Consider the following 125,644-nt stretch of genomic DNA (forward strand, 5'->3'; position numbering starts at 1 on the left):
CAACTTTGGGAACTTGGAGAATCCTTTCAACCATCGTCATCCAAGAAATCCATGGATCTAAGAAGCAAGGAATGAAGGCCCTCTCCTTAGGTGATTAGCCTTTGCTTATGCAAAGAGGAATCAACAAAGGTATAAAATCTCTCAACTCACTTTGTTTTTTAGTTGAGTCTTGGTTTACCTTTCTACTAGGCTTTGAATTTCATGGGTAATGTTTTCTTTTGAGTGCATACAAGCATGATTCTGCCTTTATATGTTAATTGCATGCCATAGATGTTGCTCAAATGAACATGTTTTTCTTAAAATTTCCTTCACTGACGGCGTCAGTTAATGCCGTCAGGAGTATTCCGTCAAATACCAGCATATACCGTTAGATTCTTAACGGTGTCAGCCAACGCCATTAGCATATTCCGTCAAAACTGACGGAATATTCTCTGTCTTCTCCGGCGAGTCACCGGTCGCTAATGACTTCGCCGGTTTCTGGAAATTTACATAAATCGTCCTAACTTCTTCAATTTTGCACCATTTTCAACATAATTGGTACCATTTTAAAGATCTCAACAAGACAAACAAAACTATACCTGCCCGGACCTCCAACTTGTCGGAAATTCGTCGGAAAAAGCCTCGATAATTCAGGCCAAATTTGAAACTCTTCGTTCTCACGATTTCGACGTCCAATTTCTTCAAAGAAGTACTCCGAGCTTCGTAAGTACCTGCTTAAGCTCCCTATGAGCTTGAAATTCCCTGAAACCAACATATTTTCCTCCACATAAACAGTGCTAAATTTCTGGGTTACGGGTTCTAGGGTTTTTCGAAGCATTCACGTCCAAACAAAGGTACCAATGAACTCAGGAGGTTATAATGAGCAAGAATCTTACCTTTAAAACTTCGATTCGTGCCTGAAATGGAGAGTTCGAAGGTTGTCCGTACAAGGGAGAAGAGAAAGAGAGTGAGTCTGAGAGAGAGAGCATGGGAGAGGAGAGAGAGAAGGAGGTTTGTGTGTGTGTGTGTGTCCCAAGTGGTCACCAACCAACCAAGAACATGACATCCAAGTACCAAAATATGTCTCACACACATACACTACAATTTCAACGTCTAAGGATAAAACCGTCCTTTCACGTCCTCGAGAATAAAATAATACATATCTCCGGGACGGGCTGTGACAGGTCAACTCAACATTAATTTTAATAAATTATTAAACTAATTAAAAATTAATAAAATACATTTAATAATTAATAAAAAAACATTTGAATCTGCTATCAAATTTGACAGCAACCTCTTTTGCTACCAATCCATGTCATCGCCACATAAGATTTGGCACTTCAGTTGGAGAATATTAGTGTGGTTTTTTTTTACTGTTATAGTTGATGTGTACATTTTGGCATCTCCTTTGGAGATGCTCTTAGGCTTCAAATGAAAACAAAATCTGTAATAAATTTTGCAATCTTCTTCAATTGGAGTTTTCTTCAAACTGTATGAACCATTTATGCCATTCCATTACTAGTCATGAGATTCTCTAAGTTATGAATGAAATTTGTAAATATCTAATCAGATTTACTTGACTAATAATTCAATGGTAGGTTTAGAAAACGTGATCTATAATATGTGTACTCTAGTCCTTGGTTTAGTCTCATAAGTGAAATTTTCATAACATTTCGCCAAATGGCAAAAAATGTTCAAGCAAGCATCAATATGGTAATTTTGTTTTCTTATTGGATATACAACTAATGTAGATGATAGTTGTTTGCTACCTCAACTGTGCGTTACACTATGCTTGGGGAAGTGCCCTAGTCAGCGTCAAGTTAATGTGAATGAACATGCAATTTACTATTACAAAATTGGTTGGTCGCCTTAGTAATGTTCCAAATATGCCAACGATATCTACCTTCATTCTCTATCTCTATCTCTCTCTCTCTCTCTCTCTCTCTCTCTCAGTATTGTGTTAGCATTAACAAGTTAGTAAATAAATAACATGCTAACCATACGTAAATTTTTATCTCCTCAGATGAAGAGAAACTGCAAAGGTGTATCCAAACACTGCTCGAACAATCACTGTGCCATATCTCTTCCATGATTGCTTCAACAAATGCTTCGATCGGTAACATCAAAGCTCGTAGCCCTCAATATATATGTTTGAGCTTGAAATCTCATATTTAGGGTAAGAAAGAGTGAGCCTAGTAAGACGACTGCAAATTTCAGCCCAATAATGAAATTTGCTGACTAGTGGTGCAGGGCTCGGCGTAATGGTAAAATACTGACCGCTCGACTGAGTCCTAGGAAATCTGAGATTGTTTAAGGATTAGGATTAGATTGTGATTCGGTAAAGCCCAACAAAGTAGGTTGGTTGAGGAATCAAGATGGTTTCTTTTTATGAAATCTGATTAAGTTGTTTAAGGATAAAAAAATCAAGGCTGAATAAAGAACGAATCGGTCGCATAAAGAGACTAAACTAAGAGTCTTAGTTCAGAATGTTTATCATTCCATGTAACATAGAAACCTCCATACGGGTCAAGTTCGGTTAGGGTTTGGGTCAGGATCGGAGAACGGTAATATCATCATTGTTTCTTATACAACTTGAATTTGTTATTATCAAACTAAACATGGTTGTTTATACCATATTTAGGGCCTCGTATTTAGATCTCGTACAAATACTCGAGGGACTTAAATGTAATTATGTAATAAAGGAAGGGGCAAATATGTAATAATTGAGGAGTCCTTATTCTATAAAAGGACCCCTCACTCTCACTCTCGGAGGCCAATTCCTAAGGCTCCTCACCCCTCTCAAAGCCTCCTCACATCCCCTAAGCTCTAAGCTCTCTCTCCCTCTTCAACAGAGAAATATAATACAATCAGTGTGGACGTAGCCCAAACCTTGGGGTGAACCACGATAACTCTTGTGTCATTTACATTTCATGCAGATTCACGGTCGGATTTACGTTGTACCAAGACCATCCGGTTTTGTGCATCAACATTTGGCGCCGTCTGTGGGAAACGACACAAAAAGCTATGTCGGTTCTCTATCAATTTCTCACCTCCGCCGTGAATCTGCAAAATCTGCAAAAACCCAAGAAACCAAAACAAAAAGAAATCCTCAAATTTCGTACTCTTTCTATAGATCACTTTCTCTTTTTTAATTACTCTCTCTGTCTCTCTATCTCTCAACCCAGAAATATCCCCCAAAAGTCGATCCACTGTTGACTCACTGGCTGTGCAGTACAAGGAATTAGCCTTTCCAACATCGGAGTCCTTATTTTCCAACGTTGGAATTGGCCTCTCCAACACCGGTCAAACTCTTCCGAGGATTCAAGCTTCCAGAGAGAGAGATGACGACGATACGCAGATTCCGCTGCAATGACCTTCTTCGATTCACCTCTGTGAATCTCAACCACCTCACGGAAACCTTCAATATGTCGTTTTACATGACGTATTTGGCGAGATGGCCCAATTACTTTCACGTTACCAAAGCATCTGGACCCCGAATCATGGGTTACACCATCCGATCAAATGGTACGAGCACATAACCGGAGCTCCGAACCCCGACTCGGATAAATAGAACTCACCGATTCAGCTGCCAACGAACTCAAAGCAGCGGCAGCCACCGCCGCCAACACCACCGAGCCATTGCTGCAATTTATAAAGGACATCATTGATATTGGCAGTGGCTGGTCGTGATCTACAGAGAGGGCAGATGATTCCATTTGACGGCGATGTTTCTGCCTTTCTCTGGCCTTGTGATTTTGGAACCAACATAACACATTCTTCCCTTCTATCTTTCCATATTTCTGAAGCTAAGCGGTGATGAGTTAAATCTGCTCCACGGACGGTGTTCGAGTCCCTCGTCTGTATAATTCCTCAAAAGCCCTCAACTGCTCCGGCGTAGGGTTCCATCCTAATGGACTCTGGGCTGCCTCTACCTGATCGGACACTGCTTGTCGTGATCCGGTTGGCTCATGTTGCAGGCACCGGATCTGAAGAAGTACCCGGCCCGGCTCTTAGTAACATTGTACACATGTTCCTTTGGGCTGATACAGTTCATCATAATCGCTGCAGTTTTTTTAAGAAACGGTCAGACGCATATTGCTGGAAGCGAGCCTCGCGAAAGGAGCAGACCAGGGCTCTGCATACTCTTCACAGTGAAACACATCAGCCCCACAGCTCCCTTCAGTCTAGGTTTCTCATCCACCGACTCATCAGAGCCTGAGTCACGAAATCGCCTCGGCTGGAGTTTGCTTGGCTCCCCAAAGCTTTGAAAGTTGCAGGAAAAGTCAGTGGGAACAAAGTGAAAAGAAGAAAGCAAAAGCTCGGGCAAAGCAAAAGATGAGATAAGAGTATTTTCTTATTATCAAATCTATCATCATTCCTTGTCTGCCAACTGCAAAAGGGAGTGGACCAAAATTATTCACCAAAAAGAAAAGAAAGCAAAAAATAAAAAAAAACAGCAAAAGAGAGTACGTGGAGATTCGATGGGAGAGAGTAGAAAGTGAAAAAATTACCGATCGTACGGCTCTGGTTGAGGAATGTCAAAATTATTCCGCAATCATCGCGTAGGCTATCTTCCCACCATCAGATATCTAATGGCAGCTTGGTGTCGGCATATCGTGTGTTGATCTCTTGGCCTCAGTGGCCTCTTATCCTAATCCGGACGACAAGATCAAAAGAACCAGTTTCAAGGTTCAAGCAGGTGGGAAAACAGGCAATGCTTTAACATGTGCAGCTCATCTGCGATTAAGTCCGAGGCTGATTTCCAAGGTTGCAGATGATACACAAGGCAGGGCTATACTGCAGGAGCTACAAGCCGACAACATAGATACTTCTTTTATTACGGCATGGACAGGAGCAGCATATGTTCCTAGTGCTCTTGCTTCGATGCTTTTACGTCCACACTGCGATTGCCAAAGATCAAATTCGCAATTGCTAGAGAGTCCGGCTCCCTATGATGGTGGTCCTCAACGACTGCTTTATCTTTTGTCATGGGCTTTTATTTATGTCAGGATCATCCACTATCCCACTACAAAAGAAAAAACCCACGGGATAACATGCAAAAGATAAAGACTGGTGCAAGGTTCCTACTACACTGCACCACGGGATAACATGCTTTATGTTTTTGTATGATGTAATTTATTTTCCGTGTCTTTCAAAGACATTTGTATAAATCCCATCAGAGGGTAATATGTATAAACTCCATCAGAGGGTAGTAAAAAAAAAAAAAAAAAAAAAAAAAAAAGGAAGCAAAAGCCCAAAATAAATGGGCTGGCATGTTGTGGAGGGCGAAACCCCTAAGCCCAAAATAGCACCAACTAGGTGATCAAAAGTACGCCTAGCACTACAAAAAGTTATTCGGCAACCTGCCACTATTATCACCAACCAGGTGACCAAAAGTACGCCCAGTACTCCACAATTTTTCGGCAACCTGCCACTATTACCACCAACTAGGTGATGAGATGTACAACTCGTACTCTAATTTGGCAACTAGCCATTCATGCCACTAACCAGGTGATGAAATTTACAACCCGTACTCTCCTTCATGCCACCAACCAGGTGATCGAAAGTACGCCTAGTACTCCAAATTATACATGAACACTACTCATGTCATTTATGCATAAACATTCATGAGCATCACTCATGACAAAAATTCATGTCAACATTCATGAGCATCACTCATGTTAACATTCATGAGCATCACTCATGACAACATCCATGAGCATCACTCATGTCAATCAACATAAACATTCATGAGCATTACTTATGTCAAATAGCTTTAAAAGCTTCATTTACAGAGCTCTAGCTTCAAAAGCTTCATTTACAGAGCTATAGTTTCCAAAGCTTCATTTACAAAAGCTTCAGCTTCGAAAGCTTCATTTACAGAGCTCTAGCTTCAAAGCTTCACTTGCAAAGCTTCACCTACAAAGCTTCAGTGCAGGGTATACAAATACCGTCTCCGAACAAACACCACTTCGGCCCATACACGGATTCAATTTGAAGTCTCCAGCCAACAGACTCTATTGACCGAAGACTTGGGGGACTACATTATGTACCATATATTGGGCCTTAATTAGGCCTCATGAAAATACTTGGGGGACTTAGCCCATTATCTATGTACTGAAGAGCGAGCCCTTATTCTATAGAAGGGATTCCCTCACTTTCATTAGAGAGTACCCATTATTCATGTACTGAGGAGCGAGCCCTTATTTTATAAAAGGGACTCCCTCACCATCATTAGAGAGTAACGCCGCCAGCTGAGCAACTGCCTCGCCGCGGGCATCACTCCTAACCCATCACTCATGTATTGAGGAGCGAACCCTTATTTTATAAAAGGGACTCATTCACCTTCGTTAGAGAGCATCGCCGCCTGCTGAACAACCGCCTCGCCGCGAGCATCACTCATAACCCATTATTCATGTATTGAGGAGCAAGCCTTTATTCTATAAAAGGGACTCCCTCACCACCATTAGAGAGCATCGCCACCTACTGAGCAACCGCCTCGCCGTGAGCATCAACTCTAGCCCATCATTCATGTATTGAGGAGCGAGCCCTTATTTTATAAAAGGGACTCCCTCACCTTCAACACCGCAAGCCAAGCCAACCAAGGCAACATAAGCCACGAACCGAGCAGCCTCGCAACGTGTGCTACTTCTAGTTGAGCGTCATTTCAGATTAAGCACTGCCTCATATCGAGCATCAGTTCAAGACAGCATCTAGTTACTTCGGCCCACACATGGACTGAATTTCAAGTCTCCAGCCAAAAGACTCTCTTGACTGAAGACTTGGGGGACTACTGTTTATACCATATTTAGGGCCTCGTATTTAGATCTCGTACAAATACTCAAGGGACTTAAATGTAATTATGTAATAAAGGAAGGGGCAAATATGTCATAATTGAGGAGTCCTTATTCTATAAAAGGACCCCCCCACCCTCACAATGAGAAGAGGCCTCACTCTCACTCTCGGAGGCCAATTCCTAAGGCTCTTCACCCCTCTCAAAGCCTCCTCACATCCTCTAAGCTCTAAGCTCTCTCTCCCTCTTCAACAGAGAAATATAATACAATCAGTGTGGACGTAGCCCAAACCTTGGGGTGAACCACGATAACTCTTGTGTCATTTACATTTCATGCAGATTCACGGTCGGATTTACGTTGTACCAAGACCATCCGGTTTTGTGCATCAACAATGGTAAATACCAATATATATATATATATATATATATATATATATGACAATATTTGGGAATTTATTATATATTCATTAATCTCCAAAGTGGAGTATATATAGGAGTTACAATTGGTATTACATATGCATTTCGTCAATGTGAGACAACTGATTACTATTTACACTTTAACTAATATATAACTCACAACACTCCTCCTCAAGTTGGTGCAAAGATGTCATGCATGCCCAACTTGTCAAGCGAGTTGGAAAACACACTATTAGACACAGCCTTAGTAAGTACATCAGCGAGTTGACCTTCAGATCCCACAAATGGAAACATAATAATTCCAACATCCAATTTTTCGTTGATGAAATGTCGATCAATCTCCACATGTTTTGTTCAATCATGTTGCACTGGATTATGAGCAATCTCAATAGCAGCCTTGTTATCATAGGGGAGTTTCATAGCACCCTTGGGTTTAAATCCAAGATCTATCAACAATTTTTTCAACCACAACAACTCACATACACCATGAAACATACCACGAAACTCAACTTTAGCACTTGACCTAGCCACCACTTTTTGTTTCTTGCTTCTCCAAGTAACTAGATTACCACCCATAAACGTAAAGTATCCAGATGTAGATCGCTGCTTAGTGATAGAACCTGCCCAATCTGCATCTGTATACCCTTCAACATTCAACTGACAATTCTTGGAGAAAACCAAGCCTCTGTCAGAAGCCATCTTCAAGTACCTCAAAATACGGATTACTGCATCCATATGAGCTTCACTAGGTGAGTGCATAAACTGACTTACCACACTAACTGCATAAGCAATGTCAGGGCGAGTGTGAGACAAATAAATTAACCTCCCCTCAGGCCTTTGATACTGTTCCTTATGAGTAGGAACTTGATCCGGAAATAAGCCTAGACAATGATTTTGCTCAATCGGAATATCAACAGGTTTGCAATCTAACATACCTGTTTCATCTAACAAATCAAGAACATACTTCCGTTGAGAAAAAAAAAATATTATGCTTGAATCATGCGACCTCGATTCCAAGAAAATACTTCAGTTCACTCAATTCTTTCATTTCAAATTCAGTAGCTATGTACTTTTGAACGCATTGTATCTCCTTCTGATCATCACCAGTCACTATCATGTCATAAACACAAATAATCATTGCAGTTAGCTTACCATTTTGTCGCTTTAGAAACTAAGTATGATCTGAATGACTCTGAACATACCCAAACTTCTTCATTGAACTTGTAAACCTCCTAAACCACGCTCTAAGAGATTGTTTCAAACCATACAAAGCCTTTCGCAACCTGCATACAACACATTTTCCAGGAGATGTTCCGATACTAGGTGGGAGAGCAATATAAACTTCATCCTTGAGGTCACCATGAAGGAAAACATTCTTAACATCAAACTACAATAGAGGCCAATCCTGGTTTGCTGCTAAGGACAGAAGAACACGCACAATATTAAGTTTGGCAACATGAGCGAAAGTCTCCTGATAGTCCACCCCATAGGTTTGAGTACAACTCTTAGCATTTAATCTAGCTTTATACCAGTCAATAAAACCATCTGCTTTGTGCTTAATAGTGAACACTCATCTACATCCAACAGTTTTCTTTCCGTTTGGTAAAGGAACCAAATCCCAAGTGGAATTCTTTTCCAAAGCTTCCATCTCAACTCTCATGGCATTAACCCACTTAGGGTCAGACAAAGCATCATGCAATTTTGTTGGAATTGATACAGTAGATAGCTGACATAAGCAATATGCATATGGTTTGGACAAATGATAAGTAGACATAATTGTTGATATGATATTTAGCTTTGGCATTAATATCAGACTCATATTGTACTTTAGGTTTTCCACGATTAACTCGTAAAGACAACTTATAAGTAGAAGAATTGTCAAAATTTACCTTTTGTATGTCACCATCTTGTGCCAAAACTGTTAGAAGAATCATCACTGGACGAACCATCATCAGGAAACTCATTAAACATACTAGCAGCATGCAACCAATCATTAGAAGGTAATTTGTCAGACATACTAACAGGTAACTCATTGGGCACATCTGATCTGTCATCAGTAACAATAGTTTCGGGAATGACATGTGACCAATCATTATCTATAGTCGACTAATCAGTATCACGCAAAACGCTACATAATAAGTTATATCCCCAACTCTGACTGTAACACATCATCCATACCATATCATCAAATATGCACTTCACTCCCACTCTCCCCTTGAAATGGAGAGTCGGAAGAGGGCTTCACAAAATACTAAACTTCCTCGTGGAAGGTAACATCCATGGTAATATAAATTTTCTAAGTCGAAGGATGATAACATTTATAGCCTTTCTGATTGTTACCATACCCAATAAATACACGTTGAAGAGCACATGCATCAAGTTTACTCCGCTGATGAGAGTAGATATGCGCATACGCAATACACCCAAACACCTTCGGATGAGGTTTTGATACAGAAACAAGATAAACATGTTTTTGTAGCACATCAAGCAATGTTTGAAAACCAAGAACCCTACTTGGAACACGATTTTTTAAATACACAACGGCCAAAACAACATGACCCCACAAATGATTAGGAACACATTTATCCAACATCAAAGAGCGAGCAACCTCCATTATTTGACGATTCTTCCGTTTGGACACACCATTTTGTTGGGGTGTAAAAGAAGTAGTCGTCTGGTGAATAATACCTAGATCACAAAAAAAACATGCCAAAGTGTGATTCATATATTCTCCTCCATTATCAGACCTGAAGACGTTAACTTTGGTATGAAACTGAGTAGACACCACTGCACAAAATTATTGAAGAAGCAAATGAACATTACTCTTATTCTTCATAAAGAACACCCAAGTTAATTAAGTACAATCATCAATAAAAGTAACAAACCAATGTAATCCATTAGAAGTAACCTTTGCCGGACCCCACACATCAGAATGTATTAAATCAAATGACAAAGTAGCTTTAGAATCACTTATGGGAAAGGAAGCACGATGACTTTTAGCCATGACACATGTTTCACACTTGAACTCTGAATCACTACAAGTGCGAAACAAAGAAGGAAATAGATGCTTCATATAACTGAATGATGGATGTCCCAATCGTCAATGCCACAACCAAATTTGATGTCTGTCATCCACTTTAGCACTTAAAACTTGATAATTATTTGAACCGGAAACAGCAGTATCCTTCATAGTCAAGATGTACAAACCCCCTACTCTTTTACCACAACCCATTATCTTATGAATTTGAATGTTTTGAAAATAACAATACGTAGAGTAGAAGTGAGTATAACAATATAAGGTATCAAATAGTTTTCCTACCGACAAAAGATTGCACTTAACATCAGAAACAAGTAAAGCATAGACCAATGATAAGGTTGGAGTAAGAGAGATAGTGCCTTCACCCTTCACAGGGGAAGGTGCTCCATTTGTACTAGTAATATACATATCACGAACATAGTCACATAACTCATCAAACACTTTAGGGTCACTAGTCACATGATTAGTGGCCCTAGTGTCAATTATCCATATATTTGTTCCACTAAGATGCATAACAACACTATGATTATGTTGAGCCATTGAACTAAATCATGAACAATAAAGGCACAAAAGATACGCAGCGGAATGAAAACAATTTACCAGAACACTGTAGTAGATCATTATTCACTAACACTGTAGCAGATCACTGTTCACACACTGTAGCAGCAAGGCTCTATTCGTTATATAGTAGCGCGACATTATTCACTTTCTTTTTCTTTCTTTTTTAAACGAAGGAAATCACGACAAATGTGGGCGCAAAATTAAAGCACACAGGTCACTAAGAGCGAATTGCTCTAATGCCATGTCAAGCTAAACATGGTAAATACCAAAAATATAAGGAAAACTAATGAAAATGGCTTGAAAATTTTGAGTTCTAATGATAAGGATAAAATAAAGGGTAAAGTGAATAGTACCATAATTGACTTTTTAGTGTAAAAATGTGGTTTTTCGTTAAAATGAACAGTACCGGGAGTTTTTCGTTAAAGTTTCCAAAAATATATATAACAATATTTGGGAGTTTCTTATAGATTCATTAATCTCCAAAGTGGAGTAGATATAGGAGTTCCAATTGGTATTACATATCCAATTCGTTAATGTGGGACAATATACTACTATTTACACTTTAATTAATATATAACTCATAATACAATTCCCAAGTTCGGTTGGGGTCGAGTATTCCAGGAAACCATATCCTGCCGTGCAGCCGTGCATCCTTTTACCATCCTATTAATCATTATCTACTTATCAAAGATTCCTTGCTGAAATACTTCATCGTTAAAGAGATTATTTGTTGCAGTGTATATTTGTTTGGACCTGATTTTATACCATTGTCCCAAGCGATCGAGGCTGTTAAGTGAGCATGGTTCTTAACCGTCAGTTAAGATAATTTGCTATTATTAAGAGATAATATTATGGTTTTTAATCATAATAATTATCTTTTAATAAATTATCTCAATTTTCTTGTACAAAATAAATGGGATGCAAATCATAACCTCAACGTAGAGGCAAGCAGAACAGTCTGAGTTAATGTGGATTTGTTAGCAATGTACTATGTGAATTAGAGCAGCTTGGCTTGGACTCTTCACGTGGCATAACATGGATCTGCAAGTTTTGGATAATGGTGAATAGAAAACCTAAGTAGGTTAGGTTGTTTAATGGATGTTGTCAGACGAATAGGCTTTTGGATGGGTGATGGGTTAGGTTTTTATTAGCTTTGAAAAATCAACCATTTGAAGATAGGCTTTAAGCCTATGCCATAGATCAGTTTGAGTTTTAGTTGGTTTCTGCTTATTATCCAGGCCGTGCCAATAAGAAAATATGTTCCTATAAATACAGAGGCAATGGCAACGCATGAAGGACCGCCAACTCAACATACAAATTGCCCTGCGCAAAACCTCTCAAACATCTTGAGATTTTTTATTTTCTTTTTCACCAACACATCTTCAGTTTGGATAAACAGCACTGTGAAGGCAACCGGCGAACATCTTCAGTTTGGATAAACAACATTGTTGCCGTAGAATCAACCGACCCTGGAGCACCTTCAGTTTGGATAAACAACACTGCGTCGAGGCTGACTGGTTATCTATCCAAGTCTCGGTCGAGAAGAATTTTCGAATCCTTATTGGCAGAGGTCATCTCATTAACCTTTTCGGCGAAGTGAGGTGTTACAAGTTATTACATTTGGCACATTGAAAGCCGAATTTGATATTGAACTTCGCAGAACTAACAGCCTTGTCTTTAGGCTCTAGAACCCGAATGCCGAGAGTGTTCATTCCTCGGACGCAGTCGCAAAATTCAGAAGTCAGCAGCGCACCCAACGCAACATCAACAAATTTTACTCCTCGGCCGACAAGTTGGCACGCTCGCATACAACCGAATGACGTAGTTAGCTCATTAGTTACTCGGCCTACACGCCACGTAGGCTTGGTAGTTTTTAGGGTCAACATTTTGGCACGCCCAGTGGGACCAAGTGCAAACTACGAAGTTCACATGATATATCTCGATCAGGCTTCCTGGGATGAGTTTCATCGCCTATTAAAGGAGCAAAAACAATGCTTCGAGAGATGCGGTAGATTTTCTGAAAGGCAAGAGGCCGGGGGGCAAATTTTCGCTCTGGCCACAATTAAAATTCGGCCTCAGAACATTGTCGAGACGGCCGAAGAACTTAGGCCACTTGTTGTTTCGATCGAGACTGAAAGTATGGTAGGTCTAGAAGAAAAAATTCAAGTTTCTGAGCCACAAATTGACCTAGACAATGATTTGTTAGAAAAGTGTTCCAATGACGAACAAGACCAATTCATGGTTTCAGCTAAACAAACCACGCCAATCGATATGATTATTGGTGATACAGTCGAAATGGAGAAATCTCATTCGGCTAAGTTGTTCGAGTTGAAAGCCGAAATTGGCGAAGTAATTATGCCTGGGGGGCATAATAATTGTTTAACACATTCAGCGGCCGAAAATGAAAAATATTTCACCAAGGCAAAAATATTTGGAGAAAATTCTTTATTCGGCCTAGAGCGAAATCAATTTGAGAATTTTGTTATTACAAGATCTCGGCTTGGAATAAAGCATCGTTGGCCTCCTCCTGACTATGGTTCTGCCACTTTTCTTTTCGTTTGTTAAATATATATGTTATTTTCTTAAACATATGGCTGTGCAAGCCGATGTAAAGAAAATGAGGGGCAGACATTATAGGCTAAGTCTCAATAAGCTTCTCCAATGAAGGCCTGATGCTTGGTGCAATACTGGCCTAATGCTTGGTGCAGTACTAGCCTGATGCCGTGCAGTGTGCAATTTGTTTGAAATTTAAAGCCAACATCATTATGGCCTGATGTCGTGTGCATGTGCGTGTGTGTGTGTGTGTGTGTGTGTGTGTGTATCCTAAATAGTGGCCTGATGTCGTGTGTGCATGTGTGTGTGTCTATATATCCTAAATGGTGGCCTGATGCTGTGTGTGTATGTATAGATCCTAAATGGTAGGCCATTTTTTAATGGTCATCCAGCGCCATGATTTCCACTGTTGCTGCATCTTTTCTTGGGGCAAGTAAGCAAAGAGATTTGATGTGACTGAAATATGGTGATATTATCAGAACCCATTCGGTGGAATAATCTCGGCAAAAATAAATAAATAAATAAATAAAATTGCAGTGACGTGTTTGTCGAGCTCAACAGGGTTCACTTTGTTTCTACTTGCCTTCGTTCTGAGCTTCTCAACATCGACTCAGTGTGTATATAGATATATATGCAGGCCGAGCTACTAAGAAAATTTTTTCTCGACCTCGGTGTAGTTTTTCTCGGCCTAAGCCCGCTTTACCCTCGACCCCAAATTTTTTTTTTTGTACTCCTTCCCAAATTCTTCTCGAACTTTTGGCAAAATTGCCGAGCCTGGTATGGAGTTATGGCAGTCGAGGAAGGCCGCAGCGTTGGCAGAACATACATGTTATTGTCGAGGAACAAAGTTTCTTTTTCGGCGATTCGACGGGATTTTGTTTGTTACAAACAATTAATTTCCTTAACCATTCGGCTTACGAGCCGAAATTTAAGGAAATTGGGGGGCAATGTTTGGACCCAATTTTATACCATCGGCCCAAGCGATTAAGGTTGTTGAGTGAGCATGGTTCTTAACCGTCAGTTAAGATAATTTGCTCTTGTTAAGAGATAATATTATGGTTTTTAATCATAATAATTATCTTCTAATAAATTATCTCAATTTTTTTGTACAAAATAAATGGGATGCAAATCATAACCTCAACGTAGAGGCAAACAGAACATTCTGAGTTAATGTAGATTTGTTAGCAGTGTACTATGTGAATTAGAGCAGCTTGGCTTGGACTCTTCACGTGGCATAACATGGATCTGCAAGTTTTGGATAATGGTGAATAGAAAACCTAAGTAGGTTAGGTTGTTTGATGGATGTTGTCAGACGGATAGGCTTTTGGATGGGTGATGGATTAGGTTTTTATTAGCTTTGAAAAGTCAACCATTTGAAGATAGGCTTTAAGCCTATGCCACAGATCAGTTTGAGTTTTAGTCAGTTTCTGTTTATTATCCTGGCCGTGCCAATCAGAAAATATGTTCCTTTAAATACAGAGGCAATGGCAACGCATGAAGGACCACCAACTCAACATACAAACTGCCCTGCGCAAACCCTCGCTCTAGGCAAAACCTCTCAAACATCTTGAGATTTTTTATTTTCTTTTTCGCCAACACATCTTCAGTTTGGATAAACAACACTGTGAAGGCAACCGGTGAACATCTTCAGTTTGGATAAACAACATTGTTGCCATAGAATCAGCCTACTGCGGAGCACCTTCAGTTTGGATAAACAGCACTGCGTCGAGGCTGACTGGTTATCTATCCAAGTCTCGGTCGATAAGGATTTTCAAATCCTTATTGGCAGAGGTCATCTCATTAGCCTTTTCGGGGAAGTGAGGTGTTACAAGTTATTACATTCGGCACATTAAAAGCTAAATTTGATATTGAACTTCGCAGAACTAGCAGCCTTGTCTTCAGGCCGAAGGCCGAGAGTGTTTCTTCCTCGGCCGCAGTCGCGAGATTCAGAAGTCAGCAGCGCACCCAACGCAACATCAACAAATTTTACTCCTCGGCCGAGTTCGGCCGACGAGTTGGCACCCTCGCATACAACCGAAGGACGTACACTACTACAATATTAGCTTTAGGTGGCGGATGATAGTGGCAGATTTAGAAAAATATTGTCGGATAAATTATATCCAACACATTATTTAATTAGTGACGGATATTAGAAAAATCCTGTCGGTTATATCCGACAAAAATTTCTGACGGATAATTAATGGCGGATATTATAAAATTCCTGTCGGTTATAACCGACAGTATTTTTGAATTTTTAAAAAAAAATATTTTTGACAGATTATGGCGGTTTTTAAGTTACTGGTGGCGGTTATAACCGACATAAATTGATTATTTTATTATTTTAGTATTATGACGGTTATTATTTTAGTAATGTGTCGATTATAACCGACAAAAATTCGCCCTTTTCAATTTGTTGTTCTTTCAGATTTCGTTTTCTTCCTCATCTTCATTTTACTCGTTTTCTCTTCATCTTCAATCTTTATCTTCTCTTCCCCTCAATTTGTAAATTTTCCAATTCTTTTGCTTAATATTTTAAAATGTTATATTGATTAAAAATAAATAAATAATGTGTAAAATAAGTGCAATATAATACAAACCATGGTCGACGTGCGCAATAACATACATATTATGAATGTTGTGTTTGTAGTCCATAATTCTACGGAGCTTCTCAGCTATGAACTTCACATGCACATACAAAAAATTGTCTCTCAATTAAGAATATGCAAACAATGAAGAATTTTAGCAACCCGCTGAACCAAAATAGCAAAACGAGCATCGTAACATCTTGTCTCTTCTTCAAATGTTACCTCCAAAAATACTATTAATGCCTGCCAACAAGAACTGTTAAAACAAGGTAATTAGACAAATAAACAAGAACAAATAACAAGATCCCATTAATCAGATACTCACAAAATTACACATCATCTAATTGAAATCCAAAGAATATTATGAAAGTAATTTCTCAGATTCTTGATGCTTGTAAAATGATTTTCTATGCAAGAATTTTGATAAATACAATACATACAAGTTTATGCCAGAAAACATATAAGTTATCCGTTTTAAATCTGCTATGTGATTGAGCAAGTAAATCCATACAATATTCATCTAAATATCAAATGAGTTATATAACAACAAAAACCCAAAAGCATTTTTTCGTAATATTTTATTTTTCACTCACGGTCCCGTTACCTAATCTCTGAATGTTTTTTTTTGTGATTTTTTACACATGCTATCTCGGAGTATATACAAACATATTTGACGGTTTGATCGTTGAAACTAGTTTCGTAGAATGCATATCCTATCAAATTGATAGATTTAACAAACACTTAAGAGTTAATGTTATACTTTCATTTAGTATAAAAAATTATCCACTAGTGTAAATATTTTAAATTGAAGATCGAATTCATTCAATGCATTCTTATGGGGTCGAGGAGTGTAGCTGTAAAAAATCATCAAAATCAGAGCTAAAATAACCGTTAAATTGTGATTTTTCGTTTATAACCGTCGAAAACTTTTGTTATGTTACCTAATCTCTGAATGTTTGTTTTTTGTGATTTTTTATGTATGCGATCTCGGAGTGTGTACAAATACGTTTGACAGTTGGATCGTTGAAAAAAATTTCGTAGAATGCATATCGCGTCAAAATGGTAGATTAAACAAACACTTAGAGTTAATATTATACTTCCATTAAGTATAAAATCCACTAGTGTAAATATTTTAAATTGAAAATAGAATTAATTCAATGCATTCTTATAGGGTCGAGAAGTGTAGCTGTAAAAAATCATCAAAATTAGAGCTAAAATAACCGTTAAATTGTGATTTTTCGTTTATAACCGTCGAAAACTTTTGTTATGTTACCTAATCTCTGAATATTTGTTTTTGTGATTTTTTATGTATGCGATCACGGAGTGTGTACAAATAAGTTTGACGGTTGGATCGTTGAAAAAAGTTTCATAGAATGCATATCGCGTCAAAATGGTAGATTAAACAAACACTTAGAGTTAATATTATACTTCCATTAAGTATAGTGTAAATATTTTAAATTGAAGATCGAATTAGTTCAATGCATTCTTATAAAGTCAAGGAGTATAGCTGTAAAAAATCATCAAAATCAGAGCTAAAATAACCATTAAATTGTGATTTTTCGTTTATAACCGTCGAAAACTTTTGTTTTGTTACCTAATCTCTGAATGTTTTTTTTTTGTAATTTTTTACGTATGTGATCTTGGAGTGTGTACAAACAAGTTTGACGATTAGATTATTGAAAAAAGTTTTCGTAGAATGTGTATCGCGTCAAAACGGTAGATTAAATAAACACTTAGAGTTAATGTTATACTTCCATTAAGTATAAAATAAGATTTTGTGGTATCTACTAGTGTAAATATTTTAAATTGAAAATCAAATTTATTCATTGCATTCTTATAGGGTCGATGAGTGTTGCTGTAAAAAATCATCAAAATCGGAGCTAAAATAACCATTAAATTGTGATTTTTCGTTTATAACCGTCGAAAACTTTTGTTCCGTTACCTAAGCTCTGAATGTTTTTTTTTTTTTGCAATTTTTTACGTATGTGATCTTGTAGTATCTACAAACAAGTTTGACGGTTAGATTATGGAAACTAGTTTCGTAGAATGCATAGCTCCGTTAAATTTGCCTAAATTTTGAAGTGGGAAAAGTAATTTGTGCTAAATTTTTATTTATGTTTTTCAAGTATTGATTAGACAATATTTAGTTTGTGTGATGACATTTTCATTGTACAATTCTCTTTTTGTTTATTTATCGCATATTTTACATGAGTTATTATCTATTAAACCAAAAGTGTAAATTATCTATTAAACCAAACAATTATTTATTTAATTTTTAAAAACGTATTCTATATAAATACATATTATTTATTTATTAAATCAAACAATTATTATTTTATTTTTTTAAATCGTAACAAAAATGGGGGGAATTTAAAATTTTTGGATGCCGCCATTTTTTTTTTGTCGGTTTTAAACGACAGTAATGACAATTTTCAAAATTAATACCCCTCAGTCTCTTTCCTTGCGCCTGTGCTTCTCCCTTCCTTCTTTTTTCTTCTCCTCATTTCCTTCTCCTTCTCGCTTCAATCACCATGGATGAACAAGGCACAAGTTATTGTCCCCCCCCCCCCCCCACCCTTTCCACCTGTAGCAACTTAACCTCCGCCCACCGCAACTCTAACCTACGCACCAGCCATCACCAACTATCTGCATTCCCTTCGAACCTCCATCTTTTCTCATATTTCGCAGCTCGTTCCCATGCCAAAACCCTCGCCAAACCTCGAATCTTTCTTCCCCATTTGGTTGCTTCACTGGTTTGCCTCCTACCCTATTCGTATTTTTCAAAATTGTTGAAAACCCGTTGCTTGATTTTCCATTTAGTAAAAACCCAATTGGAATTTTTGGGGTTTTAATGGCGGCTGTGTGTTTTTTCAGGAACAAGTTGATGAGACGGACATAATGGTGAAGCCTGATGGAGTTCAACGTGGCCTCGTAAGCTAATTTAATTCTCTAATCTTGTATTTTAGTTTGTTCAATTTGAAGGGTGATTGGAGCTGGAAAACTTGGGGCAGTTATGAAATTGTGAAATTTTCGAAATTTTGATTGTGTTCTGAAATTTTCGCTTCTGGGCTTTTGAAAAAACAAAAGCTTGAACTTTAATTTATTCACATTTATTGACTGGGGAGGAGGAAGATCTCTCGGGTTTTAGATTTTAGCTTGGTGTTCTTAGTGTTAATATGTGTGATATGGGGTGAATTGTTTTAGGTTGGAGAGATAATCTCAAGGTTTGAAAAGAAGGGATTTAAGCTGACTGGCTTCAAGCTCTTCCAGTGCTCACCTTCAACTTTCCTTACTTCACTTGAATATCCCTCGATAACCTCCCTTCTCCAGAGCTTGAATAAAAACCAGTGCTCTAATTAGTCTCTGACTAATTTTGGTTTGTATACCGAGCAGCATCCTCATCTTCCCTGATTACGAAGATTCCCTATAATAGTAGACTAATAGAATCATTCAATTATTCGAAGAATGGAAAATTTCAGATTTCTCATGTTTAGTTCAGGACATTTTTTTGGACAATGTTAGTTGAGACGCTGTCGGTTTTTATTTTTTGGATTGAAATTTTTGTTTGTTGGTAAAGTTGTAAACTTGGCTCCTCGCATATGTAAAGAGTCATACTCTTCCTTGTTAAGAAATCATTGCTCGTTGTCTGCAGAACTTTTCCTTTGTATGATTTTATTGAGTTCCATTTGCTTATGTGTCGGATTGTGAGTTACAAATATAAAAGAATGACTCCGTATATGTAAGGAGCCAAGCAGTTTCAGCTTGAAGTTCTTCCAGTGCCCCCAAGACTTAGCAGAGGTTCAAAGATCCAGTCACTCTCTGCACAAGAAAAACCTACGACAAGTAGAGCATCGAAAAATGGCTTTCTCAGGTAATCTCTCATGTCCTGTCACAATGCAAAAGCTTCACGATCCATCCATGGTGCCAACTCATACTCTTCGCCATTTCATCAATCAGTGGCCGGAGATGGGCAAACAATTTGATCCTCATTGCTTTGTATTTTCAGGATGAACTGTAGGAAGTGAAGAATATGGTGTACCTTAGGCCATCTCCAACCGATGGCTGGCCAGAGGGCTCGTTTTAGCCCTCTGGCCCTCCAAGATTCTCCAAGATATTAATATTTTAATGAACAATACAGGGCCATATTTGCCTCCGTCTCCAACCGAGGGCCAGAGGGCCAGAGGGCTCGTTTTAGCCCTGTCACAAAAAACCGTCTCCAACCGAGGGCCATAGGGCCAAACATAATTTATTATTTAAAAACTACAACTTAATTTTATTTAAAAATCATGTTGGTTAGTGTTGTATAATTTTTATGTTGGTTAATGTTATTTAATGTTGTTTCATATTGTTTAATGTTGTTTCATGTTACTTAATTTAATTTAATGTTGTATAATGGTTTAGGAAGTTATAGGAAAAAAATAGAATTTAAAAAAAATATGAAACAAATTTTGTGAAATAGAAGTTATAGGAAAAAAATGGAATTTTAAAAAAAATATGAAACAAATTTTGTAAAATAGAAGTTATATGAAAAAAATATGAACCAAATTTTGTAAAATATAAGTTATAGGAAAAAAATAGAATTAAAAAAATTGAAACAAATTTTGTAAAATAGAAGTTATAGGAAGTTATAGAAAAAAAAAGAAAAAAAAAGGTTTAAATTCATAAAAAAAAAAAAAAGGTTTACAACGGCTAGTGGCGCTAGCCGTTGGAAGTTTAAATTCAAATTGTTATTTCTGTCGGTTATAACCGACAGAAATAATATATATTATATATATTATATTATTTCTGTCGGTTATAACCGACAGAAATGAGAAACATTAAAAAAAAAAATAGCCAGCCAGCCGGCCCTCCAGCCCTCTCCGATCCCGTGGGGCCCTCCCAGATTCCCGAGCCCTCTGGCCTAGCCTTCGGTTGGAGACGGTTTTAGGGCTATTTTCGGCCATCTGGCCCTCTGGACCCTTCGGTTGGAGATGGCCTTATTAGCTCAATCTGGTTTGCTCCTTAGCTGCAGAATCTGGTTCAAGCATGGTGGGTCATTTCGAGCAGAAGAAGAATGCTCAACAAGAAGGAGAAGGAGAAGAAGGGATAATGTTGTCATGTCGTTTTTATATTTTTTTTATTATTAATCAATTTTCTGTCGGTTTTATCCGACAGAGTATGGTCTTATTTATAATTAATATATTAACTGGCGGTTTTAACCGACACAATTTCTATCGGTTGTATACATTTTCTGTCGGTTTTATCCGACAGAAAATGCTATTATTTATTTATTATTAATTTATTCTCTGTCGGTTATATCCGACACTATTTTTGTCGGTTTTAAAGTATTTTCTGTCGGAAAATTCATTTCCTGACGCTGGCAATTCTGTCGCTTATTATATCCGTCACTGCATCTATTTTCTGTTGGATTCTGCTTAAAATCCGACAGTAATATACGTTTTTTTGTCGGTTTTTGAATCGCCAATTATAAATAATTTTGTAGTAGTGGTAGTTAGCTCATTAGTTACTCGTCCTGCACGCCACGTAAGCTTCGTAGTTTTTAGGGTCAACAATATTGTATTTGGGCATGACGTGCAAAAAAGGGCATCCATTCACATCGATAGAGTCGAGCATTTATATGCATATTTTGTGTATTCAAAAATGGCAGCTCCGCACAGGAACTGAGGGAAGAAAGGGCCCGTTCGGAGTACTTTGAACCTAGTGATTGATTTTGAGTTTTGATCACGTGGGTAAAATAAGAGTCTTCATATCTGTGGTCAGTAGTCTAGAACTGAGACGGCTCTCTTGACCATAATATGGATACTGCTTGCTGGACTAGAACAGTAGTACTAAATTATAATTATTTAGATTGAGAAATGATAGATGTTAATAGAATGTTCGATTATGCATGGGTGCACCATGCACCTATATAAGAAGAATAGGACTTAAATGAGAAATTTTTTAATTTTCTCTGAGCTTCTGTTTCTTCCACCATAGCTTCTGCAACTCTGTTATGATTCATCTGTCATTTCTTATATCTCACGCAAAGACTTCTTCTAGACTAAATACTTGTACTCCCTCATTTTACATTTATAGATCTGAAAAATGACTTAACCCTTTTCACACTGCTCACTATCTCGATTTTAGTCGCATGCTAAGTATTGGCACTGTTCTAAAACTCAGCCTAGGCAGCCGCCTGGTTGCTTAACCCTTTTCACACTAATCTCTAGCTTGATTTTAGTCACGCACTAAATATTAGCACTATTCGCAAATGGTCTTTTACCACAGTGGTGAAAAGGTGTTGAGCCTTTACATGACGATGTAAGTTCAAACCTCGTCGATGGCTAATCTAATAAACTCTATTGCTTGACAAAAAAAAAATATATTGGCACTAGTCTAAAAATCGGTCTAGGTGGCGGAGAACTGATGCGATTTAGGTCATAACGTAGAGGAAAATGGGGTAGGGGCTAGGCGGTTTAGGGTTCCATTGTTTAAAAAAAAAAAATTTAAATTAAGTTAAAGGGTTTTCTGGGTAACCTACACAAAAACCCATATTATTTCTTTGGTTGTTTTGTGTTTCTCATATCCTTGTCTCTTTACACAGACACGTTCTCTCTCTCCTCACAGACGGGTGTGATGATGACATGATGACTTAAGTTTTAACTTTTCCAAATTCTCAATGTAAAAAAACAAATATATATATATATATATATAAAGTGTATATGGGTACCTATTTATATATTATATGATAAATTAGACTAAATCCACATAATCTGCCTAGTTCACCTAGTCTCTCCCTTACTCGCCTAGGCTCTCGCCTAGTTACCTTGACACTGAGCCTCAGCCTGCCAACCGACTGCTTAACGTCTTTTAAAACGTTACCTACTGAAATTTTGCATTTCCACTATAACAGTCTAATTGAGGAAGTCAAGAAGGCTAAAATATGCTTATTTTATATCTGGTTGCACGAAAAAGGCTTTAAATGTAAACGTATACAAGTAGACATTATTCCAACGCTCCAAGCCGCCTCAAGATCTCAAGTGGCATTAAACATATAAACAATAATATGTCGGGGAAAAAAATCTACATGACAGTAATATAGTGTCACCTCTTATTGACTTAATTTCATCAATCTATTCAACGAATAAAGAAAGGATAAGGATCGTCTGCCCTCCACTTTCGGTGTTCTTCCTGTGTCTTTCTGTTTGTGTAGTCACGGTTAAGCCACGTTAACATTTTATATTACTATTCATTTTTGTCTTATTATATCTATAAAAAAAATAATATAAAATATTGACATGGCTTAACCGTGACTACACAAAACAGAAGGATACGGAGAGGGCACGGGAAGTGGAGGGCAGACAATCCTTGTCCATAAAGAAGACGAAACTTCCTCCAATTTGGGTTTATAAGAGAATAATATGTCTATAATCTATATAAGTGCATGCAGCATCATTCCCTCATATTGTAACTTGATAACTCTTTCTGCTACTTTGCTAAAATCCGATTCAGTTTAAGAGCACACATCAAATTTCCAGCTGCAACAACCATATATCATGAAGTTCTTGCTTCCTTGCTCAAAGTGTTTCTCTTCACCTGGAATCATCGATGATAATAACACACACGGTAAGTAGAAATTTAAAATAGAATTTCTGCTTTCTGTAGAAACCGCGCTCTCATTTTATGGATATCTTTTGCTACCTATAATACTTCCGTTTTTATTTTTCCTCATTGGTTGATAATAAAAAAATTGATTTTTACACACTCATTTTCTTCTCATGTGCACCCATGTTGATTTTTGCGCTCTGGATTGAATGATGTATAAAAGAATTAAGGGAAGAATTAAACAAATGTGTGCAAAAAGAGAATTTAAACAAATGTGTGCAGAAGAAGAAAATGAGTGTGCATAAATTATTTTCCGCTCAAAAAACATGAGAATACGGAAGCCTGTTTTTTGAAGCACATCATAATTCAATTTGCCCATTCATTTTTCACTTTTGGGTTTCTTTGTAACCAGCATTGATGATGTGAATTGTATTGCATATGCTAATGAGATATTAACCTGTCCCACTTTATCTAATTTATACTCTACGTTAATTAGTATTTTGATAGAAGCGTGGATCGTTCTTGGCTATCTACTTACTAAAACAGGTGTACAATTTCTTCAAAATGTCCGCAACTTCAAATACAAAGAATTGAAAGTCGCCACCAACGATTTCCATCCATCCAACAAAATTGGTGAAGGCGGATTTGGTTCTGTTTTTAAGGTAATTTCTGCGTATACGTTGATTTTTTTTACTGTTGGAGTACTAAGAAAAGGCTGCTTGCATTCTGAATTTTTATTAATTTTCAAGTGCTTATAATTAATTTTGGCTAAATAGTAAGAACTCTTGTGGTTGAATTACTCTAAAAGGGAAAACTTAATGACGGAGTGGCCGTGGCCGTGAAAGTTCTTTCAGCTGAATCAAAGCAAGGAGATAGGGAGTTCATTTCTGAGCTAGCTTCACTCTCCAGTATTCGCCATCAAAATCTGGTCAAGATGCGCGGTGGTTGTGTGGAAGGCCGCCGTAGAATTCTTGTTTATGATTACATGGAGCACAATAGCCTCGCTCACATCTTGCTAGGTAAACACATAAATTAACCTAGCTCCTTATTAGTTTTCATGCATGATGACCTTCCTTATTTTCACCTTATATATAAGAGTAGTTCCACCGTTGGAAACCCTCCTCCAGGCTATTCACTATGCTATCCACCCAGTGAACAGTAACTGCATTCAATGAACAATAATCGCTTTTTGCATCTCCACCCCTATACTGAATAGCCCTGTCAATTGGTAATAAAATATTACTATTTTTTCCTCACCCTTCCCCGTTTTCCCCTCATTTGACCGATTCTTCCTCTCTCTCCCTCTCTGTCTCTTTGTCTCTCTCTTTTCTTTCTATCTCCCTCATCCTTTTTCTTTGTTTCTCTCCCTCCTTTCCAGCTCACTCTTGTCAGCTCTCTTCCTCCTTCGTCTTCAAACCTTCAACAAATCAAGCTCAAAAATAATATTTTTGGAATCCCTGGAACTCAAGGAACCCAACCATGGCCTTGCATGCGGCATCGGTGCATGGTGCTAGGTCCTACCATTGAAGCCGAGAGCTTGAGCTCTCAATCCGTTTACCTCTCTGTCCTTCATTCTCTCTCCTCGTCCTCCTTTTTTGTCTCTCATGTTTGTTGCTCCATCTCCCACCAGATCCACTGCACGGGTGGTCAGAATCTTGCAGGCCTTTGAATCAGAGTCGGTGTTGTCGATTTTAGTTGGAGAGAGAGTGATTGTTTGAGACAAAATAGAGGAGGATGAAGAAGCAAACGGAGACAAAGAAAGAGGAGACGGAGGGACGCCAACGTCGGTGAGAAGATCGGAAAGGGTGGCGTCAATGCCGGTGGGTGCCTTAATAATGTGGCTTATGTCACCCTGACGTCAGCCCACGTCAGATAGCCTTCGGGCGCTCGGGCCGGCACGAATCCACGGGCTTGGAGCTTGAGCTTGCTCGGGCTTGCTCGCCAGCCAACGTTGGACTTCCTCCCTTCGGCAATCAAGCCCTGTTTCGCAGCCTGTCCCTCAAGCAGTTGCTCCCGCTGGAGCTGCTCTAATAGCAGTAAACATTATGTTAAAAATCAAAGGACGAGAAAATAACAAAAAAGCGGATTGAAACTATGATTCTTATTTCATTTACACAAAAGGAAAAAGAAGATTATATAACTTGTTAAACAAGGTTACATAACAAAAAATAACTAATTAAATTTTTGCAAAACATAATTCTTTTTTTTTTCTTCTGAAAATTAACATTCATTAATCCGAAAAGAGGTTATAGGTCAACTCAAAGAAAGAAAAAATAACCCAGATGACACTTAGATACACAAAAGCCTAGCCCAATAAACAAATAAGCAAAAACAAAAACCCTAATTCCTATCCTCCAAGTGCAGAAAGCAACGCCCGCCTCCGAGTTGTCGCCACCGCTGATGTCGTCACCGCCACAAAAGTTTTGCTAGCAGACACCATGACAGCAACACTAAAGGAAACGACCGAGTGGTCAATTTGACCAAGACATAGCAGCACACAAATAAAAAACTCGCAACCAAAAACACAACACAACCAGATTTCATCACCGAAAGCCCTAAACCAAGAGATAGTCACTGGATCCAAATTTCCTTCACCAACCCTTGCAAATATATACAAACACAGTAACACATGAACCAAGGTATGCAAAATACCTTACTTTGGCTAAAGCCGCAAAACACTAGACCTTGAGGGGATACCAACCCAGTTGGGGGAGGGGAAGTAAGGGATAGAAATGGATCTTGCATTCATTTTCGGTTCAAAGATCACAGATCGGAGCAAAGAATGGGGTGGGGATAGATTATGAGGAAGGGAGGTAGGGGAAAGGGTGAGGGAAGATGAAGGTTTGGGTTTGGAAAGGCACGACCAAAAGAGAGGGAGGGAAGGAGGGAGGAGGCATGAAGCCCAAATCTAAGACAAATTCAGAAAAAAATTTGAGACAAAACTCAAAAGAAAATTGAAACAAAAGAGAAGGGAAAGAATGAGAAGGAGGGACGGAGGAGAAAACAAAAGCCAAAAGCTAGGTCGGTGGCCAGGGCTTTTCTTGTGTTTAGAAAACCAGAGAAATGATATTTGTAGTTACTGTTGTGTTTCCTACCAAACATAGTTTTTATTGAGTTACAAGAGATGTATTTATATAAAAACCTAATTCTGAACAAATAGGAAACCAGTAATAACCACTAAGAAAGTAATCATAACCTTACCTCACTGGAAAAGCCTAATTAATATATAAATTATCAAACGGCTAACTAAACTTGTCCAACACATTCTCCTATCAAACAATATTAAATATATTATGTTATCAGGTTAATAGACTCGTTGGTTCATAAATAATGTGAAATCATATCTAAACGATGGTTCAAATTGTCAACTTCACAACATAGCATGCTAAACATATCCTCCTTTTTTTTTTTTTTTTTTTTATGAAAGTGCGTATGTTTGGATATATAGTACATTTGTGATTAATCATTAGTTGATTGTTGATTAGGTGACGAGAAAATTAGATCGAAATTAGGTTGGAGGGCACGACGAGAAATTTGTCTTGGGATTGCTAGGGGCCTTGTTCACATTCATGAGGAGGTGAAACCACATATTGTGCACAGAGATATCAAAGCCAGCAATATACTTTTGGAGAAGAACTTTCATCCAAGAATTTCAGATTTTGGGTTATCAAAACTATTTCCACAGAACATTTCTCACATTAGTACACGAGTGGCTGGAACATTGTAAGTAGAATATATTGTCCAAGGGCTGAAATGCTAGAACTGGTTTCAATAGAAATTGCATATATGATTTGGTTTGTATTGACAATACTAATGGTGCAAACTTCTTGTTGATGACAAAGAGGTTATTTGGCTCCGGAGTATGCAATCACTGGACATTTAACGCGAAAATCAGACGTATATAGTTTCGGAGTGTTGATTTTGCAAATAGTCAGTGGACGATCGATAGTTGACTTTGATATGGAACTTGGAGAACACTATCTTGTCGAAAAGGTATGATCTTATATATATGATAATTATATACAAATTCTATCAACTATAATGCTAGTGATATGCATGACTTTTTATACTTGGAAATTAATTTTGCAATTTTAAATTCTTTACACATTATCCAGGATTTATCATAAAACCTTGTATCGATGAATGGATTGAGTAGACCAAGAGTAGTTTTGTAAAGAAAATTAAATCCTCACCCATTTCATGGAGAGATTTTTCAGTGTAATCGGTATACAGGGTGGTACACCACTTGTCATTAAACAAATGGTAGGATATGTGTGCTAAAAAGTTAATAACATAAAAAATAAAATTTCCCACCATTCCTATTAAAACACGTGGTATACCATCTGTATTCCCGTCACAATTAAAAATTTCCCCACTTCATGAAATAATTGGTACACCATTCTGAAAGGTCTTCTTCGCACCAGTAGCCCAAGGGTCCAACGCTTATTTAAAATGATTATGCATAAATAAGCTTTAAAACACTTATTCTAGAACCGAACCTTGATTTATATATATATATATATATATATATATATATATATATATAATATTCTTTTACTGAAACCTTGTTGGTTTTCAATTTTTGATCTAAGTCCCTGAAATTAATATGATAATTTATTTCTATTTATGTTACTATATTTTTTTTAATTAAAAATTAAAATTTATAGTTGTTTATGTTAATGAGATTTTAAATAAAAACCCATAATTTGTGGGATTAAAAATATTAAAATATAAGTTATACTATTGTGTGTGTGTGTAAACATGGGTACATTCATCAAAATTAACAAAAAAATTATTGTACCAAAACATGGGTACATTCTTCAAAACTATTAAAAAATAATAAAAAAATAAAAAATAAATAAAGATACTAGGCTTAATAACATTAGTAAATTTCTTCGATAAAACTTGACATGAATACATTCTCAAATAAAAGAAAAAGAATGTACCCATATAAGTTTAAAAATGGTACATTTTACATATAACAAATTGGTATATTTAAGAATGGGTACATTTTTAGATTAAAAATTTGAAAACATTTTTTAAAAAGCTACTGGGTACAAACTTATTCTAATTTTTTATTTATTTTGGAAATGTTTTGGATTAAAAATTAGTTAGGAGTTTAATAAACATGTGAGTATTAAAATCCTAAATCAATTATTAATTTTTATTTTAAAAAATTATGTAACTGACATGTAAATTCATTATTACATTAATGCTAAGGACTTGGATAAAAATCTGAAAACTAATAAGGTTTCAGTCAATAAACATTAGTAACTAAGAACCGGATACTAATTTTTCCCTTATATATTGTGCATAAGTCAATGTTTTTAACTATTTGAGTTACGTACAAGACCTTAATGAATAACAAATTGGCTAATGCTAGGAAGATTAAATTTTTAAACCAAATTTTATAAACCAAATGATGTGGATGTTAATGATTGGATTATTACTTAAATGTTGATTAACGTGCTTATTTCTTATTTGTGACACATCATTTGATTTACAAATTTAGATTTCTTATTTGTGACACATCATTTGATTTACAAATTTAGCTTAATTTTTTTATTTCCCTAACATTATTCATATAATTAACTCTAGTCACCCGACAAGAAAGTTACACACACACACACACACATATATATATATGTATGTATAGATGCATGCATGTGATAAACTGGTTTGGTAAGCACATTTCAAATCACAAATTAATAAGTACACGTAATACCCAAAAAAGAAACTGGCATCAAATTTGGATCCTAATTAACCTATATGAAATATTACCAAACCTGAATTAATAGTGAGACTGCATGGATCTGATGGTGATGCATGCAGGCATGGGAAATGTACAAGGGAAAGAAGCTTGTAGATCTAGTGGACTCTTCTCTCGAACTTGACGGAAACATTTCAGAAAAAGAAGCCGTCCAATTCCTAAAGGTGGGTCTGCTTTGTGTACAAGAAAAATCCAGCCTCCGACCCCGCATGTCTACAGCCATTAAGCTGATGACGATGAATGAGATCAACGTTAATAACGTGGAGATAGGCGAGCCAGGAGTCATTACTGATAATATGGACCTCAAAATAGCCCAAAGGGCTGAGAGAAGCTCACCGCTTAGCATCAAAGCCAGCATGCAAAGCCCCCAAATCTATCTTTATTACAAAAAAAATTAGAAATTTGAATTAACTGTAGGCTTAAGCGCTTAAAGGCTTGTTTGATAATCATTTTATTTTGTATTTTGGTGCTTAAGATATGAAGATGCGGATGATGGAAGAGAGAAAGAAATAACGATGAATGAATGAAAACAAAATTTTTGAACATAAAAACAAGTTAAAATAACTTTTTATTTTTATTCTTTAGTTTTCATTTTTGTATGTCGAACTTTCTTTATACATTTGTTTTAAACTCATCCCACCATTTTTCTCCACTATTACATTTTTCCCTTGTAATGTGCTGTATAGATCGTTACAAGCCTAGCAACGACTACTTGTGGTGCAGTTGCATATACAGGCATGAAGAATCTAACAGAATATAATCTCCCATTTGTAACATGATGTAATAGGGTTTTTGCAGAGCCATCCAATCAATAAGTTCACAGAGAGAGAGAGAGAGAGAGAGATATCAAAGCTTTTTCTCTCCACTCTTCTCTCTATATCTCATTTAATAAGCACGAATTGTTTAATTTTGTTAATGTTTATATTATATAGATTTTGAATTTATGCCACACTCGTTTAAAAAAATGACACACAAGCAGGCTAATTTTCAGTGATCCAAATTTATAATCGGATAATAAAAACGCGTATAGATATTGAGAGACAATATCAATCTAAGAGAACATGTAATCTTATATATGGATATGTGTTGTTGGGGGCCATATATATATGTCTTGTTTCTCAATTGCCGTGAAAAAAAAATGACCAGTTCATAAAAATATAGGGTTTTGCTGGTTTATGGGCATGATGAACCTTGATATAAATTTAGACTAATTATAAAATGCTCACCCGTAATCCAGCAGATAAGGCACATTACATAGTCTACTTTAGGGATTGGCGACTAATTACCCATTCAGTGACTTTGGCACTGGACATTCCAAAAATGGGTACTATCAAGTCTAGTGAATTAAATTCAATAATATATGCATGTTGACGCTCCAACCTTTCTCCTCCTTTCAGGGCCTATCCGAAAAATAATCCAGTACTTATTGGATTCTCTTTCATACCAATGCAATTGATTGGAGTTTGGTCACTAATTCCATAAAAAGATCATTCATTGACCCCCAAGATAGAAAAAAAGAGCAAAACTGTGATAAATCCGAAGTTAGTGTATAGTTGTCCTCCACTGAGATGAGTTGACTAGTGGTTCCCTCTCCGAAGTAGTGTAAATTGTTTTTGCCTCGCCTTGCGAGTACTGTGGACCTGTGGTCGCGATGTTGTGATGGCCGAATTGGTCTTCGCCTTTGGATTATGAGTTATGTACATCTTGCTCTACTGCAATGATTTTATGTGATCCCGTTCTTCAGCGATAATCGATGTCGCTGTCAGTATAACTCTGTTGCGTCTATTGTTAATTGTGACCGACAATATTAGTGACAATTGTGCGCTTGGGGATTGTGTGTTTGTGTTTGTTGCAGTCTTTTAGGGGTTTACTCTTGTTTGTTTAATTGTACAAATTCACTTCAGATCAAACTATTGATCACCAGAACAATATACCAAATGACACTAATTAATGGAATACCACCCTATGGTTTCCTGTAAAAAAAAAAGTTGGGAAAGAATCTTATTCCTGAGTTCGAGTGTACAATGTCTACACATATACAACCCAGAAGGTAGCTATGTAGGTCCCCACTAGCCAGTGCATGATGAAGATATTTCAATGTGTTTGGAACACGAGGTGATAAACCACGTGTCATTATACAAGTGGTGAGATACTTCTGTTAAAAAATTAGCAACTTTAAAAATAAAACTTCTCTCAAATTATATAATGACATATGGTATACCATGCATTTGTATTTCGGACACAATGAAATTTTTTTTCTACATGATGTACATACCTACATCTATATCATTATTCCTAGATTCATAATAATATATAAGTATACTTTTACAATTTTATTTTCACAATTTAAGCTAATTAAGACGTTGTGCCTCTAGGCTGGCCAATCCCAGGAGAATGTTGGTTGTGTGTATGGCAACGGCATGCATGCACTTAAATTGAAAATTTAAATATATGGGAATCCAATTTCCAAAAATCCCCAGTAATTGGTTTTGGTTTTGCGTTTCCCAGGAGGGAAGCTCATCAAGGTGGTCCATCTCTTTGCCTGACGAAATGTCCTTTTTCTTCTTGACCTGCTTTGACCGTATGCTATATATTCCCTGCTAGCCAATTGGTGAAAAGATATATAAAATATATATTCAGAGAGAGAGAGAGAGAGAGAGATAGAAGGGGAGGGAGAGAGAGGTGGTCCAGTCTTTTTTGTGCTTGTAGTATGTATGTATGTATGAGATTCCTAATAGCATGATGATAATCCTCTCTGCTGCAAAAAAACACTTTTGCTTTTCCTGGAATCCATACATACATACTTTTCTTCTTCAAGCCCTCGCCAGTCGTACGTTTGTTTGTGTCATGTGTGACTCTTAATTTGCGTTTACAACTTTAGAGAGAGAGAGAGAGAGAGAGAGAGAGAGAGAGAGAGAGAGAGAGAGAGAGAGAGAGAGAGAGAGAGAGAGAGAGAGAGAGAGATTAGCTAGACCTAGATACATACAACGCAGATGAGCTTAAACTTAAATTCTTTTCTTTTCTCTTCTCTATACTTTCGTTCGTTGTATAGCACAGATGGGAAGATGTGCTCACTGATCCACTAGTTAGCTGTGCGCATGCTGCACGACAAGGAATATTATTATATTGTGATCATATGTCTGGGACTTAGGAAAATCTTATCTATATAATCAAAAAATCTAAAATTACTCCATATTATTGAATGGCTAATGTTAGCATTTTCTTTAGTGAATGCTGCCCTACTTAGAGCCTTTAAATCCAATAACTCTCAAAGAAAATTTATCACATCTCTATTTAATATATATTTTTAGTAGAGAAGAATGTCAGATTAACCTCCTTGTCCGGGTCTAAAATGTGTGTAGCGCCATCCCTCTTTCGAAGGAAAAGGGACTATTGATCAGGCAAAGCTTTTTTAATATTTTGGTTTCTTTACCTTTTTATTCTTTTTTTTTTTGGGGGGGTTTCTTTAATCTTAACTCATTTGATATTGTGGTCTCAAAACTCAAAGATCTGAAATCTCTCATTGTCCTGAAAATCTTGTTTTTTCTTTGTCGAGAAAGAAAAATGATAATGGACAATGTCATGCAATCTAATCGCCAAGACCATAACTTAATTTAGTAAACCCTAAATTTGAATTAGATTTATAAATCTAAATTAAAATGTAATTTGTCCGAATGGTTAGACAAACCATATGATCTATTCAACAATAGATAACTAGATTGGATTAATGGGACTTATCTGCACGATTAATTAAAAAAAAGAGTTTCTTATTGTTTAAAGAATATTTAAGGTTTGAAATTACATAATAATCATCTAATACTTCATGGATCTCTTGTGATAACAAAACTTAAGCGAATTAAAAGACAAAACACAGAGAAAACAAATATAAAAAAAACAAATTATATAGCTCCCTTGAGTTTATTAACCAGATGGATGGATTTTGGTGTCATGTGTCACGGCTCATGAGAGTAATCTGATCTGATCTGATGGGCAACATTGAAAGTAAGTTGTAACTTCCATGTTGTGTCAGGTTTCGACCTTCTTTTTAACCAGAACCAGCTTCTAATTTTACCGTAATTTGGGCCAAAGCTTTTGCCACAGTTTGTTGGTTTCCAGTGCCCCTCGTTACATGTGTATGGTGAAATGATTAAAGTCTCATGGAAAATACATGTGACAACCAGTAAAATGACAAATCTATATTTCAGAAAAGCAAAATAATTCTCTCTGCAAAAGTAGAAGCATCTCATCTCATCACATCCATGGTGAAAAAAAACCCTAAACCATCCACATGAAGGAGAAGAACGAGAGAAAGAAGAAGATAAAGTACCTTTTCTGATCAGAAACATCTGCCTCCATACTTTCTAAATTACGGTGCTGCCCCTGTGGAATAATATTACAAATACTCCAAGATGACCATAACATCCCTATCTAGCTAGTTCTAGCTAAAATCCTTGAAATGAAAATAAAACATTACACAAAAGCTTTGAAACTATCTGCAAAATTAATGAGGAAGAAGAAATAGAACAAGATGAAGAGACACAGCCATGGACATGGGTTTTATATGCATGGCTCCTCATACGCCATCCACGGAGGCCATCGATGTTCGGTGGAACTCTGCAAATGGCATACAGGGAGCCAGGCACATATATATATACATGTATATGTATGTATGCGTGAATCACTCTAGCTAGTTACATAAATACGACTAATTAACAAACCTACATGGATCAATTGATGAGGTATATATGTTCTTACATATTTACCAGCTAGGGTTTGTAGAAAATATTCAACCCTAAACCTAATCTAATGCTAACCCAACATCCTAATACTCTCCATGAATATGAGTAGGTATGCATGCGTATGCTATAAAAATGAGTGTTTTTTTTTCTTTTTTGTAACATGGGTTTTTGAGGGAGAGCAAATTATGCATGGATTTGGAGTGAATAAGATTTTGTAGGTAAAGCTAGACCGGGGAAGCTTTGCCATGGCTATAGAGGGTAAGACAAGGAGAGGCTGCAGTAGTGGGGGGAGAGAGGGAGAGAGAGAGAGAGAGAGAGAGAGAAAGACAGAGAGAGGCTTATATTTAGGAGAGAGAGAAGGGGGGAGAGCGAAAAATGGGATAATGATGGGAACTGGGTCATAATCAAAATGGAGTTTCAAAGCCCCACAGGCATAGAGGAAGACCCATTTGAATTGGTATAAAACAAGCAAACCAGAGGGCTAAACTTGGGTATTTAAAGGGGTAGAGCCTAATATTTTGTGGGTTCTTTTTTTTTTTCTTTTCTTGTGTATGGGATTTTCAGAGTGAAAGGAGGAAGAATGTGGGGTTGGAGTTGCACCCCCATCTATTGCCCTCTAAATATAGGCACCAAGCCAACCAGGAGAGAGAAACGAAGGAGTGAGACCAAGAGAGAGAGCAAATAGGGTTCGTCTGTGGTTTGGGTTAATAACCACGCAATTTCCTAAGCTAGGCCTTACGGTGTTTGAAATCTCCTTTTCTGGGTCGTAAAGCAAACTTTGCTTTTCTCTTCTCTGAAGCTCACTTTGTCTGGGAGTGCTTGGAAGACTTGGATTCCTTCATCCGTCTCCTTACTTTCATTTCCTTTTTAAATAAAAATATATAAAGTGACCTAAAAGAGAAAAGGGAGAAAATACCATAATTTTATCATCTTTTTCTTTTTGCACCATCACTTCCTCTTTAATCTTTATATCTTTCTTTTTCCTTTTTCCTTTTTCATACCCTTCACACATATTTTATTACTAAAATTCATTATAAATACTATTTTGCTTCACCAACAGAGATTTGTGCTTAACCCGCTTTTTGTTTAGATTTTAAATTTAGAATAATCTATGACACGTTGCTGGCTTTACCTAATATCCCACCTTTACCTCTCTGTCCATACAGGTTGCATCCCATAGTCAAGAACAAAACTGGGCTAAAGGTTTTGAAGTACTCCTCAAAAGTAGTTTGTAGCCGGTTTGCAAATTTCATGTTTATAAATTTGAAATTATTCATATTTATAAGTTATTATGTAAAGAGTATTTCTATAAAAATATAAGATCGTTTGGTCATTAAATTGTATAAAAACAGATGGTCGAAATCGATAAAATTATGACAAACGGTCTATTCATTTGCTACAAACTAAGCATGAAATTTGCTCAATCAAGCACGAAATTTGCTCAATCGACCACAAACTATTTTGATAAGAAGTTGCTCCACAATCTTTGTGGAGCCAAGTAATGCTAGCTCCACTTAGAATTACCCTTTTAATATTACTCATTTATAATATAATGTACATGTTATAGATATTAGTATAATATGAAGTGCTTGTAGACATGAATCTGAGAAAATTGCGTCTGATTTTAAGTCGAACGCTTGTATACCGAGTGTAGAACTAGATCGATTTGTTTCTTTTCTACGCCTAAGAACTTCCAAACTCTTATCTTTGAGGCTATCGTTTGTCAAAAAAAAAAAAAAACTCTTATCTTTAAAGCTAATTATATTGATCTAATGTGCGAGAAGCAAACAGATTGCTTTGAAGTGATTGAATTCATGATTAATATAGCAAAGAACTATTAGAAAGGGAAAGCTGATGAAAAGAAAAGAAATGTTGCAAACTGGCAAAACTGCTAGAATGTATGTAAAATCAATGTCATCACTGCCGTATCCAACGGAATATTGATATTTGAGTATCATTGATCTTGTTGAGAGTTTTTACAATGCCCATAAGCTTTTTTAATATACGGGTAAGAAACCCTAGCTGGTACAGGAGTATTCCTTTGTGAAACAAGATGACACAAAGTTATAAGATAAGCCACAAAATTTGGCCTAATCCTAGCAGTTTCTATTTTATACATGTGATCATGGATGGAGTAATCGAACTCGAGACCTCTAAATACATTAAAAATGTGCTTATTTAACTGAGCTACAAGTCTCTTAAAAATAATTCTAACAATAATGTAAATATATCTTTGGACCAACCTTTACACGAGACATTTAATTTTGATGGCAAATGATTAAGTCATTAACTATCTCTTGTTTCTTGCTTTACCATGGGTTTAAGGGTACTACGTACTTAGCATGGTGAAATGTCCTCATTTATTGAAGACCAAACGCCAAATGCCAAATTTTCCAATGATATTCTAACCTTATGCGATTTTTCTACGAATAGTCAATATCCAACGAGAATCTCTTTAGCTATCCAAATTGGCCATCAACAGGATAAATTTTAGTATTGACGTATAAAAGCAGGGGTCTGTTAGAATATGTTGTCCTTCTTTCGTATTTCTACCATATGGTCATCACTGATTTCATTTCAGTTATACAGTGATATCATTCTTAGGATCAGTTTACTTGATAAAGTTCAATTAACAAGAAGAGAAATGCTAATTAAAGAGACTCTCTTAAAAGTAGGACATTTCATAGACTCTCTGCCACCTCATATAGTTTAACGTCATTTTTTCGTGCCAATTTTATAGAACATTGTGCAAAAAAACATGAGATGAGTGAGTGAAGAAGGGCAATGGCACTTGTAAAGCTCTTTCATCGAGTGTGCGATCATGACCGGACTCGATGAAGAAGCCCCAGCTAACTCCATGCTAGCAGCAGTGGTAAGATGGCCGCCAGGGGGGAGGGGGGAGGCACGGGGGCTGTGGCAACTGTTCTTAGGAATGATTAGGTGTAAAGGGCACGGAGTTGGTGAATTAAGTTGAAAATGAAAGTCGCCAAAAACTGATGGAATACTCTCGAAAATCCCACTTTAAGAGGGTCTCTTTAATATTTCTCTTAAGAAAGAATAATAATATGAATTGAACATCCAAATATTGTGTGTGCATGCTATAGCTACCTTTATATTGCTCAAATCATGCATGAGTATGTCGACAAGCTATCTCTTAAAAAAATTTGATCATGGGAGCTTTCATAAAAAAAAGGTTTTCCGAACTTTTTATTAACCAAACTATCTACTAACTTTATTTAATGAAAATTGCTTAAACTTTAATGAAAATGACTTAAATTTTAATGAAATGGACACAAGTTTAATATAATAAAAATTAAAATTAAAAAGTAATAAAAACTTGACGCACGGGACCCCGCGTGTCCATCATACACACACACACACTCTCCTCTCCATTACTTTTTCTTAAATTGAGCACTGACTATTTTGTAAACCGATTACTTCCGAAACTGAACATGGGAATAACACTATTTCTTAAAATGAAAATCGACTATTTCTGAAAAATGAACACATATACTATTACTATTTCTTAAATTGAACGCTGATATTATTCCTATTTCTTGAACTGAACACTAACTATTCTTAAAATAACTATTTTTAAAGCTGAGTACAAGTACTACACTATTTCTTAAACTGACTATTTCTGAAACTAAACATTGGTTGGCGTGTGCCTTGCACTTTTTTTTTTATAAATTTTTTTGACAAATGATAGGATAATTTACACTAGATACATTTAAACTACAAAGAAGGAATTCGAACACCAGACCTCATATACTTTCTTAACCAACTGATGTATAAAAACAACAAGTTTAGGTCTCTTTTAAATATATAAACACATCGATATCTACCAACTAATGATAATTATAGAATCAATAAAGGATTAGTCTACGGTAACTTTAAAAGAACAAGAGTATATTGGTACCCTTTAATCGAACAGTGTTTAATGCCCATGTTCACAGTTCACACATAACATGCAATCTTATAACGGTATACTACGACGTTAATTATAAACTAAAACCATACCATTATTATGTAGAGAAAGTTGGAGCATTGGTCCCTATACTTGTTATAATGTGAAGTAATATATCTTTTGAGTAAATCCGTTAGAACTTTTATCCCTTATTTGCCCCGTTAATTAAACCTTTTATTTTAGATTAAAATTCTAACGATGTTACCCAAAAGAACCATTGTTCCACATTGCGACAAGTTCAGAAACCAATACTTATACATTTTTAGTTCAAGGACCAAAGTTTCAATGGGACAAATGCTTCAGTTTTCCCATATTATGCCTTCAACTATAAACTTTAATTGATGATTATAATGTAACTGTACATTTCTTGTAATTCAAATGTTAATTAAATGTCTACATCATGTTGTAACACCATTAAACGTCAAGGTAGAGGGTCCAAAAATGAATGATGATGATTAATGGGTGATTCCATAACGTCCGCTAATAACAACTTACGTGTATATTATATTATTATAACAAGATGCTCATGGTGTAACAATTAATGTTGGTAAAGTAATAAATAATATCATTCTATAACCTCAACATTATCATGTAACATTAGACAAACTTTGATGATTATAATATAATTTTTAGGGTTTTTATCACAAAAAGGTCCCTGAAATTGACCCTCACTATCAAGATGGTCTCCAAAATTAAAAATCAATCAATGTATCCCTGAAAATAGGTGTTGCAAATCAATGTGGTCATTCCGTCACAATTCTGTTAAAAATTATGTTAGGTGCTGGTGTGGCACATAAATGGGCCCCATAAGATTTACGGGTTTTTATCACAAATGGTCCCTGAAATTGACCCACATCATCAAGATGGTCCCCAAAATTGAAAATCAATCATTGTAGTCCTTGAAAATAGGTGTCGCAAATCAATATGATCCTTCCGCCACAATTATGTAAAATAAATTGTTATATGCTGATGTGGGTTTAATAATTAATTAAAAAATTGTCTAAATACCTTTTTGCACAATGAAATTTTTTTCTTCTTATAGTAGAGCCTACTCCAAAGAGAGATCTCTTCCATAAATTCTCAAAGGCATAAGGCTTAACCAAGGCCTAAGAAGGGGTGTGGAAATAGTTGTCAACCAACAATAGACACACGTCGGTTATAACCTCATTATCTCAAGGCAGATCTTGTCGTTCTTTGCATCACCAAGCCACCAAGGAAGCGTCGAACAAACTCTCCAAGATTAAGGTTGTGAAGATGTTAATTGCCTAAATGTTAATGGTGATGTCCCATAAGTCGTTGCCAACCGGCCAAGCTGTCACCAAAGGTGATCTCGATCAAGGTTCAATTCAGTGAAAGCTGTCGAAGTGTGTAAAGATGGGTGCATTGAGATTTTCTTTAGAGAATAGAGAGTGAAAGAGGTAGAGAAATGTGGACTGGTATCGGAGGTGATTGTAGGACTGGATTTTTGGGTTAACAATTTTTTATTAACTATTACATTATTAAGCCTATTTGTAATTTTTTAAAATTTAATTAGACTTGTGTGACTCATTTATGTGTCACAACATAATAAATTTTTTGACAAAATTGTGACGGAAGGACTACATTGATTTGAAACACTTACTTGCGGACTACATTGATCAATTTTCAATTTCAGGGACTATTTTGATGTCGCGGGTCAATTTCAAGGACCATTTTAATGCAGTGGACCAGCATGTCAAATTCAAGGACCATTTGTGAGAAGAAAAAAAGACTTATGGTGCCCATTTATGTGTCACATAAGCAGTTAACACAATTTTTAATAGGATTGTGACGGAAGGATGACATGGATTTGAGACACCTATTTTTAGAAACTACATTGATTGATTTTCAATTTTAAGAACCATCTTGATGATTAGGGTCAATTTCAGGAACCATTTATGATAAAAATCCTAATTTTTATTAAAGAGTAGGTAGAATTTTCCTTAATTAATTACTATTCACACTTCTCTGCTACCTTCTAACTTGCATTATGAGTGCAATATTGAAACTATACCTACAAATACCCATTTTGAAATGCAAGAAACTAGAATTGGAAATGCCAATCATAGCTAGCATTGTCCAACCAATGTGTATATATATTTTAAAATAAGACAGTAGAAGAAAGTAATTATTAACAGAGTAGTCCAAGATAGCTTTGTATGTTATCCACTAGTAGACGAACCATGAAGCGACCATTCGAAAGGACCAAGCGTTGAAAGAGGAAAAGGATTGCCTTTTAATCTTTTATTTGGTTACCTGATTTTTTTATTTATTTTTTTGGTAATCACCTGATATTACCATTGATGTGGATTGTAGATAACCATCATGAACATGAGCACGAAGAAAACCGTGCTTTTCAAGAAAATATTTTCTTGTTTTGTTCTATAACCTTTTTAGGGTTATTGTTAGTTGCCGTCACCAAAACAAAAAAAAAAACAAAAAAAAAACACGAAAGAACCATGGTTAAAATTCAACTTAGGAAATGTGAATATATCATGCGAATGAATAAGAATCCAAAGAAATGAGAATATGAAGAATTGAATAGGGATAAAAAATAAAATAAAAAACTTATGTTAATTACATATCTTAACTTTTCGTGTATGATATGAGATACCCAAATATATTTATTTTTCTCATTCATTAGTTGATAGTAAACAAATAAACGAGAATCATACTCATTCGTTCTAAATTCTTAATTGGTAGTAAGTACAAGAATTGAAACCACACATTCCTTATAAAGTTCCTTGTATATTAGTTGGAAGGAAGGAGATGATTAATTATTTTAAAGGAAATGAAATAATCTCCCTATAAAATGAGGAAAGCGATTCCTCGGCATAGAGCTTTCAAAACTCTGACAAAGATAAGATTTGATTCTAACAATCTAAATAATTTGGAAACATATCATGAACTAACTTTAATTTGTAGCAAACTCATTGGCTATTTCATGGAAACTTTTTTCTAGAAAACTCGATTGGTTCTTTCCATGGAAAAGTTTTAGGAGAAATATTAATAAGAAGATTCTCTCAAAAGTTGAATTTTTTATGAACTCTGCTACTTCATATTTTTTATACAATGTTTTATAATGTTGGCAGGAGAATTAATGTTAAACCGTAAGACGACAAAGAGTCTATGAAGAATCCTACTTTTAAAAAAGTCTCCTTAATATTTCTCAAAATTAGAGTCACCGAAATATTCTCCTAGCTGGGGTAACATATTATATAACTAGCTAGTCTTTAAATATTGTATTTGGTAATGTTGACCTAAAAGAAAATATTATTTTGGTAATTTAATCTAATATATGATCTACTTGACAGAAAGAATAAAAATCTAGAATATTACCTACACAAAACACTTGTAAACGAAGATAGTGTTCTCACAGCTGGTGACAAATTAATTATTTTGTCTTGAAACAAATATATAATCTCCTTGAAAAACAGAAATAAAGAACAAAGAAAAACCATTTTTATTTCTCATTAATTAGAATGTTAACTGGGATTTGTTGACTTAAAAATCATGAGCAAACCCATCTAAGCTCTAGCTAAAAGGGGACACGAATTGGGGCATTCACATAAAAAGCATCTTTACATGCACCTTCAAGCGATAATTCCAAAAGTATGAACAGATATAAGAGACAGTTCTTGCAAAATGTACGTGTTCATACGAGAGGACGTTCCTATATATTCTACTACAGTGATTCCGTTGTGCAAAAGCGACAAGAAGAGTGATTTCATTTTTTGATACTACTGTTCCAGCTATCTTTCTTGGCTTCGTGCTTCTAATGAAGGTCTTGCATGTACGTTTTTCAAGTTAAAATCCCTTTGAAATGAACGTGGCCAAGCTATATATATATATATAATTAGTTCAGTTCACCGTCCGCTAAATATAAGTATGAAAAACCTGTGCTCATGAACTTAATAAATCCTGCAATCTGACCAATTGTTGTCTGTCTAAACAATATACTAGAACTAGAATTCAAAATTAGTAATAAGCCAGTGTGATACTTGGCATAGGGCACAGAAAGCAGGAACTCTACTCTTCCTCTTCTACATATATATGCTTCTTCAGTATACAAGACTATCACAAAAGTTAAACCATAAGGACAAATGTTAATCTAGAACATGCCATTGGTAACATTAAACAAAAACATATAAAATATAGCTAAAAATTAAACTAAGAATATATAATTATTGTAAAAGACACAATCAAAACGAATGCTAGCTAGCTAGGGATGAGAAAAATGAATTTTCAGATGTTGCTACCTGATTAGAACATGGAACACCCCCATTTGCCCACTTGGAAAGCAACAAAAATGCATGTATTATTGAGAGAGAGAGAGAGAGAGAGAGAGAGAGTAGTCAAAAAAGGTGAAGTGGGGGTGTGGGGTGATGAAAGGAGAGCGATCTATCTTTCTATGTCTAGGGAAGGCTGCAAGAAATTTCTTCCTTTCAAGGCTTCACTTTCCTTGTATGGAGAAGTTGGTAAACAAAGAAAAAAGAAAAGAGGAAAAAGGAGAGAAACCCCATATATTAAAAGTGGAAATAAATAAATAAAACTTTATCGTAGAGTGTTGGAAGCAACAAGTGTGGGAATCCTGGTGTCAGAAATGTTGAGCCTTTGGTTTTGTGCAGTGATCAGAGTCGACCTCCTTTCCCTCCTCTGTTGTGGTTTAATTTGCTTGCCCCGTCCTGTTTGTATGTTTCTATCTGTCTCACGGTTAGATTCTACTCCAACCCTCTTCTAACTTTTCTTTATACTATTTACATGGACGGTGGTGCCTGTGCTTAGGTCTGTCTGTATTATGTACTCTTGCACAAACAAATACCGTTGATCATAACAGTATTAAGATTTTTCTATACTATATAAATTTTGTATTGTATGCAAGCGGGTTATAGCCGTTTGATCGACTGATTAATCATACCTTATTAGCTAATATACGTAAATCAACCATGATTTATACAACTTGTTTTGTATAATTGTAAAGCAAGTAGGATCTATTGTGATGACAGTTGTTTTCAGTCCCGTCATCACACAAAAAAATCTCTCTTATATAGACTCTCAAATCATGGAATTGGAATGAAAGCAATATGTTTGACTGCAAACCTATTTATAAACAAGCAAATAATACATTTCAACATGTATTGAATGGTTGTAACACTTACAAAGAGAATACGAATAAGGTGGGCTATACCCTAAGGTAAATTTTGGAATTTGAAAAAAGCAAAAAACATGTAATTTTAAATGCCAATGTTGTCTAATTCAAAACTAGTCCAGCCTTCTTTGATAAAATTAGCCTGCCTCAAACAGAAAATTAAAATTCGCACATCCATGTATAACTTTTCTAGCTCCGCCCTTAAAGAGATCAATGTAACCCTCATTCAAGGGTTGCACTTTTTTATACGTTCATTATATATGGTTCATATATTGAAGTATTTATTTCTTCGTTATAAACAAATAAATTCCATTTTTTTAGATCACATCTCTTTGCGAATAGATGTTTATTTTCATGTAAAACTTCAAATTATAACAAGTAAATTAACACGTTTATTACGAGGATGCGATTGTAAATATTGTTAGAATTCACTTCATTACTTTTGCAATATAGAATTTGTATCGTATGTGGACACTGTTGTGTAGTCGCATGATCGACCGACCACACTTTCCTAATAGGGTATAGATCTACCACAAAATCATTAAGAAAGAAAAGTAAACTGGATCCACCCTTGATATTGGGTATAGATCTATCCTCGCCGGATCCTTTTCCTAGGAATCCTAGGGATTTTGCAATCGTGTTCATTCATCGTACATCGTACAGTCAGTTTTCGTTAGGTACTATTTATATTTGAATTTTAAATTTTAAATTTTAAATGATTTCTTCTGACCGCATGATGTATGATGAACGGACACGAGTACGGAATTCTTAAGATCCCTAGAAAAATGATCGGATGAGGATCCTTTTCCTTTGATATTGACATTAGGTCAAAAAAATTAATGAAAGTAAGTGATAGCAAGGAGTTGAGGAAGTAGGATTCTATATACTCTCTTTTTTCTTTCTCTTTCCTCATCTTTTATTTGAACGGTCACGGTTAAGTCACGTCAATATTTTATATTAATTTTTTATAGAAAAAGAAAGATAAAATAGAGAGTGTGAAAGAAATGAATAGAAAGGAATGAAAAGAGGAAATGAGAGAATTTAAATCCCAGATCGGAATAATTGTAAGCTTGTGATGATCAGTGCTTCTATACGCCTCGAACTACACGTAAACACACTTACACATTCACGCACGCAGCATTTTGAGATTTAAAAAAAAAAACAGCTTACATAATACGAGTATACTTTTTGTGACTCTTTGTGTTAATAATAAGAATATACAGCCAAAACTTATACATCTTTATTTGATTGATGCAAGGTACTACTATAATAGTATACCAATACCATATAAGTCTGTTCCGAGTTTTAGTTTACATTGAGAATCACCATCCATCATGAGCCTGCTGCTTCCTCCTGTGCTGCTGCTGCTGCTGCTTGTGCTGCAGTTTCACGTGCTTCTCTTTCACTTCATTTTTAAATATGTATTTATCAAAATTAAGAAAATAATTATATATTGTTTGTTCTCGAATTAAACACGCAAAGAACACTTAGTACTAGTACAACGCATGATGTTGTAGTTGTAGTTATTGACATATTGATATTGTGGTCCTTGTACTATATATTCTTTCCGCCGCGCTTCCTCTTAATCAGCACGCCTTGCATGTGTCTGTCCGGCGCCCTCTCTCTCTCTGCATGTCTCAAAACCCTAGCAAATTGTCCCTCTCTATAGTACTATTAATATTATATTTTTATAAAAATTATTATTATCACTTTAAAAATAAAGAAAACTAACGAAAAGTTCAAAAAAATTTCTCTTTTAATGAAAAATCATTTTTAAAGGTATAGTGAATAGTACCAAGGAAAGATATAAATGTGATTTTTCGTTAAAAGTGAACAGTACCGGGAGTGTTTTGTTAAAATTCCTTTAAAAAAATCATGAAGCACTTCAAATTTATAAAAATATAGCAAATAAAAAAATAAGTTTATATAAAGTAAAGTGCATAATTACATTTTTCGAGGAGACAATACATGAATGTCTCACGAGTAGAATGCGCATATCCTACTCCTTTAGAATAATGCATTTTACCATACAAATTACATAATAACAAACGCTCAATTTTTTAATCTTGATTCAAGATCATTCTTATAAAATATAATTCAAATCACATATCATTGGTGCATTCAATTGTATAGAATAAATTGACAATAATGTCTATTTATTTGATACTTTTAGATGACCAAACGATCTTCCATTACAACTACTTTTGGCATAGATGATCTTCAAATAAAAATTAAGAAATTGAGCGTTTCTTGTAATGAAATTTATCCGACAAAGATACAATATTCATAAAAAGTGAGATATTTGAACGCCCAAGTTATTAATGTTAGAGTGGTTCTTTGGACACCCACAGTTAATATTTTTCTGAACACCCATGTAAATGTACAAAATTTCTAAATTATCTCTCCTTAAAAATAGAGTGAAAAAATTGGCACAACGACTCAACCACCTCTCCCAACTCCTATCTTCTTTTTCTTCTTCGAGCTCTCCTCATTCTTCTCCAAAAACAACAAATTTCAGTTCTAATCCAACCCTGAGCCCATCTCTATCACAGGTGAGCGCCATTGGGCGCTCCACTGCATATGAGATTAACAAGCAGACATGTCTAGCAAGTCGAAATGTCTCTAAAAGGCTGTACAACAATTGCTCTATGTTATGGTTTGAGATCAGTTTTGATATTAAATAAATGTTGGGGTTAATATGTTAACTTTTGGGGCAAAATTGTAATAGAACTTATAAGTTGTTAGATTGTTTTGCATTTCGCCATCTGGCATTCGCAAAGCATATATGCTTTTGTAATTCAGTTGCAATGTGTGGTTGAAATCAATACAGAAATTGAGAATTGTGCTTCATCTTATCTTCTCCAATTCCCTTTTCCCCATTGTTGCTAGCTGCAAGGTTTGGTTGAGCAGGTCTAGAGGTTTGATCTCTAACATTGGTATCAAAGCCTAGGTGCCCAACGTTGCGGGTCTTGGTGACGTGACATGCCGCCTCTTGATTACCGCCTTAGGAGTATGGGCTCCAAGGGACTTAGTGACGAGGGACTGGGTGACGTGATTACCGTCGTGGGCGTCGAGTCTTCCGAAGGGTGGTGTAATGTTATGATCCCACATCGACTACACTTATGGGAGTGTAGAGGTTCTTAAGTCCTTGAGGTCCTCCCACCTATTGGACTAGTCTTTTGGGTTAGGCTCTTCCCTTGGGCTTGAGTACCTAACATTGGTATCACCTTTCGATCCTGGTCCCTCCGTGTATGCCCCGTAAACCCGCTGCTACCCGTTCTGCTACCCGTTCTGCTACCATGGACGCTCGTCTCTCTTCTCTGGAAGCTTCTTTTGCAGATCTTCAATCTATCATCGCCGATGTGGTGAAGACTTATGTGCACTCTGCTTTGGAGTCCAATCTTCCCGCTCATCTTGATCGTCGCATTCCGGTGTACTTTGAGCAGTTTCCCTGTGAGTTTTCTTTTCAAGGCGTCGGTGACACTTCTATGCCTCAACCCGTTCCACCTCCTCCACTTCCTCATAATTTGGATCTACATCCACCTCATCGGCACCTCAATTGGCCGGGTGGGGGGCATCCTCATAGAACTCAGTGGACACAGCGGGTGGATTTTCCCCATTTTTCCGACGGTGATGACCCACTCGCCTGGATCTACAAAGCGGAGCAGTTTTTCACATTCTACAACATTCCGGAGCACCAACGTGTGCTCACTGCATCCTTTCATCTAGAAGGGGAAACATTGCAGTGGTTTCAATGGATGGATTGTCTCACATCTACTCCGGACTGGTTGGCGTTCACTAAGGTTTTTTGTAGGGAATTTGGCCCAAATGAGTTCGAGGATAGTGCTGAGGCATTATTCAAATTGAGGCAAACAGGTACCTTTCGCGATTACGTTGTGGAATTTCGTAGATTAGCCAATCGTACCACTGGAATTGGGCCTATTATACTTAAGAACTGTTTTTTGGGGGGATTAAAACGTGAATTGAAGTTTGATGTTAAGCTTTTGAAACCGGCAACTGTACATGAGGCTATCGCTATTTCTGGGCAATTAGACTCTAAACTTATTGAGCTCAGAGCAACTGCACCTCGAACTTCTATCCCTGTTAAACCTCAACCGCTACTTCTTCCTCCTTCTGCCCTTACGGGTCCTCGAGCTGGTCTTATGCCTGTTAAGAAATTGACTCATGCCGAGATTCAATTGAAGAGTGACAAAGGAGATTGCTGGTTTTGTCTTCATATATGGGTTCCGAGGCATAAATGTGGCCTCAAACAATTACTCATGTTGGATGTTATTGATTCTAATGCTCATTGTGAATTCACTGATGTTGATGATGTTTCTCCTGAGTTATTGGCAATGTTCTTAAGTGAGTGTGCTTTTTATGGAACAACTGCTAAACAGTCTGTTCAAACTATGAAGGTTGATGGTGTGGTTCTTGGACAATCTATCAAGATTTTATTGGACTCAGAGAGTACTCATAATTTCATTGATTCTCGGTTGCTTAAGAAATAGGGTCGCCAAGCACAAAGTACTCAAGCCTTTGAGGTTATGATCGCTGATGGAGGAATAGTCCGGAGCTCGGGTTGTTGTAGGGACACTGCCCATTGTTTGGGAGGGTACAATTGTGTAGTTGACTTCTACTCTCTTCGTTTAGGTGGTTGTGACGTGGTGCTTGAGGTCCAGTGGTTGTCTTCTGTAAATCCTGTTCTTTGGGACGTCCAACTATTGACCATGGAATTTTTTGCCAATGCTCAGCACTACAAACTGACTCACAGCCCATCTACTACCCCACTTATTTAGGAAGTTTCATTGCAACACTTGGATAAAGAGTTTTCTAACTCTCATTTGGGTCTCTTCCTCTATTCTATGGAGGGTCAGTTCTTGCACCATTCTGCATTATCTCCTCAACAATCACACGAACTAAATGAGTTACTTGGGGCCTTCGAAGCCATCTTTGTGTTACCTTCTAAGCTCCCACATTCTCGGGGTCATGACCACCACATTCCTTTGGTTCCATGCGCCAAACCTCCAAATTTGCGGCCATATCATTATGGTCATATGCAAAAGACTGAAATTGAAAGAACTGTGCAAGAATTACTTGACTCGGGGTTTATTCGTCCCAGCCACAATCCTTTTTCCTTCCATGTCCTCTTAGATAAGAAGAAATAGGGCACTTGGCGTATGTGTATTGATTATCAAGAGCTAAATGCACTGACTGTGAAGGACAAGTATCCAATACCACTTATTGATGATTTACTTGATGAGCTCTTTGGTGCAGTCTACTTCTCTAAACTTGATCTTCAATCCAGGTATCATCAAATACTAATGAGTCTTGAAGATGTTGAGAAAACTGCATTCCGTACCCATGAGGGCCACTATGAGTTTTCAATAATGCCTTTTGGGCTTACTAATGCTCCGGCCACATTTCAAAACCTCATGAATGATTTATTCAAACCTTTTATGCGAAAATTTGTTCTCATCTTTTTTATGACATTTTGGTCTACAGTAAGACATGGACAGATCATTTGCACCATTTGCAATTGGTGTTTCAGGTTTTACAACAGAATCAATTATTTCTCAAACACTCTAAGTGTTCTTTTGGGCAGAATTGTGTAGAGTATTTAGGCCATGTAGTCTCTCCAGATGGGGTGCAAGCTGATCCATCTAAGTTACAAGCTATCAAAGATTGGCCTCCTCCAAAGACAGTGAAAGGGTTAAGGGGTTTCCTTGGGCTTACTGGCTATTACAGGAAGTTCATCCCTGGCTATGGAAAAATATGTCAGCCGCTGTACAATTTAACTAAGAGGGACGGGTTTACTTGGGATGCCACTGTCTAGGATGCATTTGACCATCTTAAATCCCTTATGATGTCTCCGCAAGTATTCGCTCTTTCAGATTTTACACAGCCCTTTGAGATAGAATGTGATGCCTCAGGGAATGGCATTGGGGCAGTCCTACAGCAAGGCAAACGACCCATAGCTTATACAAGCAAAGCTTTAGGCCCAAAGAACCAAGCCCTCTCTGCTTATGAGCGAGAACTTATTGCCATAGTTCATGCAATAAAGAAATGGCAAAATTACTTACAAGGGCAACACGTCATCATAAGGACTGACCACAACCGTCTTAAGTATTTTCTCAGTCAACAGCCCAATACTTCCTTCCAACAGAAGTGGGTTTCTAAGCTCATTGGGTTTGATTATGAGATACAGTACAAGAAGGGCAATGATAATGTGGTGGCCGATGCTCTTTTGAGAATTCCTGAAACACTACAATTTGATATTGGTGACCCTCCAGTTTCTGCCATTGAGATGAGTTGTGCTGCCATTTCCTACCCCTACTTTGGGTGGTTAGACGAGCTCTGGCAAGATATCGAGAAGGATGAATGGGTAATTGCCAAGACCAGGGAAGTGCTCCCCCCCACCCACGGTACACCAGGGGCTTCAGTTGCATCCAAATATACTCTGGACAATGGGTTTCTGTGCTACAAGCATCGAATTGTACTTAGTCTGATTTCTCCATGGAGACAGAAGATTATTGAGGAGTATCATTCTACTCGTGCAGCTGGACATCAGGGCATTTTAAAGACTTATCACCGGATCAAAAAACGGTATTATTGGCAGGGTATGAAGAAGGATATCCAAGCTTTTGTGTCTCAATGTGGTATTTGTCAACAAAACAAATTTGAAACAGTGTCTCCTCCTGGACTCTTACAACCCCTACCTACTCCGAGTAAGGTGTGGACTGCTATAAGCATGGACTTTATTGTGGGCTTGCCTTTCTGTAAAACCAAGTCTGTCATAATGGTGGTAGTCGACCGGCTGTCCAAATATAGCCATTTTATAGCTTTAGCTCACCCCTACGGTGCTGCCACAGTGGCCCAAGTCTTCATTGATAATGTGTTTAAGCTCTATGGCTTGCCAAGCTCTATAGTGAGTGATCGCGATCCCATCTTTTTGAGCAATTTTTGGAAGGAATTTTTTAAATTGCAAGGATCTAAGTTGTCAATAAGTTCGGGGTACCATCCACAAAGTGATGGTCAATCAGAGGTGTTGAATAGATGCTTGGAGACTTACTTATGGTGTTTTTTTAGAGGCCAACTGAAGAAATGGGTGCAATGGTTATCTTGGGCTGAATGGTGTTTTAACACCTCTTATCACACTTCTTCTGGCTTTACCCCTTTTGAAGTGGTCTATGGTTACCCTCCTCCACATATTTGTCCTTACGAAGAAGGGTCTACACGGGTGGAATCAATGGAGTAACTCTTACAACAGAGGGATAGGATCCTGGATGTACTCAAGCATAACCTTGACTTGGCTCAAAACCGGATGAAAGTTCAAGCTGACAAGAGAATGAGCGAAAGGGTGTTTGAAGTTGGTGACTTGGTTTACCTGCGACTAGTACCATATCAGCTTCAGTCCTTAGCACCACACCAGTATCATAAACTTCAACCTCGCTACTTTGGACCTTATGAAGTATTAGAAAGGATTGGAGCTGTAGCCTACAAATTGAAACTCCCTGAGGGTACCAAAATACATCCAGTGTTTCATGTGAGCAAGCTTAAAAAGAAATTGGGTACTGATGTGGTTGCTGGTGCCACTCTTCCACAAGTTACTGATGATGGCTTGTTCCAAGCTATTCCTAAGGCTGTTCTAACTCGCATGATGTATAAGAAAGGCACTGTTGCAGGAGTCCAATTGCTGATTCAATGGGTTGATCATGATGATAGTGAAGCCACCTGGGAGGATTATGAAACCTTTACAATGAAGTTTCCAGATTTCCAAGTCTAAACCTTGTGGACAAGGTTTTGTCGAAAGGGGGGAGTATTGTTATGGTGTGAGATCAGTTTTGACATTAAATAAATGTTGGGGTTAATATGTTAACTTTTAGGGCAAAATTGTAATAGAACTTATAAGTTGTTAGATTGTTTTGCATTTCGCCATCTGGCATTTGCAAAGCATATATGCTGTTGTAATTCAGTTGCAATGTGTGGTTGAAATCAATACAGAAATTGAAAATTGTGCTTCATCTTATCTTCTCCAATTCCCTTTTCCCCATTGTTGCTAGCTGCAAGGTTTGGTTGAGCAGGTCTGGAGGTTTGATCTCTAACATTGGTATCAGAGCCTAGGTGCCCGACGTTGCGGGTCTTGGTGACGTGACATGCCGCCTCGTGATTACTGCCTTGGGAGTATGGGCTCCAAGGGACTTGGTGACGAGGGACTGGGCGACGTGATTACCGCCGTGGGCGTCGGGTCTTCCGAAGGGTGGTGTAATGTTATGATCCCACATCAACTACACTTATGGGGAGTGTACGGATTCTTAAGTCCTTAGGGTCCTCCCACCTATTGGACTATTCTTTTGGGTTGTGCTCTTCCCTTGGGCTTGAGTACCTAACACTCCATGATACAATCATATGAAACTTACCACATAAAATCACATGAAATATCAATCTTCGCAACATAAATTGATCAAGCAAACATGTCTAGCAAGTCGAAATGTCTCTCAAGACTGGTCAGGAATTCCACTGGGATTCAAAAAGGGTAATTCCTATTGCTGTGTTTCTATGTTGCATGGATACAGATGAGGGCAGGGGGATATTTGGTATGATACGGTACGCCGATACGGCATAATTCTTAATAACAAGAATACGATAATATAAGGATATGACAATTAAAATAATGTAATTTTTAAAATATATTTATATGTCCATATTTCATTATATAACTTAAATCATGACAGAGTCAAAAATTCATGTTTATCTTTTAACATAACAAAATAGAACATTGTTTAGTCTTTGATCTTGAGATTGGTCCTCGCCTCTCTCAGGACCGGGATGATTATCTTGACCGTATGGGGCTACAACCATCTCTAAACCCACAAGAACAACAGAATTTAGAAACTACGCACAATCACCCAAATTCCTATATCAATATCTTAGGAGTATCTTGACCGTATCCACAGAGTGTCCGAAATCAACAAAAAGTCAACAACTCCAAATAGAGTATCTGATACATATCGGAAGGTATCGTTGGGGTATCATGGGAGTGTAGGTATCCGATACTCACCCTTATCCTAATTTGAAATATCAGTGCAACATAGCTGTGTGTTTCAGTTACGGAAAAGAGGATTCAAACTTGAATGCAGAGTATAGCGTGCACTGCTATAGCCATTTTGACTAAGCCTACGTCTACGTGCTGGTGACATGCTTCACCAGTTTCAAAATCACATTCAGAATAAATGGTTGAAGAAAACATAAAAAGGGTCAACTTGATCCTATATTTCATAGGCTGATAGGAGGAAAGAGGAAATTTCAATATTTTGTAAGAATGATGGCATCATGCTTCAGAAGCCCCGAATTTAAATGCTCAAAGCAAAAATGAAATGCGCAGATTAACCTCAAAGCAACAATGTAAAGATCAGGTCAACTCCAAAAACACAAAAAGTAAAGGATTGATCCACAAAAGGTGCAGAATTTTTGCTTACAAGGGCAAACCCTGGGAAGATACAGATTAATATCCGAAATCCAGAATGCAAGCCCAGTTTTGACTCGAATAACCAAAAGCACGCGTACCGACAGTATTAAAACAATAATAGGAGGGCAATGTCACTGCTGTGATGACCCCGTTGGTGCAGATCCGGATCCAGATGGAGTAGATTCCGAAGGTCCAGAACTTGAAGGTGCAGATCCTGATGATGATGCAGATCCCGAAGATGTAGAACCTGGGGGTGCCGGCCCTGGTGTCCCAGAATGCTGGTACTGTTGGTTCATTGGCAAGGATGTTGGTGGCGGCACTGTGGCATGATATTGCGGAGGGTATTGCTGGTACTGTGGTGGTGGTGGTGGAGGCATATACCCATATGGAGGAGGATAAAACTGCTGACGATATTGGCCATGTGGTTGAGCCATGTTCTGAAAAGCATAATGCTGACTATGTTGCTGCCTCTCTGAAGTGGAACTGCGCTCTCCTGACCCTGTGATCCCACTAGGAGCCCCTTCCTTAGATGGAATAAGTGCACCCATTCTTTGAGGATCCATGGATGGATAGAATGATCTCTCCTGTGAAGGTGGAGGTGGCATGTTGTAGTAGTGCACAGGCGCAGCTGGATCTTGTGATTGGTTCTGTTGTTGAGATATGACTGCTCGAGGTAACAAACCACCATGAGCCACCGCCGGCTGCCTAGCTTCAGCCGTGCCCTCTGATTCCTGTTTAGGTGCTTGGGGCCTACCCCACATTAACTTCAACCTCAAACCCTTTATTACCAGTTTGTTAGAGAGTTCTTCTGCAGCCTTTTCTGCACCTTCTCTTGTTGTGTAGGTTACAAACGCACATGCTCGTTGGAGTACCATTCTAACGGATTCTATTTCACCATGAGCATAAAACTGATCCCTTAAATCCTGCTCCGAAATTCTCGCATCAAGCCCACCCACGTATAAGGTTCTTATGCTTCCATCCTCAGGAGGTTCCAAGGAGGGCATCTCTCCTGCCTTGTTAAGAAGCTTCATCGCCACTGGATCATTGACTCTGCAGATATTTAACGATGAAACATGAGCATCACAAAATTCAGAAATCCATAGGATTACATTATAGGCATGTGCAAAGATGTGCAGCAAAATTAGGGATATAGCTATAGGTTTTTGAAAGCAATAATGTTGGTTGAAATGCCAGCTAGAGGCTGAAGTAGCACACCCTACTACCTTCAGATCGATAGTTCAACTCTGAATTATTGAAAGAGGAATACGAACAAAGATATAAAACAAAACCAAAACGAAGAGAAAATTCGGACTTCATATACTTGTTTATCTACCACTTCTTATATAATAATTTCCTCCTTAAATGAAAATAGGTAGACTTTCAATCTGAGCAAACAATTGAGTGGAAACCATTAAACATCAGAAAAATGCTCATCAACAAACAAATTCACAAGTTTTAACTAGCCAACAGTTGTCAGCTAACAATAAGCATAAAACATGCAACCACAAACTAATGCTTCCTTATCAATTCGAGATGGAGTAAAGTATAAAGACATACCCGTAGTAACGATCTTTGATATTTTGTTGTGACAATTCCCCAGTTATGGGCATTTCGTGCCTGTAAGGGCACTCAGCACCTCTTGTACACTCACCCCGGATGTAAAAACTGCAGACATGTGCTCTGTTCCTTTTGTAATAGGGTGTTGTTCTTTGAAGTTTCAGAATAGTGTCACTGGGCCGTGCCTTTCCGTATGAAGATTCGTAATCTATACCAGCTCTAGCCTGCACTCCCCAATTAAAATAAATTAGATGCTAAAGTATTTCAAAACATTTACATAAAACTGATGCCCTAACTTAGACTGATTATTCAAGAAAAGACAGAAAAGTTACCTTTCGGTCATGTTCCTCAGCAAAAAACTCCCTATTTACATCACTCTTTGGAATAGCATCGTCAGAACTGATGGCCAGAGCAGTATCTCGAACCTGAACTGGCAAGCCATATTCAAGATCCAAGAGGCAAACTTGACAAACGTTTTTCAACTTACTGCACGTCTGGCAAATCTCCGACTTCTTAAATCGCGCATCACGACCAGGCCTCCACCTGAAAACTGTGAACGGACGTGTGCAAATCTTGCACTCCTTGTCATAATCAGCTCGTGTCATCCGGACGTAGGGATTGTCTCCCAAGCATGACTCGCAGATGATGGGAAAATCTGATCGTTCCCAACCATCTGCCTCCACATTCCTAAGCAACCTGTGTGCCATATTACCTAACCAACCAAATTTCCCAAAAACGCTTAGAATTTCATTATATAAGTTAGCTGGAATTAAACAGAATTCATCTCTCTCTCTCTCTCTCTCTCTCTCTCTCTCTCTCTCTCACACACACACACACACACGCAAGACACACACAAAATATACCCAAAGACCCAAAAGCTAGAAACTAAAACCTAATCACCCCAAAATCCCTAATCCTCAACCAAAACATAATCAGTCACATATACTACATACTGAATTAGATGCGGACGCTCAAATCAAATGCCACCCAAGTTTCAAAATTTCAATCATTTCCCGACCCAGTTGCAAAATTTCAATCCTTTCTCCACTAACTCTATCCAACGATTCGACATACCAGAAAACAAACAATGGTACTAAAAACTAAGCAAATTTGGTATAAATTGAAATCAACAGAGCTACCGTATTTATCTAACCCGATGAATAAAAAACAGAGAGGGAAATTCAATCAGAATCAAATGAAAACGAAAAATCTACCTGGAGATGAGTTTGGCTAATTGCTGTCGGCGACGCGACGGCCGGAGATGACTAGCGGTTGCAGCTGGAGGTCGGCGGCGGCCACGTTTGAGGATGAAGAGTGCGAGCTGAAGCGCGAGGGAAACGCAATTTTACAGATGCGAGCAAGGAGATCATCAATGGCGGATGGACATCACAGACCAAAACCTAATTCCTCTGTCTCTCTCTCTTTCGCGCTTTGGTTCCCACAAATTCGTTGCTTGGAGATAACAGGCTGAGTCTCTTTAGCTTGACCTCCCGGAGACTTGACGGCCCAATTTCTTGTAAATTTATTTTGAGCCCTTTACAGGCCCATTAAAAGTAGGAAACTTTTTTTCTTGGTCAACCACATTTTTCATCTTCCAAATTTAGCAAAAACAGCCATTGAGTGGTGGTGAGGGACGCGGTGGGTAATTTTGTTGCTGCTCGGAGGTTCCTTTTTCAGGCCCCTAGTGTTCCGGCTGCTGAGGCTTCAGCCATTCTTCGCGGCTGTGAGTTGGGTCACTCTTTGGGTCTCAATCGTGTGGTTGTTGAATCTGATTCTTCGAAATCCATTTCGTGTTTACAGGGTAGCATCACAAATGGCAGGTGGGAGGTGTTTCCAATCTTATCAAAGTGCAAGAATGTTGGCAATTCCTTCCATGACTGTCTCTGGTCTTGGACTCCAAGATCAGCCAATATGGCGGCCGATTGGTTGGCATCATGGAGTTGTGTGGAGATGTGTGACTTTACTTGGGTTGACAAACCCCATCTTTACTTGTTCTTGTACTTAAAGATGGACGGACTACCTTGCCCACATTAGTTTTATTCGGATGTGCAAGGGGTGACGCTAGTGCTTCCTGTAGTGTTGGATTTTCTTTCCCTTGCACTTCCAACTTTGTTTTTGGTTGATTGCCTCACTGTGGGCTTTCGGTGTAATCTTTGGCATCTTTGCCCTGGTTATGAAATCCAGTTTACCAAAAAAAAAAAAATACATATCTTTACACCATTGGTCCCCTCATTTAGCTTAATCGTCAAATTAAGCTAAATGAGGTATTCCGTCGAGTAAAGACCTTTTGTCCTACAAATAATAACTTTCTGTAGTGTTCTTAATTTAAATTAAAACTAAAAGTATGATTAAACATGAATATTTCAGATTCTGTTAGGACTATACCCGTTTTTTTTTTTTTTTTTCATCAGTGTGTTTTGCTTGGATTTCAATTTAGGTACGATTATAGGTATTCGATCCACCTTACAAAATTGAAACCAGTGCATTTCTTTATCAGGAAACAAAAAATATAATTAAAGATGAGAAAATTACAAGCATGGACTTATTGGCATTCCCCCCACAACCACAAGCATGGGTTTCAGAGACGCCTTCCAGGCTTACACCTTCCTTTTAGAAAATTCAAACCAGTGCGTTACTGGCACACTATTCTCACCACTTCTAAAAGCTCGAGACACATGCCTATTGTATAGGTAACAATGCATGTATCAATTAGGACAAATTTTAGGATTAGTGTGTTCCGTTGATCTCCTAACCATTCATGTTTGTGAGACTTACAAAAAAGAATGCAATAGTTAGACTATTGGAAATTGTGAATTTCATGAAAAACGTATAAACATAAAAATTAATTTAAACTAGAGTTAATTAATGATTCTATAACTGAAGCTAGATAAACATTGGTATTACTAGATTTGAAACCACCAAAAGGATTAGCTTCCATATTAGTCATCCTTTCAGTTATTACAAAAACCCACTTCATGCATGAAAGACTATTTGATAGCATCAACTAACTAAACCCTACAAGAGAAATAGAGGCTCTAAATTTTGTGTACTTTCAAATGGAAGGAACGGCTGCAATGCTTCTGAGGCTTGTGTTTGCTCTAGTGCTCTTGACATTCTTGGCTGCAAACCAGCACAGACTGCACAGTACTGTTGTTGTTGAGGGTTCGCGTCCATCAATAACCAACCAAGAAAGCCCTAGCCCTTCTCCTGATGTGGCCAGCTGCCATCCACACGGTTGTGAAGCATCGTGCAGGGCTGAACTCGAGGAGGAATACATAAGCTTCCATTGTGTGTCTTTGGGTGAAGAAACTTCTTGTGTGTGTTTTTCCAAAGATACAATAATATCCGCTTCAAATAGAGTAGTATATCGATCAAAGTCTCAATAAGATGGAAAGAAAGCTATGTAATGAGGCCGATCGCCTCCTTAGAAGTGAAGTTACATTTTAGACTCTTTGAACGGGGAGGAAGTGAAAATAAATTTTAGAAGTTCTGACCTTGTACTAAGGTACACTGAACACTAACATAATATCTGTTCAAACTAAAAGTACAAGCAAACTAGAAAACGAAAGGGTCCCGCAAGCAAGTAGACTTTTCGGGTAGCAAAGCTAGCTCATTGTATCTTTGGCATTGGGCAGGTGAACTTGGCTACATAACAACTGTTACTCTAGCAGATGATCTAGTTCCACACCAATTTGCTTACATAACTAATTACGCGTTAACGAGTCGTGGTACATGTAAGCCTCTAATAATGTTGAGGATTATTCATGCATTATAAGGTAACATTTTTTCACATGATTGGTGTGTTAGAATAAACACAACACCAAGATCATGCAAAGCAAGTTACCGTGATTCAAACACAAAACCATAAACCATAAAGCAGTGCACAGAGAAAAGACATACCTACGGAAGAACTTGAACCGGCTGCCATGCTTAATCTCTGCAACAAGACACAATGCGCCTTCTCCTCTCTTCAGTGTTCAAAGGCTCTTAACTAACAATAGGTCTTAGTCCGGAGTTGAGCACACACTGCGAGAGCAGAGGCCACTATATATATACTACATAATCCTAGCCTTCTTCCATAAGGATTTCCCTATTAAAATCCATATAGAAAAACAATTCCTATGAAATAGTAATTCAGCACCAATATGGATTCACAAATCCAATCCCGATAAGACTTCATATTCAGTCTTTAATCCTGTAACTAAGTTCACATATTCATACTTATGCTCACATTCTTACATTCTCCCACTTGAGCGAGCAAGTATGAACCAAGAAACCAGTTCGATTAAGGCTACAAATAGGGTGATCACTAAGCCTTATGAGCAACATCATAAACAATCTACCTATGCATCTCAAAACAAAGAATCTGAAAACTCACAGTCACAACCATTATGCAACCGACGCTTTCAGACCACTTATGTCCAATCTGCACATATAACATTATGATCATGCTGATACTTAATGGACCTAAATATCCACTCCCACTATTTCTTAACTTAATTCAAAATAATCAAGTTCATCACAGACAATAAACTGTCTGTCCGCAATTCCTATGAATTCAAAACAATTACCTGAGTCAAATCACAAAGATTTCTCAAAGCATCAACTGAATCCACAATTACACATATATATATTTCAGATCAAACAATTACATAAATTGAATCTCTGAATACAACTAACTGAAAAACAAAGTAAACTAAAACAAAAAACTAACTTGAAGAGAAGAACATCACCGCTATAACAGCTCTTCGAACTTCACAATAGCAGTCTTTTCTCAAACTTTATTTTGCAACAGTCCTTAATGCAGCAATTGCTCTTTGTAAAACAGAATAACAAACTACTCCCACTGATCAAAAGACTCTTCACAGACATTAACTATCTCTTTGCCATTATCTCTCAGATAATCCTTAAACAGTTCACAATCCTTTCTTAGATGACCTCGAGTTTTGCAGAAAAAACACTTAAGCTTAGCAACATTTTTAATTTTTGGTTTAAGATTGTTAGCAAAAGTACCAGTCTTATCAAAAGGTTTGGAGCACTTGAAATTCTTACTTGAATTATTTCCAGCATTGTTGAATTTCTTCCCCTTTCCTCCTTGCACAAAATTCACAATCTCAACATCCTTGCCTCTTTCTTGATGTTGCCGAGTCTCCTCTTGAACACATTGTGCGATAAGCTCATCTATATCCCAACTCTTGTCTTATGTGTTATAAGACACTTTCAGCTGAGAGTACTTGCTAGGGAGAGCCTGGAGGATCATGAATACCAGTTGCTTTTCACCAACATTGACATCCAGTGTATTCAACTTTTCAGCAGCATCGGTCATTTTCATGATGTGATCTCTTATAAAACCAGTGCCTTCAATCTTGTATGTGGTGAGCATTGCCATATATTGACTAATTTCTGCCTTTTGAGACTCCTTGAACTTTTTCTCAATTGCATTCAAATAATCAACTGCCAATTCTTGCTTCTTTATTCCACCTCGAACAGTATCGGTCATGGCACTTTCAAGGATAGAAAGTGCCACTTTGTTGGCTCTGACCCATCTTTCTGCATCTGCTTTCTCAGCCCGTGTACATTGATCAGTCAGAATTGGTTTGGGAGTATCCAATGCAACATCAAAATCATTAAGTGTCAACAACAGTCCAATCTCTCGTCTCCACTTCTTGTAGTTGCTTCCCCCAGTGAGAATGGGAATATTGGCTAAGTTTATAGTCCTTAATGATATTGCAGATCCTACGGTCGAAATCACAAACATGAACCAATTAGGTTCCTGATTTCCTTTTGCAGTTTGCACATCATAACTTATATCAATGATCCATACATACAGACTTATCAACACATGGTTGACAAGCATACATAGAACGATTGACTTCATCAAGAACTTAGTAAATTACAATCAGATATGCAACAATAGACAGTTCCCAAGTGTCTCATACATGTTGCAGACTTATAGACAACATATGCAACAACAGGCATCAACAGATGTCTCATGCATAATGATCATTTTTCATGGTTGTTAAGAAAACACAAAACGATCAGTAGAAAATGCAAATCAAAATTTTTCCGCAGATATGGAAAATTCAGCCTTGATTATAAGCTCTAATCAGATATATCAGCATGCCAATTATGTTCATTCAAATAAGACCTTCATGTTTTGTTATTGAAATTTTTGACAAAATCAAACAAAACCCAGATTTTAATTTTTGCACTAAGACAGATATGCATACATATATTTCGCAAGGTATAAAGCAATTGCAGTCTCATTCATGATTGATCATTCATGGTTTAATAGACAACATAAAGGTGCATTAGTAATCTGCAGATTTTAAAACAATTGCAGATAAAACATGATCGAACACCCAAGGTCTAAGTTTCTGCATAATAGTTTCAATTTCAAAGAAATCCATATAGATTTTGTTATCATAATCTTATATATAAACCTTCGATTCAATCTACAGACTAACTGCAGAAGCAGCCAAAATAAAACTTGCAATTTATCAATCGTACCTTGCACAGATCCAAATTTGAAGCAGCGCAGCGGAATAACCATTCAAATCAACCATATCCGTTGCAAGATTGATAAAATTATAACCCAGAAACACATTTTGTTGGATATTATTCTTAATCGAAAACTCTGATTCGAAAGAAAACCCTTCGTATGGATTTGCAGAGAATCCAACAACAACATCCTCTTAAACTCCAACGGTTATATAATTATTATAATCAAGTTTTGTCGTTATTTGCAAGGATTAATACAAGAACCTATGTTCAATTCTCCCACCAAGCAATGAAGACTTATTTCTCTCAAATGTTATTTATGTTTTTTCGGAATCTACTGGTTTTAATCACAGAACTTATAATTTATGAACCTAGGGCTCTGATACCACATGTCACATCCCGGCCCGGGTTCACCACATCACGGGCCTGTTTCACCACCGTAGCACGATATTGTCCGCTTTGGGTTTACCATTCCCTCACGGTTTTGTTTTTGGGAACTCACGAGCAACTTCCCAGTGGGTCACCCATCCTGGGAGTACTCTGGCCTCCTTCTCGCTTAACTTCGGAGTTCCTACGAAACCCAAAGTCAGTGAGCTCCCAAAAGACATGCAAAGCAAGTTACCGTGATTCAAACACAAAACCATAAACCATAAAGCAGTGCACAGAGAAAAGACATACCTACGGAAGAACTTGAACCGGCTGCCATGCTTAATCTGCAACAAGACACAGTGCGCCTTCTCCTCTCTTCAGTGTTCAAAGGCTCTTAACTAACAATAGGTCTTAGTCCGGAGTTGAGCACACACTGCGAGAGCAGAGGCCACTATATATATACTACATAATCCTAGCATTCTTCCATAAGGATTTCCCTATTAAAATCCATATAGAAAAACAATTCCTATGAAATAGTAATTCAGCACCAATATGGATTCACAAATCCAATCCCGATAAGACTTCCTATTCAGTCTTTAATCCTGTAACTAAGTTCACATATTCATACTTATGCTCACATTCTTACATGGTGTTCTTTTCTCTTAGTTTACTATTTATTATGAATTTTTCATTAGGTAGTGATGCGGGTTTTGTCATCGTTAGCATTATCTTTTCGGGTAGTTGGATGCGGTTAATTATATATGCGGTTGAAATATTGTATCGCCTTGCTATTGCGTTTGTAATCATGGAATTATATTTCATGTTGATGATGTTCTTCATTTTATTTGATTAATAGAATGTTTCTCTTATAATAGTATTTTTTAGATACAATACGATCAGTTGTAGGCACAAATTTTATTTTTTATTTTTGTTCACAATAATATTACATTAAGAGAAGCGAAGGGTTTGAACCCAGATCGCATTGCTTATCCAACAATATAATCCACAACATGCAACAAGACAAATTTCTTAATTGTTCATGATAACTAATTGTTAAAAAAGGAAGGAAAAAAAAAGTTAATAATAAGTACAACACAGAGAACCACAAACCCAAATTACTAACTTTACCAAAAAAAGAAAACCCCAAATTACTAAGGCAAACAAAAACATCACCAAAGATTGGGTCCAAATGATTAATATCCTTGTATCCGATCGATTTTACAGGTTAAACATGACCTTAATGGCATTGCCTCCGCGAGCACTGGTTTCAAAGGCTTCTTCCACCTCCTTCTGAGAAAATCCAAACCGATGTGTTATGAGAGGCTTCACATCAATCTTACCACTTCTCAGAAACTCAAGGCACAGCGGCCATGTGTTCTGGTATCGGAAAATTCCAATTACATCAATCTCTCTGCGTAAAAATCATGAAACCACAACAATCTTAGTAATGCTATAAGCAATCTCGCCTCTACTAGAAATGTGATACCAAATGCGGAGTAAAAAGAGTGATACAAATAGTTTCTGTTAAACTTTTATATCACGCACGTATGGCAATTATGACACGTTGATTCAATCGGGTGCTTGCCCAAAAGGGACCGGCCAAAAGGTTTAACTGAAAACACGGATCAATTTATACCTGGTAGCGAGAGGGAGAGTCATCTCTCTCTGACCCATTCCCACAAGGCAAACTTTGCCTCCGGGACGAGTAGCACTCAAAGCTGTTGTTATGGTTTTGTTAAAGCCTGCACAGTCGAAGGTTACATCCACTCCATTTTCCAGAACCTTTTGTATCTTAGCCACTTCTTCAGCTACATCCTTCAGAACAAATATAGATGATCAATTCTAAGTACAAGGTCTAAATATTTGGATATCAATCACAACGCGTGTTTAACCATTTCAGAAACAATACTATCGTACACACCTCAATATTTGTTGAAACCTTAACGACTTCATCTGCGCCAAGACTCTTTGCAATCAACAAACGCTCGTCATTCACATCCGCAATGACAATTCGGGGCACCCCAAAAGCACGAGCGGCTAGCAGTGTAACAAGTCCTATAGGTCCTGCTCCCACGACCAAGACATTTGTTTCTTGACAGACATTTGCCCGGCGACAAGCATGAATACCAACACTTAAGGGCTCACACATCGCGCCTTCCTCCAAACTCACATTGTCTGGCAGTTTAAAACATAGATCTCCTGGATGGACAACCTGCCAAAAGATATAAGCAAACCTAGAAGATTAAAATTGACACAATTGAAACTACCTACGTGGACTAAAGTGCACAATTGTTATATATATTATAGTTTTGAAATGCTGCAAAATATGTGTACCTGATTTGCCAGACAACCATTATTTGGAGGGGAGCCAAAAAACTTCATCTTGCGGCATAGATTGTACCGGCCTTGTTTGCAGAGGTTGCATCGCTTGCAACTGATACCAGGCTCTAGTGCCACACGATCGCCTGGCACCAAATCCTCGACCTCACTCCCAACTTCCTCTATGATCCCAGCACACTCATGCCCAATAACCATTGGCTCTTTAACTATAAAATCTACACACCTCATGTTCTGAAAATAGTATCAAACAAAAATAAAAACAGACCGGTCAGTAAATGATTTATTGGATATATATAACAACACCCACATATATTTCTATTTTTATTTATTTTTGTTATTCTTTCATATGTAACCATGCACGCTAGAGCAGATACATGCTTCTCATATGCACTGTAGTTCAAATCCTCTCTCCGCGCTTTAGGATGGTTTACTTTCATCCATTTTAACCCCAACTTAGCTCTAATCCATCAAAAGCCAAAGAACTTAACAACTAATTTACTATTACACATCAAATTAAAGAAGGGAGCACCTTGAAGTGGTGAACATCACTGCCACATATGCCAACAGCCTTCAGCCGGACTCTAACATCATGGGGTCCTAAAATCAAGAAATCCCAGAAAAAAAAATGGGAGCAGGATGTTAACTAGGCAAAAGGATCACAATTCACAAATAGTTTGACAGAAAAATGAAACAAATCATACGAAGTTACTAAAAAGATCAAAATCAAAATTCAATCACTGAACTAATAAAAAAATTAGATTTCAACAATATAGAAATCAAATATCGACGACAACTGAAACCCTAATCATTTCAGCAATTAATTTCTCATAAAAAACTATATCAGTGAATCAAATAATCCAATTCTTCATTTCCAAAAAAGGTGATTCAATCAAAACATGAAAAGAAATAGATACCAAGATTAGGGAGCTTGTAAGGTTGAATCTTGAGGTTTTTAACACCAAGAAGCCAAGCAGCCATGTTCTCTTGTTGAACATCACCATTTATTGCTTCCCCACAACAGCGATCAGCATGATCTCCATCAGACATGCCTCCCTTTCCCATTTTTCTCTCTTTGTTTTCTCAGGCTGCGAGTAAATAGCGAAGATGCAGAGCGATTAATGAAGCAGTAGTTAGATAAGCTCCCTTGTTGTCATACTATCATCTCTGGCTACCTCATATATACATGTTCTTGTTTGTATTTGATGAGTGTGTTGGTGTAAAGTAATATAAATTCCTTTTCACTCTGTACTCTTATCTTGATAACGTTGGGGTAGTGATCGATGGGGACTGATGATAAATCGACGATCTAGGACAAAATGCTTTGTGTATAATTCACTTTTTGTTTGAACATCAGTATTATTGATGAGTCATATGACTAGTGGTTGGATAGGATCGACCTTTGATTTTGGAATTGTCCCTTTCCTTTTCAATTAGGGACACGTAATGCAATTCTCTTCATCAAAACCATTATAAGATGACGACTTTTCTTCTTTTTTTATACAACCGTTTTTGTAAGAACGGTGTATCTGATACAAGATTTGAGTGCATGTATTTGGCGAATTCATGCAATTGTCACAATTTTTATGGCTTATATGCATGAAATTGGTCAAAATTTATTGATCAATGGATTGTTCTAATGCGTCTACAAAATTCAAGTGATGAAGTGACTAAAAATGTCGTACCCAGTGCACAAGGCTCCCGCTTTACGCAGGGTCTGAGAGAGGTGAATGTCGGCTAGCCTTACTCCCATTTATGGAGAGGCTGCTCCCAAGTCTATAAGAGCAAAATGATAGGTCTATACAAGTGATATGAGTGGTTTATAAAACATTTAATCCATTTGTCAATCAAGATTTAATTTTTTGTCGTATTACAACAGGTAACATAAAATTGACAAAAACTACGGGCATTGCCCTCACAAAGCACTGTTTCAAAAACACGTGTTCCTTCCACCTTATTTTGAAAAAATCTGAAACTATTGAGTTAGGCTTCCGCTCAAAACTTACCACTTCTGAACGTTTCCAAGGCATATATGTTCTTTTATACAATAATTCCAAAGAGATCAGTATGCCTATGTCAAAGATGACCAACCGACCATTATAAAAGTAAATGTTGCAATTATCACAGTAAATTAATTAAAATGCTATCACGTGTATGAGTTTCATTTGTTTTACAAACTACAGAGATTCGAACAAGTGTTCGATCACACAGGTTCACACGTGTATGAGTTTTATTTTTATATATATAAACAAGCAGAGAGCACACAGTGTGTGAACAATCGCTCATCTCTTCACACGTTCTCCTCAAGCGCAATCACTTCAGTTTATTCAAACTATCCAAAAACATCGTGATTTCTCTTACCTGTATGAAAAACTGATGGTGGAATAATTTCTTTTAATAAGTGCATATTTTTATCTTATCTAAATATTTTGATGCAAATTACTATTTTGCCCTCCTTATGTAAATATTGTGTATCAAAAGTGAAGGTAAAATAGAAAAAAAAGGACAAAAGTTCAAAAGGTACAAAATTACTATTTTACCCTCCTCATGTCAACATTGTGTGTTTAAAAGTGAGGGCAAAATTGAAAAAATAAGGGTAAAAAGTTGACAAACCCTCTTCTCTTAATAGAATAGATTATAGAGATTCAATCACAAGTGCATGAGTTTGACTTTCGTTCAAATATATATGCATGCATATAGAACTTCCAAAGCGTAAAAAGATAAGCCATACTACTATGATACCATACAGAGAAGACATACATTATATAACAGTATTAGATACAGAAGGTACATTGGTACACTAATTAAATACACCCAATACATTGAATAACGAGCTATCATTTATCATTTGCCTATCATCAATTTATACTATAAGAACCAAATCACACGACCAACACCTGAGATCATTACCTAAAAACCACCAAGAAATTAGAGAGAAGTCTCTCAATTCCATCACATAAGCTTAAATTTTGTTTATCTTCAATGGAAGGAAAAGCAATGCGTTTGACACTGGTGTTTGCTTTGGTGGTTGCGACATTCTTGGCTGCAAATCAACAAACTCATTTTGCCAAGGGTTCACGTTCCCCATCGTTCAAGGTCCAACAAAGCCCGAGCCCTTCTCCTGAAGATTTGGCCAACTGCCATCCACATGAATGTGAAGCTTCATGCAGGGCATCTCCGGGAGGAATACATAAGCTTCCAATGCATACCTACTGGCCGTGACGTAACTGTTGGTGTGTGTTTTATCAAAGATGTTATAAGTAGCCCTACACCAAATGTGGCTGTGTAATATGTAAGCAGTTACAATAACAATGCATGCGTTGATAAACAAACGTTTTCATACCATTGATACAGTATTTCTCTCGTTTAATATTCCAAAAAAAATAACTTTAGACCCTAAAATTTAATTTTCTCTATAAAAAACACGACATGATTTTTGCTCAAAGAAATCTAATGAGACTAAGATTCTCATAAGATAATTCATTAATTACATTCTACTTTACCCAATTTACTTTTTTTTCAGGTGCTGAAAATACACGTATTGTGTGTTTAATATATACGATTAATTATATGCAGATTATAAGAGGAGAGTTAATGATTTTAAAAAGGAAAGAAAATAAAGACATTAATGCACAAAATTATGGAGATGAATGCACAAAGGAGGCGAAATTAAAGTGTACAAAAATACCTGAATCAATGAAATGCATTTTAAACTAATTACACATTAATATGAGATTCAATGTCCTGAAAAACTAGAGGTGCAATTTAAGTTGGGCTAATCTGAACCCGCCCATGTCCAACCCGACTTTAAACCCAAACAAGTGAGGGTTTTTTTTTATAGTTATAATGCATCCAAACCCAATCCAATTTCAACCCGTTCATTGATTGGATTGAGTTTGGTTTATCATTTGCCCGTTCATCCCCAACCCAACCCAACCTGACTAACGAAACCCAATCTAACCAAATTGTAGCCCATATCAATTAATGTGCATACTACCCAAGTGAGCCAAGTCCAAAAACCAACGCCCTTTCTAATATTTTTTTTTAATAAATTACCCTTTATAATTACTTAAACTTTTAGGGAATAAGATGATTTGATTAATCACCCCATATTCGTAGTCTCTAAATCTTAAAACTTTATAGTAGATTGATTTATGAAATTAAAGTTAGCTAGCTTTGATGCTACTTGGCTTAATTTTTTTAGGAATTCTTGGAAACTAAGTTACAAGATTAAACTTGAAAAAGTTGGGCAACCCGAACCCAACCCAAGTAATCCTAACCCAATTAAACCCGAGCCAAAATGAACCAGAATGCAACCCAACCCGAACCTGAGCCCGAATTGTAAAAGTTGAGTTAGGATTGGGTTGACCTTCTAACCTGCCCAACCCGCCCGAGTTGCATCCCTATGAAAACTACACAAATTAGAATTTTTTTTTATATATATTGAATGACTTTATTAATTTAAACGCTTATAATAAATCTTGACAAAAAAAACACTTGACAAGTGGCTCTTACCACAGTAGTGAAAAGGAGTTGAACCCTTAATTATCGTCTATAAAGACATTAATACACGAAATTATGGAGATGAATGCACAAAGGAGACGAAATTAAAGTGTACAAATATAGCTGAATCAATGAAATGCATTTTAAACTAATTACACATTAATATGAGAATCAATGTCCTGAAAAACTACACGAATTAGAATATTTTTATATATTCAATGACTTTATTAATTTAAACGCTTATAATAAATCTTGACAAAAGAAAAAAAAAATCTTGGTAAGTGGCCCTTAACCACAGTAGTGGAAATGAGTTGAGCCCTTGCATAACGGCGTGAGTTCAAACCCATCGGTGACTAATCTAACAAGATTTATCATTTGACAAAAAAAAAATCTTGAGTATGAATTCTTGTTTTCTCAATTTAAATTATAAAATCTGATATACGATACACGTTATTGAATGTGTTGTCATGTTTTAAAATTTGCATAAAATTAGGCTTTTTTATTTTTTTTTTCTTTCCGAATTTCAAATATGAAAAGGCACTATTTTTTTTTTTCCCAAGAAAAGGCACTAATTTTGGGTTTCTTGCTTTTAGTGTAAGTATTGCTCCCAAAATTAGTTCTTACATAAATTTGGAAAAGTTTAGCAGCATTATCTCACACTTGGTTTTTTTCTTTCCATATTTTGATCATTAATTGCGTTTTTTTTTCAATGGATGTGGTATCAAAATACACATTGGGCAAAAAAAAGTAAGTTATTTATACCTTTTGTGTTTTTATCTATTTTCGTTTTGGTGTTTGTACATCTTGTTTGTTAATTAAACTACCGTGATTCCTCAAATACCTGTTGCCACCAATTTAGTCAATTTTTTTTTTTTTTTGGAAGACTAGAAACTATCATAACCAGGGCACAAGCCAACAATACATAGAAAGCCCACAGGAGGGGCAAGCACACAAAACACACGAAAGGTGTGAGGGACAACAACATAAGGACGCTGCCACAAAGGCTAAACGTCATCCCACCACACCCCAACAACTCAAAAACACTTAAGGAGGGCAAGGAAGTCCATCCTTGTTGAGAATGTGAATCAATGAAGATGGGGATCGTCTGACCCAACAGTTGCCGCACATCTCCATGTTCTGCCTCGACGCCAAAAAGTCTGCCGTCTGATTGGCCGATCTTGGAACCCAAGACCAACGACAACCCTGGAAAGAAGTCCCTAATCTCAAAATATTTTCTAATATTGGAAACACTTCCCAGCTGCCATTTGAAATATCTCCATTCAAGGAAGAGACCACCTCAAGCGAGTCCGACTCCGCAACCACCTAACTCAGCCGCTAACTCACATCCCTTCAACATCGTCATTGCCTCCACAAACACCACCGATGGAGCCATAATAGCAAGTTTATGAGCCGCCACAAATTGACCCTCATGGTCTCACAACAGCGCTGCTAAATTGGCCCTACCACTCACTGGGGTCCAACTAGCATCCACATTAGTTTTGATGTAGGGGCATTTGGAAAGCACCATTGAGGATTTGGCTTGGAAGAAGCAGTGATAGATCGGGATATAAAAGACCTTGAGACCTGCGCCTCCCAAAAGGAAGCCAAGGATAATGAGATAACATGAAGCACATGGGAGGGAACAATGGTTATAGCATTAATGACATAATTACACCTTGCCTTCCAGATATGCCAGCAAGAAAAAGCAATAATGGAAATGAGCCTTGATCTCTCCTGCGGGTGAGAAGCCAAGTTTATCATTTCTCGGATCCAAGAATTAAAAGAAGAAACCCCATCACCCATCCTTCGAAGACTAAGCTGCCCGCCAAACCAAATTGGCTCCACCTAAGGACACCGCAAAAGCATATGTATAACAGATTCTTCCTGATTCTTACAAATGGGACACAAAGGTGATGGAGCCGACCTACGCAAGAATAACCCCATCATTGTTGTCAACGCCTCACTCACAACCCACCATATGAAATTTCAGATTTTAGGTGGTGCATTAACTTTCCACACAGCCTTCCAGATCATATCCTCAGAATTAGGAAGAACCAAGGAATTAGATGCCCCAACCATCAACCTCGAAGAGTGAATCCAGTGATATCCCGCCCTAACCGAGTATTTGCCACATCTAGCCCCAGACCAAACTAACCAATCCCGGCAAGAAAAAGACCCCAATGGAATGTCACAAATGGCCTTGACCTCCGCCTCAGAAATGAACGAACGTAAAAAATCAATGTCCCACGATCTAGTACTCTGACAAATAAGGGAAGATACCCTTGTATTCATTGTAATATGAGTGGAACTTCAGGGAATATGATGACCAAGAGGAAGCACAGGCAACCATCAATCAATCCAAAGTCGAGTCTCTGCCATAAAAAATCTGCCAGTGAGCACCAGCTTTGAGAATATCTCGACAGAAGACTAGCCCATGCCCACGAGGCTCGACTCCCCAATTTAGCATCAAAGAAAGATGAATGAGGAGAATAACGCGCCTTAAGAGTCCGAGTCCACATGGAATTAGGATTGTGAATTAGCCTCCAACATTGTTTCACAAGCAAAGCATCATTAAAGTCTTGGAAATTCCGAAATCCTAAACACCCCCCCCCCCGGCACCTTTAGGCAGTCCCATTTTATCCCAACTCACCCAATGGATCCTCTTTTTCCCTCCAGTATCACCCCACCAAAAGCCAGCAAACAAAGAATCAAGGTCTTTGTAAACCACAGCTGGGCATTTAAAAAGATTCATTGGGTAGGTTGGTATAGCCTGTATTACAGCCTTGATTAAAACCTCCTTACCCGCAAGAGAAAGAGCTGACTGTTTCCACCCCTGAATCTTCCCAAGAACTCTCCCATTCACGTATGCAAGGCTTTGGCGCTTAGATCTTCCCCAAATGGCCGGCATTCCAAGATAATCCCCAGGGTTAGATACCGACGACATTCCAAGGATGGCGCTAAGGTGTGAACACAGCTAAGGAGGAGCATTCCAACCAAAGTACACACTGGACTTATTGAGACTCACCTATTGTCCCGAGGCTAAACAATACATGTTCATAATATGCATGATATTTTCACAGTTCGAGGAAGATTAAAGAATCATCCTCAAAGAAGAGATGCGAGATAATGGGGCCATGCTAAATTATATTTTATTGTTATTTTTTCTATTAGGTGTCAATTGGAGGGTGCTATTATTGGAAGATGTGTTTTCAAGAACAAGTCAGCGGTAATTTTAATTTATGCTGATACATCTTTTATGGATTTGTATTTCCAAGTTCGAGGTTTGATGAACTTGTAGTTAAAGCTTTTCGGATGACATATATGATGCCTGATTATCCTCTATATTTGTTGAAATCAGATTTGGACATGCGTGTTTTGCATTTGTCATTGTTCACTGACAAATAAAAATTATGTGGTCACACAAATTTTTTTGTCATTGACGAATGACAAATGAAAAACACGCCCGTCAAAATCCAATTTCAACAAACATGGAGGATGATCAGGCACAACATATGTCATTTGAAAAGCCCCATTACAAGTTCATTGAACCTCGAACAAACTTCAAATTACAATCCCACAAAAGAAGTATTAGGATAAATTGGAATTGTTGTTGGCTTGTTCTTGAAACCGCATCTTCCAAGGATAGCACCCTCCATTTGACACCTAAAGAAAAAACAATAATGAAATATATTTTAGCTAGTGGCAAAGAATACGTAAAGGAATTATGATGCCAACAATTGGTTAAATTGGTGTCAACGGTTATTTAAGAATCATGGTAGGTTAATTAACGGACAATATGTACAAACAACAAAACGAAAACAGATAAAAAAAAAAAAGGTACAAATAGTTTTTTTTTTTTTTTTTTGCCTGATGTGTATTTTGATAACACAACCACGGGAAAAAACAACACGCATTGGACTCGAGTATGAATGATAAAAATATAGAAAGAAAAAAAGTCTATGTGAGAATGCTGATAAACTTGTCCAAATTTATATAGAACTAGGAATACACTAATTTTGGGGAAAACGCACGCATTAAAAGCAAGAAACCCAAAATTTATGCCTTTTCAAATTTAGTAATATAATAAAAAGTTAAATTAGAATGCCTAATTTTAAGCAAATTTGAAAACATGACAATGCTTCAATAACGTGTATCATATATCTGATTCTTTAAACTTTTATTATTTAAAATGAGAAAATAAGCATTAATATTTAATATTTATTATTAGCGTTTAAATTAAAGAAGTCGTTAAATATATAAAAAAATTCTAACTCATATAGTTTTTTCGGGACAATTCTCATATTTCATATTAATATGTAATTAATCTAAAATGCATTCATTGATTTAGCTATATTTGTACACTTTAATTTCGCCTCCTTTGTGCATTCATCTCCCTAATTTCATGCACTAGTGTCCTTTTTTTTCTTTTTCAAAATCTTGTTTTTTTGGTTGAAATCTTTTTCAAAATCCTTAACTCTCCTCTTATAATATGCATACAATATCAAGCATGCAATAGAGGCATTTTCGGCACACGAAAAATGTAAAATGTGTAAAATAGAATGTAATTACTGAATTCATTTATGTGAATTCTAGTCACTGGTTTTGCTTGAGTAAAAAAATCACACTGGGTTTTGTATGGAAAAAAATTGAATTTTAGGAGCTAAAGTTATATTTTTAATTAGATTAAATAGAAAGTTATATATCATTATGTATATATAGGCACTGAAATATAATTAACAAGAATATTCAAGCATGATCTTTAAGTACAGTTCTTTATCAATACTAAAATATGAAGGTGATGGTAAAAGTTTGCTTTTAAGCTCACTCACACATGACAAGAAGTTCGGATTCATCGAAGATGGTTACATGGAATTCTAAACTTTACAGTGGGTGTGAAATCAATACTGCACGAATTAATCAAGGCAAAATCCCTTTGGGGATGATGACATCCCCAATGTTGTTGTGCCATGGATCAGCCAAGTGAGTAGCCAAGTTCTCCAACGGTCCGGTGCCAGGGTACGCCGATTGTTGAACAACAAACCCGACGAAAGCCAACAACGCAAGCCGGCCTACACGATCGTCAATCAGTAATTAAATACTCTTCAAATACAATCGGACAACATAACATAAACATAGATATGTGACAGAAGAAACGTAATGTATATATGTACTAACCATTTTTGACCTCTTTGACTTTGTATTCCTCGAACTTCTTGGGGTCCTTGGAGTAGCCCAAGGGGTCAAAAGCGCCACCAGGGTACTTCTTCTTCTCAGGGTCCTTCTCCATGCTGCGTTGGTGTTCTACAAAGGCAATGGAAAGGAATTCGATGACCAAAATTGTAGGCAAAGTGCCCCATGGAACTGGGTTGCCTAAGTAGGTGGCTTGGCCTCCTGGAACGGCAGCCCACTCCTGTGCTTTTACCCAGTTGCCCAATCCCAAAGCCTCTGGTACTAGAATCCCTGGCTGCAATTGAGGGTTTGCAAGGTTAATTTAGTCATTGCAAAGTAAAAATGGATGCAATTTTTAAGGAAAATGTTTGTATGGTACTTACAACAGCAAGCATTGCCCATCTGCAGTGAATGAGCTCGGACTCCTTGAACCTCTCTAAGTTCTCTGGCACTTCTCCTAGCCGAAGTGGGTCAAATCCAAAGTCACTGAAAACCCACGAGCAACAAATTAATACAACCTCACCAAACTAATTAGTATGTTTTGTCTAATCTTAACCATCAAGGGGTGACCTATTGGTTGGGAATGAAATTCATGACCGTATTTCACATGACACATCCTGAGTGTGATTCTTGGCGTTTGTGAAACACACGATAGTGGCCAGAAAATGCTAAAATGTCTCTGCGAAGCCACCAGCGGATCCTTTTTTGTAAAAAAAATAAAAATATTGTCTGATCTTATTTTATTAAAAAAAAAATTAGCATGTTACGAAATCTTAATCACCAAATGGTGTCTCACTACGAAATTTATCAAATCTAGGTCTACTCTAACTATTACTTTTCTAACAAGATACATACTAACCGAGATATCATTTGATAAATAAACTTGTTACTCTAACATTATTGAAGTAGTGTATTTCGTTACCCGGGGGCGGAGCCGTCGAGGTAAGGAGGGCGGGGCTCGCCGGGCATCCACTCGGCGGACATGGAGAACCTGGAGGAGGCATTGGCACCAATACTTGGGAGCTGGACTGCGCTGGTCGCAAATTTAGACTTGGAGGATGAGAGGACTGAAGGGAAGGCAGTAGTGGCGATGCCACAGCTCATCAAAGTGTTGGAAGCCATTAGCAAATTTAGTGCCTGCAAGATTAAGGGTTTGTGGGGAGGAGAAAGGAGGAGACTGAGATTATGGAAGGTGGAAGGAGTGGCAAGGAATACTAGTAGTACAGGAAGTGGGGATATGGAAGAATCCAAATGTGGATTGTGATTGGCTAATGTATCTGGCTGGTGCTCTGTCATTGGGCCACGTGGATTCTGTTAATCCAGATAGGTGATTATGTGGAGTGGAATATCCAATTGATAGGTGAAATCTAGTATCTGTGGTGGAGGTTGAGTTAGGGGAGGAAAATCTAACCCACCACTTTTCTGCAGGCAAAAGATATTCTTGTAAAATTTTAGGGTGTAATTGGGGAAGAAATGGTTAGAAATTAGAACCACCATTTGGATCACCAATATGTTAGTGGAAGGCTAGATATTTTTGGATCACCAATGTTGAAGGCATTTTCTTGACGTCCTCCAGTAATTGCCCCAAGGAACTTTACTTCCAAACCCAAAAAAAATGTGTGTTTTTTTTATAAGAGAATCAGCTGGCAGCTTAGCTACTGCATTCTACTTTTTTAGGAGCCATGAAGACTCATAAAAGTATTTCAGTCTCTCACAGCTATCATCATGTAATACAACAATGCCAAGAATCGAATTTAGGATGTACCATGTGAAATATGGGCCTGAACCACTAGATCACCATGTGGTGGTTCAAATATTTTTTTTTCTCTACTCTTTAATTAACACCAAACGTTTGTCACCATATACACATGAGAGGACTTACCTATCTATTGATTAAGCTATCATGACATTCCAAACTTATCACTTGTATAAGTGTGTTTTAACTTTACTTAGCATCGCATGATTGGTTTGAGACATCGTCACTTTAACGTATCTTTTTTATATAGGTCGTAAATTTCACGTTCATCGGTAATAGATAAGTTTTTGCCCAGCTAAACTCAATTAATCTAATCTAGATACTGGTTAATTGTTTGGTCTATGCCATTTTATTCTAAACTCTTACATTAATCCATGTCAATTGTCATGTTTAGAAGTTAGATGCTCTTGTTTTCTCTCGGGTGAACATGTTTAGATACTCTTTTCCCCTTGGCATGTCCACGTGTATAGATACTCTACCAACGGTCAACTGTACAAATAATGGTTGTGTTATTTCAATGAATTAATAAAAAATAAATAATTTAATTAGTAACCATCGCATAATGATGATATGTTCTGCACAAATAATTTAAAATTTTAATATATGTAGCATCATTATAATCAAAAAGTGATTTACTACTATGTCCTATTAAACCATCTCCAACCCTGACCTAAAACCTAAAAATATTTAGCCTAGAAAATTTAGGTTTTAACCCAGAAACAGCTTTTCTACTCCAACCCTTTTGGCCTAAAATTTGAGCCCCAGATTATCAAAAAATGAATTAAGGCTATTTTTTTTAAATTAACTTTAAAAAAAAATTATGTAGACTATCCTAAATTAATTTTATGAACATTTTAACCTAAAAATATTTAAATTCCGATAAATTTTGAAAAATCACTAAATCAATACATGAAAATCATGATAAACCACATAAACTTTAAAAAAAAAAGACAATTAATAAACTACATAAACTTAATACAATCGAAAACTCATAGACTACATAAACCTAATAATGATATCCATCATCTTGACTTGGTGGTGGACTTGGGTGATAGTCTTGAGATGAATCATCATCTTGAAATATACTTCTTGTGGCATTCCCTTCGACCGGCGTTGGAGTTTTCATGGAACTTATCAACGATTTTACCCCACAAATCCTTTCTATTTTGATTGGTGCTGACGACACCATCTTCACTAACAGAAATCCATACCAAACATAAAGCAATATCTTCATCAAAGGTCCAATTACGACCTCTAACATGCTCTTTTGCCATCTTGAAAATTTTGGAAATGAGAAGAAATGGTAGAAAAAAAAATTGGAAGAATTGTAGGAGAAAAGTGAGTTTTGTGTGGATGTTTGAACAAATACATAGGTATTTATAGAGTTTTTGGTTGAATTTTAAGTTAAATAATTTTTTTTTAATTATTTTAGCCGTTGGATTTAAATTTGGACCGTTAGATTTTTTTTTTTACCGTTAGATTTGATTATATTCGATCTAAGCCGTTGAATTCAATAAATATATAAATATAAAACTAAAAAAAAAAATTGAACATGGACCGTTGGATTAACCAACGGCCCATTTAAACATAGCCGTTAGATTACAAAAAGTAGCCGTTGGGCTACTTATTGCACAGACAGCGACTGACAGGCAGGGGAACACCCTTACGTGGGACTGTTGGGTTTCTGAAAATACCTAGCGCATAGGCGAGTAGGGAAAGGGAACTGGGCTTCACAGCCTCGGTTTCAGTCTCAGTTGATGGGGCCCATTTTGCTTTGTGGCCTAAAACTGGGCTGGTATTTGACCCTCAAATGAGTTTTAGGTTTTAGGTTAATTTTGAGTCATGGGTTGGAGTGGATTTTGGGGAGAAAAAAAGGGGAAATTTTAGGTTATAGGTCAGGGTTGGAGATGGTCTTAATGCAAGAGTTTAAACTTATAAAAGATGTTTTTTCATTGCCATCTTTAGGTATACAATTCTGCACATTGATTACATATTAAAAGCCTAATTAATTGTACACCAATTTTTTATTACCTTTGTAAAGCTTTTGTACTTAGATTTTAAATATGTGATTAGTTTGTCAAGAATAAACAAGAAAACTAATCATGGGGACATACTTCTTTTTCAATTCTCTCCTCCGCATTGTTTCTTCAATGAAATTGGATTCATAGATGTAGGGATACAGCAACGACTGAGGTGTGAAAAAAAGGTCTAGGCGTAACGATTTCAGGTTTAGAATTGATTCAAAAATACGAGAAAATGCTGCATTCTCTGTTCTTTTTTCCTGTTTGCTGTAGTGATTCCAACTTAGTATATACCCATTTTTATAAAACCATGAATGGTGGTTGTTAAATGTTGTGCCATTCGACAATCCTTAGTTCTGCATTCCTTGGATTTTTTTGCTGTTTCCAGTTTGAACAACCTGTCATGGTCTTTTCTGATGGTGTATAATTGTATATTTGCAAAGATCCATGGCTATTAGACCTTCAATTAGAGATCAGCATGATTGCATTGTCATAAGACTGAAGCTATACAATTACTATTTGCTAAATATTGCTTCTGTCATTTAATTGCGGTTCGTCTAGAAGACGACTCAGGCATGTTGTTAGTCTAGATTTACATTTCTTATGTATTTGATTATAAGTCATGAACAAGCCAATGTTTTTCAAACTTTACAGATGCCTATGTTCACATATGAATAATTTGGCTTATGGATATTAATGTTGTAAGCAAATATGGTAATTGTTCTATCTATGGAATATCTATTTAAGGTCTCATTGGTTTAACATTATCAAAACTTTTGCCTATCTCTCAAGTTTAACAAATTCTTATATATACATATAAGATCTGAAAAGGATGGAATTGTTTTCTTATGTAGTAACCACCGTGTGTGATATATATATATATATATATATATATATATATATATATTCCAGTAAACTTGCTTATATCTTTGGAAATATGTACGTACCAACTGTCAAAGCATGTATATACTGGTGTCCAAGTTGAGCACAACAATGACACCCCATTCTATTCAATCTCAGTTGTTGATGCAGCGTTTGATGATTACAGAACGCACACGCACGCACACACCACTCATCACATACTCTGGAGTTGCATAACCATGCATTCCCATGACTCACGTCAAAACATGAGTTTTATCACCCTTTGTACCATTTTTCACAAGTTCGAAATCCGAAAAGCTTGCCATTGTAATCCTAAAATAACTCATTCATTTAACACACATGAAAATTATGCATTTTCATAATTAAAGTTTCAAATTGTCATCAGTTTGTTCAAATGCACCATTTCCTTTTTGTTTCCCTTCTTTCATCTTGCAAGCACTCATGGTGTCAATTTCCTTTTAATTTCGGTTAATGGCGATTTTGAAATTTGTGATGACCATTCTCATATTTCTATAAATTTTTTGAGAAAAAAACATGTGAAAAAGTACATTAGTCTCTAGGTCGTAAATCACATTAGTCTAATTATGACTAGGACAAAAAATCATGTCATGCATCCCTCTATTTGTTCATAATTGTCTTCAATTTATTCAGCTTAAATGTGTTTTATTCATCTAATTACGTCTAAAACAGCTGGTTTCCATGGCAACGCACGGGCCTAATTTCTAGTTTTATTCTAAACTCTTACATTAAGCCATGTCAATTGTCATGTTTAGAAGTTTAGATACTCTTGTTTTCTCTCGGGTGAACATGTTTAGATACTCTTTTCCCCTTGGCATGTCCACGTATATAGATACTCTACCAACGGTCAACTGTAAGTTATAAAACCCACAATTGTTTACACCAAAAAACAAAGTTATACTGTGCATGCTGTGTTAGCTTGTCCACGTGTTAAGACACTATTCACCTGCCGAGGCCACGTGGAGCACAGTGCACACAACGCTTCTTCCACTGCCACTCATTCTTCTTTGCTTCTTCTTCATCACTCCGATAACGGCCAACAACCAATCACAGCATTACTCAGTGAATTAACAACTAATTAACCCTAATTTAACGGTCAGTTTCCGTACAGAGGAACCACCAGCTCTCACATTCCGGCCAGCGATGGGTAACGGCACCAGCATCTTCGTCGCTGATGCTATCGTTGTCGTTTTGCTTGGGTTGGATTAAGGTGTCAAGGCCACACCAAATCCATTAGATCTTCGTCCTCTCAGCATTCCTTGTATTTACAAAACTAAGCCAGAAATGCGAGGACGGAGGTGGGTCAAAGATGGCATTGCAAGCTGTCGATAGGTACAAAACGGCGAGGTTGCATACACAATGTCCGTCAAGTGGTACGACATCGGAACTCGTTTTAGGGTTCAACACATCAGATGGCATGTAATGTAATCGATAGACATGCATCCCAATAGTGTTTTGTAGATGGAAAAATGCCGTCTGCAATTAGAGGGTGGACAAAACAGAGGGATTTGTTTCCATGTTGTAATAAATCTGACTTTTCCTTTTGGTATTTGATACGTGCAATAAAGTAGAATGCATGAGCACACGAGAAATAACATGATTTAGAACGAGGATATCTAAGATCAAGTAGAAGTGGCCGCAATTGAATATAAGATGAAACAAAATCAGTTAGGATGGTTTGAACATATGAAACGAAAACCTACCTATGTTCCGCTAAGAAAATGCGATTATGAGGCAGGGGCTTAAGGCAAAAGGGGTAGAGGAAGACTTGGAAAGAGACTTTAAGAAAATACATGAAGTAGTTGGAGTTAACGGAAGACTTGGCGCAAAACCGAGCGCACTGGTGTTCTATAATTCATACAGCCGACCTCACTTACTAAGATAAGACTATGTTGTTGTTGTAGTTGATATGTGAAGTGAAATTCCAATCTCAGTCTCTTGCTTCGTTTAAATGTGATGTGTTTACATGGAGCACGTGTGAAACATTCTTATAGAGTTGTTTGAAGCATTGTTACATTGATGAAGAGGGATTCGAGCACAAAATATCTTGAACGATGTTAAATGCTCTTAATCACACGAGGGGGATTCGGGCACAAAAACTCGTCAGCTAAAGTAGTTTAAACTTTAGAGTTTATAGTACTTGTATCAACTAAAAACATATAAAAATAAATTCCTTAAATTTAGATAAAATTTCTTGCAATGAAGAAATAGTTTTAGCGACATCACTTGTTATTAAAAGTAACATCATCTATCCAGTACATGTTTGCCACGTAATTTCTTTGATTACAAGATAGCTTCTCCCTTTATGAAAACGGCAAACTAATCCAAGTAGCAACCCAACTAATCTAGGTTAGTCCAATCTAACATTTGGGTGAAGTAGACTGAACTCCAACCAACTTACTGTAAGCTCGCGCCTTACCCAATCACGAACCCATTTTTATATTTAATATTCACCGCTTGATCAAACACTCATCCTCCGATCTGACCGATCCGCTACCCGTACGATCCATACCTTCCTTCCACCCAAAGTCTAATTCTCCGATCTCACATCGCCGCAACAAATCCACCGGCCAAACCGCCCGCCCGCCATGAGCACTCCATCACTCTCAGGGGTAAAGCCTTCAAATTTTCTTCAATTTTCCTCCGATTTGCGGGTTTCAATTCGAATTTTTGACACTGGATGTTGCAGAGCGCAGGTGCGTTCTCTGGATTCACACGGCTATGCAAGGGCTTGTCGGTGGTGCTCATTGGAGGCCACATTGTGGTTCAGCTTCTCCCTCATGCCGTCGATTACCTGACTCTCATTCCCGCCAGGTATTTTTCTCTCGGTTTGGGCACCTGCACCGTCCAATTTTGGGTTTGTTGACTTGTGAAATGGAAATTTGCTAAAATTAATAGTGAAATATTGCGTAAATGTGTTTTTACAGTGATGGGTTTTGCGAAAAATTTGTGAAATTTAGTGTTTTGAAGCGTGTGGTTTTGTGGGGTTGATCTGAAAGTCAACTCCGGTTATTCGCCTCGCTTGAGTGGAATTGGGAGGTTGTAGCAGAGATGATAATGTTGACCCTTTGTTTGTTAAATGTTTGTATTACAAGGGATGGAGTATGTGGTTGGTAATGGATTACAGACTTCGTTTTCGCTTCGGTTCTGTATTTTCTGAAACTTAAAAGTTGATTCCCGAGTGAAGCTTAGTGCCTCCTTAAAAAAAAACTTGAATGAGATGCATTGTCAATCCCGGTTCTGTGTATGTGCTCGTTGCACCTCACTATTTGGGGCTGTTCGGGTTTCTCCAGTCGTCTTAACAAGTCTGTGCCTTTATTATTTTATGCCTACTCTTTTCTGCGTAAATTTGTTTAACTTAATTCAAGACGAGCAATGTAATATTAGATTTATAATCATAATATTTTGAGGTTTTACATGATTGATTTTGTACATCCCTATGCTTGTTCATTCTAATGAAGGGTGAGAGCAAAAAGCCAGAGGGAACCAAGTAGAGAGGTCTACAGAGTGTTTGTTGGAAATGGAACAAAAGTAGATGTTGAGTCTGTTGGAAGTATCAAATTAGAGTTGTCTTCTGGTTTTATTTTAACTTTGAACAATGTCTTATATGTACCTTCTATGAGAAGGAATTTGTTTTCAGTTTCTAAGTATCTCTTTAGATTTGGAACCTCTAATGCGCAACTTAATCCTAATCCAAACTTCTTTCTTGTAGGACGATTCCTTTTGTCTGGAACCTCATAACATCCGGTTACATTGAACAATCAGTATATGGGGTATGCGCTTCTGATTCAACAAACAATTTTTCTGTGCCGTAGTCATATATTGAAGGGAATTTCTGGACCCGACACACTCTACTTTTATTACTAAATAGTACTGAGTTTCATACTTATTTAACAGGTTTTTATCAGCACTATTGGTCTTCTGTTTATTGGGAAGCTGCTTGAACCTGTGTGGGGTTCTAGGGAGTTCTTGAAGTTCATCTTTGTAGTTAACTTCTTAACTTCCATATGCACTTTCGTCACTGCTATTGCTATGTACTACATTACAATGACGGAATTTTACCTGTAAGTACTAAGAAATCAATTGAACATTTATTAAAAAATTTTGCATACTGGCGATTCATATTTTTTGTCCTTGTTTTCCATCTTTCTACATTTTCAGCTTTATTGCTTCCTTCTACCTCAAGGCATTCTGTAGCTTGTTGGTTTATTAGTAATAAGAAATTTAACATGCAATTTATTGCCCGCTTCCCCCCATTTCCTTTCAAGCTGAGTCAGTGGAAGTGAATGATGAACTTGGTAAATTTGGATCCAACTCTAACAGCACACAAATTTTTAAACAGATCATTCTGCAACTATCAACACGTATCTTCCATTGTCCATCTATCTTATCGTATATAATAATGTTTGTACATGTGGTTGGTAGCATGGTTTGATTGCTTCGTTTATCTCATCCTTTGTATTGTTACCTTCTTTGGTTCATTTGTGCTAGTTATATGCCTGTTTCTGGCTTCCACGGAGTCCTTTCAGGTTTGCTGGTTGGCATCAAGCAAATCATCCCCGACCAGGAGTTGCCTTTATTGAAAATAAAAGCTAAGGTTTGGACTTTCGTAATGGACCTTTCGATGAATTTTCTGCAGGTTATTGAATAGTCCTAAAACTCTGTTTGGTGCTGGTTTCAATTATGTGCAGTGGTTACCATCTATCTCGCTATTGCTGTCGATTGCCATAAGCTTCTGGATTGAAAAGTCAGCAACACATCTTCCATTCGTAATATTTGGAACTTATACGAGCTGGATTTATCTAAGATTCTGGCAGAGGAAACCAGAAACAAAACTCAAGGGTGATCCAAGTGAAGATTTTGCATTTTCTACATTCTTCCCTGAACTTGTGAGGTAATTAATTGCCATTATTTTCTAACTCTTCACTTCAATATTCCTGGTTTCTATTGCTCTAAGTGTTTCCTGTAATTGTTGCAGACCAGTCATTGATCCTGTTGCATCTATATTCCATCGGATGCTCTGTGGAAGATCTGAAGCTTCCAATGAATCCCAAGGTTATACCCTGGGCGGTTCCTCATTGCCTGGATCTGACCCCATTGAAGCATCTAGAAGAAGGTAACGTTTCTGGTCTCAAACAGCATCCAGCTTGAATGTTAAATATTACATCTCCGAAACGAAATTGATATATTCCTTGTTCGAATGAACTGTGGAGGGTAACCTCCCCCCTTCATAAATCACACCATTTCTTACGGTTTACACGGGCTTGAACAAGGGATCTTTGAACTCCCGATCCTTAAGGATGGATCACATGCCACTAGATAGCTAGGGAGATTAATAACTTGGGTGTATATAGACCCGTGGTTCGTGTAAGATTTGAAAATCAAATAAGTTTACTAGAATGGATTCAGAAACTAACATTGCGAAAGTATAAATACACATCTTAACAGCACCAACCGAGAATAATCAAATACTTGAATCAGGAAAAAGAATCTTCATTTTTGTGACCAAACTGTCTCTTGCAGAGAAAGAGGTGCTCGAGCACTCGAGGAAAGATTGGCAGCTGAGAGGTTGGCTGCAGCACACGGTACAGAAGAGTCTGGAAGAGATGCTGCAGAGAACGTTTAATTGCTTGGCGACTCTAGTATCAGTTCCTATCAATCAACCACCCAAATGTGTCATTTCCGTTGCAACTTCAGAGGTTCCGTGTTATTTGAAGGGAAGGCTTTTCTCTTTTTTTTTTTCTCTGTTCCCGCTCTCTGTGAATTCTCGGGGATCCTTAAGCTGTGCATTTTGCTGTGGACAATGTTACTTTGCACAATGATTAATGTGTGTTGTTGCTCAAAATACGTAGAGTAGAAATTCTTAAAGAGGCATCCATATCCTTGAAACAGTAGGGGCCATTTTCTCATGTTGTACAAATACATCTTTTAGCACATATACGTTGGTATAACTTGTGTTTGATCTCAATTTTTTATTATAAAAACGGAAATCTTTTTGCTCACCACCCCAAAGTGGCGGTAACTTGGATACCCTGTATCCATCAGGTCAAAATCCTGTATCCATACATATCTAGCATGTATTGTATCCGACCAAGTATCTGATACGGGATACGCAACTAGAACGATGTATCCATGCTTCATGTTAATAGGCGGAGAGTGAGTGGGGACATTCGATGCATGCATGCATAGTCGGTGTTTGGATAGCATTAGAAATATCATCCATCAACCATTTGAAACTCGGAAGTCTAAAAAGATGTGGGAATGGTGCCTCCTCCAGTCATTAGAGAAACAGTTTTCACCTTCATTTGATTCAACCAAATTTACAACTTCTTATTGTCTTTATTTAGCAATCACAGAGGACAGGCAATATAAACAAGGTTGGCCAGGGTTAGCGTTTCCGTCACCCCGGATTCGTTGAGAAACTTCACTTTTCATTGCAGAATTTTCACCTCCCCGGAGCTGTACACAAATCAGGGGCCGCATGACAATGTTGTCCTCCGTCGTGAGTTATATGTACAAGTCAGCTCTCGATTGATTCTCCAGCAAAGTACTGTCGGTGGACCATTTTTTTGTAATCTGTTAAAGAAAGATATAAGAACAAGAGTTGCATCAGAGGTTTGTGCAATTCAAATTGGGAAGAATAGGCACTTCATCACCTGGCATCATATTCCATGATGTTCAAGTTCGAAACATTAGTTTCGACATTCATAGCTTACGGTAAATTTGCATAAGGTACAACAACAGCAAAGCCTTTTCCCACTAAATTGGGTCGGCTATATGAATCCTAGAACGCCATTGCGTACAAAGTCTGAAATTAGCACGAATTGGAATCTAAGATGAAGTTATAAGTTTTTGAATCACAGTTTTAGAAACATTCAATACGAATGACAGAGTAACTAACCTTCCTTGTTACTCCACAGAGCAGCAGCATAGCTGTTGAGGGGGCTCTCCGGGTTTGGTTCTGCAGGTAAGAACTAAATGGTCAGGCAAGAAGGAATGAAGTCCACAAGAGAATACATATAAGAGCAAGCTTACCTCCCAACAGACTTTGAATGGAGAGTAGAATAGTCCTGCAATCGTAAGCTGAAGACCACTTGTCCTGTGCCACGTATAACATAAGCTTTTTGAGATTACACGAAAATTAAAGAAAGGAAACTCAATCCAACAATAGACTCAGACTGACATTTCCGCCACCCATCAAATTGATTGCTCTTGTCAAGTTAGCAGCGCCCTTGCGATAAGGGCACATTCATGTGGGCACCGCAGCACCCCTGGGTAAGGGGCATTGGCATACTGCCATCTAAGCAGCACTTCTGAGTTAGGGCATTTACATGTGGGCAACACCCTGGATGGAAAAAGCATCACCATTGGAATTATCCAACTGATACTAATTTATATACTCTCTTCTACACAACTAGGAGAGCATTTAGATATATCCAACCGATACTAATTTTCCATAAGATTCCTAATGTACTTACTCCTCGGTACAAGAAACAATGACAATCAAATGGTCAATTTAACTTCTCCATATTACAGTAACGGACAGTTCGTACTTGAAGTTTAGTATCTCAAAGCTTGACATCAGTTTCTTTATCGTAAATGTAATGATAGATACCTGCAAGATATCAAGACATATGTTGCCAAACTGATCAACATTTGGATGGAAGCACATTGTCTCAAACTTGACTTGCGGTGGCTTGAAAGGATAGTCCAGAGGAAAACGCAAAGACAGCTTGTAGGAAAAACCCTCATACATAGTTCCTTTTCCACCTTCGATTGTGCCAACCCATGTAAAAATGCTCTCACCTTCAGGAAAAGCCGATACTCCAAGATCTCCTCCACTCATCTGAAACCAGTGGACGTTGGACGAACAAAGGTCAGTAATACAACAGTCACCAGTCTCATAATGCGGTCACTTATTCATCGTTAAAATCTGTCTAGTCAAGACTAACTTCAGTGTCAAACTCAAATAGACTACTATTAGACCTTAAACTTCGAGACGATATTATTCAACTGAGAAAATTTTAATAACACAACAATATATGCCTACAAGTGTGATAACGGTGGAGACTTCCCGAATCACCACACATGCAGTCATAAAATGAAGCTTTGCAGTCCACAGACTCACACACACCTGCCCAACCCAACCTCTGTATCATACATCCCCATCATCCCATGATTACCAAGAATCAATAAAGTCCCTCTTTTACTTCTTAATTATGCTTTATTTTTTCATTTATGAATATAAATTTAAATCCACATCAAACCCAATTCAAGATTACAACAAAAATCTACAAAGACAGTAAGAAATTAAAAAAAAGTAAACAAATTTGAGGAAAAATCAAAAGCAAAGAATCAAGAGAGAGAGTACCATGAGAGACATCAACTCCTTCTGAAGCCTACAGCGCAATTGAAACAAAACCCATCTTTAGTGAGGACTTCAATTTTCTCGGGACCGATAAAAAAAGAGAATTTTCTCGGGCTCCAAACAGAAAACTAAAGAAAAAAAGGACTGACCTTTGAGAAACGGAGGTGGTGTCGACGGGGATGGAAGAAGCAGGCGGCTTTTTCTGACTAGAAGCGGGTGTAGGGCGCTGACGCTGCTGCTGCATGGCCGACGAGTTGTCGGCCGTCGGGTTGGGTCGGACCTCCATGGCTGACGACGATCAATCGCCTCCCTGATCGACGGTTGCTAACCAATATCTGATTTAACGGTTTCTGGAAAGCGGTGGTGGCGACGAGGCTGTCTTTCTGTTTATTTCGTTTCTTTATCCTTTTTAATTCCTTTTTAATGCGACATTAATGGCGGGGCGACTTTAGCTGTTGGTGTGACAAGATTATGATATTATAGTTTAATCTAACAAAAAAAATATAATTATAAATTTATAAAGACCAAACCTCTAAACAATTTTTAAGAGATTACGTGACGGTTAATGGTTGTGTTATTTCAATGAATTAATAAATAAATAAATAATTCAATTAGTAACCTCGCATAATGATGATGTGTTCTGCACAAATAATTTAAAATTTTAATATATGCAGCATCATTATAATCAAAAAGTGATTTACTACTCTGTCCTATTCATGCGAGAGTTTAAACTTATAAAAGATGTTTTTTCATAGGAAATGGTTTAAGGTGTGCTTAATTTGATGAATTTATCATCCACTTAACTTATTTCTTTATGTGTCACTTAGTACTACAATCTAGTGATATTCTTCTTTACTTGTAAGTTGTAAGTAAGAAGTTTTAAGTTCGATTCTCACCAAAGGCAAATTTGAATCACAATATTGTTAACCTATTATAGGGCTAAGCCCACCCCCTTTCCCTAGTAACAAATCACTTTAATATCTCACTCAGTTTCAATCTCGAACTCAACAAAATAAATTAGGAATTAATTAATCTCGAACTCAACAAAATAAGTTAGGACTTAATTAATAAGAACAAAAGATCAAGCATTTTATTGGAGGTTGTGTGCAATCATAGCAATCACCTAGTTGGAATTAGATTGGAAAAGATGACAATTGTGAAAATTACGAATCTTTTGATGATAATTGATATGCATGCAAAAGGGTTCTTATAAAAATTAAAAATAAAGCATTAGATATTATACAATCTGAAGGGACAGAAGGGAATCCGAGAATAAAGTGTATATTACAAATTTAAACACCATATGATTCAAGCATTTTAGTAAGTGGAATGATTTATGGTAGGCAAGCCAAAACAGTAGAATCAAATTGAGTTTAAACCCCGAAAAATATTAAGTTCAGTCATGTTTGTGAGCGTGAAGTATCTATAACAACTTATGATTACATATGCCTACACGCGACTAATAATAGCATTCCTCTTTACATCATGCTGAAGCCACATAGTGCTTAAGGGGGACGTCCACCTCAAATTTTGTTGGCTAGTTTCTTGTTTTAATGACCTTGTTTTCTAAAATTTTCTTATTCGTATCCTTCTACACGTAATGGATCACCCAATCAATCCAATAACAATACTCTTCTATGTCTATTGTACGTATAATTTCTAGAAACTTGATGAGAGTGCTCCTGTGAATCAAAATCTTGGCTTTGCCTCTGCTTTACATCCTAACTTTTGAGAATAACTCTCAAATAACGGAGATGTATTTTGGTAAGCGAGAAGCGAGTGAGAGAAATGAATTGTTGAAAGCATATATTTATAGTAAAAATGTAAGTGTACGTACGTGTAAAGTACAATAGGTGATGTCAAAAAGAACAACAAAAATCCACACTACAATCATCTGCATCTGCAGTAAACTTTCCTAAATACAAATCAAATGAATGGAACCTATTCCTCGCCACTATTGCTGCAAACGCTCAACCAAATAATGCACCAAAAAAGGAAGAGAAAGGGAGAGAGAGAGAGAGAGAGAGAAGAGGAAGCAACAAGTCCTATGATCCAACACCATCAACTTGTTCGGTTGCCTTTCCCAAATGAAAAATTAGATAAAGTAATAACGTCAATTTCATGCTGAGACCGAGTACGACGCGGCGTGCGAACCAGTTCTGTTGAGCCAGGCTCTTGATCCAGATCCCCAATGTCGGTGATTTGCATAATCTCATCCCCGTCGCTAGGTCCAGCATTGTTGTTTGGTGAATGTGAGGACCCTTCAGTGCCCCAGTGATCCATTTCAAGGTTTGATCCCCTCGGAGATGTGATAAATCCATCGTCATTTCTGCGGTAGTTGTGGTTGTGCAGCAGATGAACTGGGGACATGCCTTGCGTGGGAGATGGGGGCATGCTTGAAAATGGGCTGGTTGACGGTGAATGATGGCTGTGTTTCGCTTTCTTTTTGGCTTTGTGGTGCCACTTTTTCACAGCTGCTGCCACTCCCTCATTGAAAATGGTAGGTTTCATGGTCGAACCCATCTGTTTGATCAAACAAAACAAAGTAAATCGACGTTAAATCAAGGCTTCATTACTCTAGTTCCCCCTGAAAAATCAAACCGAAGCGAGATCATTTTTACCTGTGTTACTAGGGCATAGAGAGGCAGAGTCACATAACTGCATAAAACTTGTACAATGACCCTGTGGAGATCAACAATTTAGTATTGTGTGCATTAGCAAAACACTTGTGCTCGTTGAATAAGTTTGTCACGCCCCAAAACACCGAACACACGTGACAGTGTCACGTACATCCAGATTAACAAAGTACGTGCTGCAGTCACATGCTCAGGATTTTGGGGGCGAGACATAAGTAATGATTAGTGTGTAAATTAAGCTCACTGCTCACCCCATTGAGAGCCTGATGACAATGTCTTCAGTGCGCTTGTGGAAGCAAGAATTTATCCCAAACTCATACTGAAGAAGGAAAAAAAAACAAATGATAGGATATGAGAGACGAGGGGGTTTTTCCTCCAATTGAGCTCGTGAAGTGTTTTTGTATAAAACTTGTAGCTGCCGGAGTGTTCTTTCTAATATTCTAAAAAAATGGATCTTTAACTAAAATGATAATTAGAGAGGAAATGTGCTTACTGTACTCCATGCAAAGAAGGCCAGTTGAAATGCATTCTGCAATGAAGAGGGAAAGACCACAGCAAAGAAGCATGTGAGCATATAATATCAGTGAAATGAAGTTATAATACACATGAAATTTCGATGTTTTTTTATGTACCTGAAAGAAAACGAAGTGGATGAGAAAGAGCATGAGACGGGGGCTTCCGAACCAGAAGAGGTGATCGCCGGGTTGAACAAGAGGTGCTCCCTTCACCACATCTCCTCTCTCCTGAATCCTCAGCCCCATCTTTGTTATAATCACTAGCAATTTGGTTCCAACCAGTAGGACTATCTGCAATGTTTACAATTACCATAAGGATCTGATCTGTTTTGCTCACGATCTTAAGGCCTCGCTCGGTGTCAAGGCTAGGATTAGATTGGATAACGCATTACCCACCAGACGAGGCCTAAATTTATGTAGCATACATGAAACTTGGATGATACATTTTGGGTGGAACTTACAATTAAAGAGATGATTGGTAGCCAAAGATAAGAATGCCATCCTGTCCAAAGAGGAAAACATTTCTTCATCAGTAAATTAAGGTTCATCGCATTTTCGGAATCAATTATCAAGGAATATCTCAATTACCGTATGTGTTGGACAGCATGAACAACACTGCAGAGAACCATATAACTGGACTGCATTAATCAATGAAAGTAAAAGTTAATTTTGTAGGACAATATTTAATCAAACAACCTAATGAGTTTAATTAGATATCTAAATTAAGAACACCAACCTGATCTCCACAATAACTTTGAAATCCTCTTCAAGTGATCTGCTTATGTACTTCTGAAAATCAAATGTTGATTCGCTTCCTGGTGCCAAATGTGCCTGAAATCACAGAGCATATATAGAACTTGAGTCCCTTTACAACCGGCATCGATCGGATGCAAAAAACTTGGGAAAATGATGCACTCACCATGATAAATCCATGCCTCAAAGTTAAGTAATCAACCTTAGTAACTGAGTGGCAAAATTGCCTGAAGAAAGAGACCTGAGGAAGAAAAGGGAGAAACAATTAGAACTCCTTAAATCATTCCCAATCCAATGTCCTGCTGCCCTAATATTCCAGGCATTATTTTGAATTTCATGGTACTAGTTCATTGACAAGTGATATATAACACAACAGATAATGCTTGTGCAAACAAATTCAATTAGGATTTTTAATGAATAGACCACTCGAAACTCCATTTCATGGTAGGTAACACTTAAAGCACCATTTTGAAGAAAAACCCTGAATATTACTATTATTGCACCCGACTGTTATTGCACTATAGGTGAGGGTTTTTCTATTCTGGGAGGCTTAACAAAGAGTTTTAAAGTTGACTTGTTGATCAAGAAACAACGCTCAACGTCACAGTGATATGTTACTTACAATCCAAATGGAGACTGGTGACTTGCTCCAGAAGTTCAAATGTCTACGCCCAAATGATGTATCCCTTGCAAACCTAAACCTTTCTGGATCTGCAATGGAAATAATTGGGTAAAAGAAAATAATAGTGAATAGAAGAATCTTAGAGAAATGTTGTAAAACAACCAAAACTCTATTTTAAAGAGCCAAACTTAAAATATTCTTCTCCAAGATATGCTGTAAGCGCGTTTATTATAGCAAAATGAATGGTCACTCTTTAAATTTAGAGTGCAACTGTTCACTTGCTAAATATTAAAATTTAAGGGTGGACTCTTGAGCAAGGAGAAAAAAAGAGAGAGAAGGTTGCTCTAAAAAATGTGGGTTTGAGTTTAAATTGTTAATAATAAAATATTCAAAATTCATTAAAATAGAAACTTATTAGAGAAGAAAAATTAAACTGAATAGTTAAAATAGCTTTTTTACACAGTTTACTTGTTAGTTGAACAAAATTTAGAATTTTTGTTGAAGACACTATAAGAAAGTCATCCTCAGTATCAACTAATCATTCTTTAAGAAAGGAAAAAATGAACTAGAAAATTAATCTTTGGAGATACATAAACCATTCATAATTTGGGATAGGGCCCACGTAGCTTTGAAGTGAAAAAAAAGGGTTTGGTAAATAAATTAAACTGAAGTAAATTACAAACCATTATAGTACTGGTATTCAATTGATCTTGTCTCCTTCTCCCAAACCTTCCATTTTCTCATCTGTAAATCCAAAACAACAATGAAAAGATGAGAGAGAGAGAGAGAGAGAGAGAGAGAGAGAGATTCCAAAACAGTAAAAATTTGCTAGTTTTACCTTGTATCTTCCAAAACCCAAGGTAAGAATGCAGTACAGCACATGAAAAACTGCTAACACAAAGATAAACATATGCAGTTGGTGAATCCCATATGCAGATACAAAGGCTACTTTTCCCTGCAAAAAAAATAGTTCACAGTCAATTATACCCAACTTACATACACATGGTAAAAAGATGATAATAACTAACTATCCCTCCCTTAGTTTTTACCTTCTCTGTGCAGTAATCATTTCCTTTTACTGCTAATCTGCGCCTGTGATTGAAGAACTCAAGAAGTTTCCTACCATTACCTCCAGATTTTGATGACTTATTATCTTTGCAGGGATGCCAAGTGGCTCCAACACTTTTTGATATGCATATATCAGAGATTGATCCTTGCAGCACAGTTAGGAGAAAGGATAAAAATCCCAACAGCATAAGCTCTTCAAAGAATTCAAAGACAACAAAGAAAACGGTTAGGCTATGAACAAACATAACATTTTATAATCCCCAAAAAATAAAAAGGGAAATAAATGACCAAGTTAGATGGTTATATACCAGATTTAATCTTCTCAAGCGCTTCAACTAGAGCTCTCTTGTGTTTCCTTGCTAGCCACTGAAAGTGATGTAAGAACAACAATCTCAGTTGCAAATTAGTCCCAGTTCGGAACATTGTGAAGTGACTTGAGAGGTGTAGTTTAAGTGGAAGCAGGAGACGGCGACAGTGAAATTCTACTATTTTTAAACGTTAGTTCACTTGTTCCATGATTCAAAGGCGGGGGATCGCCCTTACGACATGGGATTTGGTTGCGTTTGCATGCATGATCTGTATATTTGAGATCATCCAGAGATAATCGTAATTATTTAATTAATTAAGAATATGGATTAATTACCTTTCCTATGAGGTGGATCATACGTTCAATGACGATCGAAACTGCGAGCAGCACAAAACAGACCACAGCAACAGCCCATGTCGGTGTTTCCTCTAGTGAACGCTCTTTTTCGAGTTCAGCCATTACAACTTAATTCCACTGAAAAAAGCTCGCTACCAAGAACTGCTTTTTGGAAACCAATATTGGTAACAATATATAAATAAGTTTGTATATAAATGATGAGTTTGTCTTTGTTATTTATAAGGGAAATTTTGTCTGCAGAAAAGCCTGGGGCGAGGACAAAAGTTCAAGACTTATTCCAAGTTGTTTGTAGCATTAGGCAGTCTCTGTCGTTGTAGAACTTTAACTTGGGGATACTTGGCATGCAAATTGGAGTTGTATTTGTCGAAAGAATGGACTTGTACAAATTATGATTGACTTGGCATGACACGTCTTTAAATAATACAATTGATTTTGTATTAATAAAAACCGTTACGTACGTTTTGTTATGAGCATATTATAATATTATCAACAACATATTAACGATATACTAACAATATAACATTTTTCAGAAAATTTGTTATTTTAAATGCATAATATGTCCATATGATTGGAATTAAAAATTGACCAAATCCCAAATATGCTGATCAAAATGGCATTTAATTGTTCATCGTGTATTTTATTGTACTTTTCATATGCGCGGGTCAATCACAAAGAAGATGGACATGTGGTGGAACAGAGCTTAAGATTTTTCCTCTTACAAACTAATTAATAATGTTTACAATGTCAACATAAGTAAGAAGAAGACTGATTGAAACTTGAAAGACTTGAAAAACTGACTATTAACGAAACAAAATTCAAGAAATTATGTCAACAAAAGTAAGAAGAAGACTCATTCCACGCGATCTAACTGACCATGCAAGTGGTTCATGGTATTTGGTACTTCGAGTCTTCTTTTTTCTAGCTTTCATAAGAAATTGTGGTAACTCACAATTCAATTTTAATCTAAAGATAGAAGAAAAAAAAGTACAATAACCAAAGTTAGATTTCTTCCACTGTTAAATTAAAATCGAACGGAGGGTTGTCACTGTTTTTTATAACCATGATTTCTAGAAGAACATGACTAATGTTATTTTAAACAAAATTAATGTTGAGGGCCAAAAGCGTACCTAGATTGTAGTCAATTGGACTGCAGAAAAAAAAAATAGAGAAATGTAGAGATTTATGTGTGGTTCTCATTGCAGCGAGCCGAGCAATATGGATCTTAATTGGTTTAATAGTCTAACGGACTCAGAAGGGGACAAATGTAAAGAGGCATGGACCATTTGGTGTTACTGTTCATAAGTAATGCATGGCATGGACCACCACCTCCAAATGGTTCATACTTATCAACAAACCTATCACGTATGTTATTGCATGAAAATATAAAAATTCCATGGTTGAGTTAACAATTGAGAAGCTATCCATTTGGGAATTCTTGTCCATTATAATTTATATGGAGGTTATCTTATCTAGACGTTAATGTCTAGTTTTTATTTTAATGGTCAAAGTTTTGATGTTTTTTCTTTTGTTCGGCCAATTAGAGCATTCATTTCCTACGTAGAATTTAGAGCTTAACTCTCGGACTTTAGGTTTTACTAGCAGGAATGCCCGCGCTTTGCTGCGGGTTTTCAAACTATAACCAACAACATACATGAAAATATCCACAGAAAAATTATATGAAAATCCTGCAGCAATACAATCGCATTAAATGCAGCAATTTAGACAACCCACATTTTACCTAAGCAACACTCACAAAACCACAAACAATCCCAGAAAAGTTACTGACTTTAGAATTAATTCAAGTATATTAGGAGCACGTTTGCACTCAATACAGGGAACCAGTCGAAAGCAAATCCGTAGCTCTTCTAACTTTTCTATTTGAAATTTGTGGGCAATAAAAGCTGTCGACAAAATAAAACAAAATTTTCACAAATTATCAAAATAAAATTCAACAACAAATTGCCAATGTCCAACTCATCATAATCAAAATTAAAAGCAGGAAAGAGTGAGAGTAGTGTATCAAGCCGATGTCCGACTCGTCATGGAGAGCTTCAGTCACTGATTCTGGCAACTCGGCTAAAAGAGCTTTGAGAGAAAAATAGGCATTATCACAACTATCTTTTGAGAAGTGAATTTCACATCCACAACTGAAATTTCAAAACCCACCACTGAAGCACCATATGGAAACAACAAAGAAGAAATTTAGTCAACTTTTCCATGAAAATCCACCCATAGACTATTTGTGCATTCCTTAAACAAAGTTATTTTCTAATCATTAGTATCCTAACCAAAGCAATTTCCAACTTCAACATTGAAAACGAAAACATACAAAGTTTATATTAATCACTCAAAGTGACGTTTATATTTTGTACCACTACTGATTAATACATACATTTTGAGGTCCTCACTAACACTTGAAACCTCTTGAACACATAAAGCTGAAAAATGCAAATAAGTAAATTGCTTTGAAAAATATATTAGGATGATATTACCTTCCGAATCACAGCTCATTTGCATCTTGCCAAAATTGTCAGACTCGGATTTAAAATTTTTTGACATTGTATTGCTAAGACCACCAATTGGCTTGATTAAAAAGCATTCCTTTCCCAAAACCTTTGAACTGTTCAGAGTCCAAATTCCAGAAAACAAATGCTAATCAATAACAATTAATGCTGGGTAATCACTGAAATTAAAGTCCAGAATTTACTAATGTCAAACTTACAGCCAAAGGAGCAATCAATTTACTGAACTCCAAAGAAAAATCTTCACAGAAAGTATCTAATTTCCAAAAGCTTTTTCATTCATAATTTGAAATAATTCAAAATTGCAAGCAAGAAAACTTTCCAATTTGAAAAAGCTCTGCAAGGTCAGGAAATTGCCCATGAATATCGCCACAAATTGTCACTGGCCTTTTCACATGCATGCAAATAAATAATAATAAGTGTCTACCCATATAGTTTAAAAGATCTACACCAGTAATACCAGTTCAAAATGAAGGACAATAATAACACTTTTTTCCCATACAAAATGAAATAACAGTGAAATATGTAATGTAATACAAATATAATAAGAGACTAAAGAGACCAAAATTTACACCTGAACATTGCTTTCTCCCATTAGAATTTCCTTGGCTTTCTCGCATAACATTCTCACCTACAGTGAAGCAATGAAGAAATGATGATGTATAGATAGACGGTTCTGATACCAAAAGACAGTAGATAACTTCTTCTCTCTTTTTTTTTTTTTTAAATAGAAAACATAATATAACTTAAAAGATGCTTAAACAAACCATTATGGCATATAGCCAAGTTCTATACTGAGGTAAAAGTCCCATATTATACTTTAGTCCATTTCACATAGTTTTGTATGAGACAATTCACTTTGAAAAATGCAACTGCCTTATCTTAAAGTGGCAATGCAACTGCCTTATCTATAGTCAATCGCTAAAATATTTATAGGAATCCAATCCATTTTTTAAATAAATGAGAAGCATGCTATAAGACAATTTGGTTCTTCACCTAATCAGCTCAAAGTTCCCTCACCAAAATGCATTCTTCAACTGAAATAGATTTATGAGACTATAAGTATCCCCTCTTTTTATGCCATATCCAACTAATTTCATGTCATTCCGAAAATGGCCTATTTACCATTTCCCGCAAGATACAATTATAGATCTTGTAGTAAATTTAGACAAAGTAAGGCATTTGATTTAAAATCACAATAAACAGAACCAGCATTACATCACTACAAACACAAATAAAAGTAACTTGCTTGTAGTCAATTAGGCTATATGATCTTTGCTTGCGGCATCTCTAACTATTCGGTTAGCGTCTTTCACTTAATGAATCATGCGTTTTTCAAAGCATTACTAATATACAATTGAAAATCCCGGAAAGAACGAAAAATGAACATTTCACAACGAAGAACTAATTTCTAATTATTTAAAAATTAGTCATCAAATTTCATAAATAAATAAACCCAAAAGAATGCAAAAAATTGGAACCTTTGGGTGAGCAAGTAATGTCTCGTATCAAAATCCTTTCTCCCTTCGGCGAAAGCTCTGTGCTGCCACTGCACCCAACCATGAATCAGAGAAGAAGCAGAGGATTGAGCATGGAGTGGAGAGAGTTCCACTGCGAGAGAGAAAGAACAGAGAGTGTGTGCATCTAACAATTTTGAGCATGATCTGATGGATTTTTAAGAATGAAATTTCAGAAATGAAAATGAAGGGGGGCATTTGGAGGAATGGGCAGAAGAAGAGAAGCAGCTGAGACAGAGAAGCGTGGACAGAATAACATGATAAACTTTATCTTGGTCTGGAACGTGAAAAACTATCTAGCAACACAATCTGTCAAGAGATGTAAGTGTGTGTGTGTGTGTATATATATATATATATATCAATTTGTCATATTTCATAAAACTAAAAGCATGGCAATTTATGGAACCTTGGCTGCCATTTGTCATATCCGGCAGCTGCTTCAGCCACCCCCACTGGAATCCAGGGTTAAGTGCATTTCATTCGAAAATCCATCACTCTGAAAAACGAAAACAAAAAATCAATTCAAACCCAACATATCCAACAACCCAAATATTATAATAATCTAATCAGACAATAAACAATTAGAGACGAAGCTCTATTACCATAAAGAAATCAGGGGTTGTCTGGTATAAGCTAGCTAAAGCTTCATCAAATATATAGAGAATGATCAAACAATCAGAGACTGATCTCAATTACCACAAAGAATTTGTGGCTTGTTTGGTAGAACTAATTGAAGCTTCATCCACTATATAAAGGATGACCAAAGAACTAAAAAAAGTGGTAATACGTTGTTATAATTGAATCATAATTTGAGTCTTACTCCAAGATGGACGGCGTGGCAACTTTAATTCATGAAATTAGGAATATATAGAGTCAAATAAAATTGGATAAACCAAAATTCTTGATAGATCAACTATGAGGGCTATATATAGTCATGTCACACTTTGAATTATATGTAGAGAAGTGAGAACCAAAATTTATGAAGACACAAAGACTTCAGATACGAAGACACAAACTTTAGATACAAAGAGAATAAGAAAACAAAACAACTTGACACTATTTCTTTCTTGTATTATGAAGCAGTAGATTGCCACATGCTAAAATGTTAAATCTGCTTGGATATGGAATGTGCAAACACAAAAACATGGACTCCATACTTTGGCCTACCAAATACTCTTTGTGGATGCTTACCCCAGAATTGTCTGCATGAATTTTTTCCTTTTTTCAAGCCATGCTTTATCGATAGCCTATCATATTTCGTATTCTCAATGTGTCTTTAGATTGTGAAACATACCCATCTTATTAAACTATAATTCTTATTTCACTTTAGTGATACCTCAAACTTTCAAATGCTGCTTTAGCTTCATCACTCCTTTTTCAATGGATTTTCTTCGGGTCTCCTGGCCTATAAAATACAGAATAGGAATGTGAAATATAAAAGTTACAACCACTAAAAAAACAGAGTATACTTTTAGACAATATGTTCAAACACCCAAATATAATTGATATCTTCCAAAAAAAAGAAAATGCCTCTCGATTAGATTTCTTTCGTTCACTAACCTTCTCCTTGACAGACTTCTAAGATAGAACCAAAAAGGAAAACCAGTCACAACTGGAGCAAGGAGTGGGGAAGCAGGCAGAGAGAAGTGGGAATTATACCTGGAAATAACAAAAAAAAACCAGCGAGTACAACAATCTGTGAACACCATGCTTGGCAAGGGTAGAAATTTCATTTAATATTGAAATGAACATGATAAGATTCATATGCAAAATAAAAACAAAATACAGTATACTACAGTTCATAAAAACTTGCACTCAACTCCCAGTTCATAAAAACATAGAAAGAAAGTGTCTTGGTAACTGAATAACCATGCACAATAATGAGCTCATACTCATATTGAGAGACGTTCAAACATGTGTACAAATCATATATAAGAAGAAATACTCTACGCGTATACTTTGAGCAACAGAAATTATTATTGATTAAGCCCACCAAAGTTTCTCAATCACTTCGAATGTCAACTCATTGTTTGCAAAAGATATACAAAATAGTATATTAGTTGGGTTACAAAGAGTAATCACTCTTACAATGATTCTCACATGTTGAAAGATGGACAACCAGATTGTTGCACGTGCAAAAAACATGATTATACGAATCATATATAAGAGAAAGTACTATATAGCCATATAGGTATACTTCAAAGTAACAAACTTTATACAAAAACTCGAAATTATTATAGAGTAAGGACAACTATATTATACAATCAACTTTGAAGTGTTATCCATTGGTAAATTTTCAGTATTAATTCTATTGGATTATCCATAAGAAATTAAGAATCCAAAACTGCATCAATTCTTAGTTCAAAGTTCAAACCAACAGCCACTCTGCTTATGTGGTCTAGACCCAAACCATACAGTACAAAATTGAAAACTCCATAAAAATGATCCCTCACTTTTTATCAGCGGAACTATCCCATTCGAGCTTCGGATCTACCACATTTGTGCAGTGTAACCCCTTTATATCTGGAGCTGGCCCGCAAAGAAGCCAGTGCTCTGCCGATGTAGTATGTGCACTAATTCTTCCTTAATTAAATTCTTCATCTATTCATTCATTAGAAAAAAAAAGATTACAACCCAAACCCACCCCCATTTTAAATTAATCAAAATTAGGTTAACCAAGAAACGTATGCATCATCCAACCTGTTTTTTTTAACACTCCTCTGACCCTGATCTCAGCTCGACTGTAGGCTCTAATTCAGCCAACCCAATTTAAGAACAATACTACATACAGTTCCCACAGTAATCAAATTATCTAAATCCCCAAACAGCAAGAAAATCCTAGCAAAACAACCGAGGAAGTCTTTTTACCCAGCCGAGCATGAACTGTGTCAAATCCACCTATATGTCAAAACCCTGTACATAAGTTTCATAAAAAATAAAAAATAAAAAAAATAAAAAAAACCAAATAGAAAATCATGACAAAAAATTGGATTAATTGACACTAATCCAAGTCAATGAAATAGCCAAGGTCAAGAATCCATACCCGAATACACTTGTTTCCCACAGTTCCTGCACCCAATAAAAAATCTATAAATCGTAATTATACCAAATTTGGACGGATGTATTTGCATCTTGCATTCAAATTCCAAAAATCAACTCAAAAGAAAATAACCCATAAAAATTAAGCAAATCAAAGACTTCCAGATATAATGTGAAATATAAAAAAAAAAATCCCTTACCAGAAACCAAGAACCCTAATCTGATCAATGCCCGATTAAAAAGAACCAACTAATCAAAACTTCCAGACCGATTGCAGTGGCGGACTGCAAACGAAGTTGCAGGCCTCCTTATATTTAATTTTCTTTTGCTTAGCGGGAGAAATGGAGGCTCTGGGATTGTTGGGGAGATGATCGACCCCCATAATTTTCTTTTCGTTTCGGGTTTCGACCTAAAACCCTAATTTGAACCAAAATGCATAGAAAGAAGAACATCGGATCTACTACTAACCTTGGTTCTAATCATTCTCTTTGAACTCGTTCTCCAAAGCTTTATCGATCATGTCGACGAAGCTGCCTTCTATGGGCTTGGAGAGCGAGACACTGGACTCGGTGGGCGTTGGCGTTAAGGAGGAGATCTGAGTTAGTGACCGAGTCGTCAGCAGCAACATTCCCTACTCCTCACCCTCCCTCCCTCTCTCTCTGTCGCTCTGTCTCTTCACCCTCTCTCCCTCACCCTTTCTCCCTCCATCCTATCTCTATCTCTATCTGAGAGGCATGGTCTCCCATCCCCGAAACCCTCTGTTTGCGCTAAGCCATCCAATCCGTTCAAAACCATACGGACAAAATTACCCTCCTAACTTTTGATAATTACCTTCCAACCCAGCCAGAGATATGCTCTATAAGTAAGTTGTCCAAGTTGCATATACCTCAACCCGCTTTAGTAGTTTTATGTTTTTTTTTTTTTTTGGAAAACTTAGTAGTTTTATGTTTCTGTATAATATAAAAATACTACACCACCATCAAACGGCAGTGAGGAAATGATATACATTAGCAATGGAATGATATTTTACAAAATAAAGTAGGGAAAGAAAGGCAGAGATATGAAAAAGATAAAATCCATCTTTTTACAACAACAACAACAAAAAAAAAGAAAAAAAAAAGCTAAATTAATTAAGTCTGTACAAAAACAAAATAAAATTTGATCAGAGCTCTCCAATTTCCAATGCACTGGAAAAACAACTGAATTGTCCCATCTTTAAGCACACCTTACAACAAGATTTACAATAACCAGTAGAAGATAAGAGTTTATTTCAACTAATAAAGCTGCTCTCTTCTCTGATGCCACTTTCTCCACCTGCAAAAGAAAATAAGTAAATTACCAAAAAACATTGCTTAGCAAGTTTGATCGAAAAAGAGATCGAAAGCCTTAAGTGGGGCTGCATATTTAAAGCAAAGAAAGCTCTCTTGAAAGGATCCGGAGAGAATCTTGTTCCACCGTGAATCCGGAGAGAATCCTCTTACCATATTTCAGTTATCAAAAAAAAAAAAAAACTCTTACCATGTTTCAGGATTTCACATCTTTTTTATGGTTATTTTTTGTTTTTATTGGCAACTAAAGTTCTTTTTGGAAAATTTTGATTTTTGCATAATTTTCACATTAATATTTGTAATCTTCAAAAGCATAAAGAAATGCCCAATTGTTACGAGTTTAGTGGAAGAGTATTATTAACTCAAGGGTTATGATTTCTTGCCAATATTTAGTTGCCTAAATTAATTTAAATCGCATACTCGAACAAAATTAACATCATCACTAATTCAAATTCAGGCAAAGCATACATTATGTTCACTTAACTCTAAACTCACCAATGGGATTAAACTCACCAATGGTAATCCCATCGGGGACGGATTTTACTCATCCCGTTATGACCATATGGATAATCCGTTTCAGCTCGTTCTGCGTTGCGGAAAGCACAGCAACCAATTGAATATACTCCAATGAGAACAACCACCATGACAATGGTGAGGATCGAGATCTTGTGCCAGTCCCTCTTGATATCTTCAAGAACTCCAGCTTTGCATGAATCACACTCATAGCATAACAAATTGGGCGCATTGTTCCAACGGTAGCAATCTTGGTCTTGAGTCACTGTGGTTGCCATGTCGTAATTACATGAAGTTGGAGGCTTGCAACAACCAGACTGCACAGATGCACCAAAAATATAATTTAAATACTACAAGCTGTAAAAAGACCCAAAACTATTTAACTACTACAAGCTTTAGATCGAATGAGCTAAGTCTTTACTTTCGAAACTTTTTTATCACCAAAAAGAAAGCTAATTCTATACTTTTTCATTCTTTTTCAAAGAAAACCGATCTTAAACATGAGAAACATATTTCATTAACTTTAAATGTTCATTAAAAAAAACTATATGATTTCATATTTTTATATATCTAATTATTCTTCAACCATAAATCCTACCTAAACCAGTGTCATTAATTAATTTTGAATATAAATAAACTATTACGTACTATGAATAAAGGAAACAAGCATTAACAATTTTATCGCTATTGTGAAACAAATAAATAAATAACAAAACATGAACCAAATTTGAAGAAAACAATCTTGCAATTGACTTTAATTGTAAATAGGAGGGTGTGGAAAAACACAATCCTACACATACAAGAACAAAGAATTTAAATAGCTACAATTGAAGATTACCATTTAAACAAATACATACATACATATATATGTATGTATGTATGTATGTATGTACTTATATTACCTGTATTGGAGACATGTCCCTTTCAAGATAATCAGTAGGTGTCCAAGCAACAATCTTAGCACAAGTTTTGGACCCCATGATGCAACTCCTAATCTTACTCCAATAATTAGGGTCCTTAATCCTATTCCTCAACCATGGTGAGTAATCCTCAAGGTGGTATTCCCTATAAACCCTACCAGGCACCTCCACTCCAGCACCTTTGCTTGTAACCGCAAACCCAAACACTGTCAAACCAATTAGGGTTGCGATCAGCAGCAGCATCACCGCCAAGTACACCCAGAGTGCCCATACCACATGGAAGCAGGCACCAATGAACCCAGCTAGGGATACCACGAGCACCACAAAACCTACCACCAAAAGTGGAGTTTGGAGGAAAGTTTCACATGTGGTGCTGCTCCTTGACATCCATAGACCTGCGGCGATTATCGGAATTGATGCTAAGAGAGTGACGAGGTTCAAGAACCCTATCACTGTGTTACTGAACCTGTACATCTCTCTATCTCTCCACAATCTTTTTGTGTGTTCTTCTCGTGTGTTTGTGTAGTAGTACTCTTAGTCTTAGTTTCTTTCACTTTAAATGGGTGGAAATGGCATTGCTTTACTTTGTGTTTGGTGCAGAAAAAGCTTCAAGAATTCAAAATGCTTATCCCAATTGCTCTTGCTTTCCATAAATATTTATGTATTCATAAACTTTAATTCAAGTAGTGTACATTATATAACTAAATTATTGATATTTGATTAGTCATTGACTAAAGTGTCCTTCTACTGTTTGGTTTGACATGGGCACACTGTTATTTGTCATGTGTTAATGAATAGCATCAGTGCTTAGAGAATTTATACAAATATTATTGACACATGACATCACAGTACGATATACTCGTGTTATTGAAATTTCTCTCCTATGATAGGCTTCTGGGAAACTCATAGCTGAAGAGTCGAGGTGGAATCAGTTCATTATACATTGTCCTAAGGCAAGAAAGGAATATATAATAGGTCGACATGCATTTGGGTAATTACATAATGTTGTGCAGGAAAGGAGTGAGTTGCTTTTGCTTTTGTGTGGTGCATGGATGGACCCATTTTGAGCTTCTTTTAAAAAGCATGATCGATCACATTGATCTCAAGCAGGATTAGGACATGACTTTGGCACCAAGGAATGGAAATATCAGAATATATATTAATTAATTAGAAGAGAAAGGAAGGGCATTGCGGCTCCAATTGACACCAGTTTTCTTAATGGAAAAGTTTCCCAATTAACTAAAGTTTCTAATAATCTTTAATTAATTTGGCACGTCAATAATATAATAATGATGATCCACTTTGGCATGAAGTTTCTAATCCTCAAGTACGTCAAGAATAGAATTATAATAACGATATTTTTTATTACAAGCCATATTACAATTATGGAGTGTGCTATCCACACATTCTTTGTTAGTTTATGTCCGTTGATCTTCTTCAATTCATCTGATCCGATGGCTGAAGTAAAGAGGTGTGTGTATATCACACCCCTACAATTATAAGCAACAATAAGTAAAGAATAAAGCGTTTAAATTCAAGACACAACAAATTGAATAGGATGCCAGTAGCGGAATTCATCACCTGCAATAATGATGTTTTCTAATGCATGTAGCACCACCAAACATTTTAACTATGTACGCTTTAAGGATATGGTTTTACGTACATGTATAGATTTTCCAGATCAAAGTCACATCCATATGAAACAAGAATTGCATTCTCTGTTGATTTCTCTTCCATTTTGCACCCACCAACCAAACCTATATAGAAGGAGAAACAATTCTTTTTCTCCATTATGATCTTGTATCACCACCATTAACCACAAATGTACATAACACCGCCTGACCTCCTGGATCCCCGATGATGTTTCGTATCATACGGGTACAATGCTACGTTGAATCTTGCTTGAACTACTTAAATGGTAGTCTTCACGTTTTCCCTTTATCTAGTAGTATGGCGTTCCATGTCATTAATACAAGAACATATGTTAGTTTTTTGTCCAGATTTACTTGTATTATTGGCATAAAACATCACTATGATTGTATACTCGAGTTATACAAGTTGATCTCACCACAAGGCCTTAGGGGAGCACAGAGGCCCACCTTGAGTCACAAAAACATAAGGGCTTGATGTGGGCTCCAGATATCTAGCCATTGGTAATGAGCCATAGTTTTATAACCCGATTCATGGAGAGAGCCATTTGCTGGCTGGCCCACCCATGATCCGTATGAACTTTATGTGGCACTACTATTCTTTACACGATATTTTATACACGTTTTTATAAGGTCAATTTCGTAATATATTATAACGGTCCAAACAGTTTTATCTTTTAGAATATCATTTATAGATTATACTTGAAAAAATTAGACAAATCCAAAATTATTAAGACATTCATTTATAATGAAGTAAATAGACGAATATCATTCTACAAATAAACCCTAAACTCTTAATCCAACATTCATATGATTTCAAACTACTTTTGACAAACATGATCTTTAAGAGAAGACCTAAAATATAAACACCTATCGTTAAAATACATCAAGAAGAGACCCCACACTTTTCGTGTAAAAAAATTGTGTAAAAATAGTAGTGCCACATATGTCCCCAATAATATTTTATATATCACTAACTAAATAGTACACAAATGTATTAATTTCTGCTACATTAACTCGGAGATGATTTTCTCATATACCTTTTAGCTTCTCACACACCTCACTTAGCAATTAAAAGAATCATGCCCTGATTTTCAAACTAAGATTTTATTGAAAATTTGGATTGCATATATATGGTGAAATGAAAATAGATCCTCTCTGGATCTCTTCCACCAAATCCCACGGATCAAGTGATCAGGACCCTTAAAATTTGATCAAGAGGCTAAAACATGTTCATGAGATCTTCATTGTATTAAACAAATCCCAAGTTTTGAGAGACAAGTACAAGTGTTGACTTTCATCTCTCTTTTGACTTGTATAACATGGCCACAGCGAATTTAACTCATCTAAACCCCCCAAATTATAATCCACTATTTCTTGGATCCCAAGAAACCAGGCATCTAGCCCGCCTTTAACACTGGGCATTGCTTAATCCATATATTTATGTATAGAACTCCAATGTTTACTCTTAACTGTTCGTACTTCTCGATAAACGAGCTATAAAATGGCGCTGCTTGCGGCAAGAATGGAGGGGCACTCGAGAGGAATGCTTCTCTTATTTTGTGTTTTCTAGGTCCCTGTGTATGAACAATTGCTGCAATTCCAGATGTTTGTGTGCTTATTCATCAAGAATATGTGAATAAGATTGAATGGATCTAACTTGGCATGGCCTTGCTCCCCAAGAATGATCGGAAAAGGATGAAAGCTAGGCGGGGTCGGTGGAGGGGAACCTCGTGCCCAGCTCCGGTCACAGTGACAAATGTCAGCCCCTTGTATACTTGGCTCCAGCCACCAACCTACATAAACAAGAGAACAAGAGCTTTTCAGAAGAAGAAATATTAGGTTTCCTAATACAAAATCAGTGACCAACCAAAGATTACCAAATTTTCAAGGTTGACATGCTAATTTACTGATCCTTGTGTAACAGTAGAAGCCAACACCATGCATTTGATAATTTCATTAACACAAAAAGTACAGAGGGGACCAGAAAACTGAACACCCGAAACCCGCTTAGGGATATATAGATGCTATTGACCCATGCAGAGAAAGCCAAACTCAGTTCCCCGAAGTAGGAGGACATGGTAAACCATCAAGCCAACACCATGTATTTAACATGAAAGTGCTTACCCGGCATATCCTAGGGTTCATACATTTGGGAACTCATCCAACAAATGCCCAGTGCCAAACAAGTAACAACAGAAGATTGCAATATTTGTGCACTAACACGGATAACTGGTACCAAATAAGTGAACATCTCAAAACTATGACCATTTACGGTGATTACCACACCAACTTCCGTGTTTTGTACCAATGCTATGTAGTATGGATTAATATACTGCAGAATTATTAAGATATTATGGTAGGGAAAGGATATATTCAATTAACGAAGGATATGGTTGTTAGAATCACATAGAGTCCGTGGCCCAAAGAAAACAATAAAGAAGAGAAAAATATCGCAATGTAAAAGGCTACAATGTCTATTGACTGAAACTACAATAAAAAACATGAAATTGCAATTTAAGTTCCAGGTTCTATTCTAAAGAATATTTCTTCGATAGCACTAACCTTTCCATTGTCGTTCCATGGGTACCAGTTGGTAATGGTTGGTAGCTTCAGAGCATCTATGGAGTAACGAGTTGCAGTCACAGGAACCACCGAATCAGTGTCTCCACTGGACAAAAAGTTCATTAATAGCCATGTCAGCTACAGGACGCATGGTAAAACCAAGAAAAGAAAAATGATGGAGGAAATCTGGGATTCTACCCAGAATACACATTGCAAATTTAAGCATTAGCAAGCATAAAACACAAACCCAAAAAAACAAAAAAAAAACAAAAATAATACTAATAGCTAGCCTCTTTAAACTTTAAACCCTGCAACGACAGCAAGCATAATAACAGTGACCGTGAGGTTCCTTTTGTAGATAAACATGAAGTACCGGAAATTTGATTCAGCAAAATGATTATATTTGTTTATTCCAGCCTATAAATTTAAAGGAAATGTGCTTCTGGGAAAACTGATTTTCAGTCAGCAAAGTAAATTTTATAAGTTACCATCAAGTTTCCAAACATGCAACAAAACATGTCACAGGGAACTGGGGATCAGGAGTTGGTAAAGTGGTCGGATTACCTGAATACCCATATCCTAAGACCAGCTGCTATGAGCTCCTTGTAAATAGGAAGCATGGACAATGGAGAATCGGCCCAGTAGTTTCCAACAATATCACTGTGGAAAGCACTTAATGTAAGATTTTCTATTTAAAAAATTGCGAGAAAACTGCTGAATATTGAGAAGAAAATACGTACCTGCATGTTTTCCATGGGTAAGAAACTCTAGTTACATTGGCATGGAGTGCCTTTTGAACGTCTGGACGGTTGAAATACACTTCAGAATACCTCTCAGTGCAGGGATCATATGCTCTGGACATCCATGGCTGAGTTTATACAGAGTAAGATTAACTAACAGATCTTCTGAATGATTTAAAGGAAAAGAGGCAATTGAGAAAATTCTTAGACTAAGAGGAGCATATTGATGATGCTAATGTGGTAATGAAACATAAGCAACCAAATTTTAACTACTTATGCCATCACTGACAAAATTCAGAATCAGAACTTTCATCTTCATAGAATTTGGAGATATCGCAAACCGTTACCAAACTATAAGATAAGAAGAAAATGGTGACTGTCGGGATAAATCAACAGTAAGGGAGAGAATTTTTAAATCAGAACTTACGTAGTGACCCCTCAAATTGCGCTTTAAGGATGCAGTGCTATTGCAAGGACGAGTATAAATACTGTATGGATCGATATTTCCCTGCTCCGTTTCTGCTATTTTAAGCGCCCTCATGCATTCCACTGATGGATGCTGAGAGGATCCAAGGTCACAGGTTACACGTAGCACCCGATAGGTAGAATCAGAAATTAAACCATGGTTCCACCAGTATTCAAACGTGCCAATAAAATCATGGTAATCATCAGTCACAGCATTTCCCACCTGGCAAAAAGAAATAAATCAACAAGATAAATACACACATGTAAATAGGTTAGTTATCATAAAATTGGGCACTAAGCATATCTAATGCATGCAAACTAGCCTTGGCAAAGTTGTTATTTAGCCCCAAATGAAGAAAAAAAAAAAAAAATCTAAGCGGACATAGCCAGGTTAAAATAGCCCAGGGCTCTTCAAGGGACCAATTTCGCCTCGGCTCTTGCTCAAGGCTCCTGAATGGTCAACTTGGGAAGAAATTGAGTAGCCAATGAAAACTAGCCACATAACACTTTTTAGCCCCTAGCCTCTCACACCATTATAACAACAAAATTGTGAGACGGCTAGATTTCATGAATAATGGCATTTTGAGAGGCCAAATAAAGCCTCTAGCACCTAGCCCTTGCCTTTCCACAAGACTTGCTTTAACTCACATTTCAGATTCTGTAAGTTCTCTTAAATATAGGGGTATTGTAAGTGAATAAACTTAAATAAATATAGGGGCATAAGAATAGTTTCTTCAGTTTTCATAATAAAATAGAACAAAACTTAAAAACAAACAGAAATAAAATTAAGCTGTAGTTTAAAGTTTATTTCATAAGTTGCTCAATTTGATAGGGAGTTCGACACGTAACTTTAAATGTTTACAAAAGTAGTAATAATATCTAATAAATCAAGTACTATATCGATTGTGAAAAAGGTAAAGAGTATCTTTTTATTAGTATTCTTCAAATAACATGTCAAAGCATTTACGTTGGTTGTACTTGTACCAAGCACCCTCTCATTTAGGAAAGAGGCAGAATATATATGCACAGATTGCAATTCAAAAGAATCCTGCATTCTTACCATGAATCCCTTGAAATTAATAATTGGGTTCTGCTTTCCCTTATTTCTCTCATAAATGATTTGAGACAACTGAGGAACATAATGACCTGAAAATGAAATTTTAATACAATCTCATCATCATCATCATCATGTCAAGTACACGTAGAAATCGAGCAAAAATGAATTATAAGAGGAAAGGAGGCAAATAGGTTGAGGTAAAGTAATTCAGCACCTGCATAACTTTCTCCAGCAATGTAGAAATCTCTGTGCTTGTACTGTGGAAACCTTTCAAACCAATTGACTAGAAATGCATATGCATCTTCGGCTATAGATATAAGACAACCAGATACCAAGAAGATTCAGCAATGTTCAAATGAATTGATTTACAAACAGAGAAACATGATTCACACAACTCAAGAATCTTCCAAATTCTAGCCTTCCCAATTTAGAAACTATAGATCCAATAAGGTTACAAAACAAAACTAAAGTGAGCAACAACCTGTTCTCTGGTCTCCGGCTGTATACAAATCTGAGCTTGTATTCGTATATGAAAAACCGACACCAGCTGGAGATTCAAGGAATAGCAAATTTGCCACTGCCAAATATTTGTAAATCAATTAGAACAAACCAAACAAAAAATGACAACTTAGTAGTTAATGTAGAGAATATGCATCTATACATACAATTGTTCCAAGCATAGGGATTCAAGTAAAGGGTCTTTCCATCAGGTCTAATATGAAAAGCTCCAATCTCTTCAGCTGCTCCATAAGCAACAGAAGAGCAACCAGGGCCACCATTGAGCCACAACACTATAGGTCTAGACTCGGGTTGGCGATTTTCCGGGGATTCAGTCAACCAGTAAAACAATGCCCTACCGGCCTTCCTATTGACAGTCACATAACCGGAGTACTGAGCAAACCCCACATTTGGCTGTCCTGGCAATTGTGTGATTCTATCCCTCACTTGATCTTGAATAGAAGCAAAACAACCTCCCAAGAAAAGAAGCAAAATGCAGAGAAATGCAAATGGAGAGTGACCACCCATGTTTAATCAATTAAGCAAAGACATATACAAGCAAACAAAACTCTAAAGCATAAATTCAATCACTATAAGCAGACAGAATAGATCAAATACAAGAGATTCAAATGAAACCCAGAAGCACAAATCCCAAAACAATTATGGGTTTCCAGGGAATTTATCCACAGCTCACTAAACAATAAAACCCAGATCCCAATGTTTATCTGGGTCTGTAAAGAATCACCTAAAAGACTTTAAAAAACAACAACTACAAGACTGAGAGAGACATAGAGTGTTTGATATTTATAGAGACTAGGGGAGCTCTCAGGCAGAACGACAATGCCATTGATTGTGATTAGCTGTAATGATGTGTGTTGAAGCTCTGCAAGCCATGCAATTGTTTTATGGGTTTAAAAATCCAAACTTTGGAATTTCTTCTCTCTCTCTCTTCCCCTGCGTTTGCTTCACTTAGACATTTGACCAAACAGGTGGTGTGGGCACATGGGGTTTGCTCTGAATCTTGTTCTAGCCTGCAGGTAACATCTAAAAAGCGGAATCTAGACCCAAAAAAGCACAAGAGCTTTTCGAAGTGTATTAATTTAAGCCTGATAAGGAAGGCGGTGGTGGGTTTGAGTGTGATTAATATCATTAAGTATGAGTGATAACAATGGTGAAATTAGTTCACAAACAGATAAATAAATGGATAAATAAATAGATAAGCAGGAAGAGTGGAGTAGAGTGCGGGTGGCAGTAAATATCTGTGAGCTGCTGGTGTGTCCTGTAGCATGGTGGTGACCCCATGGAATACTCTGTCCAGCGAATGAAGGAATCAAAGTGAGGCGTGCTCCTTGGCGGTATAGCAGCTTGACGTTTTTTGTCATCATTATGCATTACCCTTCCGAATCATGGGCCCTTGGGCTGTCAGCGTGGAGAGAATTTTCAACGTAAAAATAGGAATCCAAATCCTCGCCGGATTTTTTTTGTGAGTTTGAAGATTTGCAAATCGTGTATCTGTTTATTGTACATTGTATAGTTAAAAATTATTTAAAATTAAACACAAACAATACCTGATAAAAACTGACCGCACGATGTACGATAGAAGTACACGATTTACGAATCTTCAGGATCCTCACTAAAAGAATCCGAAGAGGATCCCGTTCATAAAAATAGAGCCAAATGTTATTATCTGAGTTGAGGAAAGTTTTTTTTATTTTTAGTATATCAATATTTTTATACTAAAGAAAATTTTCAAGGGAACTTTAACGAAAAGCTCCCGGTAGTGTTCACTTTAATGAAAAACCATATTTTTACATTAAAAAATCAATCATGGTACTATCCACTTTGCCCTTTATTTTGTCTTTATCGTTAAAACTCAAAGTTTTCAAGTCTTTTTCATTAGTTTTCCTAATTTTCAATGTATAAAAATAGATAGCCAAATGTTGTTATCCGAGTGGAGGAAAAAAAAAATTTACCTACATCGATATTTTTACACTTAAAGAAAGTATTTTTAAGCGTTCCTATATTTGAAATGGTATATGAAATATTTGTGTTTCGAATACGCTGAAATATCTATTGTTAGCTGAAAATCTCATCCATGTTTATTTTTTTTAATATATTGGAGCTGTATGCATAAAAAGGTAGACATCCAAAACTCATAGTTCATGTGGTTGGTTTTGTATTAGCAGCTCGGGATGCCTTAATACTTGCTAAGACTCGGGGTGTCCTAAAGATTTCGATAGAAGGAGACTCGAAGATTGTCATTTAAGCTATTACTCGGAAGTGCATCATCTCTTGGTGTATTCGTGCTATTGTGGAAGACAACAAATGGCTTGCTTCTTCGTTTGACTCTATTATTTGTGACGGATGTCATCACTTCTATTGGGTGTAGTGGTAATAAGTTATGTGTTTGGGATGGATGTGTTCCTTAAAAAGCCGTTGATGTATAAGTCTAGAGGCCTAGGTGTTTCCGGGGTTTCTCCCTCTCTTAATTAATCTTTCATTTCTAAAAAAAATATGTAAATGGTGTCAGAAGTGAGATTCCGTAAACACACTGGATTTGTGAGAGTATGGGCATGGACGAAGTCAATGAAGGCTCACTGGGGGCAGATGCCCCCACTCAAGTAATTCGTATGTTTAGTTGCAGACTACAATTATATAATATACATGAATTATTTTTGAAGAAAATATATGTATCTAATATCCAACATACATTCATTCTACTTATACTCTATATCAAATATTATATGAGCAATAGTGCTCTTATTTTGTCATTCAAACCGAAAAACCCCTCTTCCTTCTATCATGTACTTATATTTTTCTTATCATTTTGCCACTTTCCACTGCAATATTGAAATTTTTGTAACATTGGAATTGTGATACATCATCATTTGAAATCATCCTTAATATCATATTGCGTATAAACCATACTATAATAAGGTTCCTTAGTTGTTTTCAGTTGCCCCCACTAGAAGAAATTTTTAACTCCGTCCCTGAGTATGAGGCTTAGACTTTGAGTGAAGAAGGGATAAGATTTGAGGATTTGTAACAGTATTGGGTGTTGTTTCAAGTTTCAACAGTTGCGGCGGGCGGATGGTGGGTGAATAAGTCAATGCTAAGTGGTAGAGTTTCCGACCGCAAGCCTCCAGAAAGTGGCATGAAGACTGGAAGTTACGTAGACACTCAAGCAACAGCAAACACCAAAGTCTAGATAGAGAAAGAAAGAGTAGCAGAAGGGCCTACCATGTGAGAAAAGTAAGAAACAAAGAGAAGGATTTGTGAGGATCATGAGGATTCTCAAACCATGTTCATTGTATATCGTAAGATCAGAAATCATTTTAAATATTTTTATTTAAAATTAAATATGAATAGTACATGACAAAAGCTGACCGCACGATATACGATGAACGGACACGATTTGAGGATCGCCAGGATCCATACAAAGAGGATCCGGAGAGGATCTTCCTAGAAGTAAGAAATATCATAATCAAACTCAAATGTCTACGTGGAGAACTGGATTAAAGTAAGACGGAATTCATCAAACGATTGATCTTCGTAAAAGATATTTTTAACTGCTTGAATTATAAGTTATCTGCATGAAAAACTAAATTAGGCCCTTGTTACCTAAAATTCTGTAATACTCAAATGTGTTGCGGCCACTATCTTCAATATGTCTTTTCTTTTTGTCTTCCTCTCACCTCCACACCTGAAGATGGTTATTTTCCGACCACCAGGCTGATGCATAATCATGCAATAGAAAGAAAAAGAAAAGAAAAAAAAAAAAGCAGCTATTGTTATCTAATTGGTTGGATGATCATTGATTACTCATATTTCTCTGTGCAAACCTTTCCAAGAAAATTTGAAGTTTACAAAACAAAAGAAAGGTAAAAACACCAATTAGTGCTCCACAAGAACTCAAACACACGACCACTTGGCACACAATGCTAACACTCTACCACTCACCGCTTATACATTGAATTTTTTTTTTTTTGAAAAAAAAAAAAGAGGACCAGCTGGTGGTCCACTCTTTCGGGGGCTGGGGGCTGTATACTGATTGATATCATCTCTGTTTTTTTTTATTTCTGTATTTGTAAGTGCTCTACCTAAGAATCTAAGATACAAAAAATTGGTTGGGGGAAGTGGGACCTTCCAATTTTTGGGGGGAAGTGGGAGCCCTTTCGATTTGGGAAGAGGGGGAAGGGGGGCCTTCCAATTTTTGGGAGGTGGGTGATGGGGAAAGGGGGCGAGGGGGAGGGAGAGGGTGGGGCCTTCCAATTTGGGCCCATTGGCGGTCTCATTCCTTGGCTTACCCTCTAAACCGATCATAGCAATCGTTGCAAATATATGTAATCTCTTTCACATGCCTATATAATACTCATATAATACATTTTTCTCTCATTATAATTGTGCATTTTTCTCTATAAAAAAGTCAATACACGATGTTGATGTGACTTAACCTGATCGTTCAAATAAGAAGAGACGGGTGAAAGAGAAAGAAATTTGGAGGAGAGAAATCTTTATTTATTTTTTAGTATAGTAGAGTGATACTGTTTGAGTGTGAAAACAACAATGTAACCTTATTTTTCGTTCTTCTTGTCATCATCCCACGTGGTTTTTTTTTAATATAGGATTAACTAAATGATTGATTAAAGGTTCCATCTATTTTTTTGGTCGATTAAAGGTTCTATCTAATTCGACGTAAACTTAAGCAACAATTTTTTTTAATAGTTAAACATGAGTTAACATTACCGCACTTCTGTCAATTGGATAAAGATATCATTTCATTGAATCGAAATAATCAACCTTAATAGATTTCCAAAAATGCTATTGTCACGAACATAACTTATGCTAAGGTTTTAACTTAGAGAAATACTAAGGAGACTCTCTCAAAATTCGAACTCTCTGTCATTTCATGTTTCTAACATAATGTTTTATAATGTTAACACGATAATTGACATTAAACAGTGAGGTGGTGTAGAGTCCAATTTTAAAAGAATATCCTTGGCATTTTTCTTTAACTTATACACATTAATGACGTTAAGCTTTTTTATTCGATCATGCTAAATTTGATTGTAGACATTTATTATCAAAAGCAATTGTATGGACCTTACAAGCTTAAAATTTAAGGAAAACTGATGAAAATGACTTGAAAACTTTAAGTTTTAACGATAAGGACAAAATAAAAAGTAAAATGAATAGTACTATAATTGACTTTTTAGTGTAAAAATATGGTTTTTCGTTAAAGTTCTCTAAAATTTAATCTGATCGACACATTACTTGTTTATAATCACTCACAAATATTGAGCGACATACCTTGATATGGTTCAATACTTGATTTAGCAACAACATTATAACTCTTACTTTGTCAATCAACAAAGTTACCACCAATAAATAAAAAATAACATGAGATATATCATCTGTTTATAATAGATTCGACTCAATCCGCATGTGGATAACCCTCAACATCAAGGTGCCTAGGTTTTGAAAACATCAAACCTTCACCGCATGGAGGCAAAGAAAAAAAAGTAAAAATTGTTCCATTTCCGTGATACAAACGATATTAACTACAAGAAATGTAATTTAGAACTAAGTGCGTGAGATGGGATTGCAAATTTTGCTTCTTTTTGATAGGAGTTGGATCCTCTCCGAGGCAAACCCTCGGGATCCATTAACACGGACCGTTAGATTGAAATCCAACGACTACAAACAGAAGGGTCCCTCTAAAGTTATAATAATTGTAGCCGTTGGATTTCGATCCAACAGTCCGTGTTAGAGGATCCTGAGGATCCCTAGGGTTTGCCTCGGAGATGATCAAATTCCTTTTTTATATGCATATTAACTTTAGATTGAGCTCCAATTCTGAAATCTTTTTCCCCTTAAAATTTCACTCTGACCAAATTAACTCAGTTTTTTTACTCAAAATAGTTTTTGAGATTAGCGTAACTCTTCATTTTAATCCTTGACAATAAAAATCGATATAAATAGTCTTTGAGTTTGTTCATCGTAAATTATTTTAGTCATTCCATGAAAAATATGTCAACATCCTAATTAAGTAGAGATATTAGCTTAATAAAAATATCCTTTAAATGCGGTTAATTGGTCGTTCACATGACAAGTTAATGAAAATAATGACAGATTTCACAAAACTTAGTTTGCATTGGCACGTTTTATGCTTGACGTCTGCATTCCCTAGTTTACGGCTTTGACTCTGTCTCGACTCTCCACGCAAAGAGCTCCAAACTCAACCGAGGAAATGCGTGCAAGGGGACAAAGTTGAGTTTTTAATTTACAGTGAGGTCCTTCACAAGTTAATTTCATTACAATTTGATCTGCATTTTAAAAAGCTTAAAACAGCCTTGATTCTTCCAAAACAAATCAAAACCACAATGTGTCGATGATTAATTTGTTGGGCCGCCAAATTAACATAATCATATGCAATGAGGTAATTTGCTTGGATAAGACTAGATTAATTAACCACTCGATAAGCTGAAATTATATAATTTTTATGTGGATTTATTTTAAATCATTTAAAATTTGGGCCTAAATAAAACCAACCCGACTCAAGCCAAACCAATCAAATTCAATCTCTCTAACTAGTCCACGTTGAGTCAATCTTATGTATCAAGCATGCCTCTGTAGAATGATACATGTAGTAAGGCCACATTATAAGGGTGTAATATCAGCTTATTCAGTTGTTAATTAATCTCAAGTTTGGTCCAAGCTAGATTGATGTAAATTTACCAATCCAATCCTAATCTAGTGTATCAAATTCCCTCTTAAGAGTATGATATATAGTAAGTAAGACTATGATTCTTCAACATCAAATTTGACACGTGAATTTGAGCTCTATATTATATCAAAAGCATAACATCTAAGTAAAACTAATTAACAATTTTTTAGCATGAGATTCATATTGTCATCCGTCGTTGTCGTGTAAATAAACTTCCTATTAATTTTTAGCATGAGATTCATATTGTCATCCGTCGTTGTCGTGTAAATAAACTTCTAAGTGAATCGAAGTTTTAATTAATCTGAATTCTAGATTTGCCAAAATGATTATTTGGGAAATTGGAAATATGGTCCCAAAGCATTAGATGAAGTGAATTTTCACGTCAATTTATGAACAATGGAAGTTTGGTGAGCTAACTTAAAGACATTATACTAGTAGACTAGTATGTCTAATAACATTTCACTTGTATACGTGGAAAATAAAATATTTAAGCATTGCTTTTAAACTGATGAAAATGTTTTTAAAATTAAATATTTGTGGGTTCCAATTCCAAGAGCATTAAAATTGATTTCTGTAAGAAGCGTCAATTATGTTCTTATTTCATAAAACAATAAAGTGTTTTTTCAGGATTCATTTGCCACTTTGTTAAAGATTGGTTCCAAAAATATTTTCACAAAAAGTGCTTTCAGCAATTTTGAAAGTACTTCCCAACGAGCCATAACATGGATTTAAGAGTTATTATCTTGCTGAGAATATTGTTATATATTATGATGCCATTCTAACTCAAAATATAAAAAATAATGCAAAATTTCTTTCGTTTAACAATTTGAAAATGATGTAATTAAGAGCTGTTCAATAACTATCTTGTTACTCCGATAATTATCTAACATAAAATTAGCATTTCAATAATGGGCTATGGTATATCCCTTTTTATTATTTTTGGTTGATTGCTTAATCTGTTTATAACAATTGACTTGTAATTCATAATTGATTTAGCGATACTTCGTCATGCATTAATGTTGAAATTTGTCTCAAGTTTAAATAACCGCTCTCCAAAAATGAAAATGAAAACATTCAGGGGGCGTTTGTTTGCCCTCACTAACTGGGACTGGACTGGACTAGACTAGCTGTTAGTCTAATACCGTGTTTGTTCCGTGCTGGGATTAACATTAATGAAACTAAAGGGAACTCACATGGACAAAACCCTTCACTAAGAGGGCTTAGCGAGACCCCCAAATAACCATGGGACTGCTAAGACCTCCCTCTGCTCTTCTCCCTGTGTTGCTTGCTTTCTGTCCTCACTCCAGCCAAATCACACCACCATACCACCACACTTTCTCCCTCTCTTCTCGTTTGCTACTCGACTACGATGATGGCTCCCTAGGTGAGCAAATCTAGATTTCCATTCACCCAAAGCTCGACGTCGACGTCGATCTGCGCATTCACGCTCGCCCACACCATCTGCAAATCCAAGCCATCGCCATCTCTCACTTCCCCGACTCCACAAACCCTGACTTGTCGCCAATCAGCTCGCCAGGCATCACTGCAGGCCGGTTCCGTCGCTCTACAGACTTGCGGCTCCGATTGAATTCACGAACTTGGAAAGCTCTCTCCAGTTGGAATCTTGCACCGAACAAAAACCTGAAAAACAAAGCTCGATTCTTCGTTTTGCAGAAAAAAAATTGGCAATTAATCGGAAAAAAAAAAGAGGGAAGGGAAGGAGAGCGTGGGACGGAGAGAACGAGGGAGATAAGGAGGAAGAAAAAGATGAAGGCTTCCAGTGAGAGGGAGAGTTTTATTAGAATAAAAAAGATAGAATTAATTAATATAATATTATTAGATATGAATTAAAAAATATAATATTGTAGTTTGTTATTATCCTTCTTTTTAGTCCGACATTGCACCAAACGTTTCACTAAGTCAGTCCAGCTTAGTCTAGTCTAAACCAGTCCAGCTTAGTCCCAAAAGCTAGTCCAATCCGAGATAATCCAGTGCAACAAACGCCCACTCAATCTCTCCATGGACCCAAAAGTGAAAGTTGCAACATCAAATATCACTAGGTTATGTGTTTGTGTGTGTGTATATATAGGTAACGTCATGATCTACATCCTCGTGTCGACAAGGTTACCAAGGACGTTTTGTCAAAATTAGGAAGGACACTATTTAGTAGGGCACTTCCAAAAGGGCTCCCATGACTTCTCCATCTCCGATCAAGCAAAGGACAAACAAGGCCTAACTAAAACTGGTCTTGACTGATCACTTCTCCGAGAGTTCGCTGATTTGATTGCGTAGTTAGAGCTTGAGTTCACGAGAGAGGTTAAGAAAAACTTTGGAATACACAGCTTAGTTCGAGAAAAAGAAATGAAGAATTGCAGGGTGGAGCTTCCAAATGCCTTATTTGTCAAGTTTTAGCAGCCCGACGCTTTTAAAATGATGCTCCATTTTGTTTGTTACATGTATATATTTGATTCTTATTCCTAGAGGTTTTGATAAGTTATCCCTTGCCTATCTACTTTGAGAATAATCAACTTTTTGAGGCTTGATATTATGCTTAATTAGATAGTCTTGGTGGGTGGTGATTCTTTTTTTTTCTTTTCATTTTATTAGATTATGGTGAGTAATTAACTTGGCAATTTTGTATAACTCATGCACATATGACATCAAGATATTTGCTTTGTAAATATTGATTTTTTAAGGATGTTGTTAGGCGAAGTTTTGAAGAAAAAAATGGACGATTATTTATTTTCTGGTAGATATCAAGTGAATTTTTATAGTTCATGCATTATTACGTGAATTTATGAAGGAAAAAAATGGATGAGTTATTTATTTGCAAGTGAATTGATTCAAGTGATTTTTTTTCAAAAAACTTATGCATGCATTGATACTTTTATGGTATTTTACTTGTATTTAAGATGATGTTTTAGGGTTTGAAGGTTGAATTTAAGAATAATATTTATATTAGCAATGTAATTAGAGAATTGTTATTGATACTTGAAATTAATTTTGCATTGCTTACAAGTGTATTTTTCTTTTTTAGATATAAAAAGTTAAGAGTGTATAATGAGAATTTGGGAGTGAGAATTGTTGATGCACAAAATCGGAGGTCTTAGAACAACGTAAATCTGACTGTGAATCTGCATGAAAGTAAATAACACAAGATGTATTGTGGTTCACCCCAAGGTTTGGGTTACATCCACATTGATTATATATTTTTGAGGGAGAGATAACCTTTGTAATGTGAGAGGGGATGTGAGAGGATGAGGGAGCTTAAGGCCTAAGAATTGGCCTCCCCTAATTGTGAGTGTGAGAAGTCATTTTATAGAATAAGGGCTTCTCACTTATTACATATTTGCCCCTTCCTTTATTACATAATTACATTCGAGTCCCTCGAGTATTTATACGAGGTCTAAATATGGATGCCCTAAGTATGGTATAAACAGTAGTCCCTCACGTCTTCAGTCAAGAGAGTCTTTTGGCTGGAGACTTGAAATTCAGTCTATGTGTGGGCTGAAGTAATTAGATGTCGTCTAGAACTGGTACTCGATATGAGGCGGTTGCTCTGTAGGCAGCGATGCCCTCTAATGAAGGTGAGGGAGTTCCTTTTATAAAATAAGGGATCGCTCATCAGTACATGAATAATGGGTTTGGAGTGATGCTCGCGGCGAGGCGGTTGCTCAGCGGGCGGTGATGCTCTCTAATGAAGGTGAGGGAGTCCCTTTTATAAAATAATGGTTCGCTCCTCAGTACATGAGTAATGGGTGCTCTCTAATGAAAGTGAGGGAGTCCCTTTTATAGAATAAGGGCTCGCTCCTTAATACATAAATAATTGGCTAAGTCCCCCAAGTATTTTTCATAAGGCCCGGTTGAGGCTCAATATATGGTACATAATGTAGTCCCCCAAGTCTTCGGTCAATAAAGTCTGTTAGCTGGAGACTTTAAATTGAATCCATGTATAGGTCGAAGTGGCGGTTGTTCGGAGACGGTATTTGTATACCCTGCACTGAAGCTTTATAGGTGAAGCTTTGCAAGTGAAGTTTTGAAGCTGGAGCTCTGTAAATGAAGCTTTCGAAGCTGGAACTTTTGCAAATGAAGCTTTTGAAGCTAGAGCTCTGTAAATGAAGCTTTCAAAGCTAGAGCTCTGTAAATGAAACTTTCGAAGCTGGAACTTTTGTAAATGAAGCTTTTGAAGCTAAAGCTCTGTAAATGAAGCTTTTGAAGCTGATTGACATGAGTGATGCTCATGAATTTTTATGTTAATTGACATGAGTGATGCTCATGGATGTTGTCATAAGTGATGCTCATGAATGTTAACATGAGTGATGCTCATGAATGTTGACTTGAATGATGGTCATGAATGTTTACATGAGTGATGCTCATGAATGTTGACATGAATGATGGTCATGAATGTTTATGTATAATTGTCATGAGTGATACTCATGAATATTTATGTATGAATGACATGAGTAATGCTCATGTATAATTTGGAGTACTAGTCGTACTTTTGATCACCTGGTTGGTGCTATTTTGGGCTTATGGCCATTCGCCTTCCACACAACATTACAGCCCATTTACTTTGGGCTTTGCCGTTTTTTTTTTGGTATTATTACCCTTTGATGGGGTTTATACAGATGTCTCCGAGAGATAAGAAAAATAAATCACATCATACATTTGCCAAGAAAAGTAAATCACATCATTCTGGTGGGGTGTTTATTCCTTGCTTTTGCAGTGTCCCCATGCGCCTTCCTTTCTGCTTTTTCTTGATGTTTTTCTTGATCTCTCCGCTCATTTTTTGTCCACCCATGTTGTTTTGTAAGGTATCTTTTGCTTGCAAACCCACTTGCTTTTCTTGGACAGCCTGATCGTGCCCATCCATTCTTACTCCTATTTTTTTCTTTTTCTTTTTGCTTTTGCTTTCTCTCTGTTCACTGCATGTTCTCCTGCGTGAAGTTATCATTGGAAAGCTGGGAGATTGGGACACTGAGGGCAGCTTCCTGGGCAGCAAGCTTAGCTTCTTCTTGGCGGTCTCATTGTTTTGGCGGACCCATTGTTTTTGGGCTGCAATTGTTCCAATAATTTACTCTTATCCTTGTGGTGAGCTATGATTGGGAGAGCCTTGGGGTTCTGAACCTGAATGGGACCGACAATCAACCTTATCCATGTTGGGCACCAGCTCTTGTAGCTTCCTTATATGGTCACTGATCCTAGTTCTCCGGACCCTTTCAGCAATGCTTCTGGATGTGTATCACAACCACGCTTGGCCCTCACCCTGCAACTCACCGAATCCTCCAACCTACCTTCCTCCACTTTCACATATGAGTCGGAGGAAAAGTGGTGCTGCTCCCGAACCCTCTTATTAGCAGAGGAAGAAGAGTTGTTTGGGGACAACGACGACGACGACATAGGTCGAGATGGGCCGGTTAATCAGCTGAGTTCCCAACGACCAACTTGATCAGCTGAGGCAGCCATGACCATCAAGGCGTACCGAAAGCAAGGGGTTTGCCACTAAAAAACAAACCGTCGAGCTTTCGTAAGCTGAGCTGGGTAGATCTTCGAAAATTGAAGACGTCGCTGGAGGCGCTGCACGAAACCGTGAAAGAGAAAAAAAAACCAGTGAGATTGAGGCATCGTCTTCGCTGCTGCTCCTCAGATTTAGAGGCACCAGGTTGAACCTTCAAGGTGCGGTAAGGATCCATCACAGAAGAAGAATCAACACAAGAAACCATCCCCGATTCGAGGCCCGAGTTGTGAGTCAGCATCCGAGTCATCATGATCGCATTTATCGGATGCATCGCTGCTGCTGCTTATGCTTCTTCTCCTTCGTGATCGTGGAAGTCAAGTCAGCGTCTTCCTCCGAGTCAACCTTCCCGTTTCTATCATCATCATCCACCACGATTCTGTAGAACCCGAGCTGAGTATGGGCAGCTCTGCAACGAGTCGAATATGGGAACAAGGATCTATAGAACCTGAGGTGAGTATGGGCAGCTCATCTTTGCTCTTCGTCAGTCCACATTCATGTGAGTGAGAGAGAGAGAGCTTGGTTGGCCAACACGTGGCGCCGGGCTGCTGTGAGCTCTCAACTCAGCCTACATACATGCCCACCTTCCCTTCAATTTTGGGCTGGAGGAGACCCAGAAGGACGCCGACACCTTTTCCAGTCGCATGGGACAACATGTGTAGCTGCACATGCTATGATTTGTTTGATAAACTGTCCTGCACATGCCACGGTTTGCTTGGAAAAATGTACTGCACATGCTACGGGTTTTTTTTTGTTTTGGTTGCTGGGCATGACTGACCGAGAGAGGAGAAAAGAGAGATTTGGTTTCTTGGGTTTTTGTGATTTTGTAGATTCACGGTAGTGAGGTTTGATGAAAAAATGAAAGAATACTGACATAGTTTTTTGTGTCGATTCCCACAGACGACGCCAAATGTTGATGCACAAAACCAGAGGTCTTCGAACAACGTAAATTTGACCGTGAATCTGCATGAAGGTAAATAACACAAGATGTATCGTGGTTCACCCTAAGGTTTGGGCTACGTCCACACTGATTATATATTTCTAAGGGAGAGAGAACCTCTGTAATGTGAGAGGGGATGTGAGAGGATGAGGGAGCTTAAGGCCTAAGAATTAGCCTCCTCTAATTGTGAGGGTGAGGTTTGATGAAAAAATGAAAGAGTACCGACATAGTTTTTTGTGTCGATTCCCACAGACGGCGCCAAATGTTGATGCACAAAACCGGAGGTCTTGGAACAACGTAAATCCGACCGTGAATCTGCATGAAAGTAAATAACACAAGATGTATCGTGGTTCACCCCAAGATTTAGGCTACGTCCACACTGATTATATATTTTTGAGGGAGAGAGAACCTCTGTAATATGAGAGGGGATGTGAGAGGATGAGGGAGCTTAAGGCCTAAGAATTGGTCTCCCCTAATTGTGAGGGTGATGAGTCATTTTATAGAATAAGGGCTCTTCACTTATTACATATTTGCCCCTTCCTTTATTACATAATTACATTCGAGTCCTCCGAGTATTTATACAAGGTCTAAATATGGAGGCCCTAAGTATGGTATAAACAAGAATAATATTTTCCTATAATTAATAGAAGCATAAAACAAGGAAGTTTTTTTTTTTGTTTACATCATAAAAATGTACACCCTTAACTTTTTTCAATTCATAATTATAAAACGAACAATACTTGATTACTCAAAGAATGAGTAGGAGTTCATACTCAAAACTATTCATTGTCGATTCATAGAACTCCGTGTATATGATCGGAACCATTCATATTATAAATCACTCTATAAAGATCACCTCTGCAAAAAAATCAATAAAGCTAAGGCCGTTTAGTCATCGAATTGTATAAAAACAAATGAATGGAATTGATAAGAGCATTATTAATTGTCTGTGGATTTGCTACAATAAACGAACTAAACGACCTTACTTTTAATTCATTTTTTGCAGAGATGATATTTACAAAGTGATTCATAATATGAACGGTTCTGATCATAAGTACAAAGCTTTGTGATTCGAACACGAAGAGTTTTGAGTAGGAATTCCTACCCATCATTGAGTAGCCAGTCATTGTTCTTCTAAAATGAATAAAAGTTTAATACAACAATAACGAACATAACATAAATATCCAAACCGTTTTATTACTCTCTTGAAGTGGAACTCTTAATGGACTATTTGCTGCTTTGCAATTTAATATTAATATTTGTGCTAACATTATTGTTTGTACCATACTTGATCAATCCCGAAACTACTGAGCACTGGTCAACGTTATACCGTCAAGGACCCAGAAAAGTTTCCTTCAAACCAAGAGGCCAATCACAGCGCGACACGTGTCGACATCAGAAGCCAATCACAACATGACACGTGTCAATGTCAGAATGAAACTAGAAACTCTCTTCTATAAATAGAGATCATTCACTAGTATTCACTAAAGGAGAGCTTGAACCTATGTACTTTGTACTATGTCACAATATTTTCGATTGTCATTTGTACTATATCATTCACTAGTACTCACTAAAGGAGAGCTTGAACCTATGTACTTGTGTAAACCCTTCACAATTAATGAGAACTCCTCTACTCCGTGGACGTAGCCAATCTGGGTAAACCACGTACATCTTGTGTTTGCTTCCCTGTCTCTATCCATTTACATACTTATTCACACTAGTGACCAGAGCAATCTAGCGAAGGTCATAAACTTAACACTTTCTGTTGTACCAAAGTCCTCACTGATTTTTTGCATCAACATTTGGCGCCGTCTGTGGGAACGACACTTATTCCCACTCTCTTCAGCTTTGTTAAGCTGGTTTCCACCATTCGTACACTCTTTTCACCAGGCATCCCTCTCCAACATGGGAGCAAAGAAAGCCACAACACACAGAATGATACCCATCTTGCACCTAGTGTGAAACAACGAAAGAAAGAAGGAAAGAGGGTTGCTCTTCAAGCTAAAGTCGATAAGCTAGAAGCTCAGAACAACAAGATATCAATGAAGAATGAGGTCCTCCAGGAGCAGTATGAGAATCTTTTTGAGACGCTCCACGAAACTAGGTGTACTCAAACACGCGAGCTCGTTGCCCATGTGGACATCAACCATCATTTAGGTGCCCTTAACTCGAAGGGTCACCTCCCTTTGACATGGGTATTCCTGATGAGGAGCGAGCTAATCATCAAAACATTGATCAACATGAGACTTCTCTCAACCCAGATGCTTCGACCCGAAGCATAAGAAGTAGAGGAAGACACCTCCTTACAGAAGGGTTAGAAAGATCAAAAGCCGTTTATCGTGACTGTCGAGACTTCCTAAAGCAATGTCGAGAGAATCCCCTCCATATATGCTCGAAGATCAATGACCCAAGGGTTTCTGAAAGACTCGATCCCCTCCCACGACCCAGGCCAGCTGCCAATCTAGGGAAGGAACAACAGGTCCTAGAGGAACATGAAGGTACAGAGGACTCTGAGGTATTCCGACAAACTCGCTCTAGAAGTCAGTACGGCGAGTCCAAGAAAAAACCACACGCCCTTACTCAAACTTTCCTACTTCCAAGAGGCGATGAAGACTTATGAAAGAAAATTCCAGTGGTACATGACTCTACTCAGGACCCTCTTGTCCTACAGCTCATTGAGGAAGTAAACAAGTTGAAGGCCGAATGTCAGGCCGAGATACCTGACTAGAACCAACCCAGGCCTAACCCTCTCACAAGAAGGATCATCGACACCCCCATTCAAGCGAAGATAAAACAAAAGCTTGGTTTACAACTCTATACTGGAAGGGAAGACCTAATTATACACCTTAACTTCTTTGAGTCCACTATGGCATATTGGATGCACACCGACGAAGAGCGATGTCTTCTATTCCCCTCCACTCTCTCTGTCGGAGCTCTAAACTGGTATTGCCGTCTTCCACCTGAGACAGTAGACTCATTTGAGAAACTGAGGAAACTGTTTGTCTCTCAACACATCTTCCAGACCGACATCTTGCATTCTACAGATGACTTGTACACTATTCGTCAGAAACCGGACGAGTCACTACGAGAGTATGTCGGTCGCTTTAGTCATGAGTATTCTTGCTGCGCTAAGGCAGATGACAAGACCACCCTCAAGGCCTTCACAGCAGGCCTACGTGATTGTTTCTTCAAGTACATGATCAATGCTAACACTTGGAAGACTTACTCTGAGGTGATGTCACATACTTACAACCACGCATCCGCCGAAGTAATGACATACCAAGGGAAC

General features: G+C 37.0%; 11 protein-coding genes and 2 long non-coding RNA genes across 28 annotated transcripts; 3 read left to right on the forward strand and 10 right to left on the reverse strand.

The window, feature by feature from the left end:
* Window positions 1-18,430: 18,430 nt before the first annotated feature.
* On the forward strand, window positions 18,431-20,278 carry LOC126625693 (nucleoside diphosphate kinase 2, chloroplastic-like). 2 transcript variants are annotated; one of them, XM_050294752.1, is made up of 4 exons: window positions 18,431-18,678; window positions 18,800-18,856; window positions 19,670-19,846; window positions 19,932-20,278. In XM_050294752.1, exons 1-4 carry the CDS (start codon window positions 18,457-18,459, stop codon window positions 19,941-19,943), a joined length of 468 nt encoding a protein of 155 aa, XP_050150709.1. In that variant the 5' UTR covers window positions 18,431-18,456; the 3' UTR covers window positions 19,944-20,278. The 2 variants fall into 2 exon arrangements, with proteins under 2 accessions (XP_050150709.1, XP_050150718.1); XM_050294761.1 differs by having other exon boundaries at window positions 19,670-19,796.
* A 3,056-nt stretch (window positions 20,279-23,334) lies between these two features.
* LOC126613732 (putative serine/threonine-protein kinase) lies at window positions 23,335-29,913 on the forward strand. Its single transcript, XM_050281348.1, has 6 exons — window positions 23,335-23,530; window positions 24,056-24,171; window positions 24,318-24,528; window positions 26,995-27,232; window positions 27,352-27,502; window positions 29,342-29,913. The coding sequence occupies exons 1-6, from the start codon at window positions 23,461-23,463 to the stop codon at window positions 29,675-29,677; spliced, it is 1,122 nt and encodes a 373-aa protein (XP_050137305.1). The 5' UTR covers window positions 23,335-23,460; the 3' UTR covers window positions 29,678-29,913.
* A 1,532-nt stretch (window positions 29,914-31,445) lies between these two features.
* On the reverse strand, window positions 31,446-35,081 carry LOC126582109 (uncharacterized). The gene is made up of 2 exons (XR_007609450.1): window positions 32,254-35,081; window positions 31,446-31,876 (listed from the first exon to the last, which is right to left on the reverse strand). It is a non-coding gene; the product is annotated as an uncharacterized LOC126582109 (long non-coding RNA).
* Window positions 35,082-52,538: 17,457 nt separating this feature from the next.
* Window positions 52,539-55,622, reverse strand: LOC126618380 (zinc finger CCCH domain-containing protein 40-like). The gene is made up of 4 exons (XM_050286426.1): window positions 55,393-55,622; window positions 54,511-54,890; window positions 54,179-54,402; window positions 52,539-53,671 (listed from the first exon to the last, which is right to left on the reverse strand). Exons 2-4 carry the CDS (start codon window positions 54,883-54,885, stop codon window positions 52,753-52,755), a joined length of 1,518 nt encoding a protein of 505 aa, XP_050142383.1. The 5' UTR covers window positions 54,886-54,890; window positions 55,393-55,622; the 3' UTR covers window positions 52,539-52,752.
* LOC126618393 (uncharacterized) lies at window positions 55,392-61,921 on the reverse strand. Its single transcript, XM_050286450.1, has 2 exons — window positions 60,689-61,921; window positions 55,392-59,914 (listed from the first exon to the last, which is right to left on the reverse strand). Exons 1-2 carry the CDS (start codon window positions 60,729-60,731, stop codon window positions 59,379-59,381), a joined length of 579 nt encoding a protein of 192 aa, XP_050142407.1. The 5' UTR covers window positions 60,732-61,921; the 3' UTR covers window positions 55,392-59,378.
* Window positions 61,922-62,059: 138 nt separating this feature from the next.
* On the reverse strand, window positions 62,060-64,588 carry LOC126618390 (L-idonate 5-dehydrogenase-like). The gene is made up of 6 exons (XM_050286436.1): window positions 64,303-64,588; window positions 63,918-63,985; window positions 63,383-63,619; window positions 62,970-63,260; window positions 62,685-62,863; window positions 62,060-62,459 (listed from the first exon to the last, which is right to left on the reverse strand). Exons 1-6 carry the CDS (start codon window positions 64,448-64,450, stop codon window positions 62,267-62,269), a joined length of 1,116 nt encoding a protein of 371 aa, XP_050142393.1. The 5' UTR covers window positions 64,451-64,588; the 3' UTR covers window positions 62,060-62,266.
* An 8,053-nt stretch (window positions 64,589-72,641) lies between these two features.
* On the reverse strand, window positions 72,642-74,258 carry LOC126625341 (chlorophyll a-b binding protein 6, chloroplastic-like). The gene is made up of 4 exons (XM_050294439.1): window positions 73,980-74,258; window positions 73,441-73,543; window positions 73,064-73,352; window positions 72,642-72,957 (listed from the first exon to the last, which is right to left on the reverse strand). The coding sequence occupies exons 1-4, from the start codon at window positions 74,177-74,179 to the stop codon at window positions 72,806-72,808; spliced, it is 744 nt and encodes a 247-aa protein (XP_050150396.1). The 5' UTR covers window positions 74,180-74,258; the 3' UTR covers window positions 72,642-72,805.
* Window positions 74,259-80,122: 5,864 nt separating this feature from the next.
* On the forward strand, window positions 80,123-83,739 carry LOC126623960 (rhomboid-like protein 19). Its single transcript, XM_050292946.1, has 8 exons — window positions 80,123-80,346; window positions 80,424-80,548; window positions 81,447-81,507; window positions 81,632-81,798; window positions 82,226-82,331; window positions 82,426-82,628; window positions 82,713-82,850; window positions 83,258-83,739. Exons 1-8 carry the CDS (start codon window positions 80,323-80,325, stop codon window positions 83,358-83,360), a joined length of 927 nt encoding a protein of 308 aa, XP_050148903.1. The 5' UTR covers window positions 80,123-80,322; the 3' UTR covers window positions 83,361-83,739.
* A 275-nt stretch (window positions 83,740-84,014) lies between these two features.
* On the reverse strand, window positions 84,015-86,567 carry LOC126623971 (uncharacterized). Of its 2 annotated transcripts, none has more exons than XM_050292958.1 (6): window positions 86,252-86,564; window positions 86,106-86,133; window positions 85,350-85,580; window positions 84,770-84,833; window positions 84,636-84,695; window positions 84,015-84,310 (listed from the first exon to the last, which is right to left on the reverse strand). In XM_050292958.1, exons 1-6 carry the CDS (start codon window positions 86,386-86,388, stop codon window positions 84,255-84,257), a joined length of 576 nt encoding a protein of 191 aa, XP_050148915.1. In that variant the 5' UTR covers window positions 86,389-86,564; the 3' UTR covers window positions 84,015-84,254. The 2 variants fall into 2 exon arrangements, with proteins under 2 accessions (XP_050148915.1, XP_050148923.1); XM_050292966.1 differs by lacking the exon at window positions 84,015-84,310 and adding an exon at window positions 84,317-84,542 and having other exon boundaries at window positions 86,252-86,567.
* A 1,328-nt stretch (window positions 86,568-87,895) lies between these two features.
* On the reverse strand, window positions 87,896-92,557 carry LOC126587328 (MLO-like protein 6). The gene is made up of 15 exons (XM_050252390.1): window positions 92,340-92,557; window positions 92,005-92,062; window positions 91,678-91,889; window positions 91,467-91,583; window positions 91,312-91,372; window positions 90,629-90,717; window positions 90,173-90,247; window positions 89,990-90,084; window positions 89,842-89,891; window positions 89,715-89,755; window positions 89,371-89,544; window positions 89,232-89,267; window positions 88,990-89,057; window positions 88,724-88,784; window positions 87,896-88,625 (listed from the first exon to the last, which is right to left on the reverse strand). The coding sequence occupies exons 1-15, from the start codon at window positions 92,460-92,462 to the stop codon at window positions 88,164-88,166; spliced, it is 1,722 nt and encodes a 573-aa protein (XP_050108347.1). The 5' UTR covers window positions 92,463-92,557; the 3' UTR covers window positions 87,896-88,163.
* A 1,648-nt stretch (window positions 92,558-94,205) lies between these two features.
* LOC126623156 (uncharacterized) lies at window positions 94,206-100,286 on the reverse strand. 14 transcript variants are annotated; one of them, XR_007623670.1, is made up of 11 exons: window positions 99,907-100,286; window positions 99,443-99,468; window positions 99,100-99,312; window positions 98,853-99,000; window positions 97,960-98,058; window positions 97,736-97,804; window positions 96,806-96,895; window positions 96,364-96,431; window positions 95,457-95,513; window positions 95,083-95,269; window positions 94,645-94,980 (listed from the first exon to the last, which is right to left on the reverse strand). It is a non-coding gene; the product is annotated as an uncharacterized LOC126623156 (long non-coding RNA). The 14 variants fall into 14 exon arrangements; XR_007623667.1 differs by lacking the exon at window positions 95,083-95,269 and adding an exon at window positions 94,206-94,528 and having other exon boundaries at window positions 94,853-94,980; window positions 96,364-96,895; XR_007623657.1 differs by lacking the exon at window positions 95,083-95,269.
* A 112-nt stretch (window positions 100,287-100,398) lies between these two features.
* On the reverse strand, window positions 100,399-102,906 carry LOC126623147 (tetraspanin-6-like). Its single transcript, XM_050291946.1, has 3 exons — window positions 102,182-102,906; window positions 101,280-101,596; window positions 100,399-100,752 (listed from the first exon to the last, which is right to left on the reverse strand). Exons 1-3 carry the CDS (start codon window positions 102,671-102,673, stop codon window positions 100,713-100,715), a joined length of 849 nt encoding a protein of 282 aa, XP_050147903.1. The 5' UTR covers window positions 102,674-102,906; the 3' UTR covers window positions 100,399-100,712.
* Window positions 102,907-104,936: 2,030 nt separating this feature from the next.
* Window positions 104,937-110,526, reverse strand: LOC126629598 (serine carboxypeptidase-like 27). The gene is made up of 9 exons (XM_050299679.1): window positions 109,341-110,526; window positions 109,157-109,252; window positions 108,890-108,982; window positions 108,679-108,764; window positions 107,581-107,841; window positions 107,154-107,281; window positions 106,978-107,073; window positions 106,414-106,519; window positions 104,937-105,644 (listed from the first exon to the last, which is right to left on the reverse strand). The coding sequence occupies exons 1-9, from the start codon at window positions 109,699-109,701 to the stop codon at window positions 105,504-105,506; spliced, it is 1,368 nt and encodes a 455-aa protein (XP_050155636.1). The 5' UTR covers window positions 109,702-110,526; the 3' UTR covers window positions 104,937-105,503.
* Window positions 110,527-125,644: the final 15,118 nt, after the last annotated feature.

The sequence above is a fragment of the Malus sylvestris genome, chromosome 1, assembly GCF_916048215.2.
Source record: "Malus sylvestris chromosome 1, drMalSylv7.2, whole genome shotgun sequence".
NCBI classification, from domain to species: domain Eukaryota; kingdom Viridiplantae; phylum Streptophyta; class Magnoliopsida; order Rosales; family Rosaceae; genus Malus; species Malus sylvestris.

What these genes read in the sequence shown, in the direction of transcription:
- LOC126623971 (XM_050292958.1), bottom strand. Translation starts at nt 86,388, where the DNA reads ATGGAGGTCCGACCCAACCCGACGGCCGACAACTCGTCGGCCATGCAG. An exon ending in ACCACCTCCGTTTCTCAAAG is followed by an intron (nt 86,134 to 86,251) that starts GTCAGTCCTTTT and finishes ATTGCGCTGTAG; the next exon opens with GCTTCAGAAGGAGTTGATGT. An exon ending in TCTGTGGAGTAACAAGGAAG is followed by an intron (nt 84,311 to 84,635) that starts GTTAGTTACTCT and finishes TTTCTTTAACAG; the next exon opens with ATTACAAAAAAATGGTCCAC.
- LOC126618380 (XM_050286426.1), bottom strand. Translation starts at nt 54,885, where the DNA reads ATGGCACACAGGTTGCTTAGGAATGTGGAGGCAGATGGTTGGGAACGA. An exon ending in CTGAGGAACATGACCGAAAG is followed by an intron (nt 54,403 to 54,510) that starts GTAACTTTTCTG and finishes TGGGGAGTGCAG; the next exon opens with GCTAGAGCTGGTATAGATTA. An exon ending in ATCAAAGATCGTTACTACGG is followed by an intron (nt 53,672 to 54,178) that starts GTATGTCTTTAT and finishes AAATATCTGCAG; the next exon opens with AGTCAATGATCCAGTGGCGA.
- LOC126625341 (XM_050294439.1), bottom strand. Translation starts at nt 74,179, where the DNA reads ATGGCTTCCAACACTTTGATGAGCTGTGGCATCGCCACTACTGCCTTC. An exon ending in CTCGACGGCTCCGCCCCCGG is followed by an intron (nt 73,544 to 73,979) that starts GTAACGAAATAC and finishes GTGGGTTTTCAG; the next exon opens with TGACTTTGGATTTGACCCAC. An exon ending in AGTCAAAGAGGTCAAAAATG is followed by an intron (nt 72,958 to 73,063) that starts GTTAGTACATAT and finishes ACGATCGTGTAG; the next exon opens with GCCGGCTTGCGTTGTTGGCT.
- LOC126629598 (XM_050299679.1), bottom strand. Translation starts at nt 109,701, where the DNA reads ATGGGTGGTCACTCTCCATTTGCATTTCTCTGCATTTTGCTTCTTTTC. An exon ending in TCCCTATGCTTGGAACAATT is followed by an intron (nt 109,253 to 109,340) that starts GTATGTATAGAT and finishes AATATTTGGCAG; the next exon opens with TGGCAAATTTGCTATTCCTT. An exon ending in GCAATTTGAGGGGTCACTAC is followed by an intron (nt 107,282 to 107,580) that starts GTAAGTTCTGAT and finishes GTATAAACTCAG; the next exon opens with CCATGGATGTCCAGAGCATA.
- LOC126623147 (XM_050291946.1), bottom strand. Translation starts at nt 102,673, where the DNA reads ATGTACAGGTTCAGTAACACAGTGATAGGGTTCTTGAACCTCGTCACT. An exon ending in GGGACATGTCTCCAATACAG is followed by an intron (nt 101,597 to 102,181) that starts GTAATATAAGTA and finishes GCATCTGTGCAG; the next exon opens with TCTGGTTGTTGCAAGCCTCC. An exon ending in CCCCGATGGGATTACCATTG is followed by an intron (nt 100,753 to 101,279) that starts GTGAGTTTAATC and finishes TTTCTTTTGCAG; the next exon opens with GTGGAGAAAGTGGCATCAGA.
- LOC126618393 (XM_050286450.1), bottom strand. Translation starts at nt 60,731, where the DNA reads ATGGTTATTCCGCTGCGCTGCTTCAAATTTGGATCTGTGCAAG. An exon ending in CAAATTTGGATCTGTGCAAG is followed by an intron (nt 59,915 to 60,688) that starts GTACGATTGATA and finishes TTTCGACCGTAG; the next exon opens with GATCTGCAATATCATTAAGG.
- LOC126587328 (XM_050252390.1), bottom strand. Translation starts at nt 92,462, where the DNA reads ATGGCTGAACTCGAAAAAGAGCGTTCACTAGAGGAAACACCGACATGG. An exon ending in TGATCCACCTCATAGGAAAG is followed by an intron (nt 92,063 to 92,339) that starts GTAATTAATCCA and finishes CATCACTTTCAG; the next exon opens with TGGCTAGCAAGGAAACACAA. An exon ending in CCTTCTTTGCATGGAGTACA is followed by an intron (nt 89,058 to 89,231) that starts GTAAGCACATTT and finishes TTCCTTCTTCAG; the next exon opens with TATGAGTTTGGGATAAATTC.
- LOC126618390 (XM_050286436.1), bottom strand. Translation starts at nt 64,450, where the DNA reads ATGGGAAAGGGAGGCATGTCTGATGGAGATCATGCTGATCGCTGTTGT. An exon ending in GTGATGTTCACCACTTCAAG is followed by an intron (nt 63,620 to 63,917) that starts GTGCTCCCTTCT and finishes TACTATTTTCAG; the next exon opens with AACATGAGGTGTGTAGATTT. An exon ending in AGGTTTCAACAAATATTGAG is followed by an intron (nt 62,864 to 62,969) that starts GTGTGTACGATA and finishes TTTGTTCTGAAG; the next exon opens with GATGTAGCTGAAGAAGTGGC.
- LOC126623960 (XM_050292946.1), top strand. Translation starts at nt 80,323, where the DNA reads ATGAGCACTCCATCACTCTCAGGG. An exon ending in CTGACTCTCATTCCCGCCAG is followed by an intron (nt 80,549 to 81,446) that starts GTATTTTTCTCT and finishes TCTTTCTTGTAG; the next exon opens with GACGATTCCTTTTGTCTGGA. An exon ending in ATTGAAGCATCTAGAAGAAG is followed by an intron (nt 82,851 to 83,257) that starts GTAACGTTTCTG and finishes TGTCTCTTGCAG; the next exon opens with AGAAAGAGGTGCTCGAGCAC.
- LOC126625693 (XM_050294752.1), top strand. Translation starts at nt 18,457, where the DNA reads ATGGATGAACAAGGCACAAGTTATTGTCCCCCCCCCCCCCCCACCCTT. An exon ending in CCCATTTGGTTGCTTCACTG is followed by an intron (nt 18,679 to 18,799) that starts GTTTGCCTCCTA and finishes GTGTTTTTTCAG; the next exon opens with GAACAAGTTGATGAGACGGA. An exon ending in ATGGAGTTCAACGTGGCCTC is followed by an intron (nt 18,857 to 19,669) that starts GTAAGCTAATTT and finishes CGTATATGTAAG; the next exon opens with GAGCCAAGCAGTTTCAGCTT.
- LOC126613732 (XM_050281348.1), top strand. Translation starts at nt 23,461, where the DNA reads ATGAAGTTCTTGCTTCCTTGCTCAAAGTGTTTCTCTTCACCTGGAATC. An exon ending in CGATGATAATAACACACACG is followed by an intron (nt 23,531 to 24,055) that starts GTAAGTAGAAAT and finishes TTACTAAAACAG; the next exon opens with GTGTACAATTTCTTCAAAAT. An exon ending in CCTCGCTCACATCTTGCTAG is followed by an intron (nt 24,529 to 26,994) that starts GTAAACACATAA and finishes ATTGTTGATTAG; the next exon opens with GTGACGAGAAAATTAGATCG.